Source organism: Plectropomus leopardus, chromosome 22, assembly GCF_008729295.1.
Source record: "Plectropomus leopardus isolate mb chromosome 22, YSFRI_Pleo_2.0, whole genome shotgun sequence".
NCBI lineage: Eukaryota > Metazoa > Chordata > Actinopteri > Perciformes > Serranidae > Plectropomus > Plectropomus leopardus.
This window is the reverse complement of record NC_056484.1, coordinates 3,562,862-3,685,281: the sequence shown is the minus strand read 5'-3', so window position 1 is coordinate 3,685,281 and position 122,420 is coordinate 3,562,862. Positions and strand designations below refer to the sequence as shown.

Below are 122,420 nucleotides of genomic sequence, written 5' to 3'. Positions count from 1 at the left end.
TTGGGTTTTACATTTTTAAACATCAAAATATATTTATATATTTTTAAAAAATATTTTATAACATTCAAAACTGGACTTTTAAACATGCATGTTCAGAAATCGGAGCTTAATCCGAGCGCTTGAAGGCAACACAAAGTAAAACATGCCGAATCAGCTGAAGGGGAGCTCGTGCACTGACAGCCTAATGAGGACACAACCTGTGGAGAGGTTTAATCAAGTGATAAACTGCACTGATCACATTATCATTATTATATAAAAGTCAAAGGAAACATTTACGACTATAACATAATAATACTAATAACAAAAGATCTGTGAGCAAAATAAATAACACAAATACCCAAAATTATATTTTTTCTAATATAACTTTCATTTTTATACACAGATATCTGCAGCAAAAATCCTGCATTATTGACACATGAACCTGTGGCAGTCACATTATTGTCCACTAGGTGGCAAAGCTGCAACAGTAAACGAGCTAATAAAACAATGTCACTTAAGAAGTTTCCTGTTGCTTTATATTTAGAAGCATTTGTTGCATATTTCATTGTCTTCATGGCACCCTCAGGAGACAGACAGTGCCATTATAGGTGGCTTTAGTGGGATGTCGTTAATGCCAAACTAAAACGTCAGAGGTCGAGTTACTGAAATATAGCGTTTGCCCTCTGAAGTGCATTAAATCCCCGGACAGGGGCACTTACATGTTAAGTCTTCAGTGTAGTACATCAAGTCTCCAAAGGCAGGAGTGGTTTTAAAGTGGAGCACCAGCTGCTGCGGTGCGAGACAAATGCAAAATCCCACAAAACATATCGAGTAACTCACCGGACCTGTTTCCCTGCTGGGACCGTGAGAGCCTGTGAAACGTGATAAAAGACTTCAGGATACATCCAACACTTCCAGAATGGTGTTTTATTTCACGTTGGAAAATGCAGGAGGGGGTCGACCTCAACCCCGAGAGAGGGTGAAGGAGGGGTCAGGACAAGGCAGACATGGTGACAAAGAGAGACTGGGGGGAGGAGGAGGAGGAGGAGTAGGAGTGGTGGGGGGCAAACACCAGGGCTGTCAGACTCTTATGGCAACTTCATATGAAACATAAAGTTATAGATTGCCCTCACATGAGAGAAAACCATCCTTTTTTATCTTTATTACTCTACCCGTACCGGTATTCAAACCTCACAGCAGCTCAGTCCATAAAGTGTCGAGTCATAAACAAGTCTCTCCTCCGAGTGTGCCCCTGTAAACACAGACGCTGTTACAGTCCTCATGAATTGTTCTTACAGTTTTCCAAACAGGATTGTGAATGTATGTTCGGTTGTGTGTTCGACCCCCGAATTGTGTCCGCTCAGACTGTAAGTACAGAGATGGACTGCAGAGAGGGCCGGACAAAAATAAAGCGCTGATAGTAAAAATAGAATTTCACTTCCTTTTCTCTCAGAGCTCCCCCTAACACCCTGTGTGCGTGTTACTCTTTGACTATAAATAAGGCCGGCTGAGTTCAACCTCCTGCGTTAGGTGTGTTCAGATAGAAGGCAAAGTTTTAGCCTGGAGTCGTTCACGCAACCTGGACGACTTCCAGACTGTTTTTTCACCTGAAACATTCAGCTGCAGAGGTAGAAAACACATAAAACTTCCAATTAATATCCCGGGCTATTATTTGCTTACAGACTTGTTTTTGGGACAGGCGTCTATATGGGACGGGCTTTTAAATTCTTAAACGCAAAACTTTCGCTCAGCAGAGTTGGGAAATAAAATCAAAATATGTATTTAAACCTCTGAAACCTAGATTTTTTTTTCCAAAAACATGGGTAGAAGGTAATGAGCAACAAAAGAAGAAATCACCCAGAGCTAAGCAAGAAATCTGAAAAGTACAAAAAATTACCTGATTTCCCAAAAACAAAACTAAAAAGAAAAGGCTTTTTAAATAAGGAGTAATATTTTAGTCTTAATTTTCGAATATTTCTTTTTACATAATTGTTATTCCTGATTTATTTCATTTTACTGACCTTTACTTTTATGATTTTCAACATTTTCTTGTTTTAATATTGTAGTTTTTAGTCTTACAAAATTGTATTTATTGTTTATTTTTGGGTTTTTTTGCTATGTGAAATACTTTAGGCTGCATGTGAGTATGAAAGGTGCTATAAATAAAGAGGAGTATTTTCCACCACTGACCAGTTGCTTCTTTTTCTATTGTTATTTCTGTCCAGTCTCCCTCCTCTTTCCTCTTTACATTTCATAAAAGCCCAGAATTAGTGTTGTCATAAATATCAATACAGAATATCTGAAATGGTTAAAATACTCCACAGCATTGATAAAGCTGTAGCAGATGCACTTTCTTTCTCTTTTATTTACTGTTTACTACAGTCATCGTGCTGTTTTCTGCTGCTCATAAAGAGAGGAAAGTGGATGTTATGTTCAAGCCTTATTATATTTATAATTTAATAAAAACAATCGTATGCCTTTGATGTCATTTTTCCCTGTAGTATTGAAAAATGGTATTGAATATCAGTATTTTTTAAGGTATTAGAAATTCCAGTTTTGTGACAACACTACCCAAAATAAGTCAGATTTTGTTGCTTAAGAAAAATTTAAAAATGCACCAAATGTCTTCACCTCAATTCGTGCTGCGCGGGCGAACTCACATCTAACTTCACATTCTGTCTGAACACACAGAAATACATCTGCATCTCAGAAGGCTGATCTCAACCTTTCAACTAAAAAAAAGCTCCTGACAGTAACTCAGATTGTAGTGTTTTGATGAAAATAGCATTTTCTTCTGTTACACATCTGTTTTAAAGTATGAAGCTGATCTTACAATCTTTGTTTCCACACCTGCTCAGCAGTATACACCATATGGACGTCGCCACGTGAACTGCAGACATTCTGGTCTCCTGACCTTAAAACACTGGAAGGTCGTATTTGTTGTAGTGGTTCTGGTACCTGAGTTTAACAGCAAAAGAGCAGAAAGAATTGTGGGTAATGTAGGGCGAAATGGACGGATGGGGGACAGAGAGGCCTCCACAGCAGAAACAGATGTGACACAGACCCATCGATAAACAGACATAAATACAGTCTCTGCTCAGCGCTCCGTTAAAGCAGCGGGGTTTTTAATTTAAGTCCTTCTCTGGGGTTCGTCTGTCGATCTCCTCTTCATCATCTTCCTCCTCATCATCTCCGAACGTCTGCTCCTCCATGGCGATGAGCGAGTGTGAGCGTGCCGCCACCTGAGCGGCGATGGCGGAGCTGAAGCTGAGGGCCTCGGAGCCGTGGATCTCCGTCAGTCTGTCCATCACGGAGACGGCGGGGACTTTAGGCTTCAGGAAGCAGTCCAGACCGTTCTGGCCCTCGCCCTCCTCCAGGACGCCGTCATATTGATGCAGCTCTGACGCTCCTCCTCCTCCTCTCGTGCACACCGAAGTTCCTCCATGATCACCATCTTTCTCCTCTGAGCCGCAGCTGAACTCCGTCACCGGCTCCGCGGAGGGGTCAGGCGTCACCCTGCCGTCTTTTCCTTCTGCTTCCTCTGCTGCGTTTCCTGCAGGGCGCTCTGATAAGTGGTTTCCTTCTTCATCGCCACTTTCTGCTGGACCCAGAGAGGCCGGAGCATCCGACGGCGTCGCGGCAGGATCTGAACTCTCAGCGCGAGCTGAAGGCGTCACCGCAGCTGCAAGGAAGGAGAAGAAACTGATCATTTAGAGTTGAAGTGATGCATCGATTACAAATCTGATACTGACAAGTCAGTCACACGGCACCTGATATGATGGATAAAATGCAGATATGATTAACAGTTTACCAGCTGCCTTATGAAGCTGTTAAACTTATAACTTAGAAAGGTTTTATTTGGGATTTCCAAAAAGAGAAAGAGCGCTATGCTCTGAAATCCAAAAAACAAGTATAAACCTGAAAACATGTATAATAAGTCCTCTTTGCAAAATCCCCTCCCGTCATATTCTAATATGCTCATCTCTGAATGAACACAGGAGAAAGAGGACACGGGTCGGTGCAGACCTTGGTCGTTGAAGAGCAGCTGCTTCCTCTTCATCCTCTCCCCCTCGGACGCACGGAAGCCTAACACAGCTTTGAGCTCTGACAGGACGCGGCGGGACTCCTCCCTCTCCCGGCGCTGCCGCTCGCGTTCCTCCGGTGACAAGATGTCGGACCAAGAGCCTCTGCCTTCACCGTCGGAGTCTGAGTCGGACACGTAGGCCTCCCACTCCTGATCACATGAAACAACAGGGGAATAAACGGGGAAACAGATCAGGGTGGAGAATCAGGGAAACGACATGTTCAATGTTTAAAGAACAAACTGGGGACACAAAACTTGACTGTAATAAGAGAATTTGATGTCAGGTTCATTTTACCAGCTCTTCAGGGACAGGGTCTCTGTCCAGGATGAGCGGGTAGGATGGAGGAGGAGCAGGAATCTCAGGTAGAGGAGGACCACACTGCTCCAGACCCTCAGCGTTGCCTGCAGACACAAACACAGGTGAGCTGGTGTTGGAGTTTGGTCGCTGTGCTGACTGCTCTGCTCTGATTGGTCTGTTTGTGAAGGAGCCACTTCCTCCACCACTGTCAAAAGTGTAAGATAAGTTTTATTTTGGCAGATAATCTATGTCTGTTCTTTGATTTATTTATATAAATAAGTTAATTTTATTAAGTTAAGTTAAAATAAAGAACTACTTAATGTGGTGCACCTTCCTTTTGAGGCCAAGGACTGTTAAATCACGGAGTGATAACAGAGATGCCTCATGTGTGTTTAATTTAGTTGAGTTATGGTCCTACTTTTTTTTTTTAAGGTTCTGGCCCCAAAACTGTGAAACAAACTCCCCATTAACATCAAAGTGGCCGAGTGGGTTCCTCAGTTTAAAAAGCTTTTAAAAACCCACTTACACTACAGACTGGTATTTGCATAACTTCGTTTATTATGTATGTAAGTGTGTATATGTAGGATTTTGAATGACTGTAAGTGCATGTACCTAAGTCTCAGAAACGGAGATGCGCCCGTGCTTTTCTTACTCACAGCACTTTGGTAATTCAAGCTTTAACGTTAAGGCTGGAAGAAGACACTTACAATAGTATTGAGTCATGGTAACGGAAGGAGGAAGTGTGACCTAAATATAGGACCTCCGTGTAAATATGGAAACCACTATAATGCTAAAGGGGGTGTCACTGCTCTATCTTGGATGTCAGCTGTGGCTTTTTATTTAATGAACAGTTGTGTTTGTGTTTGACCCCGCTCACCTGGGCAGGCGTTGACTCGTCTCAGCATGCGCTCCACCTGGCAGATGGTGTCCTCCCAGCAGCCCGTGCTGGCCTGCATGTGAGGCTGCAGCTGGTGCAGCCGGTCACTGAGGTCCTGGTAGCCCTCGTACGTCAGCTCTGCCGGCTCTTTGGCCACCATCAGTTTCTCCAGGTCGTCCTCCAGGATGATCATCCTGATGAGGTCAGAAACAGAAGCGGAGGAGGACGAATGTTGACAATACAGACTGAAAGTGGAAGATCTTTCTAGCATGTCATTCCCCATCTTTCTTATCTCCTTTCCTGTCATATCTTTACTATCAGATTCTAGCAAAAAGGTTATTAAATGCCCAAATATATAAATAAATAAAATTAACTTTGATACCAAACATGAGACAGGTTAAAGTTGTAAAGAATAGTAACCGGGAGGGTCAACAGATCATCAGCCTGGGCAATTATCGGCGCTCATATTTGGCATTTTGCAGACTATCTGTATCGGCATTTTATTTTAATGATTTTCGATACAATTAATTAATTAAAAGGTGCATTATAGGGGATATTTCATTATTTTACTGACATTGTATTGACAAAAACATGAATCGAGAAAAAAAAGAGGGGCCGTGTTAATCCATTATTAAAATAATTGTTAGGCCCTAATTTTTATATTTGCCAAAAAAACATCTCAACTCAAGGTCCAACTTTTTCTATATTTCAGTATTTTCATATTGCACATATTGCCTGTTTCTGGTGTAAATAACATGGGAAATATGTATTGATATAGATTTTTATAACAATTTAACACTACTTTACCCACTGTGGAAATGTATTATACCTTCATATGACCCTCTCATCTCCTCTTATGGGAAGTGTAGAATGAGGACGGGCGGGTTTGTGTGTGTGTGTGTGTGCGTGCGTGTGTGTGTATGTGTCTCACTCGCTGAGCAGGGCTTTGAGGTGCAGCTGCAGGCTTCGGATGGAGGTGTGCAAGGTGTTGAGCTCTCTGCATTTCTCCCTGGCTCTGCCGGTCTTGTCCGAGCCCGTAATCCTCAGCTGAGTCTCAAAGTGTCGGTGGAAGTCGTAGCTGCGCTGCACCTCGCACAGGCAGCTGGACAGAGCGTGATGGAGGGGCTCGGTCACTGCGGCGATGGAGCGGTGCAGCAGGGGAGGAGGAGGAGGAGGAGGAGGAGGAGAAGATGTCTCCGCTTTGGGTGCGCCCTCTTCTGGCTCCTCTATTCTTCGGGGCGACAGGAGGAGAGCCAGTCGACGGAAACATTCAGAGCTTTGGCCCACCCACAGCTGGAACAGCATCTGCAGGAGGACAAAACAATATTTATGCATAAATCCTTTATCATGAAACCAGGACATTTCTTTAACCCTCTTAAGCCCGCATCGACATCAGTCAAGCTCATAAGCTATTTGACCCTTTAAAAACTGAGTGAATTGGTTTGATTTCTTTTGAATACATTGGGGAAAAAGTAATGACCAACTTGGCAAGAAATGTCCTGCAAATAGCAAGTAATTTTACCTAAAGATTAGTTTAAAAATGAGGGGAGGATTATCAGAAAATAACCAAAAAAAGGGGAAAATGTCTAGAAAATTATATATGTAATTATAAGTTTAGATTTAAAATATCATACAAAAATAATACAATAAATATATAAAATTGATACATGCACACACACACACACATATTGCATATTTTCAGGTAATTTCCATAACTTTTAAACAAATTTTTGGGCCATGTCTTGTTAAGTTTCTTGTTGCCTTCCATTTATGTTTTTGAAATAAATCAAAACAATTAGCTCAGGTTTCAAAGGGTAACCTTCAAAAGCCAAAACGAAAACTACTAATCAAAGTACTGATGCTCCGAAATGACAAAACTGTAAGAGTCACTGTAAGATACTGATCTTACAGAAAAAACAGCAGAGAAGTGGATAAAGTGGATTAAGATTAAGCTTCTTCACTTTCTTGTCGAGAGTTAGATGAAAAGATCATCACCGCTCTCATGTCTGTACAGAAAGTCGAAGCTGTTTAGCTTAGTTAAGCCTTGAAAGAGAGGGAAACAGCTCCTCTGGCTCCGTCCGTCACGCTTTACCTTCAGGGCGGGAAGGCTGTAGTCGTCCGTCAGCTCCTGAGCCTGCTCGTCACCCAGGTGCTCGATCCCCAGGCCGAGACCTAGCTCCTTCAGAGGCACCGCAGACACGTAGTTGGTCACGTTATCGATCTCAGAGTTCAAAGGGAACGTTGGAAGGGTTAAGGACACATCACACTTCTGTCAAAACAATCTATGCACATTTTTTTGTCCAAAAAAACCTCCAAAAAAATAGTATTTCAAGCCTCTAAAATACTACATACCATCAACAACTAAATGTCAAAAGATGTCTATGGATTTCCAGAGTCGCCATAAAAGAACCGACGTTCTCCTGTTACGGAGTCTTAGCCGTTAACCTCAAAAGAAAGAAACTCAATGACATTTTCCCTCCACACTCCAGACGCGAGAGTATCTTTAAGAGCATACATGCATTTGAGAGTTTGTGCTTATCTGCTTTACACTAACACCAAATCCAAGCAGACTACTCGAGGTTTACAGAGACGTCAGTATCTGTATCTGCTCATCCAACAAATGTTCTCTCTCTGACTCTGTGTTCCAAAAGAAGACTGGAGGTGGAATTGATTTTTATACCAAAAGTCACGCTAAATTGGGCAAATGTTGTATTTTCTAACCTGATATTCTCTCAAATAAAAAAATAAATAAAAAGAGAGAGAGAAAGACTGAAAAAAGGCTGCAGTATGAGGACGTGGAAATATATTTCATGGTTAATTATATGCTATTATTAAATCAACTTTCAACTGATTTAATACTGGTATATAATCAATCATGAAATACATTTCCACATCCTTATACTGTAGCTGACTTTTCATCTCGTTGTCTCTCTGTCTCTCTTTTTATGTTTAACTAAACAAAGCTTTTGAACTGTTGAACCCTACCACTAAGTAATGCCTTTGAAGTCGATCTTAAATAAAACACATGAATAAATTCTAAAAAAAATAATAAATGAAGCAATAAACAAATAACTAAATATGCCTAGGAAAGAAAAACAAATATCCCTATGAAACAGAACCTAAAAAGAAATGAGGAAAAAAAAATATATATATATATATATATAAATATAAATGTAATTCGTTCAATAAATAAATAGTATCTTATATTTAAAAAATGTGTTTTTTAAAGGTCTACTTTTATTTATTTTGGAGGACTTTTATTTCATAATTGCACATTTTTTTATTTCAGGGGATTTCCTAATGCCAAATTTATTTAAAAGCCATTTTTACTTCCATCTGTTGAAATACCCCTAAAATACTTGGTGGGTTTAAGTGGATGCCAGGTCAATATTCTATCAATAATCTATGGCTGATACACGCAGCATGTTACTGCTTGAACAGACTAAAATACGAGATAATCTTTTTTCCACCAATAATCCGACTTTTTTTAAAACAAAGAAATTAACACCAACAGCTAAAAAATAAAACAGCTTCTAAACTTCATTTTGAAATGTAATATATTTTACAGGGTTTAAAATAAATCCAGCTGCAACACTGAGCTTTTTGTCTCACTTCTCACGCACATAACGATGAAACAGCTGGTTCGTGAAATCAGAGCCTCATGAATGGGTATTTTTATCTAGTGATCATCCCCAAAGATATGTATCGATACGAAGAAACATAATGACCGCGACAAAGACATGTCAAACATGATTTTTCTCACCTGAATAATAACAAACAACTTCTGATAAAACAAATATGTTTCCGTCACATTATTTGTGTTTTCCAAATTCACAAATTCGGATACATTTCCATCTGTGTTGTTACAAAAGAGGCCAAACAGCAAGAAGACACTTATTTGAGTTATAAGTCTTTCTCTCCAGGTAAAGGATATGCCTTGAGCATGTGACAGGTGGCTCTGCGTGACGCTCTGAAGGCGGTGCGGAGCGCGCGGTACAGGGCCTTCCTCAGTCCGATCAGCTGCTGGCCTCGTGGCACCGCCCCCGGCCCCGCCCTGCTAAAGGAGCTGGCCGCACTCACCCTGTCGAGCAAACTTGACAAGTGAAATGTGATACAACTGTGGAGACGTCCCAAAGAGGCAGGGGGGCACACACAACACTGAACACCACATCACTGAAGACGACACACGAGACGGAAACAACACACTCAAACAATGACCGCTGAACAGGAGTGTTAGAAACACACGGCAACTGTGTCGCACGAAACAATGTGACATGCTACTAAAGGAATAGTTCAAAATTTGGGGAAATCAATTGGTTTCTCACCTGGAGTTAAATGACAAGATCAATAGCACTCTCATGTGGCTGGTTAGCTTAGTTTAGCACTGAGACTGGAAGCATCAACCTTTACCTCTAAAGCTCATTAAGAAAGTTTTTTTATCTTGTTTGCTTATTTTGTACAAAATTGAAAATGTGAAAAGGCAGTGCGGGTAGGACTTTCAACAGAGCAAGGACAGCTGTTTCCCTATTTCCTGCCTCTGTGCTAAGCCAGGGGTGTCCAAAATTTTGAATGGGGGCCAGATCAGATAATGTGAAAACACCTGGAAGCCAGCTGCTTTTTGTATCATATGGGTTATTCAGAAATATACCACATATAAATGAGACAAACGCTGAGGTTTAAATCTTTCATTGAAAATATATTTAACTGTCCACACTGGTAAAAGCAGCAGCCTTTGCTATCAACACTTTTTTGCTTTATGTCTGCTACCCAGCAGGAAATTTGTTCCATCTGCATCGTTGCTATGTGCTGCATGTCTACGAAGAGTATGATAGATCTGGCAACGTGAGGGAACAGAAAAAAGTTAATTGAATGAACGGCTAAGTTTCACTTTCAATGCACCTGATGTTCTGCTGCTCCATCTGTGCCCAGATTACACTCTGCGCTCCAAGAGTGGTGTAATGCATAACCGAACAGTTTATGGGAAACCCTGCTTTATATTCCTGTACAAACATGCAAGTGGTATCGATCTTCTCATCAAACTCTCAGCGAGAAAGCCAAACTATTCCTTTGACTTACTTAGTGATTGAAGTGTAATGCTGTAGTGTTTTTATAGACAATGCTAAAGCTACACACACACACACACAGACAGAGACAAACAGTGTTCTAAAACAAGTGCTAACATTAATAATAAACCACCTACAGACACACTACCCAAGGAAGTAAGTAACTAGAACACCTACAACAATAGACTGATCAGGCTTGAATCAGGCAGTGACAGTTTGAGCCCTGACAGGAAATGCACATGTCCATTCTGTGATTGGGTGATACGAAGGTAAGAGGACACAAAACACTTACAGGGTGAACCCTCTGGAGATGACCTCTGTCTCCTGCACCAGGCGCAGGGCTTTGCGAGACAGCCCAGTCAGAGTCTTGCTGTTGTGGACCAGAGTCTGCAGCTGCGTGGCCCGTGTGTGGACGGCTCTCTCCATGTGGCCCTGTCTCCACAGCGTGACGCCCCTCAGCCCCACCCAGCCCAGCAGCGCCAGGCCCCACGGGGCGGCGGCCAGCGACCAAAGACCACCGGATATCGAGCAGAGACCCAGCAGCACTGAAGCCAGTCCAACCAGCCCGGCCATGTCCCTGAGTGAGGACAAGAGGGAAATTTGATCATTGGAATTATTCACTGTTCTTTAGCAGTTTAGATGATAAATTGCTTTTGTTATCTTTGTAGCATCCTGAGAATACCAAAGCTGTAATTTGATATTTTGTGTAGGGATATAACGATTTATCTTCCAGTATCGGCTGATATTTGACTTGCTGACTGCTACTGGCCAAGTGGCAAATAAGATGACATTCAACGATAGCAGTGAACAATGTTTCTCTGTTATCAAATCAGTTTTGAGCAGGCTTAAAAGCAGAACTCGAGACTAATATTGATTACAAACAACAAAGTTTCAGTTCGTGCTGGAGTTGTATTCCACTGTGGTGTCTGTGTGTCTCTTTCCTAACAGCGTACCATAGAGAGGGCCTGGCTATGAGGCTCGGTCTGGGCAGGGTGCTCGCTCGGCCGGACGATCCAGAGGCGGATGAGCCGAGGGTGAGAAGACTCGGGTCCAACAGCTCAATCAGCTCCACATCCTCCTGCAGCAGCACGTCCTGGTCCAGAATGCACTTCACCGAGTACTGGCCGAACACAGAGTCCTGCAAGAGAGCGAGAGAGAGACAAGTGGAAAAAAAAGACATGTCTTAAAATATAAAACAGAGAGAAGCTTCTGCTTTCAGTGCCAGCATTCCTTTCTGTTTCCCATTTTACCTACCAGCTGCTGGCCCAGCTTACGAGATGCAGCCGCCTGGTGAATCGGACTCCATCTCCACAAGGCTTCAGCCAGCCTCCACAAGCGTCCTCCCTGTAAATCACACACAGGGGAAAGGTTATAACTCAGTCGATTAAGTAACGGCTCCGTTCCACTTTAATGCCCTGCCACAGCCTCGATGGATCAGTGTAATATCTCCAGGGTTAAAAAACTAAATGATTCACCTGCAACTCTTTCAGTCATGTCGGTGTGCTTTCTTTTAGCTTGGGTTTATTTCCCAGGTCCCAAATGTGTGTGCGCTATGAACACACACACTCACGGTCAAAAGGAGTATCCCAGGAGACACACTCTTTGAGGCAACAACAATAAGTGCAATGTGTGTTTGTAAAAAACTCCCCGGTCTTACATAGCTCTTCTGTGGTGCAAAAACCACATAACCGCGTCAGTTTGTCGAACGTCCATTCTGGTGTTATAACTGAATGTTTACATTTTCAGCGTCAATAAAACTCCTTTCATCCTTTCAAAATAAATGGTAGACAGACGGATTCTTTTAGTTCCAGAAAAGGAAACAAAGTTGCAGGCCTTTTACTGGAGACACTACAGAGAAAGACACACTTCTGTTTTATTTCTTGCTTTTTAAGAGTCTCTGCATTCCCTCTCTGAACTGTCTGACATATCCAGTCACCACCACAGTGACACAGTGGCTCTCATTTTAAAGTGCGTTGACATTTCGATGCAGAACGAACCTCAGGCTGATCGAAATGTCAGAAGTTTTTCTTGCGAGTGCTAAAAAGCCTTAAATGGAATCCTAAACCGTGTAAAGCCTAATCGTGAATGGGATCTATTATTCACTAATCAGCTTAGAGTGTTTCATGGCGTATGTGAAATGCTTGTTTAAACTCATTTGAAAGATGCTTTGTTCTGTTAATGTTTAAAGTAAAAACTAGAATTACTGCCTTGTGGCTGTATGCCTCCATGAACCACTTAAGCTGCAATTACAGTTTACATACATGACTGTGAAAGCATGGACGCTTGACACAAATCGTCCCTCCCGGCAGCACAGAGGATCTCTACAATCAGCACAATTAAAGATTAGTGTCACCATTTCAGTATCTGACCGAATGTCTCCCCTTCTGTTCCTGAGTAAAGGCTCTAAATAATAGCCAGAAAAGTGTTTTTAAAGGACATTATGAAGTCACAGTGAAGTTGACCTTTGACATTTTGCATATAAAATGTCATCACTTCATTGCTATATCCATTTGGACATTTACGTCAGCGTATGAATTCTTGAGTGTAGGCCAAAAACATTTTAATCAGCTCATCTTGAGTCTAAGTGGATATTTGTGCCATATTTGAAAAACTTTTCAAAAGGTATTTTCTGAATATCAAGCTCACAAGAATGAGATAGATGGAGGGTCGTAGTGACCTTGAAATTTGACCACCAAATTCAAATCAGTTCATCGCTGAATCAAAGATGTTTGTGCCAATTTGAAAGAATTTCCTTTAGGTGGTTTTGAGAAATCACATTTACAGGACGGAAACAGAGGAGATGACAGTGGCATTTGACCACCAAAATATAATCAGTTCATTCTTGAGTTCACTTATACATTTGTGCCAAATTTGAATAACTTTCCTCATGGACGATCAAAATCCAATAATTTCCTTGTTGAGTCCAAGAACATTTGTGCCAAATTTAAACAAGTTCCCTTCAGCTGATCTTCAGATACAAAAGAATGAGACGGATGAAGTCACAATAACCTTGACCTCTGACCACCAAAATCTTATCAGTTTACGAATGAATCCAAATGGATGTTTGTGCCAAATTTGAAGAAATTTTCTCAGGGCATTCTTGAGATCTTGCCTTCACGAGAATAGGCTGTATGGACAACACAAAAACCGTCCTCCAGCCTCAGATATTGCCAGTGTGATCATGTAGAAACCAGCATCACACAGTCCTGTGAAGTGTGTGTGCTCCAGGGGCTATTGATTCAGACTGGGCAGCCCTCGAGCTGACCCCGTTTCAGGGGGGGTAAAGCACAAGTGTTATTAGTCTAAATGCCGCAGTCGTATCGATTACTGATTTGAGACTGAGTTTTAGGATTGGACATTTACACAACACCCCTCATCTGCCTCAAAGTAGGACACAACTCTGCTCCGTCTTGTCTGTAGTATCAGAGCGACTAATCCCCGCTGACACTACCACAGATGATGTAAACCTCGTACAGATTAACTCACAGATGCCTTCACTCTCTCTACTGTACAATATCATGCCAGTCGGTTCCTGCTCATCAGTATTCTCCTGGTGTCACACAGAGAAACACTCCAGTTTCCAGACACTGGAGGGATACTACTACGTGACACACAGATTTATGATGGCAAGTCCAGAGCATATAGTGCTTTGAGTAAATAGTCCGACATTTTGGGAAATACGCTTTTGGGCTTTCTCGCTGAGCGTTAAACAAGAAGACTGATACCACTCTCACATCTGTCATCATTCAGTATAAAGCTAGAGTAAGTCAGAATAAGGTTTGCTTTAAATTTAACGCATTAATCACCATGAAATGCTATGAAGTATTTGCAATATGTTGTTTTAACTGTGACTGAGGAAAAAAGTAATTGCCATTGTTTAAAATAAGCAAAGTTTTGTGTTTTTTTTCCAAATAACTACTGTTAATTTTACCAATTAATCGACTGAGGAAAGTGCTTATAATGTGCAACCCTATTGTATACCAAACAAAAACAAGGAGAGAGAGAGAGAGAACTGAAGTCGCTGTTCTGTTTTGGGCTAATCCTACCGCTTTATGTTACCTAAATACACCTCCAAATATCAGCAATTCAGGTCAAGGACATGCACACATGTTGCACAGACCACATATGCTGTATGTGAGCTGTGTTCAGTTGTATCTACTGGTAAAGTAAAGAAAGAGAAACTATGGTCTGCCTACGTGAACGAGGTGTTTTGCCTCGGCTCTGACTTTATCTGCGCTCCAGGAAACTGGTCACACAGGGACGCTCAGAACCTTTCCTGTCTCATCTGAATCCCCCATCCTCCTTAACTCCTTAGAACAACAGCAAACCAGAGAGGAAGCATGACAAGCACGGAAAGTTCCTGAATGAAACAAATACAAAACTGTTTCCCGTCGCAAGAGGCGGGCGGGGTGCGAGGGGAGGCCGTGCGTCATATGATGCAGAGCTTCCCTGGATTCATAACTCGTCTGCGTGAATCACAAGTCGACTCAAAATGCAGTCACTGCCAGCTCGATTAATGCAAGTGCTATTCAAAGTTCGCAAGTTCCTTTGATTGCAGAGCTGAGGCGCTCACAGGTCAATTAAAAACATGTAAATATCAACAAAACACACATACAGCTTTAAGAGGATGCTCACAGAGGCAGAGAGAGAGAGCCAGAGCGTGGCCGCAGTAATCACATTTAGGCTATCTTCTCTAAAATCAGAGCGCAGCGGGAGAGAGACAAGAGAGAGAAAGGTTTTCTTCTTTCTAAAAAAAAAAGATGTGTGTGAATACAGAATAAAGACCATGTAACACAAAATACCTTCATCTGTGTGTAGAAAGCCCGTGTCTCCATGTCTTGTCTGATCGAAGCAAGCATATAAATCAGTGTAACAGTCTGTGGGTGAGTGTGTGTGTGCCAATATGTGCTGCTGTTTGGAGTCAATAGTCAGATTAATTACTTTCTGTGACAAACACAGACACACACTGCCCCGGGGCAGGGATGAAGATTGTTTGAATAGTGATGGAGTTAGTTTGGGATGCCCCCTCTCAGTCAGAGAGTTCACTGGTTTTGACCTGATGTGTTCTTGATAATCTAATGCTCAAACCAACAGTTATTTTAAAAATCACTGATTTAACCGCACACCACTTTCTTGATTAAAACTGTCCAAAACCATCTCAAACCAAAGAATATTCAGTTAACAATGATCTAAAATAGGGGTCAACCAATATTAGTTTTCCTGGAATGATACTGATACCGATTGTTAGTATTTACGCCGATATAGATAATGCCAGATGTCAGCCTGATAATTGGCCATCTGATAATCTGTCGAACACTAGTTTATGTTTCATTATATGTATGTTTCATGTGTTTAATCAAGTTTTTATAGTCGGAGTTTCACCTGACAGAGAGACAGATTTCCCCTCAGGCACAACAAAGTTAAAGTTGAGATACGTGAGACAAGATTAGACTGATGGGACAGGCATCTGTGATGTTTAATATCAAGGACGGGAGGAACTCACTGAAGTTCTCTGTGGATCTTCGTCTGGAGAGGTGAAGTCTCCCTCTTGTCCGCCATCTTCGTCCTCCTGTGATGCCGTCGGACATGCCTCAAAGTCTGTGTGCCCTAGATCATGCAGGTACTGGAAAAGAGGGGAGTTCTGCAAAGAGAAAAAAGAAACAGTCAGACATGAGAAGGAGGGGAGGGGGAGGAGATTGAGAGACATAAAATAGAGCCAGATGGAAGGACAGGAGGAGAAAATGTGGTGATGAGGTCATCAGTGTGGTGCAGGTTGAGCTGATTCTGCCCTAGTTTCCCCCCAGTGTGAATCAAAAGGTGTCCTGACTCTGATAAGCGAGGGAACTGATTCGTCAAGCCACTGCTCAGGATTAATCAGCTGAAGTTGAGGCACCTCCCTCAACCACAGCTTCTTATCTCTCCTCCACGCAGCTCCTGCTCTGAGAGGAGAGCTGTAAATCAGGGGTACTCAATTTTCTTTGCTTAGGGGCCACTATTGCAAAATGACAGGAGGCCAGGGGCCAGTTGCAGCAGCCCCATACATGTTTGTAGTATTTTAGGAGATTCCTTGGATTTTAGCAGGTTTCCATGATTGTTGGACCTTTCTAGGATTTTAGCCTGTTTCTTGGATTTTAGAATATTTCTAATGTATTGGGACATTTCTAGGATTTTCACACAGTTCTATAATTGTAGATTTATTATAAAGTTTTAGGATATTTTTAGAACTCTCAGATGTTTCTGGGATTTTAACACATATTTAGGATTTTAGGACATTTCCAGGATTGTAGGATGTTTTTAGGATTTTAGGATATTTCTTGGATTTTACGATGTTACTCACAATGTATGACGTTTCTAGTATTTTAGGGCATTTCTAGAATTTTAGGACATTTCTAGGATTTAAGGACATTAGGGATCTTATATATCCTCTGTCCGACAGGTGCAGGGAGTCCTTCTCTGGAATTTTTTTTTTTTTTAAATAAACAAGCTCTTTTTTGATGCTGTTTTTTAAGCACTCTGGCACATTTATTTTAATTGTGAATTAAATGGTTGAGGGGCCACCGGCACCTTATTGGGGGCCACATTTGGCCCACAGGCTGTATCACTACATTAAAGCCTAAGTGCCTTCACATGTAAATCTGTAGCCTAAATCACTCACATAAATGTCTTCAGAGCCTCTGAACACCATGGAAACTGCACTAGTCACCATGTAATAATCCTATCTACTACTATGAAATAAACACAGGCAATGCTGTTTCTTACCCCGAACAACGAAAGCTCAGAATCAAATCATCCGTGAAATAAGCAGAAAGGAGGGAAAACATCCCGTGCTGGAATATGTCAAAAAGATGTCTGACCCAGTTCCCCCCAGCTGCTGGGAAAACATGACTCCTTGCATCTCTGCTGGTGCTTCTGGACAGCTGCGCAGGAGCATCCCAGTTTCATGTAATTAGCCCATCATAACACACTGCACGCGTTACACAGCAAACAATTAAATAATACTCACATGCATTGTCACACGAAGTCGCAGCTCATGTTGTCACCATCCAGACGTTGCTACGTGAGTGTGTGTGGTTTTTTTTTTTTTTTTTTCCCAGAACCGACGCATTGGATCTGGTCATCCCCACCCCACCTCTAACTACCAGCCTGATGAAACACCGACAACAATGCGCACACTCGGACAGCTCAGCTCCCTCTCATGACCACCAAAGCTCCTTGGCAGAAACAGCTAGCTGCCAGCCAAATATGTGGATTTGTTTTGGGTCGTCAATGCATGGCAACAGGCTAAACGGCTGCAGTTAGCTTACCAAGCTAGCTGTTAGCTGCCGTTAACGAATCTATATTTACCTCGGAGCTAGGGAGGTATGACAAAGCATACTTAAGTTTCCATACATTTTTTTTAAAATAAACGGTTGTTAATACGAACCTCAAATACCACATCTTCATCAAACTCTCAGTCATTGCTCTCCGCCATCGATACACAGCCCGTTTTGCATTCTGAAGTTGTAGGCGACGGTGGTCAGGAACAGCCGTTGAGAAGTTGGTAGTTAGCCGGTTGCTAAACTTCGCGTAAAACTACAACTCCCATAATGCTCGTTTCCTCTAACCGCCGCTTGCTCGCGGGCAACGAACAAGCGCTCGTGCCACTTTAGAGCGCCTCAAGTGGGCGCGAGCGGCAGTGGAACAACCGTTTGGAACGGCAGGCAAGAGAATCGTGTGCAAAGTTAGCGGAAATAAGATAATAAATATCGGAAAATTACATTCAAAATACATAAAAAATACATAATTTAACAGCGTGAATCAGATTTAGAGCAAAAAGAAGTATTTTTTACATTTATATAATGTTGTAATGTACAGCTGAACACTTTTTTTGTTTTTTAATTTCCTTTATTCAATCATCACAAGGTGTTACAAAGGATGGAAAAAAGGGTTCATGTACACAAAAATTAAAAAGAGGTCTCCAAGACATAGTAAATACTAATATACCTGGTGGGTTTTGTATTTGTGAGTCCTTGTAGTGATTCAAAGAACAGTATTACTTTATGCTTGAAGTGGTGATCATTGGTTATAAGGATGAAAAACTTCCCATATAAAGTGAAAACACTCAAAATATGGGCAAAATTTTTCCCATTGTATATAAAAAATGAACTTGCTTTTAAAAACACGTTCAACATCAGTCCAGAAGAATGCATTCATAAAGTAAATCTGTAATTGTTTCTATGCCAATTTTACAAAATACATAGGATTCAGAGAGATTATTTCTATATTAAAAGAAATGTTGAATATAAAGTGTATTGATTGATTGTTATGTTTATATGAACATGTCAATAAAACAAGAATAAAATAATGTTTTAAAAGTGACTATCCCAATGCATCTAAAACATGAAGAAAAAAATACCATACATACAGTAATAACATAACAGTAACATACATAAATACAGTAATTAGAAAAAAGTCAACATATACATAATATTTCATATTTTTATATATTTAAATATTATTTGTTGTATGTCTAGATTGATTTCCAATTAATGTTTTTAAAGTGAATATTCGAATGTGACTAAAACATATATATTATTTAGACTTAGACTTAGACTTAGACTTAGACACGTTTATTTATCCCACTTGTGGGAAATTAACTTGTCACAGCAGCCGTGTGTACAGAAAAAATATATAAAAATAACAATATATACAAAATATAAAATATACAAGAGTGCAAAAATAGGCATGTATCAAAGAAGAAGAAAAAATGTACAGGTTTTAAATACAAAAGTCAAAGATATACCAGAAAAAAAATCAAAGATATACAGATTAAACAAGATGCAGGTAAGAATGTGGGAGAATGAGGGAGCACTGTTGTTGTATTGAAATTATTTATTATTATTGAAATATTTGTAAAATAATTAAATATGTATTACACAGTTGAACACTTTTTTAAGCCTTCTTCTTTGCTTTATGTCATATTAGAGCAGTTGTACCAGCGCCTCTTTACAATAGATTTATTTTGAAATGTTAAGACGGAAGTGTCCTGCTTTGTTGTTTCCCGCTTCACGTTGTTGGGAAAAGCACCGTGGCTGAAAACTTCGGGAAAAATGGAAAAAGTAACAGCCGTAAAAACTTTATCCGTGCTTCCGCTGGAGAGATAAGAAACCACAGCGATGGACCTGCATGTTTTCTCCGTGAAGCTGTTTCCTAAGTGACAATGGTGTCGAAGAAGGAAAAAACGCAGATTTTCTCGCATTTCCATTGAAAGTAAAATTTACTCATGGAGAAAGGAGCCAGTCGGGAGTCATGAGCACAGGTTTGTTTCGTGGGGGAGCTAACTTAACTTAGCGAAAATCCTGCTGTGCAAGCGCATATTTTTTGGCTAGCTAAAACTAACTTAATATTTGTTGAGTTTTGGTCGCAGAAAGTGGGGGGAAAAAAACATGCACTTTTACTGTTATAACGGACGATAGCATCCACTCTATTTTCACGCTGCCACAGTTAATTACAGTTTTTCTTAATAACAGCTTTCATAAAGATACGAAAGAAGACAGACTCGACCTCAGTTTGAGTGCTTTCTAAAAGCGCCATCATAACACATAATCTCAAATGTCCTTTTCTGTTTGATATTACAGCTACTGTTGCAGCTGGAGGGGGTTAAATCCTTTGTCTTAAAACATCTGTCCTGCTGTTGATGCAACAAGTCGGTCTCGATAATAAGCTGCAGCGTTAACAGCTCTTGTAAAACTTTTAAAACTTGACTTTATGAAGAGAAATGCCCTCAATGACCCGGGTTAAAATTATTATTATTGTTTATCTTTCCGCAACATGAGCGGTTTTAGTTCAGATACCTGGCGCTGCCCTACAGCGAAAACATAAGGCCAAACTCGCTTAAAAATCTGGCAGTTTAATGTTACCTCTATTATAGCAGTGTTATATGTCTGAGGTGATAGTTTATTAAGTTTGTTGGCGTCGTTATCATGAACTGGCAAATTCGGCTTATAAAGAGACTCAAAATAATATTAAGATAAAGTTATAGATTGATTATTCTCGCTCATCACCGCCATTCATGGTGAATTTTGGTAGAAATTTGGGTGAACCATATCTTAATGCTGAATTTTTTAAACGTGAAATAAAAGCCGAATTGAAAAGTAGCTCTCGATTATTTATAAAAATGGTCAATTACTCTTTTATAACGTAGGTGTATTTGTTTTTAAGCCTGATGACTTTATACCTAAACATTTTTACACAGAGTTTGGCGCGGGGCTGTATCTGCATAGCCAGAGCAGCATGTATTGGGGGGGCAGAGCGGTTTTTGGTCGTTGGCCTTTTCGGAAACATCCGCTCGATGACTCCACTTCTCGTGGTGTCGGCCGCCAAGAGTTTCAGCCAGTAGAGCGGAAAATCTCGCCTACAATCTCAATTCACAGCTTTTTATTAGTGGAGAGACTCTGCTTTTTTATTAAAACTTTATTTAACAAGGTTAATCGTTGAGATTCTGATTGTCCCATCACATTCAAATGTTAGTAAACAGTTGTATTTAATTACAGTATGAATTTAATAGTTACGTGTGGGAGAATACATATATTATAATACAAAAATGTAACTCAGTTTTGACAACAAAGCATGACACCTTGAAGACAAATTTAAAGGTCCCATATTACGCTCATTTTCGGGTTCATACTTGTATTCTGGGTTTCTTCTAGAACATGTTTACATACTTTGATGTTCAAAAAAAACACATTGTTTTTCTCAAACTGGCTGCCTGAATATACCTGTATTCACCCAGCCTCTGAAATGCTCCGTTTTAGTGTCTGTCTTTATAAGGCCCGCTCCTGAAAAAGCCCAGTCTGCTCTGATTGGTCAGTGTTTCCGGGTCTTCCAAATCTGTGCATTGACATAACAGCTGAAGAAATGACTGTAATAGCACTGTAAAGGCACTGTTTATCTTTATAAATATATGCATGTTTTCACTGGAATTTTATTGTTAGACAACAGCTTGGGTCCATGTTTACTTACTGTCAGCTGACGTCATTCACGCAACTGTATACCATTCCAGCAAGAAAAAAAGGTACTCATTTAAAATGTTTATAAGTGCATTCAAATGAAACTAGTGAGCCTGCAGTTACAACATGAGAAGCCGTGTATATGACATGCTTGACGTTCAAATGGTTAAGTCCTGAGAGCACTTCTGCTAGACAACAGCAACATGGACGCCACTGTTGGCGTTTAGAGGCCATCAAGGCTACTGGTTTAGCAAGCTAGCGAGCAAAGGCATAGTATGATAGTATCAACATTTTCCTCGGACATATCATGAAACAGTAAAAAAGAACTCTAATCAACTAAAAGCACAATATAGTAACTTTCCAATCCACTGATACAGTCTATTTACAATATCTGTGACATCACAAATTCACAGAGGTGCCAACGGCTTGTTTAAAGGCACAGTTTCTGAATTCAGTTCAGCGTTTTCATTCTTTCGCAGTTTTTTTTAGCCCCTTTATTGCATTTTATTAAAAAAAGAAATGAAAATCTGACTTTTTTTTACAATATGACAACTTTAAAGTATGACTTTTAGAAATGCAAAAACACAAACTGTCAGATCAAACCGTGGCCTATAGAAGGACACAACAGAAAAATACCCATTATAATTAAAATATTGGTTGCAGCTTGTGTGCTCTATACAATTTAATTAAGACAAGATATGCCAAGCATGCCAAGCTCTCTCAAGAACAGGCAGGAGGAGATAAATTCAATTGTGGTTGCAAATAGAAAAATCCAGTTTTACTTTGTTTTTCCTGCCACAAGTGGCATGTAAACCCTTCAGTGCTCGTTTATCAGATTTTTATATAATAAAACATAAAAATGGATGGCTGAGCAGATGTAATAAGATTTTTATTATTTTGGTATATCCTTATGTTTAATACCTTAACCCCCAAAAAAGTGCTAAAAATTGAGAAAAAAATGTATAAAAACATTTTCTATAACATATTTTTAATTTTTTGTCCTTGTCCTTGTCACCATGATTTCAAAAGAAATGTAACCAATTTGCTCCAGTTTCAAAAAGCTTGTGAAAAGGATCCCAACATAAGAAAATAGTTGTCAGTCCATGTGTCAAAGGGTTAAGAAAAAAAAATTACTCCAAAAAGCTCAACAAAATTAACAGACAAAAAAAAAGTTGAAAAAAAAGTTAAAGACAGTTAAAAAAAAAAAAAAGAAAAGAAAAAGGCAACAATAAAATGACCTAAAAAATGCTTAAAAACATCAGAATTCTGTGAAATAATTTTACATATATAGTTATGATAAATCTAAATATAGTTTAAAAAAAGAAAAGAATCTGCTAATTCCTTGCAATTTTTTCGGGCATTTCTTGCCAAGTTGCTTATTGCCTTTTTAAACCATGTTTTCGATAGAAATAAAACAATTTGCTCCGGACCTCAATGTTGCAAATCGTAAGCGCTTTTCCTAAACGTTTATTTGTAAAATTAACAATCGATTAATCGTTATTTGAAAAAAAACAACATAAAAACTCTGCTTATTTTAAACAATAACATGCGTTTTTTCCTCAATCCATGCACACAGCAACATATTGCATGTACTCTGACAGCACTGCATAGCTTAGATCGATTAATTACATTTCACATGTTCGATTAAATTCATATTGACGGATTAATCGATTAATTGTTGTCATGTCTAGTTAAAATACTTGTGAAAGGCATCTGAATGCAGCACAAGAAAAGCGTTTCGGGGTTTGAAAGGGTTAATTTATTTCACACATTACTCAAAGCCTCAGCTCTGACCCTGAGATTGACCTTTTGACCCCAAACTTAAGCCTGGCTCGCAGCTGTCGATGCTGCAGCATGTGACGTGTTTTTGTTGCGTGATTCATTTCAAAAGGAAGTGTGAGTAAATGTTTTTTAACATTTCTTTGAATCTCCTCCCTTTCCTCTGCAGGTGTGAAGAAGCCTCCATTAGCTCCCAAACCTAAACTCCCTGCCACCACCAAACCCTCTCCCCCGCCCATCGCCCCCAAACCCGGCCTTCTCTCCCAGTCTTCAGCCGTCTCCCAACCTTCTCCTGCCACTCTCAAACGAGAAAAACCGGCTGTCGCTCCCAAACCATGCATCCCCAAATCCACAGCCTCGTCTCCTCCTGTCTCGCCGCCGCCACCCAAACCCAGCGACCTCCTCGGCGACAGCCTCTCCTTTCTCAACTCCAGGAATGGGATTTTATCAGAGACAACAACAAACGGGACTCGGATTACATCATTCCCACCTGCTCCTGCGGGCTCGGGGACTGCTCCCAGTGCCAGCGGCTTGAAAACGGAACTGAGATTGATTTGCACAAAGTGCCGCTGCAGAACGGGATTTCTACAGAAGAGATGAGGCCGCAGGAGAAAAACCAGGAGGAGGGAGTCGCTGTGGAGAAGGGTGACGGGATTATCAAGAAGCCGAGGGATAAACCTCAAAGACAGAGACACCTGAACAAAGAGGTGCAGAGGACTGAGGAGCAGAAACATCTGGAAAGTGAGCCGGACGTTTCCAAAGAGACTCAAAACACACATCTAATAAACTCTAAGTCGGCCTGTGATGTTGCAGGCAGCATCATTTTCTCCCCAAGCGTCGCTCCTCGTGAGCCGTCTGCAGAGGTCGAATGCAACGAGCCAGTCAGCAAAGCGTCTCCCACCAGGTTGCACCCGGATCTGCAGGTCCCTGCTGCACCCAGTAAGCCTCTCCCGGTGCCTCAGCCACGCAAATTTAAAAAGCCAGCTCTGGTGAGGCAGGATGGCGTGGAGGGCGGCGTGCAGGATCAAGTGCAGAGGAGCAAAAACAGGATTTGAGATGCAGAGGATGAGGTTAAGCTGAGTCTAGCTGGTCTGTGTCTCAGTTCAGAGGAGTTCAAACAGGACACGTGTGAGCTTTTAGCCCAGACAGACTTGGGAGAGGACGAGACGGACGTGCCCGTCCCGCCTCCTCGCCAGACCTCGCTCTCCCCTCGCCTGCACAGAACAACTCGCACATGTCTCTAAACAAAAACACCTCCCACTCCTTAGTCCACCTCTCACACGCTGACTCAGTGAGCCACAAAAAAGACGGTGAGGAGCACCAGGTGGAGGAGGAGGAGGACGGGTACGGCGACTTTGAGCGCTACCCGATCACTCACAGCCTCCCCAAGCAGATCAAACTCGGCTGTCATCCTCCCTTGGTGAACGCGAGGAAAGCGTTCTCCGCCGAGGATCAGCCGTCACCAAGGGCCCGCCAAGAAAACCTCAGAGACACAGCCTCCCAGCGCCCCCTCCGCCCTCCATCTGCCCCCCTGCGCCTCCACACGCAAACACACCAATGAGGGAGCTGCCCGCGCCTCCTCAGGAGAAAGCAGCGTGGCGTTTCACCCGACCCTGCGTGACCTTCTTCAGCCGGCAGATTCCCACCAGGAGCAGCGTGCCGCCAAAGGGTCGAGCCTCGCCGCTGGGGGGGAAGCAGAGGGCGCAGTCTTTCTCCGCAGCCGACCTGGCGACCCGAGCCGACCCTCAAAAGAGGAGTCTGTCTTTCCGGAAGCTTCTGGAGCTCCGGCTGTCTGTCAAGATGCTGCCGAAGCTGCTGGCGAAGGGAGGGCAGTCTCTGGACTGTACCAGCGTGGAGTCAAAGCGGGGGGAGAGGAGCCTGGAGCGGCCCAACAGCTGCATCGTGGAGTCCGATATGTGCGGAGAAAACGGGGAGGGATCTGTGGAGTATGAGAACGTCCCTCTGTATGAGGAGATCCCCGAGTACATGAACCTGCCGTTTCACAGTGCGAGGCTGGGCTGGTCACATGACACCGACGGAGCAGATTCAGACATCTATGAGGTGCAGGATCCATATCACAGGTGCCACGAACACGAGTACGAGAGGTACGGTACTTTACTTATTTAGATGTTTGCAAACTGTTTTTTAAGGGTGCAATTCATGAGTATTTTTAGTCTTGATTCATCAATTTTTTGTATTTCTTTGGGGCACTTTGCACATTTAAAACTTCCGTGGATCAGTTTTGTGCTGCATTTATATGCCTTTTAGAAGCTGTTTAAAAAATTTTGCAACCCCAGAAAATTATTTTTTTAGAACAAAACACAGGGGAAGAGGCAGGGAGCAACTTGGCAAGAAATGTCCCACACATTGCAAGAAAGTAATAGATGACAAGAAAAAAAAAAGATTTTAAAAAAGGGGAAATTAAAAGAAAAAATAATAAAAATGTCCAGAATATTATAATCAGAATTATTATCATTTTAAATGGAAAAAAAATTCTACAGAAAAAAATGAACACTTATTTTTTAAATTTTTAAGTATTCTTTTAATTGCTTTAATTCTTTAAGCACCTATCTCGTCTTTTGTCGCCTCTCTGAGGTTTAACAGTTGTGTTTAACATATCCATAGATGATTTATTCAAATAATCTCACAGTATGATAAAAAATATAGAAAACATCGTTAACTGCTTTTATCAATGAAATTTCTCCAGCTGAGTTCAAGCAAACAGACACTTTCACGCTGTGAACAATAGCTGCTTGTGTGTGTGAGAAAAGTTGATGTGGGCCGAGCTCCAGAGCCGCTGTAGCGCGCTCGCAGCGACTCTGTAATTCCAGGTGACCCGCAGCTTCGGCGTGGGAACCGCTGCGTGCGACAGGTTGCACAGTGACATTAGCGGTTCGCCTTTACAAGAGTGTGGAAGTCGGCCTTTGAGCCAGTGGCGTTGGGTTTGAATAGAACATTGATGTGCAGCAGGTCGGCCTGTTTTCCTGTGGGTTATTTTCAGTGGCCAGGGCAGGAAATGTCTGAGAATCGCAGAAACGCCACACAGCTCTCTAGAACAGGGAAAATAAACCTCCAGCAACCACCAGCCTCCTCCTCCTCGGCCTGCACGCCCTCGCACTGCGTTTAGCCTCTTCCTAACCTCATCACTCCACTTTTTCTCCTCTCTGTCTCTGGAGTTTTGTTCTCATCCTGGTGAATGAACAAGTTAATCATCTTTTAACCTCTTCAACTCAGGCTCTCCCTATCATAGACACATTTCTGTTTTTTAGGGAGGGCAGGTCAACAATATAATCCTTATAGAGACTGTATTCTTCATCTTCTTGTTAACTTTTTCTAGTCATAAATATGTGATAAAAATTGTGTTTTTGTTAGGCTCATAAGCTGTTGCAGCAAGTTTTGTGTAATATTTGTTACACAAATTTGGTGCCAGTTTAAAGCATTTTTGACCACTGCATAATTGATTACAAAAAGTCAGAAATTCCTCCAAAATTCCACATTAAGACACCAGGACCTTGAGGAACACCATAGAAAAATGAATGCTGTGATTTGGTTTTGGATACTTTGAAAAAAAAAAAACCCTTACTGTATTGAAAGCCATACATCCCCAGAATGCCTGAGGTCACAATAAGTCAGTGACACTCAACTTATGGCCCGCAGGCCAAATCTGGGCCCCAATAGGGTGCCAGGTGGCCCCTCACTACCATTTTTTTAATTCATAATAAAACTAAAGTGATGCACACAAGGAATTGTTTTTACACTGTAAGTATGTAAGATGCCAAAGTGCATAAAACAGCATCAAAATAGAGCTTGTTTATGAAAAAAAAAACCATAATCGGGGGAGGTTTCCCCGCACCCCCCGAAGAGGTGCTAGCTAAGCCCCTAATGTGTGAAAATCCTAGAAATTTCCTGAAATTCTAGAAACATCTTAAAATCGTAGACACCTTTCAAAGTCCCAGAAACTTCCCAAATTCTTAAAATTCCGAAAATTCTAGAAAAATCCTAAATTGGATATTTGTCACATTTTAGGACATTTCTAGGAATTTAGAGTTTGTAATTTTTATTTTATTTTATTTTTATTTTTCTAATTTTTGGCACTTTCTCCAAAACTCTGCAACTCACACCAGAGACTAGACTGATAAATAACACTACAGGCGAGAGGAAACATATATTTTTGATTTTGGGGTGAACTGTCCCTTTAAGAGACTATAAATGGAGAATTGTTGGCATTTTGCTCTGAAAACAACTCAGACGAGTAATTAATTGTAAGAATTAGTGTGGTACACGTGTCAATTGAACAGTTAAGGGACACCAACACTGATCGTCCTTGTCACACTCATGCAGTTAAAATCCCTCTGAGCCACTCTGCTGCAGATATTAAGCTGTCAGGATGAGGAGCTTTTCCCATGATAAATGCCGAGCTTCCTGTTTCCTCTGACAGCTCGCGGCACTACGAGTGATGAAGCCGAGGCCACATTAGGCGAAGCTGAGGCACACTGGTGTGAAATCGGCCCTTAAAACAATTAAGATGTTCCCTGCTTCTTAATTCTGTCTGGTATGCAGGGCGGTTAGCCGGGAGTTTCTGCTGGAGAGGAGAGAGAGATCTGTAGTGTTTCCCAGGCATCTGAGCCTGTTAAGTTTATGTAAGTAGCCTCAGGCTGTAAACAAGTGGCGCTCTGTGCCTGATCCAGTGTGTTGGAATGCTCCGCTATAGAGAAAGCATACGGGAGAAAGACGTCTGGAGGGAGGGGAAGAGCGTGTGTTAAGATTTAGGTGAAAGAAACTGTCGGGAGGCACGTAAGGAAAACAAGGAAGTGGAGAGAGTGGGCGATTGCTGATGAGAGCAAAAGGAAATGTGAGAATTTTTGGAGTCCCACAGTCTTTTCTATCTAATATTTATTCTGAGCCATCACCCTTTTACTCCAAACACTTTCTGAACAGAGAGAGCGGAGTGGGAAAGAGAAACAGCAGCAGGACAGGAATCAAAACACATTAATTCCTCCTCGTTTCTTTGAAAGGAGACGGCTTAATTGTACAGAAAAGATCAAAACGTTAGTGACACACAAACGCATGTTGTTGCTTGTGCTCACCTGGCAGACAACAGCGTTTGTGGGAAGAAGCCGAGGCAGGATGTTGTCTCGCTGCCAGCAGCTGAGTTCAGCAAGACGCACGGTTTAATCTAAAATAATATTGAATATAAAACTGCGACTAATAATAATTAGGGCTAGACAGTATGGCTGAAATTAGCTTTACAGTAATAAAATATCAATACACATTATCATCTGTTTTCTGCTGCATATTTGTCTTCATTTACTTGATCGGTAACAACATTTTGTAAAATGATTTTTATCATGATGACCCCAATACTAAAATCAATGTGTATGAAAACACTGAATTAATAATATAATAGCAGCAACCAACTACTTTTATTATTAATAAAGCTTATTTTCTATTATTTTTAATGGGTCATTTAGTGGACTCTATTCAGTTTTGTCTTATTTTTTATTTTATTTTATTTTATTTTATTTTATTTTATTTTATTTTATTTTATTTTATTTTATTTTATTTTATTTTATTTTATTTTATTTTATATATTTTATGATATTTTTATATCTCCCATTTAAGCATTTTAAGGACTCTGGAAAGCACTATATTATATTATTATAATTATTATTATTATTAATATTATTATTATTTAGTGAATGGCTTGATCGTGTATGAAACACATGAGGGCTTTTGATGTTAAACAGGAAGTGATGGCATTAATGGCATGTTGACATTTTGGGGTGATTTTAAAGAAATATGCTATTTTTAGGCTATTTATTTGGAAAGAGCAACGGTCAATGGGAAAACACCAACACTAACGTCATCAGTCAGTCCGAACAATTGAGTGACTTAATCACTCACACACTTAGTCACTCATTTTTATTTTTTTAATTATTTAACCTCTTCACATTAAAAATCTATTTTTCAAGAGTGTCTTGGCCAGGCAGCAACAAAAAGTTACAGACAAACAACACCAAACAAAAATACAAAATCAAAATTGTAAATAAAAAATATACAACTCCAAAACAACAATATAAAAACACAAAAAGAACACAAAATAAAGTTACCACAGGGAAGGACTAAAAAGTATTTTCACATATGCTATAAGTAACCCATAAAAAAGAGGCAATTAAAAGACCAGCTAAAATACATTGGCGTGTAGGAAATGACATGCATCTTTACACGGCTCGGCTCGCATGCTTCGGTCCAGCCCAAAACTACAGCAAATATCAAGATTTTAATTTCTCACTTTAGGGATTTTTTGTCCCTTAAATCTCTTAATTATTACTATATGAAAGTCCTTTTAATTTTTTTTAATTAAGATTTTAAAATTCTACTCAACCAGTACAGGCATATTCTTGAAATCCCCAAAATAAAAGTGTTTAAATTATTCTTACCATAGTAGATGTTGTCATAGTGTAATGATAATTTCACGTTGTGCAATAACTCTGAATGAGTTTCCTTCTTGTAATGTGTTCATTTCATCATCAGGTTCTTCTCTTGCACAAAACTTTAATCTTTATTTATCCAGGGTTTTTTTTTAAACTCGCCCTGCTCAGCGTTCACACATTTAATTGTTCCCCCCAAAAAAAAGCTAAATTGTGCTCCGTGTGTCATTTTTCATCTCTGTCTGTTGTGTTGAATGTGCGTCTGTCTGCAGCGGCTGGCTCGGGCAGGATGTCCACTCCGAGGAGGAAGAGATCCACAGTTCAGATGAAGAGGACAACAGCTCCACCTCCAGTAAAGAGCACATGGACGAGGTGGACCGACAGGTAATCCTGTCCCCCTAAACCAGTGGGTCCCAACTGGTCCAGCAACTGGGTCCAGATTTCTCCTCAGTCATTATTTTATTGTCCCCACGTGAGAGAAATGACCAAATATTCAGTTTTATTTCACAAACTGTAAATAACACATGGGCTTAAAAAAGAATAACATAAAAAGTAAAATAAAACATACTGCAAAAATAAAGTGCAATTAGTCAAAACCAGGAGCTTTTCTAGGATTTGAGGACATTTGGGGCTTAGTGTGTAGGAAAAAAAATGCCTTAAAAAAAAAGATTTTGGCAACAACAAAAAAAAATCAAAGAATTTTTTAAAAAATTCTTGGCGATCTTTTTCTCTTAAAATTTTTCCATTTTTTTATCATTTGAATTTTTTGTTGTTATTTTAAGAGGGGAAAAAACACTAAAAACGACACCATTTATCACAGCCAGAAACTGCAAAAATATATATTATTGTTGGATTTTCAAAATTCTAAGGGTCCTTTAACACATTATTTGGGAAGACTTCATTCATTTTCCCCAAGTCACTCATAGAGGCTCAAGGAAAAATATGTGTAGCTTTTTTTTTTTTTTTCATAAAAAACAACAGTGGCATCTTGTAAACAGACTGGCATTCAAAGGGTTAAAATTCTGAAAATTTTAACCCTATAAGGAATGAAGTTGATCAAAAGATTCAAGTCAGTGAAATTGGAAATTAAAATTAATATATAATGCTTTTATGCCATTTTTTTTGGCATGGACACTTTTGTCCTCGAGTGACACCAGAGGAATGACACCACAAGGGTTAAACGTTTGGAAAATTCGACAGTTTTGTCACTTCCATCCAAGTAAGAGGAACACCGGAGCAACTTTTATGGAAAAATGACTGAGCTGTTTTCAGACGTGATGCCAACATGTGAAACTGGCAGAAAGTTTTCAGATTACAATAGACGGCTCATATCAGCGCCGGTGACTAAACCTTCACTGCAGACTCTGGAGATTGTGTGCACGCTTGCTGCCAAGTGTGTTCATTACAGCTCTCTGTAAGTGTGTGTGTGTGTGTGTGTGTGTGTGTGTGTGTGTGTGTGTGTGTGTGTGTGTGTGTGTGTGTGTGTGTGTAGGGGGGGGGGATGGTGAGCAAACACAGAAGAGCTACAGGTTCAGGAATAGCTCCCTCAATGAGCTTTTTTCTTTGTGCTGCGTGAGCCTCTCTATGATTCTGTCAGCGCCTGTGTCTGAGTCCCTGCAAACCCCCAGGGCAGTGGTTCCCAACTGGTGGGTCGGGCTCCAATAGTGGGTCACGGGTCCACTCTGAATGGACCGCAGATGACTGTCAAGTTTGTGAAAAACACAGTATTTTTGAAATACAGTGAGTTTGCAGCACAGAGCTTTCACAGAGTGAGAGAGGTTTGTTTTAGAGCAGTGTAACTATTTCATTGCCCGGTTTTTGGTAGTATGTGGCTTTTTTTTTTTCAGAAGTGGTGGCATTTTTTTTTACCATCCTCAAAGCTACACATATTTTTCTTTGAGGCTCCTTTAAATACATGAAGCGTTCATCTCACATGATATCTTAAAGGACTGTCAAAAATGTAAAAATTCCAGTGATAATTTCTTGGCATGTTTTCTTTACAAGATAAAACATAATCAAAAATGTATTGGAGAAAAAGAAATTGCCAAAAAAAAATTAAAAATTACAACAAAATAAAAGAAAAGATAATCACTGCCAAAAAAAAAAAAAATCCGACTGTGATAAATGGTGTAATTTTGGTGATTTTTATTGTGGCAGGCCTGGGAAAAGCATGTTTTCTTTAAAAAAAAAAAAAAAATTAAAAATCACCAAAATGTTTAAAAATCGCCAATTTCTTTTTTGGTTGGAGGGCATGTTTTCTTTTAATTAATTAATTAATTAATTAATTAATTAATTTTGCCTTTTTTTTTTCCTATTGAGGTCAGGGCCAAGCACCCAATGACATCAAATCCTTGAGGTGTCCGTGGTTTTAACTAGTTGCTTTTTTATTTTTGCAATATGCTTTATTTAATTCTGTTTTAAGCCCAGGTTATTTACAGTTTGTGAATGAATTTAAATTCGTGGTCATTAAACTTAATGTCTAAGAAGAAATGTGGACCCAGCGGCTGAGTCATTCGGTAACCACCGCTCCCGGGTATCACAAATACAGCCTCCGATAGGACCAGTAGGACATTTCAGTCAAGCAGGGGGGGGGGGGGGGGGGACAAGGCTGCTGTCCAAATTAAGTCACTGAAAGACCGCCCCATTACCATTCAACAACACACACCATGAGAAAGACAGAGAGGACAGAGGGAGAGGAGGAAGGTCGGCGCTCTACTTTCTGAGTGAGCTGTTGTTGTTGAACTCCCTCCTGATGGTTTGACAGAGCGAAGCGGGATCATGGTGATCTGCAGCGAGCCTGTGAGTGCACGCTGACGCGTTTTGGTCGCTGTGAATATTTTCTGTAGCTGAACTGTTTGTGTTTCTCGTCTTTCAGCAGGAGGACGAGATGAAGAGGAAGAAGGTGGTGCACATCGCCCAGGAGATTATGAGCTCCGAGAAAGTGTGAGTGGTTTCGTAATGAACAGAAAACATAAATGTACATGTGTAACTAAGTACATTTACTCAGGTACTGTACTTAAAGTAGGAATTTGAGGAACTTTTACTTTACCTGAGTATTTTATTTTCTACTTTTAGTTTCTACTTAAATACTTTTAACCGACAGCTTTAGTTACTTCACTAATTAAGATTGTTGCATTAAAAAAACACAAGAAAAGTTTATAAAATATGATGTTTTGTTGTGAATTAAATTACCAAACAGTTTGTACAAGTACAGCTGCAGCAGTCAATTCACAGGAAATAAATTGCCACTTTTTATAGGCATTAAGGATTTTTTTTTAAAATAATTTTGAGTTTGGGGGATATTTTACAGTTTTGTTTATAACTTTAAGAGGGGGTTATTCTTTTTTACTTTTTTGGGGGGGGTGGTTGGTTTTTATTTTTGTGTTTTTTCTGTTTCTTTCATAATAATTTAGATTTTTTTTAAAAATGTTTTTATATTTCTTCCTTTTTTAATGATTTTGAGTTTTTTGATTTTTTTTATTTTATTTTATTTTTTGCTGTGTTTTTCCCCCTTTTTTGGGGGGCTTTTTTTTAAATTGATCTGCATTGTGTACTTTTACTTTTCATACATGAAGTACGTTTTCCTGATTATACTAACTGTTGCTTAAGTTAACATTTTTACTGCAGGACTTTAACTTGTACTAGTGTATTTTCACAGGGTGGTATTTGTACTTGTACCTAAGTAAAGGATCTGAGTACTTCTTCCACCATTGAAATCACTCCTAAAGTAGAATCTAACTTTCTGCTCTTGTTTCAGGTTTGTTGACGTCCTGAAGCTTCTTCACATAGTAAGTGCCTCTGTGTTGTATTAAAAGAACAGTTTTTGGAGCCTAACATAATAATCACACTGTATGTGTTGCTCCTCGCGCCGACGCTGTGATGTTTTGAATAGCGTTCAAAGCTTTTTTTGAGGATGGACGTGAATTAATGAGGTTTTCTTTGCTCGAGTGCCCGTGCAGAGTTGAATAATGCAGTTATTTCACAGCTGAGGCTTTTAAAGTTGCTGTGTCGGAGGGTTTTGGTTTTCCCGGGGGCGGCAGTGGGCAGGTAAACGCACCGCCGCAAAGTAAAGAGGCGGCGCTTTGATCGGACTCATTATGGGGAGACACTGTCAGAGAAGTGTGTGTGTGTGTGTGTGTGGGTGTGTGTGTGTGGGTATGTCTGTGAGGAAAGAGAGCATGAGTGAGTCCTCAGTTGAGGTTTGGCTCTGATGAGATGAAGCTGCAGTTTTTCTGGTGAGTTAAACGTTTTTTAAATTATTTCGTGTTAAATAAGCGGGGTGAAGGCACGTATGCAGGTTTTTTGGAGGGTCGCACATTGGCATATTCTTTCAAGAAAAAAAGTCAGCTTCTCCATTCAGTTTATTCTGATGACAATTCGGGTCCCTTTTGTTTTTTGTTTTAGTCATTTCAGTGAAATCGTTTTCTTGCTTGCAGCTTTAAACCGTTTGAAATCTGAGCATATCATCTTTTTTTCTAAAACTCTGGAGGGCAACAAGCAACTTAACAAGAAATGGCCCAAAAACTAACCAAAAATTAGTAAAGATTTACAAAAAAAATACTGTAAAATAAGAACAAGCTAACTAATTTTCTTTTTTTTCTGACACATCATTTTAAATATCTTATTATAAGAATTATAAATATAGTTTTCTGGATTTTTGTAGCTTTTTTCTGGATGTGTGCTCCCACCTGGCTGGTATCTTTTCACAAAGTCCCAACCTCACTGTGAGATGTCCTCTCACAAGCATTTTAACTTTTAAAACACGTGAGCAAAGTGATCTGATTAAAAAAAAATATATATATATATTATAATTATAATTATAATATAATTATAATTATAATTATAATTATAATTATGTTTTATAATTTTTTATTTTATATATTTATTAAAAAGTCATTTTTTTTTGCCCTTTTTCCCAGGTCATTTCCTTTTTTTTTTTTTTTGTTTTTTTTTTTTTTTTTTTTTTTACTATTTTTTCTTTCTTTTCCAGGTAATTTTCTTGTAACTTTTTACTAATTTCTTGCTAATTTTGGGGTAATTTCTTGTTAAGTTGCCCCATAACCTTTTTCATGGAATAAGGTAAAATTTATTAATATTAATAATTTAAATTGTTTAATTTCCATGTTTTTGAAAGACATCAAGCCGATTTTCTCAATTTTTTAAGTCTGATAGTTGTTGCAGTGACAGCGGAGAAGCTCTGCCTGTCTCTATATTCATGATATTTGCTCAGAGACGGAGTCTGCAGTGGGTCAGTCCTGAGGGGAATCCCAGGTGAGACGGGTCGAGGATCCACCTGTCTGCCCCTCTCAGACGTGGCTTTGGTGAAACCCCCCCAGGATTAGTGGAGAACGCCGTCCTGTGGCTGACGGGGGAGGGCGCGGCGCGGCGCGGCGCTCTGTCCAAGAAAGGAGGTCAGATCGCATTCTTGTCCGTGTGCAGACGGCCCGGCCGCGCAGCAGCTGCTTCCTCAGGCCACAGAGACGACCTCCAGACACACACATACCTTAGATAATCCTCTGTGTGTGTGTGTGTGTGTGTGTGTGTGTGTGTGTGTGTGTGTGTGTGTGTGTGTGTGTGTGTGTGTGTGTGTGTGTGTGCAGGTGGGCGCGTGGGTTGGTGGCTGTGTTTGCTCATACTTGTGGCAAGTCGTCCAGCTGAAGTGTTTACATTTTTTTGTCTCTTTTTTGCAGTTTCTTCATTTGTCGCCGACGCTCATTGCGTGAATATTAAGATGTTTTTCAGTTCACCTGAAAGTCGTCTTTTTTTCCCTGTTTGTGTCATAAAGCACGTATACAAGAAAAAATAATAATTATAACCTTATTGTAAAATGTAATTTGCTGAACTTGTGTAGCCAGTCCCTCAAATCTTTTTCTAAAAATTTCTAATTTTGCTCGTTCTTTGTTGAGTTTTTTGGATTCTATGGGGTTAGTTTTGCATCTGTTTCTGCTTGAAGAAAAAATAGATACAGGTTAAATAGACACAGTTTTGTTTTTACTCGTTATTTAAAATGCAGACGTGAGCTTGATTTTTTAAAAAAAAAAAAAAAAAAGGGGTAAAGGAAGTGAGTAACTTAACAAGACATGGCCCAAAAAATTGCAAGAAATTAGTAAAAAAGGAACAAAAAGTTTTTTAAAAAATAAAATAAAATAAAAAAGAAGAAGAAAAAAGAAAATTACCTAAAAAAAAGTGCTGAAAATTAAAGAAGAAAAATATATGTATATATATATATTAGGCCTATAGTATTTGTAAATATAGTTTTGGAGATTTTCCCTATTCTTTTTTTATTTTCCCTTTTAAGTGGCTAATTTTCAGGTAATTTCCTTGTCACCTTTTGCTAATTTCTTGCAAAATGTGGGACATCCCTTTTTTGCTTTTTACTGTCTGTCCTTTTGTTAATTTGTATTATTGCTACCACGGCAAATATTGTTAATGATTCAGATACTTTTTTTGTCCATCTCCACACAGTTGCTTCCCTTCAGTAATTATTTACATCTTTCTCGTGCACATCTTCAGTTAATCTCTCTGTGATCACAAAAGTTCAGCCTGACGATCTGCAAAAATCGAGGAGTGTTTGACACGTTATTGTTTGAGTGTGACTGTCGTCTCTCATCACGTTTTTACTGCTAAATGGACTCTGACTGTCACCTGAAAGTTAATGTTACAGTCCAGTCAAGCAGCAGAGTTAGTGTGTGTGTGTGTGTGTGTGTGTGTGTCTGTGTCTGTGTGTGTGTGAGAGCACATATTAACCAGGACACTGGGATCCTGCGCGGCCTCTCTGCTTCCTTCCAGGTGGATGTGTGTGTTGGCACGCTGGACAAAGTCAAGAGTGCTGACTCGGCTGTGTGTGTGTGTGCGTGTGTGTGTGTGTGTGTGTGTGTGTGTGTGAGGGTGGAGGAGGGGGCAGTTTATGAGGTGATATCCAGGTGTTCCTGTTCAGCTGCAGTATGTAGTATGTTGTTACGACTGTCACCACACCCTGCTCTGCTGTGTGCGCATGTATGTGTGTGTGTGTATGTGTGTGCGTGTGAAATAAGCGTAGTGCTCACCCTCTGTGTCTCGTCAGGACTTTCGGGATGCTGTTGCCAAGGCAACCCGTCAGAATGGGAAGCCGGTGGTGGATGAGCGGATCCTCAGTCAGATCCTGTATTACCTGCCGCAGCTCTACCAGCTCAACAGAGACCTGCTGAGGGAGCTGGAGGAGAGAGTGGCACACTGGTAAACACACACACACACACACACACACACACAAATTAGACGCTTAGTGTTTGAAATGACTTTAATTGCCCGATGAGCCACTGCTGCAGCTCCGGCTGTTGATCTTTCAGATTCACAATGTCCATAATGTCTATAATTCTGCTCGACAATCACTGACGTGAAGTCTCCCTCGCCTTCCTGTGGAGGTGCACTTCACAGTTTGCGAAACCCTTAGTTAAACCACCGGTGAGGTCATTTAAACAAAGAAGTTATCGTCCAAACTGTCTGTCACATGTTAGATTTCACAAAGCTGTTTCCTGTTGACCTTCCATAATCGCTGTCATAGTGCAATCAACAATTTTAGGCAGTTTGGGCGTTTTTGCGTACTTTCCGTTTAACTGGACGTTTGTTTACAACTTCTCAGATCATTTCCGTCACACTGCAGCTGCACTCGATTTTAGAAATGTTAATGCTTCTCTGTTAGTATGTGACTAAAATGATGTCCAAAACCACAAAATATGCTATTTTCCCATTAAAGGAAGTTATCTTACCTCATAAGTAATAAATAAGTAATATTTTACATTTAAAAAATAAAGAGTAAATGAGCATTTTTTTCTTACATTGATCGTCAACTGAAGTTCTTTTCCTTTTTATGTGCTCTTGTTAAAATGAATGAACACTTCTTGTCTGTGCGATTTCAGGAGCGATCACCAGAGACTGTCGGACATCTTTGTCCAGAAGGGTCCTTACCTGAAGATGTACTCCACCTACATCCGTCAGTTTGACAACAACGTGGCTCTGCTGGACGAGCAGTGCAGGAAAAACACCGCGTTCGCTGCTGTCGTCAGAGAGTTTGAGGTAAAGCTGCAAATACAGTCTGTTTGTTTTTATTGAGCATTATGTATTTTCTTACAGTGAAAGTTAGAATATCATAATTGATATTATTGTATAAATTGGTAATTAGGGCTCTAAAAAACAATTATTGTCATTTCTGAATGGTCCATCTTGTTTTAAAATAATTTATTAGTTGAAATTAAGTCTTAATTAAATAAACACAGAGATAAATAAATGACTAAATATGGAAATAAGTGACTATGGTAATAAATACAGGAATTAAGAAATGATTATATAAATAAATAAATCTAGTTGTAGAGTCTTATCTATTTCCTATATTTATTTTTACATCTTTTTATATATTTATATATTTATTGTTTTGTATATTTAATCTGCATTTATTTATGCATGTCGTTTCTTTAGCATTTGTTTGTGCATTTAATTTTTTTCTATATTTATTTATATCTAAATTTATTTTTGATAAATCTTAAATAAATTTTTTTTAAATTTATTTCTACATTTATTTACTTATTCACCATTGTATTTATTTATTTCTAAATTTAAGTATTTCCATTTTTTTATTCTTGTTTTATTTATTCATGTATTTTTGAATTTGTTAATTTATTTCCAATTTTTTATTTATGTTTCTATTTATTCATTTCTGTATTTATTTATCTTTGCTCCATTTTTCTAAAAGCTCTAACATGCAAATTTTTTATAAATTTTTTTCATGTATCATCATTAAGATAATGAAGAGAAATGAAATGATCGTCTTACAGGCTTCAGTTTTCTTTAAAACAAATCGCTGGGTACATTAAATCACAACAGCACTATTTTTTATCCTCGTTTTCATGTTATAATATGTGAAAATTTAAAAGAGATTTAAAGAAACTGTCGTTCAGCTGCTGCAGCTTTAACCTAAAGTCGTCTCCGTCAGCAGCAGCCGTCCAAACTGTCTCCACGTGTGTCAAACAGCTGATTGGAAGCTTCAGCGTCTGCTTTTGTTTTTGTGTCAGATGAGTCCAAGATGTGCCAGCCTGGCTCTGAAACACTACCTGCTGAAACCCGTGCAGAGGATCCCTCAGTACCAGCTGCTGCTCACAGGTACAAACCCCCCGACACACTCGCTCCTGCAGACGTCTGCACGCTGAAGGTCAAAGGGTTTGTTCAGGCGCTTCTTTATTAACAGCATGTGAATCAAACTGGGGACCGGAGTCCTTGTTTTGGTGCCATACTGGCACCCAGTGGACAAGAACAGTAACATGAACCTGAGGATTCTGCACAACCGATTTTCCTTTTGTTGCTGTTTTTTTTCTCAAAGTAAATTCAGACTTCTTTTCCAGATTATCTGAAGAACCTCCCGGAGGAGTCAGAGGACTATAAAGACACACAAGGTTAGATTAAGGACAGTACTCCTCGTTATTGTCTTGAGTGACGATCATTTGTGCTGTCTGAGAGAGAATGTGTCCGAAACGCTAATGATTTCTATTTGCTGTCTGTGCAGCCGCCCTCAGCATCGTGAAAGAAGTGGCCAACCATGCAAATGACATCATGAAACAAGGGGTAAGACCGTATGTCATGCAAAGCTTTAAGTTTTGTCCATTTTTTGTCCACACTACAAAAAAATGACTTAAAATCTAAAATGTAAAAAAAAATGGATAAATAAGAAAAAATAGAAATAATTAAATGAAATCTAAATAAATAATTACAGAAAAAATAAATGTATAAATAAAACAAAAATAAATACAGAAATATTTAATCACAGGAACAAATAAATACAAAATAAAAAAATGCATAAATAAAATAAAGCTAAAGAAATGAATAGATGTCAAGAAAGAAGGAAATGTTAAAGAAGTACAAGAATAAAGACATAAATTATTAAATCCAGTAATAAATAAATACAAAAATAAATGCACAAATAACATAAAGAGGAAAAAATGAAGGAAAGAAGGGAATAAATTATACAGGTATAAATACAAATATAGAATAAAAGTGCATAAATAAATATAGAAGTGTAGATAGTGTATATGTATATATATATACACACACTATCTGCCCGTTTACATATGTATATATATGAATGTATACTGTATGCATGTATTTATTATGTATGTGTATGTATTTCTGTTTATTTAAACATTTCCTTATAAACTTTTTAAATTTATTATTGTGCATTTATTTATGCATGCAATTGTTAAATTATGAATGTATTTATTCATACACACATATTTACTTATTTCTGCATTTTTATATTTTTATTTGGTCATTTATTTCTTTTTCATTCATTCATGGATATTTAGGTAATTTTTCCCACATACTTTAGCTTAATGTATCTCTTCACCTCTTTGTTGTGTTTCAGGATAACTTTCAGAAGCTGATGCAGATTCAGTACAGTCTCAACGGTCACCACGAGATCGTTCAGCCGGGCAGGGTGAGTCATTCCCGTGTTTTGTAGAGGTAAAGGTTAATTTTGGGAGAAAATTTACACGGTAGTATAATCTCTCAGAGGACTGCCAAATACCAGTTACTGATATTTCAAACAGCATTCATTTGCTTCTGTTTTGTGTATTGATTATTTTAAACTTTTTAAATCTGTCATTTAAGGTTATTATTCAGCCACTGGACTCCACATACTGATGTTTTTTGGTTTTTAAGCGGCCCATTTTAGAGCAAACGTGTCTGTATTTGCAGGTGTTTCTGAAGGAGGGAACTCTAATGAAGCTGTCCAGGAAAGTCATGCAGCCACGGATGTTTTTTCTGGTGAGAAATAAATTAAAAATCCAGTTTACGTTATGCTTTCACATCTGTCTTTCCACTCTAAATGGATAATATTTACATGTATGTTTACATTTTTTGTCACTTGTAAATTTATCTTAATGTTTTTTCGTTTTGCGTCTGTGTCTCTTCAGTTTAATGATGCACTCATGTACACCACTCCAGTCCAGTCCGGCCAGTATAAACTCAACAGTGTCCTCTCTCTGGCCGGGATGAAGGTTAGCGACACGCTGAAAATACACTCATTTTTTATTTTAATCCTTTTTTTTCATTTCTTGTATGTTCTCAATGTGATTTTTTGACTTTTTTACTGTCTTTTCTTGTCTGTGTCTCCTGGTTAAGACTTTTTTTCTCATGTTAGAGGATGATTTTGTTTCTTTGATATTCGATGATGTATTTATTTTTGATATTTAATAACATTTTGCCATTTTATCTGTTTTGTTCTGTTTGTTACGAATGTACAAGTGTTCTTACACACTAAAACATGGTCTCTATTGAATTATTTAGCACAAATTGCAGCACAAATGTGAACATTGCTCATGCATTTGAAATGGTGCACAGTCTCTGCTGGTGATCTGTTATTTATGTGTTTCTGTGTGTGTTTTTCCAGGTGAGCAAACCCAGCCAGGAGGCTTATCAGAACGAGCTCAACATCGAAAGCGTGGAGCGCTCCTTCATCCTGTCTGCCAGGTCAGCTCTCAGTGATTATCAGCACGTAATGAGCAGTAAACATTTACGCATTCAATCTGTCGTTTTGGCTGCAGCTGAAGGTCCTGATGTGTTCTGTGTTTGCAGCTCAGCGACAGAGCGAGACGAGTGGCTGGAGGCCATCGCCAAGGCGATAGACGATTACACGAAGAAGAAAATAACCTTCATATCAAGTCGAAGTCAGGAGGAGGTAAAACAATGAGTCTGGGTCTTCAAAAATTGATGGAGTTCTTCTGTGCAGCTCGGCTGAGACGTGTATATTGTCGGCGTGATTTAAAATTTAGAGAAAGTGAAATAACCCAAAGTCCAATTCGAAATCTGGTTGGAGACAATAAATTATACAAGGAACTCAGTTTTAATATAAATCCAATAACAATACACACATTAGATATGAGGTTTAAAGTATTGGAAATGTATATGATTCAAAATTAGGCAAATATTTTAAAATGGGTAGCTTAATAAAGAAATTTTAAGTATTTAAGCAATGGGCAATAAAAGAATAACAGCTTGCTGTGGGGAGCTGGAGAGTTTTTTAAAATCTGAGTGGAAAACATGAATTGCATGAATTTTATAGATACCTTCAGCTATGGGACTTTTAATTAACAATTACCATAAGAATAACCTTTGGTGATATATCAAGGATTTAACTCTAATGACAAACATTCAACTAAATATATCAAGGTGAAATGGGAAAAAGAAATCAATGAAGACATTTTAGACGAAGATTAGCATAATATGTGCAAGATAAACCATTCATCCACTAATTCATGAACCTGCAGGAAATTCTGATTTATTTATTTTTTGTTACACCAAATCTGAAAAGTACGCAGCCGCACAGTCATCAGAAATGTTGTCTTTTGGTGCAGACCATTGTTATGATTCTTGGAAAACAGCACCAACGAAGGATTAACAACCGTGGGAGAAATCTCTTTATTGTAAAAGTTGACTCAGACTGAAACTACAAGAAGCACAAGTTGAAAGAAAACTGACTCAGTACGAGACTCAAAAAGACGAAACGGGACTATAAAAATAACCCACAGATGCATATAGATAGCTGTATTTTATAATTTCACTCTGTTTAACCCTCGATCTCTCTGGACTCAGGCGGAGTGTGTTGTCGACAGCGGGGCCCCGTTGGGTTCAAAGGCTCCCATCTGGATCCCAGACCTGAGGGCCACCATGTGCATGATCTGCACCTGCGAGTTCACCCTCACCTGGAGGAGGCATCACTGTCGCGCCTGTGGCAGGGTCAGTGCCGCTCCGATTACTCACACAACAGAGTTTAATGAACTTTATTCTCACGGCAGATACGTGTGTGTGTGTGTGTGTGAGACAGGTGGTGTGTCAGGCGTGCTCTGCCAATAAGTACTACCTGGAGTACTTGAAGAACCAGCCGGCTCGAGTGTGCGATCACTGCTTCGCGAAGCTGCAGGAGAACAGTAAGTAAACACAAATTTCACTTTCTGTCACTTTAAAAAAAACATCAGTGATTTTATCCCCTAACAAGTGCTGTGTGTGAATCGGTCTGCACAGATTAATCGGATATTCATCGCAATCCCAAATTTGGTGATTTTCTGTGATACTGACTTCTAAAATGGGTGTCAGCTCACAGAAAAGTGCTGCACATTTGAAATTTATTTGAACATGGAGCATAAAATGGAAACAAAAATCAAGCAAACAAAAAAACAACAAACAGCATCAAAGGACGAGAAAAGTTTAACGAAAATAGTCCACGCCCAATCGGAGTGGGAAGAAGTTGAGATTTATTATGTTATTATCCTGATTCCCAATATTGATGTTAATAATAATAATCACAATAATAATGTTATAATAATAATAAACTTTATTTATATAACACTTTTTAAAACAAAGTTACAAAGTGAAGTCGAGACTGCAAACAGACAAAATGAAAATCATCCATTTATCAGTCGTCATCTTCACTTATTTTTTTTAAGAATTTCAGATTTAGGAGAGAACAAATTATATGCAGAGAGTCAGGGGTTAACAGATTATCGGCCTGGCAGATTATTGGGGCTGATGTTTGGCGTTTTGCCGATTATCAGTATCTGCATTTTATTTTGATTTACTTTTTTTGTGCTTATTTTTTATGATCGCTGCTAAAAAAAAAAAAAAATTAAAAGCGCAAAGAAAGTGTCGGCATAGGAGGATCTTTTACTTTGCAAAAATCTTGGGGTGGTATTTTTTTCACAAGATTTTCACTTGACTTCTTATAAAACCAAGTTTAAGAAAAATGACATAAATCTATCTTGTACCATGTAAAAACAAAGTTAGAGAGAGATAGAATAAAATGAAAAATAAATAAAAAGTCGACCACAACACCAAAAGTATGTTGTTCAGAAACAATCAAAAAGAAATTAAAAGGGATAAAAAAAAAAGGAAAATTTATAATAATAAATAACAAAGTACAAACAAACATCAATTATTCAGCATTTTCAAAGGCTCAGTGTGTATTTTCTGGGGTTAGGGGTCTCACAATCAAAACATTAATAAAAGACGGACTTTGATGATGTCGTGAAGTAGCGTGGAATCATGGGAGTTGTATTCATTGTTAAACAACTGTTGCTGCAGAAGAAAATCTTTCAGAAATCATGTTAATGGAAATAAAGTCCTGTTTAGTTGTTTCATTTTAAAGCCACGAGTACGATTATCTGAGCTAACAAATACTTTACAATAACAGAAATACGGAATATCGTCAGATTTATTCCTTAATGGTGGATTATTACTTGTGTTGGAGCCGTATAATTTTGGTCAATTTATCGAGTTTTTGTTTTTAGGTGATCGCTGTGCCTCAACATCAGTTTCTCCCATCAAATCTGGAGCTTTTTCCTTCACAAGAAAACAGAAGAAGATTCCTGCTGCACTAAAAGAGGCAAGAAAAATAATTAAAAAACACTCATGGGCTGCATCTGATGAGTACATTTTGGGGTAAGAAGCAGGTGAGTGAAGTGAGTTATTCTTTATTTGCTGTTTGTCCAGGTGTCCGCCAACACTGAGAACTCCTCCATGAGCGGCTACTTAAACCGATCAAAAGGCAACAAGAAGCAGTGGAAGAGGCTGTGGTTCGTCATCAAGAACAAAGTGCTGTACACCTACGCTGCCAGCGAGGTATCACACTGCGTGATTCTGCTGTTTCACTAAACTCCGTGTGGCTTTTTTTGGACTTTTTTTTGGTTGAGTAATGATTTTGTCCTCCAGGATGTTGCGGCGTTGGAGAGTCAGCCGCTGCTGGGTTTCTTCCTGCGGGAGGAGAAAAACGGGCCGGCTCAGAAGCTGCAGTTCAAGCTGTATCACAAAAACACGCTGTTTTACATCTTCAAAGCTGACGACATCCCCACCGCACAGAGGTACCTCGACTAAAATGACAAACGGCGCCTTATTTTAATCACAGTTTCCTTCCAGGCTGATTCGGTGACGTTTGTGGTTATTTTCACTGCTTGAGCAGCTAAGTTGTTGCCGGTTTGCAGGACAACCAAACAAATTCATGCTTTTTTTTATATATAAAGACGTCAGTTAATAATAGTTACATCTGTGACTTGATTTCATCCTGAACATAACGTGAGACGTTTAAACGCAGCAGCAGGACAAAGTAAGGTTTGTACGACGGAGGATTAGAGCCTGTTAAAGTAAAACATGTTAGATTTTGAGAATAAAGGCATAATATAACGATTTTATTCTTGCAATAGAATGAGAAAAAAGTTGTAATATTTCGAGAATGAAGTCTAAGTTTTACGAGAAAAAAAGTCGTAATTTTATGAGAATGAATTGTAATATTGGTCGTAAAATTATGAGAAATAGTTGTAATATTTCGGGAATGAAGTCTAAGTTTTACAAGACAAAAATTGGAATTTTCTGATAATTAACTTGCAATATTATGAGAGTAAATTAATCATTTTATGGAAAACTCATTATATCACAAAAATAAACCCCTAATTTTTACGAGAAAAAAAGTCCTAATTTTATTTTAAAAAGTTGTAATATTAGTTGTAATATTATGAGAAAAAGTCTTAGCTTTAAGAGAAAAAAATTGGACATTTTGTGAGAATAAACTCATAATATTACGAGAATAAATTTGTAATTTTACAAGAAAAAAGTTGGAATTTTATGAGAATATACTTGAAATATTACGACAATAAATTCGTAATTTTACAAGGAAAATTTCATAATTTTATGAGTATAATGTCATAATATTAGAAAATAAAGTTGCAGGATTTTGTATTACGGGAAAAAAAAACATATTGCCAGCAAACTATAAAACAGGCGTGTGCGTGGCACGGCATTGGTCTCGTCGCAGAGGCTGCCTTTGCTCTCACACAGGGTTTTATTATGGTTTGATTTCATGATATAAAATTTAATATTACAGCTTTTAATTTTATGGAAGAACATTAATTTTCATAATTTCAGGGCGATTGTCCACAACGTGGTTTCTGATTTCCTGTTTTGTGTCTTTTTGTCCTCAGATGGATCGAAGCCTTCCAGGAGGCGATGATTCTCGAACAGTGATTCGGTTTTGCAGCCGTGAAGTGACATCACAGCCCCGGAGCCAGTTGATCGACAACTCACGACCCCCGACTGATCCCAGGTCAGGGGTCACCAGCTCAGGAAGGACTCCGGACGGACTGTTAAACAGAAACCCCTCTGCAGAACGCCACATTACTGTACGTGAGGGAAACCAGCCTCTCCTTCACAAATTGTGTTTCTCTAACATCAGCTGACGCTCAGCGGAGGTCAGAGTTCAACGTTTGCCGCAGCTGTGGGTCAAAGTTCAAGTCCAGAAGTATGTGTGTGGAAGTGATACGGAACAGGAATATTTAAAGCCCTCAAAAATCCTAAAAGTCGTGGATGATTTCAACTCCAGACGGATGAAGGAATCGCTGTTTGTGTGAAACAAAACACACAAAACTGTCCGCTTTCATTCAAACACTTTGACATCGTAGTTACAAATCTGTTTTTTTAAGGCAAAATCTAAACATAGAAATTTATAACACACACACTTTTTAAAATATTCAAAGTGAATCGTGGATGCAAAGTATCGCCGATGTCTGTTCAGGAGTTTAACGATGCAACAAGGTGGGATTTTACTGTGAAAATCCAGCTTCTACAGAGAAACAGGAAGTTGATGTTTTGCTCTTTGTAGGTCGATCTCTCTGGTTAAGAGATTTTACATTTTTAAATTAGAAAACAGTTAAATGATGAGTTAAAGAAACATCATCCTGGAGAAAACTGGAAATTCATGAATAATGTAGATATTTTTCATAAAATTAAAATGTATTTTTTGCCACATTAGAAACATTTAATGGGTAAAAATGTGTATATGGACGTTTCAGAGCAACATTGACCTTTTTTTTATATCAAAGCCGAGAGCTAATATTTATAAAATAGGAAGCTTTATTGTTTGAGAAGCACAGGCTGCCGCTTATTTTGGGAGTCAGGGTTTGTTCGGAGATATCAGTTATTCTTTTAAATTTAAAAGAGGACTTCTTACAGAAAAATGGGATTTTTTTATGGGCAAATACTGTGGAAAGTGAACTATATTTCTAAGGAAATGCTCAAAAGAAAGAAAACATTTTGGATTTTGATGCTTGTTTTTGTAGACGTGCCTTTATATCTCCTGTTTTGAGATGAATTGCAATAATATAGGTGCTCTGTTTAAAAACTTTTCACTAAATAAGATTTAAGCATCCAGTTTGCATGACTACTCAGTAGCCCCTTTTACACGGCGCCTTCAAGGCGGGAATTTCACGCTGTTATGCCGCCTCTGCATAAAAGGTACAATCATGGAATGGGGGGACAGAGTTGTCTTGACTTTAAGCCACTAAAGGAGGTAGTAACGGCGCCGAAACAATGTCGAAATGATATAAACAGGACAGCCGGCAGGACGTTGGGGACATCGCATGGGATGTCCTTCGCTGGGGATTAAAAAGGTGTCCAATAGCAGTTAGCAGCTAACTCAAGAAGATGAACATTGTCTGTAAATGTTCGGAAAATGGTTACAAAAAATGAGATTTGAGAGCCATTTAACAAAAAGACAGAAAATAATGGTTATTGCATTATTTTTTCGGGTTGTACGTTCATATGTACATCCGTATGTCTGTTCTGAAAGCGATAACTCTTGAACACCCCACAGGAAATTTCTTTAAGTTTAGCACAAACATCCAATTGGTATTAAGGATGAACTGATTAGATTTTGGTGGTCAAAGGTCAAGGTCACCGCGGCCTTGTCTTTATTATTCCTGGGCAATGCAATATCTCAAAAACATCCTGAGATTTTTTTTTAACTTGGCACAAGCCTTCACTTGAACTCAAGGATGAACTAATATGTTTTTTGTGGTCATAGGTCAAAGGTCAAGGTAATCTGTCTCATTCTTGTAAGTGTATTAGCTCATGGGAATTTATTCCAATTTGGCAAAAATGTTCAAGTAGACTGAAGGATGATGGTGGTCAAAGGTCAAGGTCACTGTGACTGTCCTTCTCATTCTCGTGAACATGATATCTGAGGATGTCCTTGAAGGAATTTCATCAAATTTGACACGTTCGCTTGGACTCAGCGATGAGATAATTAGAATTCAGTATTTAAAGGTCAAGGTCACTGATACCTTGCATTCATCTCATTCTTGTGAAAGCTATAACTCAAGAACACCTTTAGGGAATTTCTTCAAATTTGACACAAACATTCACTTGGACTCAAGGATGAACTCATTAGATTTTGGTGGTCATAGGTGAAGATCACTGTGGGCTTGTCTAGTCTCATTTTTTTGTGAAATATCTCAAGAACACCTTTAGGGAATTTCTTCAAATTTGACACAAACATTCACTTGGACCCAGTGATGAGATGACTAGAATTTGGTGCTTAAAGGTAAAGGTCACTGTGACCTTACATCCGTCTCGTTCTTGTGAATGCAATATCAGAAGATGTCCTTGAGGTAGTTTCCTAAAATTTGGCACAAATATCCACTTGGACTGAAGTGAATTGATTAGTATCTGGCGATCAAAGGTCAAAGTCACGGTGACTTCAAACGGTGACCACATAAGACATCAATGTCTGTTTTTATAGACATTGATTTAAACTTTAAGTGCAACCTGACTGGTGTGCTGAGGAATGTAACTGCGGTATTTTTAGTTATAGTTTATAAATCACTGCCTTTGTGTGTGTTATATGTCACATTAGGGGTGGACACTGTTGTGTCAAACTTCATGCCTGTCACGCCTCTTTTGCTTCCGCGATGCCAGCATGCTGTCTTAAATCACACACAGAATCAGGATGATGCCACCTGCGTTTTACTCTAAATAAAAAAGCACAGGCGACATAAAGTCGGGACTTTGTAGCGGCCCTATCGCGTGATCTCTGTGTGAAAGGGGCTACTGTGGAGCCAGGGTACTCGAGGTTTGTAGTTTTAAGCGTTTTTCAAGTCTGTTTTTTCTTGGTTAGATTGCCATAAGTTGCACTACCCCATTAAAACAAACTCCACAGTGGGACAAACCCGAATCCTGCTTTTCTTTCGTGAAGGAATAACATGTTAAATTCTGTCATTGTAGCTCACTGGTTGCTCAAACAGTTTCACGTGTGCCTCGTTCCGATGTGTGTTAGCGAGGAGCCGCCAGGCATACGTTTGTTCATGATTGTACATTAACAGCGACATTTTGTAAACATCTATCAGAGTTCTCCTATAAACAATGATTCTAAACTGTCAGGCAACAGTTTTTAATAAAATATGTATAAATATACATGTTGTCCTCCTGTATTCATTTCATGATTTGTCACTTCGAAGGAGGAAAAGCAGCGAGCCGCGCGCAAAACCACTGTCACCGCGTAATTGCAGAGCGCAGACAGATGCATGTTGGAGGCAATAGTTCAGCTTTTTATTATTTGCATCAATCGTCTGGGTCTCGCTTTGAAGAGGCGATTAAAGCGCTGGTCTGAGAGATAAGACATTTTTTATGAGTGACTCACGATGCCAGAGCTCTGAATTTAATTTTATGCTCTATTTCCCCTCGAATCTGTCTTAGCTGTGACCTCGAGATCCACCCTCTCGGGCAGCGGAGGAATCTCGTCTGTGTAACTGTCCTTTAATTAAAACGAGTTCAAGTCTGTGTCAGCAGACATCGGCTCGAGCATCATGCTAAATACTCCAGGGTCCTTGCTGAATTTAGATTTATTTTTCATTTATTGGTGAACAGGTTTTGTGTGTTAAAGATTTGAAAATGTAAAATAATTACACTGTAAAAAAAAAAAAAAAGAAAAAAAAAGAAAAATCCGGCAGCTGGGGTTGCCAGAATAAATCTGTAAAAAAATACAGTGAAGACTTAGAGAAAAACCAGTAAACTGTACAATTTAAAACTGTTGTAATTCAACTGTAAAACTGATGAAATTACAAGAAGACAAAAATAAAATTTCTGCAATTCCATCAATTTATGTGTAAAAATCCTCAAATTAAATTAACAATTTAAAATTTACATATTACAAAATTTAATTATTTTCTAATGCTTTTAATGTAGCTGTTATGGGCAGGTAAAATAACCATTTTTTGTCAGTGTCCTAATATTTATGACAATTTTTTTGTTATTAACTTGTGTTGTTGGATGTTTTAAAATCCATTGTAAAATCCATTTGTAGGTTACATATTTATCTAAATCATAACTATATATATATGTGTGTGTGTGTGTGTGTGTGTGTGTGTTGTTCAAGTGCTACTGTTAGTTATTTGCATATTTTTTCTTTTTTATTGCTCTTTTTAACCTTTTTTGTTTGTTTGTTTTAATTTTATTCTATTCTCTTTTATTATATGTTAAGTGCCTTCTTTTGTATATATATTTACATTATTTTCTATTCTATTACTATATGCTATTCTATTATATTATATTAAATATACCATACACATTTTGTTTTTCTTATCTGTATGTGGAACTAATTCACAGTTCACAGCCTGGGGTTGGTGGCGGACCTGTTTTTAATGCGCAACAGTCCGTCTCAGTAAATCTTCCGTCTCAAGATGGCGGAGTATGCGAATCTCCTCCGAAGGGCTTGGGGACAAATATCAGGTCACGGAGGAGTCCGAGGTTTTCTCACTCAGTTCTTCAGGTCGGTTTCTTCTCCTCGTTTGTTTTGCTTGTTAGAGTCGCAGCTGATGACGGAGAGAGCTCCGGAAAGACGTTTGACCCGAGTCTTTGTGCTCGGAGCGCAGTTAGCATGTTGACAGCTAAATTTAAAGCAGCAGGCTAACGGGGTTTGGTTCTAATGCGAACGTTAATGTAAATATGTGTGTTAATGTCATCTTACACCAAACTGCATTCATAAAACTCTTCATTTAAGTTTGTGTTCAGCAACACAAGTTTTCTCGATTTAAATCGACTAAAGGTCAAGACGGAGTAAACTATTGATAAATTCGGCTAATTACAGAGGAGGACTAGGGCTATGTTATAAAATATTTTAACCCCATAAAACCTGAGCAAATTCGCTTGATATTTTTTTGGGAAAGTATGGGAAGGAGGCAATAAGCAATTTAAGACGTGGCTCAAAAAATAGCAAGAAATTAGAAAAAAAGTTAATAGGATGACTTTGTTATAATTAAATTAAAACATTGCACTCGTGATATTATTACTTCTTTCGAAACTGCAACATTATTCGTGTAATATTATGACCTTTTTTGTTTTTTAGGTATTATGAGTCTATTATAATGTTATGACTTATTTAATGAAATCATGAAGTCATTGTAGGTCATCACACTGTGTTTATTTGAGCAACATGTCAGCTTGTATATTGGGTTCACAGCGCTTGTTTAAAGTGGATTTTTTTGTCTTGGTGCCGTCCGCCTGACTATCATTTCATTGGCAGGGTGAATGATATTAAGACAGGAGCCCTGGTTGGCGTGGACAAATATGGAAACAAATACTACGAGGACACGAAGCACTACTTCTTCGGTAAGTCCATTTTTCTATATGTGCCTGATCTTAAGCCCCGAGCAGAACATTTGCAGTAAAACATTATTGTTTTCTGGAGGATTTTGCACAGGATGTTCAGATTTGGGTGCTCTTTTATACCAAAACTGCTGCAGAGAAATGACAGTTGTGTAGTTTGGAAAAAAAAACTCTTGTCTGTGTTGAAACTGTGTTCAGGACGTCACCGCTGGGTGATCTACACCACAGAGATGAACGGGGAAGAACACCATGTGGGAGGTGGACGGCAGCATGGTTCCTGCTGAATGGTATGACCTGCAGTTTCTTATAGGATTGATACAGCATTGAAAATTTGCGCTTTATGTTTTTGGGTAAAATTGGCACATCTGCTATTCACCTTTAAAATGAGTTCTTTTGGTTGTAGTAAGTTCAGCACGTAATACCAACTTCCTCTTTAGATATGCATTAACTGAACTGAGGAACATAATCTTTAAATTCGTCCTTCAGTTGGTATTTTCTGTAAGTAGTGACGTAACGTACCTTTGATGTGCGTGTCAGGTTATGTTTTTTTTCATTTTCTCCCTGTGTTTTTCTCCCCCTCTGTGTTTGCCAGATAGAAGTTATCATGTTTGAGTAGAGTTTGAATCTGAATAACGCCGCGCAGGTGGGGCCAAATAATGAATGTTTTGACAGAGTGATTTAACATGTATGGTCATGAATCACAAAGTGACTGAACAGATGCCCCACCAATACTTCAACAATGAGCTGCATTTTTGAGGTGGTGAAACTGACATGAGTAGCTTAGGGCGTTCAATCTTTTAGTTTAGCTGTTGTGAAAGTAGAGCATGGCACTTTTTTATTTTTTCAAACAAATTGTCCCAAGGGCCAACCGAATTGTCATTGAAATGATTGTTACATGTTGGCAGACCACCTAGAATAACATAATATTTGTTTTTTACATTTTAAACCGTCTGTCGTCATGTGACCTTAAAAGTCATGGAAGAGTTTTAAAACTTCGCCCATGAAATTGTGTGGGGGAACTCTGCATACAAACCATTATTGTTTGTCTTTCCACTGTCCCAACAGTGTCTAACTCTCCGGCTCTATACACGCTGAAATGACGGTTTATTTAAATGAAGTCTGGTGGCAAAGGCCCTTTCAGGGCTGTTTCTGGTGTGACAAAAGGATTTTGAGCTTAAACAAAATGGTCTATCTCTGTCGTGATCATTTCCATAAAGTTTTCAGACAGTACTATAACAATCTGAGCCGTCAGTGACAAAAACAAACACTTTTAGTGGATGCACATTGACGCTGTGAACCCTGAGCGGTTACACTGCAGCCTTTTTCACCGCCGCTCAATACTTGATCAATTACAAAAACTTTTGTTCGCATCAGTCACTTAGACACAAAACCTTGGTGAAAATGTTCCAGGTTGAAAACATACAGAAGTCACCTTTTTAAGCCAGCAACATCCTTCTGTTCGCTCTTCAGGCACCGCTGGCTGCACTGTATGACAGACGACCCCCCCACCACACATCCTCCAGACCCAAAGAAGTTCCTCGCCGAGGTCCACCAGTTGAACGTGAGCGGCAGCTCGCAGCAGTACGTGCCGTACTCCACCACCCGCAAGAAGATCCACGAGTGGGTTCCACCCAAAGCCGGAGCTCAGTGAACTCCGACTGCACGTTTGTAAATTATGGTTTCTCGCCAACAAGTCCCGAATAAAATCTCTATACAGACATGGTTCTCACTTAAGACTTTTTTTTTTTAAAAACAAAATTAGTCATCTGCACAGATTGAGAAGAACCAATTTGTGGTGGATAAATAAGAATAGACTTTATTTATATAGCACCTTAAACGCATTTAAAACACATGAAGAATGAAAGAAAATGACATAAAATGTCAACAAAATAAAAGATAAAATACAAGAAGGCATAAACAAGATAATAAATGAGTATTCAAATCAATAAAATAGCTCATAAAATCTGATAAAATCCAAAAAGATTATTATTATAATCCTGAATAAAAGCATAAAACCCTCACATTTCACATTTGTTCCTGACGACTAAAACAATGAACTAATTATCCTAAAAATCAAAAAAATTCCTACAAGTCAATCAAGCTCTGACTGTCCACTCACTGAAAATGCGTTTTTGTCAGCACTATATTTCAGTACGCTGCTGGTTTAAAGACAGACGTTTGTCGAAATGAGCAGCAGAGACAGTGAGCTTACAGCAGTGTGTCTGTGTTACACGGTATTAACTGGAGGATTATGCTGAGCCGAGGCAAAGTTGCAGCGTGCAGCATTTCACACTGAGGTGTGCAGAGACTCTCCAGAGCTGACGGGTCACGCTGTGTTAAAGTGACGGGACGTTCGACACACACTCATGATGACTCTGTCAGAGTCCCTGTGAAACTCCTGCCAGGAGCAGAAGGAGAGGTCTGTATGTTTATTATTATTTTACACTTTTTGGATTTTGCAGTTGATATTTGAGCCTTTTCCCTTTGTTGATGTATGTTAGATTCAGTACACTGAGCTTAACTTGCAATCTGATACAACAGTCCTGCAGTAAATCCACCTTTTTTATGAATGTTTTAATGTTTGAAGAGAGTAAGGTTCTGATTTAACTTTGTGATTATGTAGAAGGATGTAGTTTTTGATGTCGTTAAATTACGTTGCAAAGGTATGTATAATATTTTGTTCCACCTCACTTCTCAAAATGACCAAAACTTAAATCATAAATGCTAAGATTTTATTACTGACTGTTTTTTTTATGGAAGCCTATTTCTGTCAGTGTTAAGTTATTATGATAATAATTTAAAAAAACAACCTTTCTCAAACCAATGACTTAGTATTTCAAAAAGAAAAAGCAAAGATGTAACTAATTATGCTGATAAAGTCTGGGGAACCTGTTGTTGTTGCAATCATGGTTAATTATTGTTATTAGTAACACCTGTGCTTTTTTCTACTAACCTTAAAAAATTATTCTCATAAATGCCCAAAGTGTTAGGTGAGGGGCAGCCTAACTGATAAGGTCTTGAATCATACATTTAAAGGAAATATATTGAAATTATTTTCATTTTTATGTATTTGGCTTTTTTCTTTTTTAAAATTGCATGAAAAAAACCACCACCAACACTAAAATTATTTTTTCAAGTTGTATTTATGTAATTTATTTTGGGAGGTGGCCTAATTAAATTTGTAGATGTATTAAAATAAAATTGTTTTTCTTGTTTTGTATGCAAAATAACTTCTAAATCCTCCTTCTTTAAAAAGGGTGAAACACATTAGGTAAGTATTTTTAACTTTTTTCAACATTTTTTTTCTTTGGCCAAATTTTGGCAAAGGCAAAGATGTTCCTAAATTCAGGTCCAGCTGTTGTGTATGTTCAGTGCGGCGCTAATTAGTAAATATTAGAACTAGCATTGCTCATTAGCATTTTTAGCATGTAGTTGTCTGCATCATCCAGTGTGAGTGTATTAGAATGCTAACGTTAGCATCAAGCTAGCGGCTAAACACAGAGCCGCTGGCCGTCTTTTTAAGTGTTATTCAAAATCAAAACTTTGATTTTAAGTATTTGTCGCTGTAGTTATTGTTTGTTACTATTTTTGGCCAAATATCTGCAAAGCAAACGACATTCTTCCTCTCATTCAGTGCGGTGCTAATTAGCAAGCATTAGCATGCTAACTTTGCATCATCCACCGTGAGTGTATTAGCATGCTAACGTTATCATCTAGCTAGCAGCTAAATACGGAGCCGTTAGCCGTCTTTAAGTGTGTATTTTTAAATATTTGTTACCGCTGTTAAATACGTTTCTAGAGTGTTTTTGTGTAAAATAATGTAAATTGTGTATTTTTTGTCTCGCTGTAATGTTATTTTATTTGTTTTGCTGTAACAGTAATAGCAAACAATATTTCCCCTTGAAATGCAGCAGGGTAAAGTTAAGTAAAAGTATAAAATGGCATTGAAGAAAATACACAGTTAAAGTACATGTACCTTAAATTTGTAAGTGGTAGTTAGTTATATTCCACCACTACTTAATACCTTTATTTTGAAGTGAGCATATTGTGATTATGATACTTTTATATTTAGTAAGTAAATTTACTAAAGTACTGTACTAAACTATGAATTTACTTTAATATTTTCTTTTAATTTCAGAGGGAAATATTGTACTTTTTACTTCACTACTTTTATCTAAAAGCATTAGTTACTTTACAAATTAGATTTTTGCATGGAAATTGTGGAGTGTATAAATATGTTTTGTTATGAATTTAACTACCAACTAATTAATTAAAACTATTGTGAGTTTTGGTGGGTGTTATTTTCAATTTTGTTTATAAGTTTGAGGTTTTTTCCTCATTTTGAGTTTTAAATGTTTTATTTATTTTTTTGATACATTTTTTTTTTAAATAATTTGTTTTCTAAGTTATTTTAAAGAAGTTAGGTTCTCTTAGGTGTTTTTATTTAATTTGATTTTTTCCCACAGTGTGGTATTTAATTTAAGGATCTGAATACTGAATACTTCCTCTGCTACTGACAATAAGTACACTGTGGTACTAAATGGCTACTTTCACTGATGTGATTGCTTCTTACTTTTGTATTTCGGCTGTTGAGACTATTATTTTCTCTTTGGTTTTTAGGGATCTGGAGCTGCTAAATGAGGAGATTCACAGTTTCGTCACTTTTACTACGAGGAGATGGTTTGGAGGAGGAAGAAGAAGAAAGTCTGCTCACTGTAAGCTTCAGCACACACCGTGTCTGTAATAATGTTTAATATCCAAGAGGGGGCATTGTTCATTTTCATTCATGTCCTGTGAGTCAGCCCTGTCACTGTACCACCACAAGTCAGAGAGCATGAAAAAGGCTCATGGCATCCTCTCGAGTCAGCATTTCAGCGCACAACAATCCTCTCCCGTCTCAATTTAGAAACCAGAGGAGACTTTGCTCGGAGAATTGAGGCGGCATCTGATCCAAATCCTTGAAATTAATTAAGAAAAATGAGCCATCAGTGCTTTAACTGATGACTGTAAGCCTGAGTGGCATTTAAATTTGTGCTCAATGAGCAGTTCGTTTGTTGCTGATAGCTATTGTCTGATTCGTCCTCTGCAAAATGGAGCAGATAATCTCTCTCAGACGTTACAAGTGCTGATGCAGCAGGATGATGGAGCTGCTCGTGATGCCAGCTGGGCACCAGAAAGATGCTAATGAGGGACGTCTTGATGTCCACTCCATGTCTGGCCCTCCTTCCTCTTCCTTTGTCCCTCTTGCCAACTCCTGTCATATCTCTCGTCTGTATTCGTAGTACATCACATCCTCCTCCTCCTCGATCCTCCACCTCCTCTTTTTAACCCTTTGAAATCTAGAAACATCACTTTTCTGCCAAAAGGGCACCAAGTAACTTTACAAGGGATGTCTCACAAATTACAAGAAATTAAAAAAAAGGGGAAAAATTGTCTTGAAGAGAGAGGGAGAGAGAAAGAAAGAAAAAAAATATTGGAAGATAATAATACTAAAAAAAATAGGTGAGATGTCCAAAAAACTATATTGATAATTATTGTCAAAATAATAATAATTCTAAACTTTTTTAGTGTATATATTTATTCATAATTTGATATTGATTTATATATTTATATCTCTTTATATGTTCCATGTTTGTTGTTTCACATTTATTTATAATAAGTTTTTTTTTTTCTGAATTGCAGGTAATTTTTTTGTAACTTGTAACTGCTTCCTGAGTTTTTCCTGAACAATTTTGCTCAATTTTTAAATGGTTAAGAGCGCCGATTTTTTCTTTTTTACTCTCTCTCCCTGTCCTCTCACTCGTGCATTAATCATGCCAGACTTCCTCCCCTTGCGTCGATTTGAGTGTAAGGTTCATGTACTTCTAGGTTTCCCTGTTTTTATGTCTATGTCTTAGTTTTTTAGGCCTCCCTCTGAGCATTTTAGCTGTAAAAATACCGGTGTCCCAGTTCTGTCCACTTCCCATGTGTGTCTCTGCACACAAGAGGAAGAAGCTCAGAGCTAAACGGAGGAAAAGTCCAGCTCATGTCTCTCAAACTGTTGTGCTGTTATTTTGTTGACTGTAATTGGAGGTGGAGGTGACCAGCGAGGTCTTTTTCCTTCTTCTGGCTGTAGATGGAGCACTATGTTTTTTTATGAGGTGATAATCCTTTTTCATGGGAGGCATTTTGGCATCTCCCAGCAGGAAAAAGCGCAGGTGTTTTTTATTATGTTAATTATGGCTGGATTACATGTTGGTGCTACAGTTGAGGTTAATTAATGTCATTAGTAACACCTGTTTTTCTTTTTCTGCAAACAAGTCCTATTGCGAAAAAGGTCACCATGTCTTAAAGTGGGCAGTAATTAATATGAATGGAACGTAAACCATCTGTTAACAAACTAACATTAAAAAACTTCAAAAGATAACACTGAAAATCAACTGTCATGCAAAGACCAGAAGATTAAAAACTTATTTAAGATGAAACTTTAGGGCTTAAAATAAGTGTCAAAGTACACTGGAGATCCGGAAATGTTGTTTATACTGCGTCTAGCTAAACATAAGCCCAAATAATATAAAATTACTAATTAAAATAAGACAAGGCAAGTGACATTTACAAGGCTTAAACAGTCTCGCATAATCAGCACTAGATAATCCAGCGCATACAAAAAATATTAAATGTAAGATATAAAAGCTTTTTCAGTGTATCAGGCTCTGGCCACCAATGGAAGAATGTAACTAAGTACATTTACTTACTTTGAGTACTGAGCTTAAAGGTCCAGTGTGTAGGATGTAGGAGCATCTGTTGGCAGAAATGGAATATAATTAGTGTGGATGCTTCTGCACTATGACACGAAATCCTTCACACTGGACCTTTAAGCACAAACTCAAGGTACTTGAGGGACTTTACATGAGTATATCCATTTTATGCAACTTGATACTTCTCAGAGGCAAATGTCGTACTTTTTGCCCTACATTTGTCTAACAATGTCAGTTACTTTTCAGATTGCAATTTTTTTCCCCCCTCCTGTCAGTGAAAACCACGTTTCTCCAGATGTGTTGATTTTGATTGTGATAATATGATGTGCTGTGAAAATTCTCCTACTTCTTTAGCTAATATAATATAAATATTTGTGGCCTCCACTCATCCAAGTTGAGTATCCTTGCTGTTGATTAAACCATCCAGCAGTTTATAAGCACAACTTCAAATATCATCAGAAGTAAAATGCAACATAAACGCAGCAGTAATATTTATCCAAAAACTTCTTTTATTAGGAAAACACTGACAGCAGGAATCATTTAAACTTTACTTTTTTGCTAATTCATACTTTTTTTTAAGCATGTAAGACTTCTACTTGTAGTGGAGTATTCAGGAGTACTTTTGCTTAAGTAAAGTATTACTAGTAGTACTGTTGCTGGCGGCACAGAAACATTTGTCAGCAGGATAAATGTTTTGTTAGTTTTGGACTCTTCAGCTGAATTGTAGATGAAAAACATTATTATGCTTTAGGTTGGCTAGATGACAAGAAACAACTCTGCTCCCACTCACACTTGTGAAGAATGTTTTTGAGCATGAGTGGGAGTGGGTGCAGAGTCCAGCCTTGGTCTCTCTCTCTCTCACACACACACACACACACGGAGGCTGTTATCTGGCTCTGCAGATTATAAGTGCTGTCTCCGTCCTGTAGAGTGCGTTCACCCCTCGGGGAGCGAGTCCGGCAGGGGATTCCTGCACTAACTCAACATTCCCACACTCATTCATTCCCTTAAATCTCTCCTCTCCCTCTCTCTCCCTCCCTCACCGTCCGTCCCCATCTCTCCATCTTCCTGTCTGCTGCCTCCTGATTGGCAGTCGAGGTTGCTGTTACCGTGCCTAAGTGTGCCTGGGCCAGTGGAGGGTGGCTGATAGGGATCAAAAAAAAAATTTCCGGCTCGGGCTGCTTCATGCCTTTTAAGGTGGTCTTTTCCCAAGTGTATGAGAACAGCACAGAACAGGACGCACCCCCAGGACGAGGCAGCGTAGCAGAGGGAGATTTTGAGGTGCACAGCTAAGAAGACGCTGGTTTAGCTGCTGACACAGGAAGCAAAAATTTCACAATAAGAGAGTTGCACACATGATCAGATAGAGACATGTAAATATACTCCTCCTCCCTTCAGAGGGAAGTCCTAAAAGTACAAAGAGGCAGACAGAGCGCTCTGATGTGCGGGGGTCTGCTGAAGCTGCTGTGACATGCACTTTGACCCCAGGCTGTGAGGAAGAGAAGGCATGAGGAAGAACTACAGCGCTATCCCGCTCATCTATGTCACAGAGGTAGCGTTTGCACTTGTTTCGGCTTTAAATCTATCGCCTTATTGTTGAGTTTTGTGTCTGTTTGATGTGATAGAGAAACAAATCTGGTCTCTTGCTGTTTATAAAGGTTAAATGGAGTCAGGTGCAGCGTCGCAGTGAGTCACATACAATCAGCAGAGTTTTATTGCCCTTTTGAGCTCTGCATTTATGTGGATCACATGTTGGATCGAAAACTTTGTGTGCTTATTTATCGCTGAAATGTTCTTTGTTGCATACCGAGATTGTACATTTTGATAGCTTTGCAGACATTTTCCTGATTAGATATCAGGTTTTAAAGGCAGGACTGTGAAGACTGAGGTTGCTGTTACACTGTAAAATCTAGCAAGTTTATGTTAAAAAATCTAAAATGCAGGTAAATATACCTATTATTTTACATAATATCTAAGTTTACTTAAAATGTTGTTATAGTCACTTACATTTCTTTGTTGCAACTTGAAAAATGACAAGTTTAATTAAATCAGTCTTTTTATGTTTCAGCAACTACAGTAAACAAAATTTACTGTGCTATGTATCCAGGGTTCCCACGCATCCTGAAATAGTCTTAAAAGTTATTGAAATTATCTAAAAATGAGGCCTTAATAGGTATTAAAAAGCCTTAAGTCAATCTTTTAATAGTCAGTAAAATAATCAGACGTTGGAAGTAGGATTTCATGAATCATTTGTTCTGACATTGCATTGTAAAATCTCAAAATAATTGGTAGTATCTATTTTCTTATGAAATAATAAAAAAAAACTTTGGAAATTTGTCATGATGTAAATCCAAAAAGATATGTTTATGATAATATAATATGGTCATTGTCTTCCATCTGGTTGGTTCTAAAAAAGGTTGTTTTTTCCACATTTGATTTAAAGAAATTTGGGCTTAAACTTCAGTCCGAGAGGCATTAAATAAGTCTTAAAAAGCCTTTAATATTACTTGTCTTAAGCTGCAGGAACCCTAATATCTGGACTCGGCTTGTTTCAGACTAGTTGCTCATATTTGCATTTTCTTTAAAATGTTAAAACAGACCTTGCAGATCTCCTAACTTCATCATTGGCAAAAACCTCTTTCAGGTCAGACTAACTCGGTTTACTGAAGTTGCTAACACTTAGAAAGAACAAGGTAATTTTGCTTGTCATTTTTAAGTTGCAACAATTTCACAACATTAAGCTAAATTTTGAGTGAACTTAAGACTTAATAGTTGTATTTACTTTCCTAGATTACTGTCAGATTGTCAGATTTGACAGTGTACGTATATGGTTTTGTTCATCACAGCTGTGTTGATAATTGAGTTAGTTTTAGGGAAGCGACCAGAGATGATCATGGAAGTTGTTTTTTGTCAGTTAAAAGTGGAGTCAGGCATGTTTCACCACGTTTTCTGCCTGTGTGAAGCATGTGATCGGCCTCTGCTGCTCGTGTAACATCTAAGGAATGTGTACGGCAGCCATAGATCACACCACCGCTCAAACTGCAGAGCTTGTTTTCATCTTCTCCTTCTTTCTCGTCCCTGAAGTTTCTCCGTTCTGGCTCTGAGTGCTCGAACAGGAGGTCATGTTTGTGTTCCTCCTGTCTTAATCTGTCCATCACAGTCTCAGCCGCTCTATCAAAAATGTCCGGTTGATGCACTCTCTGGCTAAAAGGAAAGGCATCACTGAGCCAACCTCTGGATATGCGCTGTGCTTTGGGCTGCTCGTATTGTGCTGACGCTTTGTGTTTTTGTGTGTGCATGCATTATGCGCCTCAGTCTGCTAGTATATGTGCAACAAAATGCTATAAAAATAATGTTATGTAACACATTCAGCATAATGGGGTTCTTCCTGTCAAGCCAACAGCCTTTGCCGGTCCACAGACAAGGAAATAGTAGAAGGAAGAAGCAGCATTATTATTATTTTTTTTTTATCGCTCCTCAGTTTGTTTCCACCTTCTTCAAGGTCTAAACTCTGCAGACGAGTCGTGCAACAAGTCACAGCGTTTTCACAGCTTCTGCACCCTTGATATGTTGTCAAAACTTCTGTGTACAGAATAACTCTGCAAAGCCTCAGAAATTACCCCCGACTGTTAACCGTGGTCACTTCGAGCTGTTTACCATGGTAACCATCACAGTGTCTCAGCGCTCGAGGGCCGCGGTCGAAGCTCTGCTTTTATCCGCTCATGTTCTCCCTCATTAAGCTGCGTGTGTTTACACCATAACAGAGGTGATGTCTCAGAGGACATCACAGTGTAACGTTTCAACAACACGATTCTCTGGCTGATAGAGCTCATTGAGTAGGTGTTTGTGTTCCCGTGCTTTTGTCCTTACGTGCCCTCGGGGAAAGAAATGATGCAATGTGAGGACACTTTGTGGGTTTAGGGGTTAATTAAGGGTAGGTCTAACAGGTGTAGTGGATATAATGGAACCTGAAGAGACACGATGTAAATGTGTCAGCGGTCAGATATTTATACTGTTGTAGTTACAGCTGTTTCTTTAACGTCTCTGGTTGTAAACAGTTTTGGCAACGTTGCAAACCAGTGAGCAGGGTTGTTTTTGGCAACAACTATTTCTGCTTCATTTAATTTGTTGGATTAGGTAAAAACAGACATTCCCATCTGGCTTTTTTTAATCCATCAACTAATTCTCAATTTTATGTATTTTTTTTTTTTAAATCTACCAGTTGCCGAATAAATGTTGGGATTGTATGTTTCTGCAAACTGAATTAAATCCAGCATGGGAAGAATTTTATAATTACCGGCTTTTTCTACAACACAAACAACTGCTGTGTCTCTGTTTGTGCTGTGTGCAGTGTTCTTTGTCCAAGGATTGACGTGATTATTATTTATTTTGTGATATAAGTCTGTTAAAGTAACATGCTGCTTCACCTGTTTACTGAACATTTCACCATGCTGTCCTGAAAACACATTCCACCCACTCTGGTTATGATGCCATTAAAGTGAAGTAAACACATTAATTGCACCAGTACTTGTTTAATTTAAAAAAAGTCATCTTAGACCACTAAAAGATTAATCGCTTACAGTCCTAGACTTCGTCGTTTAATGGGAATATTAAAATCAACAGGGGAAAGGTCAACACTAACAACGCGTCTCTGCAAAACGAAATAAACATTGCATCTATTTAGTAAATATATTACATATTTAATGGTTGGCCCTGATTCATTATTTGCCACTGTGGTTAAGTGAATTCCCATAATTGGTCTTTTTTTTTCCTGTCACAGTCATTAACTTTCCATTTGTGCTTCCAGACGTTTCACAGACTGTTGTCAGGGTGCAGAAGCAGGATAACGTTATAATGTCAAAGGTTTCTTGTTATAACTAAATGTTCTTCAGCATTTCACATCATGACGTGTTAACATAACGTTGTTAAAAAGTGACAATCGTGTTTGAATGAGGGCAGGGTGATGTTTTTGTCATGATGCCACTATGTTTTTAGAAATTTTGATTGGACTGGAATCAAAATATTGACTGGAAGACTGAATGTCCATAATCAGCTGATTAAAAGCAGAAAAAGTGGGAGGAGGGAGACAGAGAGAGAATCATAAATCAATGAATTATAAAGAAAGTCTTCCTAATAAAGCTTCTGCTGATTTTCATGACTCAGATCTTGTACTTAAGTAAAATTAGTAATACTACAGAGTAGAAATACTCTGTTACAAGCAAAAGTTACGCATTCAAAATAAAAAAGAAAAGAGCATTTTCTTTGTAAAAGAATTAAACATTTTATTGATTGATAAATGCTACAATAACAAATAACTTGTATTTTTGGTAAAGACTGCCTCTGTCACTGACGACACGAACACGACCTCATCAGCAGCAGGCGTCGCTGATCAGAGCCGGGTTACATGCACGTACAGTATATAATAACCCTGATGATGATGACCTTTACTTAGGAGGAAGTTATTATTCTCAAGAAGCATCTGCAACACACACACGCGCACACACACACACACACACACTAAGCTGTCATCTTATATCCGGCATCCATTTCTCATCATGTTCGTTACACATGTACCGCTCAATTTATCGCTATGGCAACAGGATATGATGTTAGAAGTCACGTGCTGCACTGGGGACCACATACGCATAGATTCATGTTTGCACCTCTATTCTTGTCGTTTGAACTGCTGATCATATGTTTTATGTGCAATATCTGCAAAGTTACAACTGTCAGGTTGTACTTTGTAAGAGTAAATATACTTAGTTACTTTTTTACTACTGCTATCCGCAAAGATAGAAGTATGACAGCAGATTCACACACTGTTTCCACCTGTTGCTGTGAGGGCTGGAGCATGAATGATGTCAAAACAGCGGCATGATATTTATGGCTGTGTGTGTGTGTGTGTGTGTGTGTGTGTGTGTGTGTGCGTGCGTGCGTGCGTGCGTGCGTGCGTGCGTGCGTGCGTGCGTGCGTGCGTGCGTGTGTGCTCGCATGTGTGTGTGTGTGTGTGTGCGTGCGTGCGTGTGTGTGTTGCCATAAAAGTCTGGATGAGAAGCCCAGAAAAAGAAATATTTGTATTTTCTTGCGGTGTCTGTGAATTACAATACACCAGATGTGATAGGATTTATTCATAATTTAACTTGTCTTTTTAAATCATAGTTACGTAGAGCTGTGTGTGTGTGTGTGTGTGTGTGTGTGTGTGTGTGTGCGCGCGTGCATGCTCAGCCTCATTAACATATAACCTTGTCTGTGTCTGGCCTCCAGCTACCTGCTCTAAAGAGGAAAAACAGGCTCTGTTCTGTAAACAGAGGTTCAGTCTTTTTCTCTACAGTCATCTGTTTTCTCAGTGAAGTCAGCAGAAAAAGAAATGTCATATTCTTTTTCTGTTCTTTATTTCAGACTGTCTTGACTTTATGTTCACTCCAGTTGCCGGTTCATTGACTCCGCTTCAACAGCAGTGCAATATATCGTTCCTTTATAAAGGTGGTAATGTTCACTTTGGTTCAAACTGTTTCAGACAGGTGTTGATTCAACTCTGTTGTCATTTTGGAGGCTACGTTGTTTGTGGTTCTGTTGATTTTCGTTGTGTTATACTAAGAGGTGCCATTTATATTTTGCATCTTAATTACGTTTCAACTAGCAGAAGTAAACAGACGAACCAGCAAATAAAAAGCAACATGTGTTTGGCATTTTCAAATGACTTAAAGCAACAGCTCATTAGTTTTGGAGATGAACTTTATCAGTTTCTTGCTGAGAGTTAGATTAAAGTGTTGATACAAGGACAGCAAATAAGCGTATTTTGCAAAAATGTTGAACTATTTCTTTTAATGATAAATCCTTTGAGACGTGAACAAACTGTCTAAATTTCTTTCAAGAAGGCAATGAGCAACAAAAGATGAAATGGCCCAAAAGTTACCAGGAAATTAGTAAAAAAAAAAAAAAAAAAAAATCTTAAATTTTTAAAAAAAAAAAAACTAAAATAACAGAAAAATAAGATAAAAAAAAATAAAAATAAAAAAATTAAACCATGACAACTTATGAATAAGCAGCATGATATCTTGTAAATTAGCCCCCCTTTTGGTCATGTTTAGGAAAAGAATCGTGATATGGTAAAGTGATAATGTAACAAAACTTACAAACTTAACATTGTTGACTTTTGGTTTCACATGGGACACAAACCCCTGTCTCCTGGGATGAAGTCCTGTGTTTGTTTGACTTGTCCACGACATTGAACATCCTCCCTAAAAAGACTTTTTGGCTCTTTATGTGACTTGACTCTCTCCTTTGCTCTTGTCATGTAACGGAAAACAATCTGTGGCGCGTAGGTAACATGATCACAGCCTTCTAGCTCATGGTCATGTGGGTTGTTAATGAACTGTAGTCCGTTATTTTTCGTAGGTTAGAGAAGAGAACAGCCTAAAAATGACACGGTAGCTTTGCCCATATGTTTTCAGCCATTATGTTAAGCTAAGCTAATGGCTGTGGTTATCTCATATAACTGTCACCAAAAAAGGGATTCAGTTTATCTCCCAAAGTGTTAAATAAATGTTTTCTTTTTAATAACTGCCTCATTGTTTCAGCACTAGTAGAGAGTTTCAGCAGCCGTCAGCCATCTAACAGTAGATGAATGTTTTGCCTGCAGAGTTATTTGATATGTTGACAGATTAACGGTGGTGATGCTGTCACATGTCAGTCTGTTGGACCTTTTATCTCTCTGACCTCCTGCTTTAATGTCACACCTCTGCGTCTTTCAGCTCCTGCGCCTCCCTCTCTCCCCCTACGCCTACGTAGCACAGCTGCTGTCATTTACTCTGGAAAAATAAATTAATTCTCCAAAGAGGTCTCAAACCACTCGGAGGAAGACAAAGGGAAATGAAATGTCACAAGCTGGCGGTGCGAGGTGGGCAGTGACGTGGGCGTGTAGCAGGGATGACACATGAAAGCATGGCTGGTGCTCCGCTCCTCCTCACCCCCCAGACACTTTGAAAGTGTGACCCCTTAGATATTTATTTCAAACGGCCTCTGGTGCCTGTGTTCGCTCAGAGAGGCCGCACCGCCCTTTATGAAAGCGTTCACACATTCTGGTAGTCGATTCGGCTCACATTACAGTTTGGCTGCAGCGTTTCAATCACTGGATACATCAAAGTTGTGGACACAATCGGAGTTAAAGTATGTAACAGGCACCAGTCCATGTTTAACAGGTATATCCAGTCGTAGAGGAAGTGCATACTTAAGAAAAAGTTACAACATTGTAGAAATACAAAGTAAAAGTCCTTTTGAAAAGTAAAAAAAGAATTAGCAGCAACATTTAAAGCACCCCATTTCAGAATAATACTGTTTTGTATCATATAACTGGGTTATGATTATTGATGCATTATTTACATAATAATGCAACTGGTAAAGGTGGAGCTGATTTTAGTTACTTACATTTACAGCTATACAATTTATCAGGATATTTTTGAAAATGCAAAAAGGCCAAGTGCAACATCCAAATTGCAGGAGCTACAATTTTTGGATTTAGGTGAACATACTATTATGAATGAAGCATTGTGGTGCTACAGAGAAAATTACATTCCAGATATAATAGAACATGCTTGTTTGGTACAAACCCCAATAAAAATCACATTATCATTTTTATATTTTTTTGTGAAAATAAAATAATAAAATTACCATTTGCACTACAATGGCGACTTGTATTGCAATGGCAATATCTGTCAAAATAATAGCAATACAGCCAAAATTGCAAAATATCAAATATTTAATATTAGATGTATTTTTTTGTTTTTTCTTTTTTTTTCAATTTTTTCTAAAATAGATGGTGATTCATTTTCTCTTAATCTGCTTATTGATTAACTGACTAACTGTTGCAGCTCTCTACATTTGAATGATTGAAGTTTATTTTGTAGGATTCTTGTGAGTAAGATGCTTCTTTACTGTGCAGTATTTGGCTTTCATTGAATCCCAATTTGCTTCACAAATGAAACATTAGCTTGCAGACTAGTCTGGGTCCCAGGCTACAAAATGTCTATGGAGCAGCAAATATTTTTTTTTATTTTGCAAATATATTGAATTGAAGCAACGTTATGCAACTTTAGGTTGATTGTTGAGCCTCATTCTCAAGTCGTCAAAACAACCAGGAAATGAGACCCAACAGTCAACTAAAAGCTGCATTATGTTGCTTAAATTGTGAATGCACATAATTATCTTGACATAACCAGTGTTCGGATTTGCAGCCTTACTTCAGGGACTTAGCAAACAAAAAAAAATTTGAGCTCAGTCGAGCTCTGACAACCCTGTAAAAATTGAATCATGTGAAGATTATGAATTTAACCTTTAGAGTCACATGTGGGATAGTTGTATTGTAGCTATGTTAAAAAAAATGCTGGCATAATTAACTAAGTGTGCGGGTGCCGTTTAAGAGGATTGTTTTTGCCTTTCTGTGCCAAATGCACCTGCATATATTAGAATGTGCTTACTCTAAATTGCAGTACTGCTGTTTTTAGATGCATGTATAAACAAGGTCACCGTGCTTAAACTTAATCACCAGAATAAATGTAGGGACTCAGCATTCTGCAAACCACGGAAATGCTACTTTTGCATGTTATTATGTAGCAGATATTTAGAACTTCATGTTTCAACAATGCTGTGGTTTACACATGGTTAGGCACAAAAACCATTTGGTTATGGTAAGAAAAAGATCATGTTTTGGCTTAAAACATCCTGTTTGGGAGCACCATCCCTCTGGAAAAGTAGTGATGTTTCTGTAAAAAACAACCACTTTTATGAGCCACTTCATGCCTAAAAAACTGCTGGTAAAACAGCGACAGGTAACAACAGAGCACCCATGTTTGGTGCCAAAAAACTGCTGGGAGCACGGCAATGACTTGCTAAATTACCTTTTTGAATTCTTTAAAAAGTATTTATTTATTTCTGTTGGTCTCTTACAGGGATCAACATCTTTGCAGCTTATTTATTCACATCACAATTACTTTACACATGTTGATATGTATAAAACATCTTAAAGTAATGTATTTGTGGTTTGCAGAAATGCACAATGCCAGCATTTTCTCTGGCGACCGGGCTGCTGAAATCACAAGGTTATACAGTCAGTAGGGAGGATGTGAGATGTGGCATCATCACGAGTGTGAGGTGTCTGGAAGCAAACGCAGTTCAAGGCTGCTCATGCATCAAGAACAAAGTGACGAGGAAACAGCCAGAAGCTGCTTGTGGGTGAAAGCAGCCTGCTGATGAAACTGACGGTAAACGAAGACTGGCAAGAAAATAATTTTTACTCTACAGGACAGGCCACAAACTGTGTGAAAATAATGAGTGTCGGCATGAATTCACGGTAGTGTGTAAAATCAATAACCCCTGAAATGCAGGTTGTATGAGCCCAAAGAGATCCAAAGATTTTAGAAACAGCAATGTCAGCAATCCACAATCTCGCCATTTTTTAAAAAAGTTTAGTTGTATTTTTCTTATTTTATTTAATAAGTTTCTGGTTCATTAATGTTTTCTCTACATTATATCTCATCTTGAAGGTCTAAGTAAGTTTTTTAAGCTGTCTTCGTGCTGCAAGGAGTAAAGTTTAGTTGGAAAAACTGAATTATTGGGCAGTGTGCTGAGCCTCAAGCATTCTGAATACCGACAGATATACTGTAGCACCCAGTGATAAATGTTGGTATCCAAATTGTTGCTTAGATTCTCGGCATTGTTTACCTATTTTTGAGATGAGATGAGACTCATTCATATACAAATTAATATACAAAAGATGAGAGAAAAAAAAAAAATTTTAGAGCCAAGATTAATATAAAAATAAGAGAAAAATCTTTTAGAAAGAAACGTGTATCACACTTCACAGCCTTATTTTCATTTTTTATTTTCAGAGTAGAGAGACACAGTTTTTTGCTGTTAATTACAAATGTTATATTTATGCGATTGAAACTATTTTAAACCAGCATTACACCAACACCCCTCATTTTGCTGTTGTTTTTTTCTTTTTTAAGCTGAAATATATATTTAGAAAAGTACATAGAGTAATGTAATGCTAAAAAAAAAAAGCCATAATAAAACTATAAACATTCAGGGACGTATGAATGGATGATTTTTAAACTGGGGTCCTTTCACCTTTGACCACCAGACCTCGTCTCAGACCATCTGTTTCATTCCCAGAATGCTTTACTGTGCACATCTACTGTAATAAAACAGCATCAGGGTTTGTGAAATAGTGACCGTGTGATTAACTTCGACAGTGCTGCATCTGTCTGCTGCAGAGCCTCATTTCAACTCCAGTCAGCTTAAATTTACCGCCAGAGTCCTATAATAACCGCCAACCTTTTTTCAGTCCCAGCATGCCCATTCAGACGCCCCATTGATTTAGTTCCCCTGCGAGGCCGGGACAAAAGGTACGGCTGGAAAGCAGGGAACCTTAGCCCTCCCTGAAGAAATGCTATTATAATGGCTGAAAAGAGCCTGAGGAGGAGGAGGAGGAGGAGGAGGCAAGCTTCCTCTGTTCATTTGTTTGAAAGAGAGAGAGTTGCTTTTAAGGTAGAGATAGTAAAAAGAGGAGAGGGAGTGGAAAAGTGAATTAAAGGAGCTCACTGGAGCCGGTCACTCTAAATACTTAACCTGGTTATAACAAAAGTGCTTTAATTCACTAAATGGCCATTAAGTCTATCATTAAACTGAGAGTTACACCCATGGATGTATAAAGAGAACTGGATACAGAATGAACGTGGCGTCAGCCGCGTTCATTCCTGGGAAAGTTGCTCAGTGGCGCTCAGATTAGCATCAGTGGGCCCACAGAGCAAGCGCACTAGAGAGCAGCAAGGGCTGGACCTGAATATTCGGCTTTTTGAATATTTGTTAATTGGGTAGATACCTGGTTTTCAATTTAGGGATTCTGATTTGTTTTTAGTTTTTTGCAGACGATCAATGGTTTTTGAGGAAAAAAAAGAATCAAATCTTGCTCTGCTTCTGTTTCACAGGACTTCCTCAGCTTATTATGAGTACTTTGTACCTTTGTAGTAATTCCTCTATTATAATGAAATGGTCACAGTCTGTAGGCGGGTTTCCATTATAGATTTGCACGAACTAAAGTGATATTTTTCAAAATGTCGATATAACACAATTACGAGATGACTACGTGTCTGTTGAGTGATGTTGTGCGACTTCTCCTGTGGCGATAACATTTGAGGCGATGGATGTTTAAAACACTAGCAGGTTTATTTCTATTGCAGACACCACACTAGCCGTCTTTATTTCTAACCAAAGGCAGTGTGTTATGCGAGTGAAAATAGAAAGGCAAACCTCTCATATATGGGAGCAGCCACATATGAGGGATTTCTGGGAGTTGATTGTCAGTTTCACAGAGAAATTGTAGATTCAAATCTTCGGATGATCCGCTCAACTTTTGAAGAGTTATGTGATGCAATAACAGCTCTTGTAGCTCCTGTTGCATCATGCCTGAGGGAGCCAGTTTCTACCGACAAGCACATTTAGCATCTTGTGACATATAAAAGCCAAAAAAGTCTTTCCATTGTAGTTTTGCAAAATATGCCTTTTTCTAAATGCTTGAAATACCACCAAAAGTTTTTTTTCGAAATTGACGAAAATGCATGTGTTTTGGAGGTACTGAGCAAACGACTGGGTAAATGAGACTTTGATTATAATACAAGAGCTGCATGAGAGTTTGTAAACTGATGTTCTGATGTAGTTTTGCTGTTGTAAAACACTTTTTACTTCACTTCATCAAGAATGTTTGCCCAATTTGGATTCTTCATTCACCGGAGGCATGTCATACAAAATGGTCATGTGGGGGTGAAACAGCCTAATCCTCTAACATAGTTAGTGATGGAATTATAATTAGTTGGTGCAGCTTAGTCCTCATTTCATACAGGCTTGGTATCATGGCTGACCCTGCCGCTGGAGTGTGTCACACTGAGTCCTCTCGGCTGATGACTTCTGCCTGGTGATATATGTGGATGCTCGGGCTGATTAGTCACTGTCCCCATTACGAAGCGGAGCAACAGCGTCAGCAGTCCCCCTCTACCCTCTCTGTTTGTTTGTGTGCAAGTAAGGATCATTACTCGTCCACTACTGAGCCTAATGGGGCTTATCGGCATCAATAGCACAAGGTGAAAAGAACATCTATGTAGTTGAAACTAACCTTGCTCACAAATCCGTCATTTTTGGCAGGGAGAGATTCAGAGTGATTACGTAATTTTCGGCGAGACACAGCTCTGTGTGAGTGAAGCAACCTGCAGTGTCATAAAGGTACAGGCAATAAGTGAGAGAAAGGAAGGGAAGATTGAAGGAGAGATAAAAGCCACGGGGGGAGGCAAGGAGACACATCATGAAAGGAAATGTAATTGCTGGCACTAAAGCATTGACATAATAAAAAAGTGAGCAGGAGTTTGAGAGCTTTAATAAAAAGGGAGAGTTATTTGAGGACAGGTTTCACACAAGGATGAAGTGCGATGAAAGAAGTGGTGTTTTTCTTGGACGGCGTTATGTAATCCAAAAACACGCCATAACCTTATTGCTCCTATCACTAAACCTGGATAAGTTTTGGAGAGATAAATATACCATAAACGTTTTTAAAAAGTAATGGAATTTTGTTTCACAAACTTGTATAGTAACACAAGATGTGTTCAAGAACAATAATTTTTGTTTTCACAGTTTTTTGCTGTGATAAATTGTGCCATTTTGAGGGATTTTGAGAGAAAACATGTTTGGAAGGCATGTGTTTAGAAATTTCTTTTTTAAAAATGAAGGAGTACCAAAAAGAAAGAAATCTGACCAAATTTTAAAGAAAAAAAGCAAAAAAAAAAGGAACTACAAACAAAATTTAAAGTAAAAAAAAGTCAATTTCTTTAATTGCAGAATACGTTAAAAGAAAAAAAAATCCACCAACAAGATTTTTTTTTTTTGCCAAAACCTTTAAAAGGTTTTTAAAAAATCATTTTATAAGAAATGAAGAAGAAGATGAGGAAAAAAACTTTTAAGAAAAAAAGCTTTATTTTTTTTTTTTAATAAAAATCGGTAAATATGAAATACGGCCATTTAAAGTTGTATGCTCCTCGCCTAAAGCCAAAATAAAAAACAAAAGTCATTGGCCAGTGCTTAATAAAATATTTGACATGCCTCCCCCTTTTTGCACTGCCTTATATAATATATATTTATTAAGGCTGTTATATAGCAATGAAAATGAACAGCTAAGAAGTATTGATGGTCGTTTGTTTACCTCAACTATGGAAATGTATTGGTAAAACATTTGTATGAATGATGAATTACTGAGCCCAAACAATGTGTGTTTGTGTGTGTGTGTGTGTGTGTGTGTGGCGCTGTGGGATGACAGATGAGTTTAACCAACTGATGCACACAGTGGTGGGTCGCAGCTTTTTTGCCTCATTTGGATACAGACATATTCCCCACTGACAAAAGCAGAATTATAAACACATTAGAGCGTCTCTGCGACAGTGATATCAGACAGACATTAGATGAAATATCCAAGATCTTAATGTAATTCTCTCCTCATTTCCTGCGGCGCTCCGAAGGTTATATGTTATCATTTACTTGCCGTACACATACAGTGCTTGTCATTATAATGGATAAAAATGAATGCAGGATTAATTAAACATGGCCTCCTCCAGGTGTAATCTCATCTCCATAACATCACTTGATCTGACAGTCTGTATTACATCCATAAGACCCGAGTGTCAGTCTCCAACTGTCTGTGCAGCAGTGATATCTTATGAACAAAAGAAATGAGGAAGCAAAGAGACATATCTTTTCACAGAGACGTCTGAACACAGTCTGCTCTGTAGAGTTTCCCTTCCTGTCTGACTCAGAGACACTGAGCAATAACCGGCTCGGACGAGGACCGCTGTTTGTCAATTAGCTTTCAGTTTCTTGTCTCACTCTTGCTTTCCATCTGCCGGTTTAGTTTCTCACACATATTAGATGAAGTAGGTTTGCTGTCTCTGTGGGAACTGATATTAGCATTGACGTCAATATTACTGCCATTTATCATCCATGTGTGCAAATTAGGTGGACAAAATATGAACAATATCAACACAATGCAGTCCAAAGTAACAACAAAACAAGTATAGCTTTAAACTGTAGCATAGAACTGAGCAACACACACAACTAAAATAGAAGTCTGAACAAAAAGTCCACGTCTTAAGTAACCCAAGGTTATTGCGTTGCATTGTATTTCATCATACAGATGTTTCTTTTTTATTGCAGCTGCAGTGAAGTAAGGTATACTAGTAATGAAGTAATGACATTAGTTTTGTCACATGGTTTTAAAGACGCACCCTTTTCTGTTTGTAAGAAAAATAAACTGTAAACGCAAGATTGTCAGTATTTCACCTTAAATCAGTTATTAATATTTTTTAGCTCTGTTTTGTTCTCCACACTGTGGCTCTTAAGCTGCTGACTGCTCCACTTTGTTTACCAGATACTCACTCAGTGTGTTTACATGGTGTTCGGAAAAGTCGAATTATTGTGTTAGTCCAATTAAACCTGGATTTTAAAAATACATGTAAACATGTTAGTCCGACTGAAACCGTACCAATTTGAATTTCTCAAAGTCAGACTAACATGTGGATGATGTAATTGGAAGTCGATATCCTACATCATCGTGCTGCAAAATGAGTCAGGCGTTTAAAAAAACTGTAAACACTGAGGAGGGACTTGAGTTTTTAATTTTGGTGTACGTGAGGGACATACAACATGAAAAGCTAGTATTTTATATTTATTTTAAATAAAAAAGCAACACCCTAGTCACCCATATTTGAATATTTGCTTCTCTTTACCTTCCCCAAAAGCTGTTGGAGGCAGCGACAGAGCAAAATTTTGCTGTTTGATGGAGTGAAATTATTGTTTTTCTCAATGTAGTCTGGCATTTTTGATATAACGGCTTCAAATCCCTGTCAGTAAGGGCTTTCCAAGCAAGGTAAAGTGGTGAAAATATTCAACATATGGAATATACTTAAACTAATATTGTTATTTTAGGTTGCTTAAAACTAACCAATGGAGGCAGCGTTTGCTCTGCGCTGTTTTATTAAATGTTCGTGATGCAGTGGTTTTCTGCGCTGAAGTTACTGTTAATAAACAGTTATGATTGTGATTCAGTCTGTATCATAGACTGTATCAATAATAAAGGTTTTTTTGCAACTGGAAAAAAACAGCTGGAAGAGAGCATATCACCACCTTCTGTGGTGAAGTCTGACATACTCAATAAATTGATCCTCCCCTGATGTTTGTAAGGACAATCGTTCAGTTAAATGGCCTAATCAAGCTATAACAGTAACTTGACTAAACTGTGCATGTAAACGCATTGAGAGACTACATTTACATGCACAGCATATTCTAGTTTTTGCCCTTATTCTGAAAAAAGATAATATTTTTAGTAAGCTGTTTATATGACAAAATAAAATAAACATTCCCCTAATGTTCTTGATTATGCAGCTGTGCACACTCTGATTAACATGCCGTAACGTGTCATTTATCACTTCAGAGACTGTAAAGTGGAACAGCTGGAGCTGCTCTTGCCATTTTGTTTGTAATGCATCATGACAGAATTTTTTCGAAGTGTTCCCCTGATGGCAGACTTGTTCTGCTTTGCAAACACAGCCTCTGTCTGTCATTCCTTCAGCCACCTTTTGAAAAGGTCAGCATGGCAATATTTTCTCATATGAGTGAAAAAAGTAACGCCTGCACACTTAACTCTATGCAGCACAGATTTGTTGAAAATGTTTTGGTCATATTTGGATCTTTGTCTGCTCAAAATGTCTGACAAGATGAAACTACACCTATGCTGAGACACGCAGGCAGCACCACAGAGGAAGAGAGACTCTGCAGTAAAAAAGCTCTGAGAAAACATTATCTTCTCTCTTCTGCTTAGAGGTGATGAATTTACAGCTCACAGCAACTTAGTACAATACTGTCCTCGACTTTTGTTTTATATCTAGTACCTTCTTATCTTGTTAGCTAGTTTGCTATATTATGCATCTTTCCCACTAAAATTAGTGTGTGCAAAACGATGGGTTAAACAGAAGACTGGATTCCCACTGCCTCTGTGTGTGCGCGTGTTTGTGTGGCTGTTTTGTTGGTGTGTCTGTGCGATGCCATGGACAGGCAGGAGAACAGGGGAACAGTAGACAGCAGAGGTAGGAACAGAGGTCTGTGGATGCTTTTAAGTGGTTAATTCTCTTTGTATATCTCACACTTATTCAGTCTCTCTTTCAAAATTGGTGCAGACTAACTAAATTTTTGAGCGCTGCTTAGGTGGAGATGGAAAGTAATTAGTGCCAGAGCGTCATTGCATCTCTTGCATCTGAAATTACTGCGTTCACCTGGGTGTTGTGTTCCCATCGATGCCAGTCAGAGCCGGAGGCGATAAAAACTCATGTCTACTGCAGAGTCATTTGACTCGTGTGTGAATGTTGATGGTACGCATTCCCATTGTATTAAAAAGACAGATGTTAGTGGGTGATAGTGGATTTTTTGTGCAGTGGGAATCAGGCTTTACATGAAGCTGCTGTAAGAAGACGGAATTGTTGAATATTGAACAGCCATACCTGATTTGGCTGAAATAATTATGAGTCAGGTGTAGCCCTTTTGGTAATAATAGAGGAAAACTAGTGTGCATGTAAACATAGTCACTGTCTCTTTGTTGTTTTGTGCTGGGCAGGCAGAGCACAGTTGGTTTATTGGAGCTTTTTCACTGAAAACAGCTTCCTGCTGCTGCAGCTGCTGAAAAGAAGACTGGTGAGAAAAGCTAGAATGAATCAAGACAGTGAAGTAGCGGACCAAAAAACAAAAACAACGAGGAGCCCCAACTGAATTATCTGATCCCCCATATACATTCCAGCTCTGACCCCTGAACCCAAACATTCCAGAATCCCTACAGAATAACCTGATGCTCCTCAAACATTCCGGAACTCCCAACAGAACGTTCCGGAACTCCCGACAGAACGTTCCAGTTTCCCTCCTGAATATTCCCAGTTCCCACGGGAACGTTCCAATCCACTCACCTAAACATTCTAGAATCCCTCCTATGATGTTCCAAACTCCCTCAAACATCCCACAGAACGTCCTGATCCCATCCTCTCCCAAACGATCCGGAGCCCCACCTAAAAGCTCCCGACCAGTATCAGTTTTCTGGAAATCTCTGGTGTTACGGAGGTCAGACTGATGTCACAGCTGAGATGGAGACAGGAAGCGCTGCAGGAAGTCTGTAAAGAACACAAATGTTGCTGGTGGGAAAAGGGAACAATACTATCTTGTGATTAACGGAGTGAATCTTATATATACACGCAAATGTTTCCGACACACATGGATGCTACATCATCTCCTAATGTTGAGTTATATGCAGCGTCTCTCCTTCTGTCAGATAATTGGAATTTGAACTCTGTTGCACTTAATAAAAGTCAAATGTGATGACATTTAGATGAAGCGTCCCAACGGCATTCATGCCAGAGAGTGTGTATGTGTGCATGTGCTTCGATTTTCTTGGAATGAATCAAAGCCAGCAGAGAGAGTAGTCTTAAAATGCTCTTTTGTTGCTGTTTTAACCCTTTTCTTGTGCTGCTTTCAAACACCCTTCCCACGTATTTTAACCTTTGAAAGCTGAGCAAAAAAGTTCTGTTCTCTTCAAAAAAGATGAGAAAAGTCAATGAGCAAATTACAAGACACTGGGAAAAGGTGACAAGAAAACAACCTGAAATTAATGTTTAATTCTTTTCAAAAACATGGGAAAAGGCAATGAGCAAATTGCAGGACATTGGTAAAAGGTGATAAAAAAAATAACCTTAATAATAATTAATGTAGCCCCCCAAAAGGGCTAATGTCCAGAAACTATGTTAATAAATAGCAGAATTATACATTGTATAAAAAATATGTTAAAGAGTATTTTTATTTAATTTTATTTTATTTTGTTTTTAGCATTTTTTCAGGTCATTCCCTTTATTGTTGCTGAATTTTTATTTAGTGTTTTTAATTTTAAAAAAAAACAACAAAACAGAGCATTCCCTGACATATGACCTCTTAAAAATAAATTTACATATTTAAATTAATGAATAAATACACAAATAAAATTAATGAATGAAAAAATGAATTAATATTAAAAAAATAAACAAACAAAAGACAAAAATGAAAAGCAAACTCCATACTTAAGTATATAGTTCAATAAGTTAAATAAATATAAAACTGTTTTTTGTTTTTTACTTTACTTTTTTTGTGTGAATTTTCAGGTAATTTTCTTGTAACTTTTTACTAATTTGTTGCAAATTCTTTGGTCATTTTTGTGAAATTGCTCATTGGCTTTCCTTCCCTCATGTTTCTGAAAGAAATCAAACTGATTTGCTCAGTTTTCAAAGGGTTAAAGCTTTACAAGTGCTGTGCAGTGCTGCAGAACCCATTAGAGATCTGCTCTTAATGGCATTTACATAAGGCTAAAGCTGTTTTCTGTCAGCTCGCTGTGAATGTGAATCAAATCAATGCTAACGTACAAGGAGAGCACCTGATTAAATGTCACATTTAACTCCTTGTCCTCTACCTCCTGTTCACACGCATAAGCATGGATATAATTAATCAGTCCTCAGGTGAAATGGACTGGAAGTGTGTTAGGTTTAGGTTAGGATTGATCCGAGCCGAAAGATTTGTCGTGGCTCAATCCCAGAGCGATGCAATGATCTTTGTAAATAAGCACATGCAGAAATGAGAGGATTGAATCAGCCTGGATCACATTCAGCTTTCAATATCAGAGCTCCTGCCCTGCAGACAGCCTCGGTGCCAGGTGCTGTTCTCAGGCTGAATCACCCGGCCGCAGTGTCCAACCTGTCAGCGTGCACACTTGTCACAAATGATTAAAAGATGGCTGACTCATTCGCCGTTGTCGTAAAGCGGGCTGCAGGTCGATGTGAGCACGAGAGGGAAGAAAGTGATAAAGAATGACAGGAGGGCAAGACAGGGATAAAACACCTGTCAGTGTGTGGGCATTTTCGGAGATGGCAGGTGCAGAGTATATTGTGATGTGAGTGCGGACAGTAAACTATCAGGAGGCCTATATCACATGACCGGGTCACTAACCGTACTAATTGGTTTCTTTATCAGCGGAGCCGGAGTAGAGCTGCGGTGCCTTTAAATCATTCATGACTCATTCCCCAGACTATTGTCAGGGTAATTCGTCTATCCTTTCACTTGAGAAATGGCCAGTGTCGTGTTTATCTGTTTTTAATTCTACGTAACAAATTACATTTGAAGTGCCTGAATTTTTCCTTTTTTATCCATTTTATTCTGCTATTTCACTACATTTTAAAAGACGAGAAATTTTTTTTTTTTTTATTCTTTTTACATTTATTTGACAATTAGTTATATAGTAACTATATAGACGGATTCAAAGGGACACCATGCCAAAGCAGGATTTATTCTTAACATCAATGTGGGCTCTGCGTAGATGTGTAGCATATTTTGCAGCCTATACCATAGCCTGACGTGCACCCAAAATATGTTACAGCAATGCAGAGCTCCTGTTCATTTCTGTAAACTGAAAACCATCCCTCAGTGGAAACAACACTTTTATTTCACAGATATGAAACAATAAATTGACAATAAAGCCCCCACACCAGTGATTGCTCGCCCCATATGCCCCCCCAAACATTGTCTAATTCAAAATAAAAATAGAGTGATTCACACTGGGAGTAATTTCTGCAATTAAAGTATACATAAGGTGCCAGAGAGCATAAAACAGCATCAAAATAAAGCATGTTTATTTAAAAGAGTGCCATCAGAGGATCCCTTGCACCCCTCGACAGAGGTCCTAGCTAAACCCCTAATGTCCTAAAATCCTTGAAATGTCCTAAAGTCAAGGCGTCTTCTGGCTCACCTGTTAGAGTATGCGTCCCATACGCTGAGGCCTTTGCAGCAGCCAGGGTTCAGTTACAGCCCGTGGCCCTTTGCTGCGTGTCAAACCTCCTCTCTCTCCCACATTTCCTGTCATTCCCCAGCTGTCCTATCAATGAAGGGAAAATACCCCAGAAATAATCTTTTGAAAAAAAAAAATGTTTTAAAAGAAAAGTCCCAGAAATGTCCTAAAAGCATGCAAATGCCCTTAAATCCTAGAAAAATCCCCAAATTTTGGAAATGTTATATATATATATGTATATATATATATATATATTATATATATATATATATATATATATTTATGTATGTATAATTTTTTAAATTATTTTATTGTTACCATTTTCTTGAGGATTTTTTCCTGTTACTTTTTCAACATTTATTTATATATTTATTCATTCATTCATCATTCATATCCCTCTTTCATTTGTTCATTCAGTCATTTGCAGGGGGACTAATAGATTTTATCAAAAAATAGGGAAAATGTCCAAAAGAAATATATTCATAATTCTTATATATCTAAAATTATGCTACAAAAAACACATCTGTATTTTATTTTATTTTTTAGCACTTTTATTTATTTATTTATTTATTTATTAGTTTTACTTATTTATTTATGACTTATTTTTAGGTAATTTTTCTTGTAACGTTTTACTAATTTCTTGCTATTTTTTTGTTGGTCATTACTCACTGACTTTATCTTTGGAAGAAATCAAGCCAATTTGCACTGGTTTCAAAGAGTTAAAGCACATTTTTACTCAAAATACTTACGTACTTTTATTTATAAATGAGTAGTTGTATAATCACACTTCTCACACCACTGAGGGTTTATTTCAATGTATACTTGTACTTCCATAGTAGAAAAACTTGGTATATATTTGTATATATAACAAGTTTAGTTTGGAGCTCTGTGTTCTCTGGTTATGAATTAATTCATGTGGGTGTATTTGATATCCCCCGCAGCCCCTCCCTGTGTGTAAAGCGGTGGGCGGGGTTTAGTCACACATTGTGCTTCCCTGGCTCTCTGGGTTCAGAGGGATTACCGCGGCGGGCTGGCTGAGGGGCGAGTCGCACCGTGGCCGCCGTCGGTCGGTTTTTCCAGCAGCTGTGGCAGCGTGCGGGAGCCGCGATGGCATGTGTTGCACCGACGGCGTTAACGGACAACGGTCAACTTTACACCTGAGGAAGACAAAACCGGAGATCCAGTCTGAGTCCCGAGATTATGTCCGGAGCTTGTCGTGCTGCTGTGGAGAAAAGTTTACCAGGAGTCGGCATACAGTCACACCAGCGGCGGTAATATGGTAAATACACGTTTACTACTATCACCACACGGCTAACGTTTGCTATATTAGCTCGACCAGAAATTTAGTTTGTGTTAAAAACAAACGACTTCTCCATACATTACCTTGTTTCATTTCTAGCCACGACGTTAAAAAGGTAAATCTGGTGTAAATGAGGTGGAAAATGCCCAGTTTAACAAACACACAAAGAGTAAACAAGTTATTAAAATGCAAGTACGTCTTTAAAATAGCTAACCGTCGAGTTTTTGTCGTTAGAAGAGTCGGAAATCCTATTTTTTACCAACATTTTTGCCTCCTTTAACCGCAGACACGCCGCTTTGTGCTGCAAGTCCCAACATGTTAAGCAGAACAACATGTCATTTAAAAAATCTTAAAGTCTTCTTTTCAAGTCAAAGAAATTGCACATCTGTTTCTGCGCAACCAGTTTACAGATTCCTCGTAAATATTTCGGAGCATTTCTGCATTTCGGCACACACCCGACACTCCATTCACCGCAGTTTCACTTGCATTTTCCATAAGTTATATCGGTTTATAACCATATTATTTCCATAATCATGTGCTGTCAAATGCGCTGCAGTAAGGGACTGTTCCTTATTTATCAGAGGAGGCGGGGCTGCTGGGGTATGACTTTGATTTTTCCTTTTTGTGTCTTTTTTTAACCCTTCCACAAGCAAGTACTTCATCTTAAGCCTCCCCAAGTGCCTCAGGGAAAAATGCATGAGCCTCCCTCCACCATAAATTAGATTTGTTTACTTTAAACAAACCTGCAGTCAGTTTGCAAGAAGAAGAAATCATGGAGTTTATCGAAGCCTTGGTTTTCTGCTCTTGTTGCGCATGCTGGTTAGTTGGTGGGAGCTGTTTATCTTTGTCTAAATTTTATTTGAGACGTATAATAATGTGATTTTGATGAAATACCACAGTTTTAAAGTCAGATTTAGTTATGTTTTTTATTTTGACAAAGAGATTTGTGGCACATAATGTGTCCAAGGATTGCTGGAAAGGTGAAATTTCAAAGAAAATTTATGTATTTAGAGTTTCTGGCTATGAGAAATGGTATAATATTGACGAACTATTAATTTATTTTTAAAAGCAAGCATACAAACCATAGCATTTGTAACATCACGACTGGTCCATTAAGGCAAAAAAGGGAGGCAGTGCACGTCAGTAAAAAATATTTAAAACCTGCATGTTTTCTGTGGTAAAACAAAAACAAAATACAGCCATTTAAAGTTTTATTCCCCTCCACTTAACCAAAATAAAAACACAAGTCTTTCCCCAGCGCTTAAAAATTATTTAACATGCTTCCCCGTTTTTACACCCCTCCCACCTCATAAATAACAAACAGTCCCTAAGTGGTATGAAGTGAGTCAGCCCATTCTGTAAGCTCTCATATCATATTATACTGCTGTATGTTTGTATCTGTAATCACATATGAGGCAGCGTTAAATTGACAGATTTTATAATGGAGTTTGGTACCGATGATCTGAGCGTGTTACATCAAATGCTGACCAGACAGTGAACTTGTCACAATGTTTTTGACCCACTAACTTACTATCTTTTTACGTCGATAATCATGTGCTATCAAAATGCACTGTGGCAAGCAGTATGAAGTGTTTCAGCGCGTTATGTAAGCTCTCATGTCATGTTATACTACTGTATGTTTGCATGTGTACTCACTTGTGAGGCAGTGTTAAATTGACAGATTTTATTATGGAGTTTGGTGTACATAATCCAAGTGTCGTACAGATAGTCTGCCGACCAGACAGTGATTGTGTCATAATGTATTTGGCACTTGTAAGGTGACTATTATGATTTCAACTTTTTTTTATTATTATCCAGACATCACGCAGTGTGTTTGCAAAGTAGGCACCTGCAGGCTAATCCAAGTGGTAGAGCAGGTTTAGCCAGTCTGTCTGTGACTTTTTGATTTCAGGTGAAGTTTAAAATATTTTCTCTGTTATTAAGTCCAATTACATGTCGCTGATATGGAAATAAAGAGACGTTAGGGGAGGTTTCTGTTTACCGAAGGTGTGCTCAAGTTTCTGTTGTACCACCGAGCTCCGTGTTTAAAGGAAAATACAGTATGTTCCTGTTATGTGTTGCATGTGAGCCATACATGCTATTTTGGCAAGCTTGGGTCACTGCTGTAAGTTATTCCCTCCCAAAAGGTTGAATTACATGACGTATTATGACAGAAATCCAGATCTTTTTTCCACTCTTCTGTGACCCAGTTGCAGGGGGCTCACATGTACTGAAGAGATCTGCTTCTTTTTGTAGCCAGTTACAGAACATACTCTTAGGCTGGTGGTTATGTGACAGCTTTCAAAAGAGGTCTAAATGAAGATGAGGTGCATTTGCTTTGTGTGTTGCCGTGCAATTTATAAGTCTCAAAGATCGCATAAAATTGCTCTAAAAATCGCCATTTTAGTCTTCAGATTGACTTAAATTGAATATAATTGTTAGAGGAGCCACTCAGATTGCCACAGCCTTCAGAGAGATGGGATTTTCTGCCAGCTGACTCCCACATTCAGTCAACCATGTCTCTGTGGTGCACAGTCCTGCTGTCTGTGAGGCATCGGTACACAGAGGTACACAAGATAACACATGGAGGCATTTTTCAGCACATGATACCTTTACGAGCTGTTCAGGGACTGGAGGCAGATCATCCCGTCCTCACTTGTTAACCTTTATTTGACAACACTCGGGGGATACTTAGGAAAGTGTCGACTGAGCATCTTTGCAGCGACCGGGGAGCTGCCCAGTGCAAACATAGTTTACTGCTGAGCAGCTATGTCGGTGCAGGATGAAGAGTCTTGCCCAAGGGCACCTGAGTCGTAGCTGTTGTGGAAGGATATAGCATTAGTCATTTTCCTAAAGCACATTTTTCCAGACAGTAAGTCTTGTGTCTGTGAGGGAGGAGGAGGGAGGAGGAGGGAGGAGAGAGAGAAAGATTTGTTGACGGAAGTTGGCACCCACTGTCACACCTCCCTCATTCATCTAACTGGTGGACTTGCATTATATTCTGGCGACCAGTAGGCGGATTTTCATTACATATTTGCGCAAAACTAAAGCGATATTTCTGAAATGTTGATAAAACACAATAGGAGGTTTGACTGCATTTCCACTGAGTGTCGTTATGTGACTTTTCTCGTGATGTTCTCCTCTCGTGATAACATTTCAAGAAGCACCACGCTGGCCGTCATTATTTCCAGTCGAAGGCGACTGAGGCGTGTTATGTGAGTGATAATGTAAAAGACAAGCCCCTTATTCTCCCACGTATGAGGGATTTCTGGGAGGTTATAGTCCACTGTTCACAGAGGAATTGTGGATTCAAAACTTTTGCACGATCAGTTCAACTTTTGAAGAATTATGTAATGCAATAACACCTCTTGGAGGTAGCAATTTGATGACTTCTTTGCATTACAGTGGCACTATTGTCAGGGCTGAGGATGGAGACGAGGATAGAGACACTAAGCTCTGACTTGGACTATTGCATGCAATGTTTTTTGGAGGCCTAAGAATTAATAACTTACTTGGAACTCTGCTTTGTCATGTGGGCTGACATTAACCAGTGAAGGATGCAAATCTTCTCAATGTCGGCCACAAACTTGGGCACTTAAAAGGGCCCTAACTCTACCATCGGGCAGCCTACAGTTAATCTGGTAGATAAATCAGAATTTTAACTTTTAGGTGAGCAATGAATACCATTAACGCCACCTCACACCTGCGCCCCAGTGTTGGCAGGTGGGAGCGGGCATTTTCATCACAAAGTCGGGCTCAGTGGTTGATGAATGGACGATGGCATGGTTTATTAGCCCAATCCTACTGGTCAGTAGTCTTTCCATAATCTTGCTGATCAACAAACAAACAAGCAGAACCAAAAACATAATGTCGATTTAGGAGGTAATACTAAATAACTACTACTTACAGTATAAAAAAGCCATACTAATAAGAAGAGAAACAATTAAACAATATCAAAACCAATCACAGTTGCAGAAAACGAGACTTTTGAAAGTGTATTGAACTCAGCTGGTGTATTATTTGTATTCTTATCACTGAAAAAGTGAGTCATTAATGCATCTGATACCACCGTGAATACTTTATTAACACCGAAGGGCTGACGAATCAGAGTGTATTCAGGCCTGCGTTGTTTACTCCGGTTGAATTGTTCATTTTCCTCCTTGGTACAATTCAGTGAGTGAACAGACTTTAAAGAACCTAATTAAACAGAAAACATTAATGCTGCAAACAACCCACAATGCAACACACTTTTTAGGAGCTAGTACTCTTGTGTTTTAAAAGAAGGAAAATCCCTGAATATGCGCCCACTTTTCAAGCATCATTTCCATAATTTTCTATTACAGAGAATGATGAGAAGGCAAAGGTTAATGTTAAACCTTAATTTTCCCTTTACAAGACCTTTTGTTGTGGTTAAAGGCCTTGATATTATACAGCAGGCAGAAAAAGTGTTGTGTCTTAACCTTGTCTCTGTCCCATCATACATAATGCAGACTATACTGTAATGCTTGGCATTTCCTCGGCATCTCTTCACTTCAGTGAGTTGAGGTCTGCTGAAAGTCTACGTGTGTGTGTGTGTGTGTTTGTGTATGTGTGTGTCAACTGTTAAACAGATCCAGGAGATCTGCAGAGCTCACCTCTTCTGTGATGACAGCAGAATCCAACTGATGGTGCAGACATTGATTTGTTTCTGCAGGTAGAGAGAGTGGACTTGATTTGTTAAAATGTCAATACGGACTGTGCTTAAAGGTCTCGTGTGTGTTTACATAAGCCTAAACAGTGTGTGTGGGTGTGGTGTTGTATAATTAATGCTTCAAGTAGCCTTTGCCCTCCCTATCATTACATCACTTTTAGAGAGAGAGGTTTCGTCCTCTGCAGGCTGGACTTTTGCGTGCATGTGTTTTTGATTTAAAGGAAGGACGGTGGAGGGGGGGGTGTTTCCTTCTCTGACAGTATTCCCTCTGGCCTACAGCATGTTTTTCTAAGATTATTGTTGTCCTTTTTTTAGATTTTTGTCAATAAGAGGAGGTGTTTTTGCCTGAGGTCCAATTCCACTTTCTTGGCGAAGAGTTAGAGGGTATTTATTTGCAATCAGTCAAGTCAAGCTTGTTTTGGCTGAGAAATGCACCATGAAAAGACTTCTGTAAGGCGTCCAGAGGAGGCGGTCCTCACCAGGGCTCAGTGCTAGATCAATACACACCTGGAAAAAGCAAATAATCTGACTGTGCATGATCTATTTTCCTACTTTATTCACTTTAGGATGATCTGCTACATAATCCTCTTTTTTAACACAATACTCTACTTTCAGGTATAGTTATGTCTTGAAGTTATTCTCTCCAGTACAGTTATTTTTTTCTGAATTCAGTAACTATAACTGTCATGTCAATGTACGGCTGCAGTTAATGATTATATCTGATTATGATAATTGATCTATCAAATCCTTAATCGTTTGCCTATAAAATGTCAGAAAACTGTAAAACAGTTTCCATCAAAGGTCCTTTAGTTCAGGTTGACATCTTCAAAAGTCTTTTGAGACACAGAAAAGCGGGATATACCAAGCGTATAATTGGCCTTTTTGCTTGGCAAATTTAGAAAAAATAATTTTCTTGAAAAATTTGTTAAATAAAACTAACTGCTCGCAGCTCTCAGAAAATTCAGTCACTTATCTATAAAAAAAGCCAAATACTCCTGTTTTTTTATCTTGTCTCTGTTTCATATAATTTAAACTTAGGATGGACATTTTAACCAACAAAATAAAACTCATCCAAACTGTCTTGGTTACTCTTTTTAGTAATGTAGCTGCTAAGTCCACTGTCCCAATATTCTCAAGCTCCGGTTTGGTCTAAATAAATCCTTAATTCACCAAGTTACATGTAAAAAAACATAGAAATTGTGATTGTCTATTTTCTTTTTAGTGTTTTCAGCAGTTATTTTAAAATTAGTTGGAAAAATAACAGACACATGATTCACTTGTGAAAACAACAGTTGGTTGCAGCTCCAGAACTGCTGGCTGACACAACAAACACAAAACAAAGGAAGGAACAGGCTCCGCTCGTCGCCTTTATATTTAGTCTCTTGAAATCCTCCAGGGTGCCACCAGCCAGGAGCAGAAGTCCGTTGAATTCGCATATTAGTCGAGCACTCACAAAATGTTTTCGTACATTTTTCTCTTGATTAAATCATTGGCACTCGCTGAGGCCTGAGGTGTCTCTGCGTGTGTGCTTGTGATTTAATAAAAAGAAAAAGTAAGAAGAACATTTGTGGTCACCTAATATGTGAACAGAGCAGTTTTTCTTCTTCCTTTTTGTGGATTTTATCCCTCAGCGGCTGTGACCGGTCTCTGCCCTCGGGGTTAACAGCACTTCTCTGTAGAAATGATGAATGGCTGCACACTGACTTCAAACTATTTTTTTTTTTTTCCTGTTGAAAATTTGACCGGGAAAAAAATGTGTACATAAATATGTAGTTTGGCATAGAGTTTATTGATTGCCAGAACATTACTTTGATTATTGATGAAGCAACATTACAAAACATTTCAGCTTGTAGTTCTTGTGAGAATTAGCTGCTTTTTTTATATCTTAAGTGATTGTGAACTGAGTATTTTGGTTTTTTTTGATTGTTTGTTGGATGGAACAAGCATTTTAGGATCCAGAAAGTTAGGATAAGCATTTTCTACACCATTTTAAACATCATATTACACCACATAAAAAATTAAATAAATATCCTGTAGACGGACAGATGAAAAACAGTATATATAACACGTTCTCAGCTCTGGGTGTTAGTGGTTCTTGCCCTGAACAGCACAGCATTTAATTATACTCAGCAGGTCAGAGCTTGTTTTTTTGCTGTTTTTCTGCAGGACACAAAACTAGTTTGTGCAGTGTGTCTAGTTTTATGGGCAGTAAATACACACACACACACACACACACACACACACACACACACACACACACATACGCAGTCCCTCATCAGCACCACAAATCACAGTGATGAGCTAAGCCGTGGCCTTTGTTTGCCCATTGAGAGGGAACCAAATGGGAGGAGTGAATGTTACTGAATGGGGAAGCTGACTGATGGTCCTCGCCTTCGACTCGCTTCATTGGTTTATTACGGCGAGGTGAGAGCCCGGCTCTGCTCAATGGCGTCCGTTGTCAGGGCAACCGGTGGAATCTGTGCTGTATCCCGGAGCAAATGATGCTTAAAACTTCTTAAAATGAGGGAAGTGAGAGTGAGAGGAGGCCGGAGTACAGTGTGTGAAATGTAAATGATTGAGACGTTTCACATGTAGGTACGCAGGTTTATCTCTTTCTCTCTGTGCTTTTGGATTAAGGGATTGAGTGGGCTAAGCTGACAGTGAATCGACACACACCAGCAGTGATGCCGGGTGTGTGAGTAACACCGTGTGGATTAAGCAACACACAAATACTCTGCCCATCAAAGAGATCCTGTGTTGGAGTGACACACACGCTCGCACACAGCTGTTTTTCCCCCTAGTCATATATAACACTGATTCACTGCCAATTATTACACGCTGCGAGCAGATGTATTAAGCTAGCTGTGTAAATATGGTACAACCCCACTAGCATTTTATTTTGAAGCTGCTGAAACTCAACACAGCAGCTTCTGCATAATCATTGCAACCTGCTGTCATCAGAAATACGAAAAAGGCAGATGCAGGGACACATGCATTAATGACTTCACACATTCATATGGGAGTATGTGGCTCAGCAGCTCGTGTGCAACATTTGGTTAGCCTTTAGCACACTGGTGTTATACTAGTGGTTTATCAGTTAGACACTTCTCCTGTTTGATAAATCATTGAGCAATTTATGAAGCCAGAAAGCCAAATATCAGCCAAATCCAGTTTATAAACTTTCAAATATGCTGTATTTTATCATCCTTTTTTAAAATATTAGACTGTTGGTCAGACTAAACAACCAATTTAAAGACATCACATTGTGCTCTGAAATAATTGTAATAGGCAGTCTTTTTTCTTGTGTTTTACACAGTTTTCTGTCATTTTATATTTGATAAAAAAATGTTAAAATAGTTTGTTCCGAGCCCAGTAATACACACAAAATCACAGTCGAAATCAGGGCTGCTTTTTGGTTTAATAAATTAATGGATTAATTATCCCATCTTAAAAATAGCAGAAAAGAGCGAGAAATGTCCATCACATAGTACATTTACATGATGTTAGGAAGTCAAATGTTCAATTCACCGCCATAGAAGATGAAGAAAAGCAACGATGTTGTACATTTGACTGGCAGGTTATTGGAAATATTTGTTATATTAGGTTAAAAAATGGCCTAAATTACTTATTTTAAATGATCAAAATAGTTGCAGATTAATATTCTGCCAATTAATAATGTAAATGTGTCAGCTCACATGTAAATAATGTCTGTGTCATAAACAAATAATACAAAGTTGTTGTCCCACATACACACCTACACACCTGCCAGTTATGTAATCCACAGAGTGTTTGCATGTATTTGCGTGTTCACATACAGGGTCACTCAGACTGCGTGGACGCATTTCAAAGTTACTATCACGAGAGCTCTGGCTTGTACTCTCGCCAACATTTCAGTGTACTTGGCTCGAGTAAGTACGTAAGTGTGTCAGTGTGTGTGTGCATATGTGTGTGTGTGTGTTATAAGTGCAGGGCAGTGCTGTGTTATGAATCAGGAGTCTAAAAATGGAGCGTTTCTCTAAAGAGGTGTTGAATGTAGCTGAACTCTTTCCTCTGTTACATTTGGTACCTAAATACGGAGTGAAAGAGTGTGTGTTTCTGCATGAGCGTCTTATAGCACACACTCTACATTTAAAGAGATGCTCTCTTTGCTTTTCAGCATTAGATACACAGTGCCACTGCATTTAAGTGCCACGTTGAGGTTAGATGATTGAGCTTTTGATGGTTATATACTTCTGCATATTTCCTTCAACTTGGAATAGGAGAATAGAATAACTTCTAGTCGATAAAGTCCTAATACATTTTAATGTAACTGAATCAGATGCACAAAGTGTTTAGTGACTTTAGTCACCTTTTCCGGTTTCGCCCGCCCCATGTAAGGGCTTGAACTGGTTTGACTTTTTGCAGACGGGTATTTGTCATAGCGTCATGTTGTGACAAATTAGTAATAAGCAAAATGACAATGTGGTTAACAGAAGAACATGTTTGTTTCAATGGTGCCACAAGTGTCTGACAGGCTATGAGCAATTTATTGCAGAGCCGAGGCTGGCGAGATGAAGGAGATAAAGGTGGGAGGAGCAGAGCGGTGCATGTTGTGTTTGTTGACTAAAAAGTTAATGTGGTTTTTTATGTGGCGAGACAAGACATGGTCGAGTTTGTTTGTCAAGTCTGCATCAATATGACATTTTGGATTTGAAGCAGATGAAAGAGGTGAGCTGAACAGTGTAACCAGTGGACTGGAGTCGCTACGTAACACATAATGGCTTGTTTTATTTCTGTCACCTGCTTTGAAAGCGCTGCAGTGGATGAGGAATGGCTGATTCATGAAGGTGAAATGAGGAGTTATCTCTGTGAAACTTTGTGGTTTGACTGCAGTAACTTAAATAAGGTGGCAGCTTGCTGGAAGGAGATCACCAGGCAGCTGAAAGTTTGTGAGAATATTAACACTTGCTGTTGGCTATCTTGTAAGTTATCCTCAATAAATATGACAATATGCAAAAGCACAAATGAACAGCACGTACTCCCCTGGCGGGTTTTGGATTTGTGCAAAGCTATATTTTTTAAATTTCTATGAAACACATTTGCGAGATGACTGTTTCCACTGACTGATGCTGTGCGACTTTAGTTGCAGCCACCGCACTAGCCGTCATCATTTCCAGTCCAAGGCTACGTAGGCGTGTTATGGAGAGAAAATGGAAAGGTGAGCAAATTATACGTGGGAGTGTCCACATAAGAGCGATTTCTGGGAGCTGATAGTCCACGATTTCACAGAGGAATTGTGGATTCAAACTTACGGATGATCTGCTCAACTTTTGCAGAGTTACATGATGCAATAACAGCTCTTGTAGCTCCTGCTGCATCATGAGGGAGCCAGTTCCTACAGACAAGCACACAGCCATCGCATCATGTGACCTACAAAAACCAGAAAGAAAAAGTGTTTCCATCGCAGTTTTGCAATATATGGGTTTTTCAAACCCTGAAATACCTCCTCATGTGAGTGTAACTTTTTTGTTTTGTTTTGTTTTTTGCATTAAATGGGAGTTTTTTTTAAATTAACATGTTTCCATTAGGCATATTTTATATTTGTTATTTTAGTTTGCACAATTTGAGGGCAGAAAAGAGCAGAATTGTTTGTTGACCTCAGTTTTTTAAAAAGTTAAGAGAGTAAAGTACCAGAAAAAGGTATTGCTGGGTACCAGTACCGAACTGGAGCTACCGGTCAAATGTGAACCGTACTTGACCTCATATAAGCTGCTCGTGTTTGTATGAGGTCAGTATGTTGTGCTGTTAGATGCTGGAGGTTTGCTGTTGATTAATATTTCTGGATAATCCCACGCGGTACGGGTCATAACATTATTCATTTGACCATATGGTCAGTGGCTGGAAAAACTAGGCTGCTTTTGTGATTTAAAAAATGTCCCTTTAAAGGCCACAGTATAAACTCTTGACCTTAACTTGTTTGAATACTTTAAAACTCTAATCCGATTCTGCCGCCGGTCCACCTGTGGAGTTCAAACACTGACCTCGACCCTCTTTCTCTCTCCTCTCTCCTGTCGCTCTGTGTCTCCATCACTTCCTCGTCCACGCCCTTTTAAACCTCTCACTGTTTTTCCTCAAATTCACAACCTCACACATCTGCGTCCTCCCTCCATCGCTTTCTTTCCTTCCTCACCGAGAATTTAGAATGAGAGCAAGGGCTGCTGGGTAATCTTTGCTCTGGAAAGCATCAGATTAAAATCTCAGATTACAAGAGGGAGAGGAGCGAGAAGAGGAGGGATTACAACTTTTTTTTTTTTGCATGTGGGTGTGTAAAGCAGGTCATACACAAACATACACGTGGTTCAGCTTGTCAGGAGATGTTCTCCCCTCCTTTAGCGTGTGCAGCTACGTGCTGTGCTCAGTTTTAACGCTTCACGGATGTGTGTCGTTTCCGTTTGTTTGTTATCAAGTCATTAGCAGATGCTGAGCTCCATAGATAGTAAATGGATTGGCAACAGTTCATTGATTTTTAACTCGACATCCATTCAGACCGCTGTCTTTCTCGCTGCAGTGTGATTTATTGATTCTCTGTATTACATAGTTTTTCTCTGGTGTAGTTAAAAGAGCAAATCACCTCAGGCTGCTCATCACTGAAGAGTGCTGCTCTTTTCTTTCTGACAGTGTACTCCAAAAAAGCTCCACAAAAAGTTTATTTATTCTTCTACTGCAGAGAGAAAGCACTTAAAGGAGAAGTTCACCCCAAAATTAAAAATACATACTTTTCCTCTTATTGCTTTATATCAATCTAGATTTTTTTTGAGTTTTTGAAATATTAGCTATAAAGATGTCTGCCTTCTAGTGTCATCTAGTTCCATTATCCCGAGAGAGACTGTCCCTCACATCAACCCCATTTTAAATAATAATCGTCTCTCCAAATATAGCAGCTTATCATTAAATATCATCGCATCATTCACTCAGGGACATTAGTTTTATTAGTACAAACATAAGAAGAGATTACTGAAAAGATTGGCACACGCTGTGTTCAACATCGTGCGCCGCTCAGTCTGATTTCCAAAGCAAATCATGCGAACTGTTCTGCTCGGATAATAGTTTCAACTTGATGCATAAAAATGGTGTTATGAAAGGCTTTTGTGGACTCTTATCCTTCTCGCTCTGCAGCAGAGGACTGCTGGAGAGTGGAGACGAGCAGCAGCGTCCTCTTTGCATCACGAGGCTCTGGAGTTTGTGCAAAATGCTGTTTGGTTTTTAGAAAGACGAAAAACGATACAAAAAGCTTGTTTCTTTGAGTGACTATAGTTTTGCAGATCTTCATTCTGAGCATTTAACCCTCGAAGAACATGCTGTTTAGCTCATGTAACACAACAACTGGCTAAATTCATTACAGAAAATCGTCTTACTCAAATTGCTCTGCTGCGTAAGTCTACACCAGCTTTATTTCCTCGGGGAACGTCTTAGTCGATCACAGTTTAAGTTTGCACTGAGAGAAGAGGGGAATACATGAGAGGATGAGAGAAGGATATCTGTCAGTCTCTCATCCCTCCATTTCCTTCCCTTTGTCAAGTCTTTTAAACCTTGATAGACGTCACTTTTTTTGGGCTGCATTCAGATGCCTTTTACAAGTAGTTAAACTTTTGAACCCTGAGCAAATCCATTTCTTTCAAATATATTTTAAAAAAAAAGGTGACAAACAACTTGACAAGAGATGTCCCGCAAGAAATTATTACATTCAGAAAATTAAAAAAAAAATCCAGAACTATGTTTAAAACTATCATAACTATGTATTTCAAATTATTTTTATAGATTTTTTATAATATGTAAGCCTTTTTATTCCAGGTTATGTCCTATTTGGGTGAGTTTTTATTTATTTATTTATACAAATTATCATATAATTTTTCTGTTTTCTTGCCAATTCTGAGACATTTCCTCTTAAGTTGCTCATTGCTTCCTTCCTTCTTTTTAAGAAATCAAGCCAATTTTTCCAGGTTTTAAAGACTTAATGAGGCTTATGCTGAGAAACTAAAGAGCTACTTCTGCTATAAATTAGGTTTCTTTTCTTATCTCATAGCACACATGTTGCACACAGAAGGGTTTTGCAAAGAACTGCAAATCTTATGTGATGCTTCAGCTTTTGATGCTCACTCTCCAACATTTCTGTTACCTTTTTGAAATGTAGCAAAACTCTTGTGATAGTTTACCAATGAGGCACGAAGGAGAAGATTGATTAAATGTCCGTCAAATTAAATTGTTTATAAAACTAGACAGCCTAAATGTCGATGTCAGCTGCTTTCAAATTAAAAGTTCTCTGAGTAACAGAATCATTTCTTCATTGATTATTCTGACAGTTATCTATGCAGAAGTCATTGAAAATATTTCTGGCCACTACTTATTACCACTGCTCCCACTACTGTTATTTTTTCGGGGACTTATTTTGCTTTTTATTTTCTGTCATATACAAGATGTTACAGTGTCATATATTTATATTAAACATGACCAAAGTTTCAAATAATGAGGTAAAATCATGCAAAAGTAATCTCTCTGCATACTTTTCCTACTTGCATGCTATTTTTTAGTTTTTCATTTTTTTAATCATTCAAATGTTGTTGCGTGGTTAACACACATTTTTCTGTGGAGTGACAAACACATTTATTTTTGCTTCACGTGGACGTGAAAGAATGCAAATCTGGTGGAAAACTTAAGTAGAGGTATGAACCTGAAAATGAGCACAATAGTTCCTCTTGAAAATGCTGGTGCCTGCACTCAGAAATCAGCTGCACTGGTGCTAATACTGAATGCTTTTATAAACAGCGGTCCATCGGTGATTAATGCAGCTGTCAGGTGTATAGATTCTCAGCACAGAAGCAGTGTTGACAATTTGACACATGAGTGCTGTTGAATGAAATGAAGTGGCTGTAGAAGCAGGATCAAACCTGAAAGCGAAAGCCGTAATGACTTGAAGTGCTGCGCTGATTGGAGTTACAGTGTCACCAAATAACAAGGCCATTGAACGCCGTGTCAGAGCAATTTGTAAATAATTATAGTCAATCAAAAGTGATGAGGGATCCATTAAACGAGGAAGCTGGTTGCAGACTGCAACGTGGTCTGACATTACCTGTGCATGGCATACTTAGCCTCTGAATGATGTGGACACATCGTGTTCAGACAGACACGAGTTTGGTGTGTGTGTGTGTCTGTGTGTGTCTGTGTGTGTCTGTGTGTGTCTGTGTGTCTGTGTGTCTGTGTGTGTCTGTGTGTGTGTGTAGAGAAACAGCTTGTTAAGACTTGAAATCGGTTTTCAGTCAGAGCAGTGACCCAGCACTCAGACATGTGCTATTTACTTCCCTTCAGCCTCACCTTGGGTTTGGCCTCAGTGCAGGTGTGTGTGTGTGTCTGTGTGTCTGTCTGTGTGTCTGTCTGTGTGTGTGTGTGTCTGACGGTGTGTGGATCTCTGTGTTTTGCTCTGACTCTCACCTGCTTGTATGTTCATGTATAGAGCATTTATGGAAATCAGTAATTGCTCCGTGTGAAACCAATGTTTATGATGGTTACGCCTTTCTTTCAGCAATATAATCCTCAAAAATAAACAACTCTTTTAGGATTATTTTAGCCTAAATACAGTCGCCAGAAATAAAAAAAGTTATGTTAAATTAAATACACTATGGTCGCATGACGACGCTCTGTAGCCTCGTTTAGCCACCTGTTAGCAACTGCCTTTTTTAAGACACATGAAAGCTTCAAATTCAGGAGTGAGGTATTACTGACATATTTCCGCTTGTGTTTATTAGAGATCTTATTTCAATCATTAGATTTTTAATTTACATTTCACTTTATTGTCAGAAATAATTCTGATATCTGTCTTGCCTCCCAGGATGTCAGCTGTTTCACATAAATACACATAAATACAAAACATTTAACCAAATAACAAAATTCATACAAAAAATGCTACAAATCACAAAAGACATCACGAAAAGTGGATGCAGTGCAACATGTTACTCATTACCTGTTACATTCAGTTTTCAACTCAGATACACTGAAGCTACTCTGAAGCCAGACTCTGATTTAATGGTTTGACAGACTCAAGAACAAAAAATTCCTCAGCCTGTTCAGTCGAGCCCGCGGGACTCAAGAATCTCCCGTGTGATGGCAAAAGCTGATGTTCTTCAAATAATGTGTGAGAGGGATCAGAAGTAATACGACAAGCCAGAGAAAACATTCTTCCGAATTTAAGAACTCCTTTATACATACAACGATAAAAAATATGATAATTAATTTAACACTAAATAAGTAAAATAGCAAGAATAATGAAAGGATTGATAAAATTCCACTATGCACATTTAAGTTTACACAAATCTGCTTATAAATAAACACATATATGTATACATTCACATTAAATGTACACATTTATTGTGAGAAGGCAATGGGCAAGAACGGATTCAATAGGAGAAACTGATTTTGCAAGTCTGACTTCATCAGGCAGGTCTTTACAGGCGCCTTACAGCTGGCCGGGCATTATGGGTGAAATTAGTGTCAAGATTACAGCTGAAACCAGCAGGCGGTTTTAGGACTCAACCTGCCAACCCTCCCTATTCCCCTAGACCTTGACCTATATCTGATGAATTATTGAGAATTATTACATTTTGATATTTCTGTTTCAGCCGGCGCAGCATTTCTATCACTGGTTTATTGACCACAAAACTCACAAACCGACCACGTGTTAAAATCATCTCACTTGATGCTACAATTGTTTCACCTTTATTGGATAATACAGATATATAAATGAAAGAGAGAGGCGACGAGATGCAGCAAAAAGTTGCAGATCAGACTTTAATTCGGCTCGCAGGGGCATACCGATTTCACACCGTGGTGTGAAAATTGAAGGTTATCATATTGTGTACATTTACTCATTTACTGTATAGAAAAAAAGCATCTGGATTAGCAACAATGAACAACAAAAGAAGATTTTTTTTAAAAAGAGCGGGAAAAAAAAACTCAAAGAAATGTATTAATACAAATGAAAATTGAAAAAAAAGGAAAAAAGTGATTAAAAATTGTAATAATACTAAACATGATTTAAATATGTAATTATATAATTACTTAAATATGATATAAATTTAAAAAATACTTTAATGTCAAGTCTTAACAATCTGTGTGCCCTCTGTCATTAAACCCCAAGTCGGATAAGTAAAGATTTACGTTAAAAAAAATCTTTATGGAAAAGCGGGTTTCTTTGTCCGCCCGTCTGAGGTTTCTTGAGTGTGTTGTAATACTGTGCCCTCGTTGTAGTGCTGAACATTGCCTAAACTGTACGTGTTGCATCTCTGGAGCCCATCTCCCATTTTTCCGTCTGTTCTGAGCCTGTTTTGCTCTCCATTTATTCTCTCGGGTAATTGTCTGTTGAATCTGTGGAGCCCCGTGGGGAGGTGGTGTGCCAGTCTGCCAGCTCCTCTTCCCCACAGGAGGCTCCTCTTCCCTGGCTGCAGAGTCACGGCTGATCCCCCTCCAGTCTGATTCGCATGAACCAAATGTCTCATTTGACCTCAGACTGTCCTCTTTTTTTTATCATAGGTGAGCCGAAACTCTGTCTCTGTACGTGATTTGAATAATGGTTTGAGAAAATGGGAACGGTTGAATGAACACACCCAGAGGATATCCTGTCACCAAAGACAGTTCTGTTTTTTAATTTTAGTATTCTCTTTCTTGGCACAAACAATTTAACTATTGGACAGCAGTTAATCAAATATTCATTATGTGTGTGTCTTCTGATTGCAGACTTAATTATACTCTTTAATTATTAAATATCACTTTTATTTAAGTAAACAGGGAGATAAAGAAAATATGAGCCCTTATGTCACAGCAGTGGTGATGCAGAAGTTAAGAAAACAATTAAGATAATGTGAAAATTATACGACAGAGTGTTTCGGAGCCCACAGAGAGCGCGTGGTAATCTTAATGACGAATAGCTCCGGTAGAGACCAACTATGTGTCTGTTTCATTTATTATTCATGCAGCACAACCAAAATGCCCTGTTTCTTTTTAGCACTCCAGAGTTGATTTGCGCCTCACAGGTTGAATTGATTTTAATTCAATTTCAGGTGCAGTGGTTTGTGTGAGCTGCGTCCTATTCTGTGGCAGCATGATGCATTAGGTTTGGTGCGCGAGCTTTTCTCCTGCAGGAAGTACAGTCATGAATTTCCATGGATTCTCATCTGTGTTATTCTCAGGTCTGTTTGAACGGAGTGGCCTTGGCAAACCGAACGGGATGGATTAAACCTTTCAAAACTTCAGTTTCTAAATTGCCTCCGAGCACAACTCCATATTTGTGCAAAAGGCTGTTGTATCAGGGCTCGAAATACCATGTGCAAATGAAAAATAGCGCATGTGATATTGGAGTTGTGCATGTAATGTATTAGCTCTACATGCACCGGTGCCCATAACTCGAGGAAAATAACATCAATTCAGAAAATATATTATACAGAGCTGCTAAATCTCATGCACTGACCAGATTGATGCACTTTTCACACACTCTCACACCACACATCCGCTTTCTCACAGATTGAAAACCACATTTTTCCACCTTTTTTATCTGACATTTTTTGTCAAAAACTGAGTTATTCATTTTATTGTCCTGCTCTCGTCCACTAAAATTATATCCAGTTGGCCATCTACCATACCTCTGATTCCACGACAACGTGTTAACAACTCGTCAACAATATGTGAAGTGTTTTTTTTTTACTTGCATTGTTGGACTTTTTATCTAGAAAATGAAAAGGTTCACATCACATTTGCTGCTTTGAATAAAACTTTGAAAAACACTATGAAGCTCCGTAACTCAAAATCACGCAGAACACTGATAAAACTTGATAATTTTAAGGTAGTGATTTACAACGTGCTTGAAAAACGGACACTGACAGACGAGAGAGCAGCACAGCACGAAAACAGCACCGTGTAAAACTCTGTTAAGTGAATCACTACTTGGATTTTGATACACGTCTGTTTGTGTTGTTATGCTACCGGTACTTATGCTGAATTCACTTAGAATCAGGTAGACGGCGAATAAAACAAATAATCTGACGGATGGCAAACAAAACATGCATGGAGATATGTTAGGTATTGTGCAAAAATAATAATAAAAAAAAAAGATTTAATAAGATTTGATAAAAAAAAAAAATGATGCTGTTTTGTGTAAAAATAATGAAAAAATATTTAAAAAATCAATTAACAAGATTTCAAAATTGCTAAAGAAAGGCAACCCGGGTTCCTTAAACGTTGGGCGTGATCCGCGTACACAGTGACATCACCTCCTGAGTCCATTGTTTAAAAGGTGATGGCTATATTTTATTTTTAAACCCCAAGTGCAGCCTCCCAGAGCCATCAGTATCTATATGTGTGAACTATAGCATGTTTTATTCACTGTTTTGTCCTAATGTACTATAGTGCATCGGGGTTGTTGCCATGGTTACTTGCAGCTGTGTCATAGATACGAGCTAGATGCCAGCTTTCTATATCATCAATATATTATTTTGGCGATGCGGGCCATCAGCATCATCCGTGTTTGAGGCAGCTACGTGCCATGTCACCGTGGTCAGACAGCTTCCTGTTATTGGCTTAAGAGGCCGAGTTTTAAACATCTCCTCCTCTAAATCTCTTGATCTCCCAATCCCATTATTTCCCCCCCAGCACTCAAACACACACACCAGTTTAATTCAGCCAGTGCTAATCTGGTGTGCTGGTGCAGACGGCGTGGCTCCACGCTGGTTTAGAGCCGACTAATAGATGATTAATGTGCGTTAATCTCTGTGTTTTTAAACACTCGTTTGTCACAGAAAAGACCAACACAGAATACGCTAAATACGTCATTTCATTAGCTTTCATGTGTTCTGCTTTATATCCATCCTTTCTCTGATACACACAAAGAACATTCAGTGTGTCTGTTTACTGAATGGATTTGGTTTAGTGTGTATATATACTGTGCACATTGATCACTGTCACTTTAACTGTGGCAGTGTTAGTTAAAGGCTAATTTTCAACTGTTGCTCTTGGCTTGATGTTAAATCAGCTATTAAAAAACAATTTTCTTCAGTTTCTGTTGGGTTTGGAGGGTATTACTAGACTCAGACTTTAGACTCGGATCAACTTTATTGTCATTCAGATTATGAGATATGTGACGTATCTGTACGAAATACAGATATCTCACCAGAAAATGACTTGGACGTTAGTCACCTGTAAGAATATTACTTAAATAAAAGCCTTTAAGAATCGGATATTTACTGCACTTAAGAATCAAAGGTGATTTCAGGATATTTAATGTACTTAAGTATTACAAGTAAAAAGTAAATTCTGTTAACAAAAAGCAAAAAGTCAGAATTTTGAGAATCATTTTTATTTATTTGTAATGTACACCATCTTAAAAATGGAGCGCTTGAATAAAAACAAGATCTTTTTTACAACGTTAAGGATTCCCTCCTCCTTCCCTATTTTGTAACAATTAACTAAAATACTAAAGGAAAAGGCAGTAAAAGTGAAGTTTGACAAGAAAAAAAAACTCAAGCAAAGTACAGATACTCCCAAAAGGTCCTGTACTGTAATGAAGTATTATTACTTTGTTACGTTAAACCACTGGCAGTGCAGTAAAGTAAAGAGCGGCAAAATTAATCTTTGTTCTGAGTTCCTCAGAAATGGAAAAAAAGTGCCATGCCACCGTAGACTTGATTATATTTCATATTAGTGCTGCAACTAATGATTATTTTTTGTCATTATTGCTAAATCTGCTGATCTGCTACCATCATGTGCAACCAAGAAAAGCAACAAATCCTCACAATTGAAAAGCTGGAATCACAAATATCTGACTTTTTTTTGCCTAAAATGTTTGCAGCTATATTCCATAAAGCCACATTACCATATGATCTATCCCTGTAGGCTACCATAAGTTATCTACGCACATATATGTGAGAGTATGACGTCCTGTCAGCTCAGGTGAGATGGTGCTAGCTTCATGTGACAGTGATAAATAACATCCATGCACAGTCATCATCTTATTTAGCACTCAGGGAATTTTAAATGTCCTTTAAACATCCTCGACTTGATGGATTAGTGTTGTTTTGGGTCGATGTGTTCATTTGTTGCTGGCGGACGGCTGCTGATTGGTTTTTGATAAAATAGTTGAGTGTCACTTTTTGGCAAAAAGACCCTGATGAGCTAAAGGGGAGGATTGCGTTGATTATGAGGAACGGCGTTACTGTCTACCTCTGGCTCATGTTAGTGGAAAATAAATTGATGGATCGGTGGCAGAGTTTAAGGGCTTCTGACTCTCGGCTGGGAGCAACAAAAGAAAGGTTTCCCTTGGCAATTTCATGTGTGTTTGTCCGAGGCCGTCGTCTCCCAATGGCAAGGTCCCCACTCCCAGCTCCATCAATGAGCCGGCGTAGTGGGAGTTGGAGTAGCACTTGCTGGCCAATTCTCTCTTTTCACATGCAGAACGGTACACACCGCGAGCATCCTCTTCAGTCTCTAATCTTAGATTTTGGATATGGAAAAACAATGCAAATCACACGCCAACGCACACTTCTATCTGTCCCATCTTTTTCCCTTAAGGGTTTTTGGTTGAAGTTCTGCCTTCGAGTGATCATTATTTCCATTATCAGTATAATCTAGAGACTATTTTTAGCCGCACCGGCAGCGAGGCTGTGAGAATGATGAGCTCAGTCAGTCCATCACTTTTCCAGACGGTAATGTCTCAACATCTACATAATGGATTAGCATAAAATGTTGTACAGACATTCATGGTTCCCAAACTAGGAAGTGACTTTAGTGGTCCTCTGACTTTTCTTTAGCACAGCAGGTCAACATTTTTGGGTTTGAGATCAACCATTTGATGGATTGCCATGAAATTTGGCACACAAACTCAAGTTCCCTTCAGGATGAGTTATAATTACTTTGGTGACGTTTTATCTTGCATCACTATCAGGGCGACTTTGTAATTTATAATTTGATTTATGACCAAATACCTGCAACACTAATCACTTTCCTGCCTCAGCTGCACTTTGTGGTCAGTGCTTATTCCAGGAAATCTTCACCCACAGAATCACATTTATATATCAGCGACTCAGCTCATGTCATGTTGATTTCATGAGGTAAACTGCTTTTCTTGCATGCCTAAATGGCAAATGAAGAACCTAAAAATAGAAAAAGTCATAGAGGTCTCAGTTTAAAAAACATAAAAGCTTATCAAAATATCTGTTTACCAGGGCTGTACCCAAATGAGAAATACAGTAGTCAAATCATATTTGGCTGTTCGGTTTGAAAAATAATGGATTCCTTTTTTTGTTTTCTATCCAGAGTTTAAAGTTTGAATTGGCTTTGCGAGACATGTCACACGACGTTCACAGCGTACAGTAAACAAGCTAACGACGGGTCATAAATGTGCTACAAGGTGCTTTTTGCTGACACTAGATAAAAAACAAAAGCAAGATTGTGTCGTAAGTTGCTGTGAGCTGCAGAAGAAAGAAGATAATTTTATCTCAGACTTACAGTGCGGTCGCTGTCCCATCCTCCCCCCACACCGGAAACACAGGTAGTGTCAAAAAAACTTGTTGCACATTTGTTGCACATCTGTTGTCAGCGCCGTTTGCTTGTTTACTTTGCTTCATATGAAAAAACAAAACAAATCAAATGTGCATTTTTAACAGCTGAGTACAGCCCTAATAATTACCTTACAACCGTCTGAAACACAAAAAGGCAACAAATTCAGACATTAGAGAGGCAGGGACTAACAAGTTGTGCATGATTAAATGATTACCAAAGCTGTTTTCCATTAATTTTCTGTGGATGAACAGATGTATGAATCCACTAAGCCTTTCAGAAATATGCAATAGTTTATCTGTTTGTGTGGTTGTTTGTGGAAGGCTAATTGTTCCTCAACAGAATTAAAAAGCAGTAGAGCATGTGAGATTTTTGCATATATATTTTAAGATAGATGTTTTTTTATGCAACAAAGCTTCCAGAGCAGATTTAAACCCAGAAGCTGCAGATTTTATTTAAATTAACCAGCTTAGCCACCAGGACATTACATCTGATTTTTCAGCTTTTTCACTTTAAGGCTGTCTGCGGCGACAAATCAAATTTCGAACATATTTGCAGGAAGTTTTATGGGCAGCAGTTCCCTCCAAGGAAATCGATCGCAGCAAATGTTTCATTTTAAAGACATTCTGCCCTCGCACCCGACCATTTTTCATTTTTTGGAGGCAAGTTGAATCGCCTAGTTTCAGAGGTATCCAAATGTTTCCTTCATATTTCCCTGTGGACGAACGCCTGGGTGTTTGGTGTTAGTGTGTTTTGGCTGTGCGTCCACCCATCTGTATAATAATCTAAATGGCCTCAGCGCAGATCAGGGTCATAGGACGAGCTGTGACCTAATATCTGCTCTGTAAAGCAAACACGTGTGCCCTAAGAGACATACGGTGCCTCTGTGTGTTCACATGTTGATCATTTCCAGCTCCCACACCCTCAGACCCACTTTCCAATGGATGTCCAATACGTGTGCGGACTGCTGAGTGCGAGGCTCCGCCAGCCAGCTGCGTGTTCATACACTCGAATCTCCTGCATCTGGCTGATTTATGAGCGCGCTGTTTGTATGTGAGAGGCAGGACAGGAAGAAAGGGCAAAAATGTTTGTTTTGTGCAAATGAAAGCGTGATCTGCTCACAGATGTTAAAGTTTGAAGTCTGTGCTGCAGTAAAAAGATGATGCACTGTATGTTTGCGTGACACACTCACAGTGTGATTGAGCGTTAATCATCCGGCTGCAACTGATTGACTTCACCAACTTTAATTATTAAATCATCCGTTGATTATTTTTCTGATTAACCTTTTACCACCCGCGGTTCCAGCTGCAGGACACGAGCACCAGCTCTATGAAAAGTCACATGACCAATTGTTTTGTGAGTTTTAGTGATGTAAAGGAGTAGAGGAGGTTCTTAATGAAGTTATTGACTGATTTAGCATTTCAGTCCTTTAACATGGACTCATGATGAACAGTTTAATTTTTTTCACATTTTATCACTTTGTGAAAGATATATATCTTTTATTTAACCACATAAAAGTCTAATTTAGACCTAAAATCAAGAACAGCCTGATAAATAGGGCGGCAGAAACATCGCTAAAACAATAAACACAAGCAAAAAAAATAACTGTCACACATTACAAAGAGCAAGCACAAACAAATCTTACATTTGTGAGGCAACAAACAGCAAATGTTTCTGTATTTTTGACTTAGCGCTGATTTCATGAGTGTTTTATTTACAGCTCAGGTTTGTTCTGGCTGCGTTTCTGGCCCGTCTGGTCGGACCGATGGACGTGTTACGTGTGATGTTCTGAGGGTGTCGGCCATCTGCACTCAGGAGTAGCAAGAAGCGCATCATGATTCAGAACAAAGGATTTACATGAATGGCTTTTTATGTGGAGGGAAAAAAAGAGGCTAAGTTAGTAACTGGACTGTAAGTCAGTGCTGACTCTGCAGGATGCGTCACAGAGCCACAGGACACAATTAAAGTGTCATGAATTCTGTTCGTCTGTAAGAAAAAGGATAAAAGAAAAAAGCAAAAAAAAAGGTCTTCGGGGTATGTCAGCAGTTTGCTCGTGCGTGTGTGTGTGTTTTAGAGCTTGGTCCGTCTGTGTGCGCTTTGCTGCCGTGGCAACAAGAGTTACCACATACTAATATTTTAGGTTAGCCTTACATAATGGTCTGCTTTTGTCAATACAGAGAGTGGATTTTCAGTACAAGAGGCACCGGAGGCTGTTCGGAGCCTCGGGCTCCTCACTGCTCCACTAACTGACCGCCGCGCAGTCTTCAGACAGATTTACTGTCTCATCAGCTGCCTTTTTCCCTCCAGTCCAAACACACGAACCCTCCCAGTACTGTCTCCATCCTGTTGTTTTTCTTTTTTAGCTCCTGTCTTTCTTGCAATGAAGAGATTTCTCTACAAGGCCACAGAAACACCCCTTGTGTCTTTTATTAATGGCACAAGATTACTCAGCAGGTTTTTGGTACATTAGTTTAGCCCGAAAGCCTGCACACACTGCAGCGTCTGACGTCAGTATATGTTGGCTTTTTTGTGCCTCCTTGATTTTTTACTATCGATGAGCTTTCATTTTCTCTCTGAAGATGTAAATGAGCCATTATACAATTCTGTAAATACTTGTCTCAACTTGTTCATTTTCTATTCTGTTGTTCTATTTTAGATTTAGTCTTCAGACAAAAATGCTCATTAGTTATAGTCATGTTTTAGTCATTTTCATCCCTCATAGTTTTAGTTTATTAAAATTCATCACATTTTCATTAACTTTTAGCCATAAGTTTTAGTGAAAATGTTATTGCTCTTTAAACCACCGGTAATTCAGTTAGGCTCATAGAGATATTGGAAATTGTCAAGGTGACAGGATGTCTTAAGTTTGACCACTTTTTTCAACAACTACATATAATTTCTGCACATTTACAAACTTCTATTTCTTGAGCAGAGTTTTGACAGGTTTAACGGAGAATTTACAAGCTCACACTAGCTGATCATTATTTGATATCTCCAAGATTTCAAACTTTGAGACCATAAACAATGAATTTTGAGATAAACACTAACTACTAACAAGGGCATAGCCATAGCATCATGTGATCTATAAAAGCGAAAACACCACCTCATGGGAGCGTAAAACTTTTTCAGTTCACAACTTGTGCTAACTGCTGACGCTGCTCCAGTGTCCTGCAGGCGAGGGAAGACATCCTGGTGCCGCTAAATCTCGTCTTAAAAACGAAACAAATCATGCAATATGTAAAAGTTTTCATCATCAAATATGTATTTTTAGTTCATCAACTTTTCCATGGAAAAAAGGTCTGTGATGAACCAAACAAGACATTTGAAAGGAAAATGCACGTCACTATTTTTTGATGATCGTTAGTTGCAGTCCGAACATCACGCCTCTTCTTTCTGTTGTAGGCGGAGCGAAGCGCTTGTGATGTCCTCAGCATCCCGGTGCCCATCCGTCGCGGCGGCTCAGAGTCCAACCTGGACGTGGTGGACAGCGTCGGGGATGACGGAGTGGGCCTGGATTTCACCAAGGGAGCGCTGGGTATCGACAGCCTGCAGCAGAAGATCCTCAAGGTCAGAGGAAGCGTTTAACCGCCTCCTGCGTGGTCTGTTTGAGTTTGACTTGCAGAGTGGTGGGAGACACGTGGGCTGAACACACATCACAAAGACTGAATGAAATACCTCCTGAGCTCAGTTTGGTGGTTTGTAGAGAATCAAAAAAATAATTTAATATTGAGCTAATTAGATTTCAGTTATGAGACTACAGACACCAATCAGAACAACTGTTAAATTATTGGAAAATAACAAGATTTCATCCCACCGTCTGATTCTTTTTCATTAAAATCCTCTCAGTTTTCATCAGTAAAAAAGTTTTCCAGAGTGGATTTCTTTTCCCCATATCACCACTACTCATCAGCGCAATTTAGCTTAATCACTGTCAGTTGATTAAGTGGCTTGTCGTCATTTATAAAGTATTTCAGGGCTGTAATTAAAACCGAATGAAGAGATTCTTAACAAAATAAGGTAATCAAAAACTGCTCCTAGTGAGTAATACATAAAAAGCAATAAATATTTGTTTAGGTACAAGAAGTGGTTGAAGTGCTCAGAAAACCAAAAAATATTAATTGTAAAAAAAAAATAACTGAAGTGTTTAACTCAACTCCAACCTGTTTGCTGCATGTCATCCCCTCGCTGTCACTCTTTCACACTTAACCTGTCCGACCTAATAAAGGCACAAGCCAAAATTTAAAAAGATCAGTGCATCCCTAATTGTTTGTTTTGACCCCAAAACCTCAAATTTATGCATTACAAACACCATTAACATTATTATTGGTGAATGGCAAATAGCCTCGCTAATCCTCTGAACATTCAAAGAGCTTTTACATTACTTGTCACATTCACACACACGTGGCTTAAGTGCCAGCTGCTGCTCCGCTTAAACATTCACACACAGATGGTTCAGCCACCGGGAGCAATTCGGGGTTCAGTAACTGGTCCGAAGATACTTCATGGGGACTGGAGGAGCCAATATGCAGATTGTAGCAGATTACCGTCTGAGCCACAGCTGCCCCTCTTGGAAATGAGTTTTCTGGTATACAAGCAAAAAATTAGGTGTAAATTTACTGTCACTCACCAAAAGTCACTGTATGATTCACCGAAGTCAAACAAGTTTGTGTTGAGGTCATTTCCTTTCTCATAAAACATTTGAAAAGCAGATTTTGTTTTAACATTTTGAATCTAGCGTTTTTAAAATCTGTCTTTCCTCCTTTCTTTTCGCCTTTAGGTGACGGAGCAGATTAAGGTGGAGCAGACGGCTCGGGACCAGAACGTCGCCGAGTACCTGAAGCTGGTGAACAACGCCGACAAGCAGCAGGTTGGACGGATACGGCAGGTGTTTGAAAAGAAGAACCAGAAGTCGGCGCACACAATCGCCCGGCTGCAGAGGAAGCTGGAGCAGTATCACCGCCGCGTGAAGGACAGCGAGACCAACGGGAAGCACAGCCACAAGGACGGCAGCAGCAAGGAGTCCGGGACTCACAGCAAAGAGGGCAGCCTGAAGGACGTCAGCGCCACCGGACGCCACCCGGCGCTGGATAAAGTGAAGACGATCGGGCCCGGGGTGTCGCTCTCACCGCCTTTCTTCTTCAACAAGTCACGGGAGTTCGCCAACCTCATTAGGAACAAGTTCGGCAGCGCAGACAACATCGCCCACCTCAAGAGCTCCATGGAGGCGGGGTCGGGGCTGCAGGTGGATGCCGGGGCGAGAGGGCTGAGCGGGAGCGCCACCACAGTAGCCAAGGCGACAAAGTACCAGAGTGACGACGAGTGCTCCACGGGGACGTCTGCGTCCGCCGATTCAAACGGGAACCCGGCCGGAGGCTCCGGGGCGGGGTCTGGAGGTCCCGGGAGGTCAGACTCCAACGGGCGGCTCGGAGAGGTGCTGGAGATGGTCCGGGAGATCAGGGAGGCTCAGTCGCAGCTGGCCGAGGACATGGAGACTCTGAGCGCACAGTTCAAACGAGATTACAGCTACTTCACTCAGATGATGCAGGAAGAGAGATACAGGTAGGTGCATGAAACGCTGCTTTTATCCTCCATCCACAGTCCGTCAGCACGCCATAAACGTCACTGTCATCAGTAAGGGTCGACGCGTTATCGGCCTGCTCGATTATTGGGGCTGATATTTGATATTTTTCTGATTATCTGCGTTTTATTTTATGATCGCCGTTAAAATTAATTTAAAAAGTGCAGTGGAGGAACTTTTACTTTGTAAAACCTCAGGGAGCTTTTTTTATTTATTCATTTCTTTTATTTAAATTTTCACTTGACTTTATATCAACAGTTGCTGGGAAGTTTCAGTTTTGATTATAAACATTTGCCAAAGGCATTTAAACAAAGCTTTGTGTTGGAGTTTGTTATACTCCAAATGCTAAATATTGACAGAAAGATTTTCTCTTTTTTTTTGTAAATGCATATCAGTTCCAAATATCTGTTAGCGGCCTCATTAACTACTAATAATCAGTATCAGTATCGGTCCTGAAAAACCATTATTGGTCAACCCCTATTAATCAGTATAGTGTAATAAATTATTTTAAATTTCATCCTTTGAAACCAGGAGCGACGTCACTTATCCTCGGCTGCTTTCAGGTGTCTTTCACAAAGATTTAAACCTTTAAACCTGAGCAAATGTTTGATTTAATACTGGATAAAATACTGGATACTTACTCACACATCTGAAAGTCCTTCAAATCAAGCAAAAGAAGAAAGGAAAAATCTCTCTTTGGTTGAGCAACTCATGATTCATGGACACACCAAAACCTTCTCCTGTAGAAGTATGAAGGTTCACAACTATAGTGCTTCATTTTAAGGTCTCAAAAGCCAAAAAAAGGCTATTTCAACACATCAAAACAAAAAATGTTGAGCTGCAGGTGCGTCAATAATCCTCCCCCTGCGGTTACACATTTTGTGTTTGCACGTGTTGAACTCCAAAGAGCTTTGGACAGTTATTATACGCTTTTGTAAACTAAAAATAGATGTCAGAGCTCAACACACACACAAACCTGCAGACTGTTGCTAAGTGAACCAAGGGCAAATGTTTTCAGCGGCTTAGTTGCAGTCGTAGATAAAACTCTGTACTGTTACTCGCCCACACATACATTCAATTATGCATCTCTCCCCCTCTCTCTCTCTCTCTCTCTCTCTCCCCCTCCTTGGCATTTTTAATCTTTGTGTGTGTGTGTGTGTGCGTGTATGCGTGCGGTGTGTCAGGTATGAGCGTTTAGAGGACCAGTTAAATGACCTGACGGAGCTCCACCAGCATGAGACCAGTAATCTGAAGCAGGAACTGGCCAGTATAGAGGAGAAGGTGGCCTACCAGGCCTACGAGAGGGCGAGGGACATTCAGGTAATGTGTGTGTGTGTGTGTGTGTGTGTGTGTGTGTGTGTGTGTGTACATGTAAAACAGGTTATGTAACACACCACTGTTCGTTTTCCCCATAGACCGTGTTGGCGGTGACTTGCAGTTGGAGTTTACGACTTAGATGGGGCATAAAACTGACGTACCTGTCTGTATTAAAAACTTTGATTCCTCGATAAAAGGTCAAAGTTGCAAGTCTGTGTACGTGACTGAGTAATAATCTCAATTTACATTTTGTTAAGAGCCATCCAAGTTAATGTTAACCTCACAGGGCTCAACAGTAACAGAGCTGATTACACTCATTATCACATGCAGCAGATTATGCCTTGACAACAAAGCTCATTTAACATCTTCAGTTGCCAGTCAAAGTTCTTAAGAGGAAAACAAAAAGTTATTTCAAGAAAAAAGCACAAGCAAAAGAGAGAAAAGGATGATAAAAAAATTGGTGAAAACGAGAAAATGCAGAGAAAATTTAAAAAAGGGCCTCAGCATTGTTGTGTTCAGTCAGACACAGAATTACCTGTATTTTTATGTTTAGTAACATTAAGGATATTAAAAGAAAAAATAAATTATCTTCTAATCAGTTGTACAGTTCCCATAATTTTTATTTTACTTTTTATTTATTTGTTTTTATTTGCGCTTTGATGAATGTGCCTTAGACCTTACATTTTCAAGAATAATAACCAGTGTGGGATTATTGCAGATCGAGGAAATTTAAAAAAACCAACTCAAATATCTAAATATCTAAAAATAAATGACTTTAATAAATGAAAATAAGAAAGATGAGTATCAGTCTGTACAGGTGAACCTGCTGTGTGAATGAATCTTGTTTATTCATGAAGTTGTTTTTTTTCTATGAAATACTTTTACTCTCTTGTCATCTATTATCACATACATCATATGTACATGTAATTTTATTCGTCATGGTTTAGGCTGCTGTAAACATTATTTTTTCATAAGAAAACAAAAAGCATGATTGAAAAAAAACAAAGAAAGACAGGTAAGACACACCTGAGCCAACAAGTTGCCTGCAGCTTCTGTCATTAATTTCTAATGTGAAACACGACTCCTGTTCATTTCTAATGCAGCTGATGTCGATTCATATCCAATCCTGCAGTTTCACCGCCCTTTTCCTGATGACTCACTGCTCTCCAGTATTTCCCTGATCTCAACCACATTGTGCACTCGTGTGTGTGTGTGTGTACTTGTGTGTACTTGTGTGTACTTGCGTGTGTGCGCGTGCAGGAGGTCCTGGAGTCGTGCCAGACTCGTGTGTCTAAGCTGGAGCTGCAGCAGCAGCAGCAGCAGACGGTTCAGCTGGAAAACACCGACGCCAAGGTGCTGCTGGGGAAATGCATCAACATCATGCTCGCTATTGTCACCGTCATACTGGTGTGCGTCTCAACGGCGGCCAAGTTCACCGCCCCGCTGCTGCGTAGCCGCCTCCACCTGGCGCTCACCTGCGTGGGCGTGTCTGTGTTGGCGCTGCTGTGGAAGAACTGGGAACATTTACAGTGCGCTTTGGAACGATTGCTCCTCCCGCACTGATGCACGGAGCGCAGACGAGACCGGGAAACGTACCCTGGAGTTTCCGTGAGGTGTCGGGGAGGAGTTTACATGTAGCCTTACAGCAGCCCTAACTCCCCAGAGATTTCGGGCTCTGCGGTGATTCACGGCTCTGTGCTTTGCATGTCTAAATCGGGTCCACACAAAGCCTTTCCCAGAATGCTCCTCCACTGTAATTCCACCACTCAGATGTAAGCTAATATAACTGTGACAGAATCTAAAGGTGCAAACACGTAACATTTGCACAACGCTGACAAAAATGTGCATCACTACAGTCCAAAGTATCAGACCACTAAAAGGTGAATCAGCTGGAGCTGATGGGCCGTATTATTCGGATTGGTCACCTGTTCTCAGAACATTCTGGATCCACAACAGAAAGTCTAAATATAGAGGACATCATCGCTGCATGGAAATACAGCGATTATTTCCTGTCCTTAAAGGGAAGTGTATCTGTGACAGCACCACCTCACTTTGGACGAACACTCACTGGCAGTTTGTGTCCAGTCTTGAAGCTGCAAACACAGGACGCCTCCTCGCACACCAGCCAGCTGTGACGACACAAAGACACACACACCTGAAGGTTGATTTGTACCGCGTGTACCGAACCACTCTGTATTTATGTGACGTTTTCGTTTCTTGTCGGTGTCTCGTTCAAAACGACATTTTTTAAGCCGTTGTTTTAAACTGTGCGTTTGTCTGAGTGTGCGTTCATGTTGTGTACGCCAGCCTGTGTGTTGTTTGTCTTGTTTCACATTTTGCGAAATGTTGGCTGTCTTGCTGAGTTTGGTTAGAAGATTGACGCCACGCTTGTCAAAATATGAAACTGTAGAGATTAGCACAAAGACCGGAAACAAGGCGAAACGGCTACAGTGGCTCTTTTGGAAGATTACAAAATCCACCCGCCAACACCTGTAAAACCCACTAATTAAGAATTTATATGTTATTTTATCTATAAAAGATCAAACGTTAGCGTGTAAATGGCCCCATAGTGTAACCCATAGGATGTATAAAATCTTGGATTTTAATAATAAGTCATGAAATTTTGTTGCGTATTGAAATCGTTACAGTAATCTTCTGTGGATAAACTGTAACATTACGGCATTTTTAAAAATTTCCTGAGCTTCTGATGTAAAATATAGCCCTTATATGAGTCGATGGGTACCATTTTGCTGGCTGAAATAACTATTATGGGCAAAAATAAATATTAAAAATAAAAATAAAATATTAATTATTCAGCTTTAAAGGTTCTCGCAGGTAGATTTTGTTCCTCGGGGTATCTGTTTCCCCTCGTTTCCAGTCTTTGTGCTAACAGCTCGTAATTCGTGTGTCGATCTTCTCATCTTCTTTGCAAGAAAGCTTGAAAGCATATTTCCCAAAATGTCAAACTCCTCCTTTTTAAAGTAAAGTTTTTAAACTGCCTCCTGTCTTGTTGATTTGATGCTTTGGGGTTTTTCATCATGTGAAATCAGTTTGATGTTTTTCAAGTTGCTTCTCAGAGCTATTTGAGTTAAAAAAAAAACAAAACAGTTGAGTTGACGTGTTTAGCATCCAGCATGTAAACTGTGAGGAAGGCCGAGACGATTAGAGGAAAAACTCTATATGTGAGCATGTTTGATTTTATTAAATTGCCATTTTTACGAGGCAAACAGAACAAATTAACTTTTGAGTGAAGCCTTTGATGTGCTGCGTTCATGTCCTGTGGGAATAACAACAGCAGCGTTCCTGACGGTTCAAAGTCCTGACTCGAGGGAATCCTCACCTGTTCAAACTGGTTTTAAGTCACGGAGAAAACCGTGAGTGATTACTTCTAATAATTCCTTTCTGCTTTTTTTTAAACACTTGACTCTCTCACACAGCTGGAAAGGGAGATTAACCCTTTAACACCTCTCCTGGGAGGATGAGGAGTTGCGTTTAGACCCCTTTTCATAAGCATTTAAACCTTTGACAAGTGAGAAAATTGGTTTTATTTCTTACAGAAACATGGGAGAAAAGATTATTAGCAAGTTGGCAGGAAATGTCCTGCAAATAACACAAAAAAGTGAAAGGTGATGAAAGGATTCTTTTTTGCTTATTTTTAAGGTAATTTCTTGCAAATTTGTAATAATTTCTCGCTAATGTTTTTTGCTTATTTTCAGATAATTTTCTTACAACTCTTTATTAATTTCTTGCCATTTTTTTGCTTATTTTCAGACAATTTTCTTATAACTCTTTATTAATTTCTTGCTCATGGTTTTTGCTTATTTTCAGACAGTTTTCTTATAACTTTTTATTAATTTCTTGCTAATGTGTTTTTTTCTTGTTTTCAGATTATTTCTTGTAACTCTTTAATCATTTCTTGCTAATTTTTGTGGCATTTCTTGTTAAGTTGGTTGTCACCTTCTTCTGATGTTTTTGAAAGAAATCAAGCTATTTTGTTCAGGCTGTAAAGGGTTAATCTAACACAGAAAGTCCTGCCCTGCCATTATATTTTCAGACGTATGCATCATTATATCGTTATGCATCTGTTTTTGTACTAAATTACTGAAATGGCAGTAATCTAAAATAAAATCCCAAACAGCATTAAACATTTATAAACTTATAAACACATATAAACAATACAGTGACTGTTTTTCCCGCGTGACCTGAATGCAGCATTACAGCTGAGACAGAGGAAACTGAACAATGTAGCTCCATGTATCACTGTGATGATGATGATGATGATGATGATGATGATGATGATGATGATGATGATGAGGGGTGAAATGGGACTGATGCCTTTTCAATGCAGCTTATTTTCTTCTTCTTTGTATTCTTTTTGTGTCCTTTCAAAAGCCAAATACGGAGATTTCTAAGGCTCATAAGCCTTTTTAAAAACACTGAAATCATTTTTTTCCTACGTTCAAACTTTGGCATTTCGGGTTTTTTTTCAAAGTGGCTCCAAAAACTATCTGTCTGCTCTTCAGGAGAGACGTGCTCCTCCTCTCCAAAGCTGTAATGTATATTTTCTCATTTCTGTCTCTTTGTGCATTCGTTTCTGGTTATGGGTTTCCATAACATTTTTTTCTCAAATGAGAAAATAAATCTTTGTTTTTCTAATATTGTTCCAGATGCGTTTCCTAACGGAGCCTTTTTATTGCCTCCACGCTGCGGATAACCGAGGCCAGAGGCATTATGTTTGTGGGTTGTCTGTCCATCCATCCTATTCTTGTGAATATGAAATCTTAATGATGCCTTTAGGGATTTTTTTCAGATTGAGCACAAACATCCATTGGGACTCAGCAATGCTGTGATAAGATTTTGGTGTTCAAAGATCAAGGTCACTAACCTCATCTGTCTCACTCTTGTGATTGTAATTTCTAAAAAAAAACACCTTGAGGGTACTTTTTCAAATTTGGCACAAACATCCCCTTGGACTCTATAATGAACTGGTAACAATTTGGTGGTTATAGCTCAAAGGTCACTGTAATCTTGTTTGTCTCATTCACGTGAACTCAATATATCCTGTAAGCCTTAAGGGAATTTCTTCAAATTTGGCACAAACTCTTGTGAATGTAATATTTCAAGAAGGCTTTAGGGAGTTGTTTTTTTTTTTTCAAATTCGCCAAGAACTTCCACTTGGGCTGAACACTGGACTGATTAGAGCTTAACTGTCAAGGTCACCATGACCTCATCTGTCTTACTTTCGTAAATGCAATATATCAAGAACGTCATGAGAGAATTTCTTAAAATGTGACACAAACGTCCACCAGGACACATTATTGAACTGATTATATCTTGGTGGTCAAAGGTCATTGTGATCTCATCTGTCTTCTTGTGAACGTGATATCTCAAAAATGCTTCATAGGAATTTCTTCAAATTTGACACAAACGTCCGCTTGGACGCAACAATAAACTGATAAGAATTTGTTGGTCATAGGTCAAGGTCACTGTAACCTATTCTGTCTCATTCTCATTAACACAATGCCCTAAGGAGGAACTTTCCTCAGATTTGGCACAAACATCTGCGTGAACTCAAAGATTAAAGGATTACATTTTGGTGATCAAAGTTGAAGGTCACTGTGACCTTTTGTCTGTCTACATGTCTACATGTCTTGAGTGAATTTCTTGAAATTTGGCACAAACATCTGCTTGGACGAACTGATCATAATTTGGTTGTCAAAGGTCAAAAGTCAATCTCAGTTTGACATCGTAATGTTCTGCAAAAACACTTTTCTGGCTATTATTCGACCTCATATCTCAGAAAAAGAAGATGTTTGGTCATCGATGAGACTAACCTTGAAACTGCTGATTGTAGAGATCCTCTGTGCTGCCGGGGGGGAAGATGTGTGTGAAGCATCCTCATTTTCACACACATGAATGTAAACTGCGAGTTCAACTTGACTGATTTTAGGAGGCATACAACCACCAGGCGGTAATTCTAGTTTTATTTCTAACGTTTCATCCATTATACATGATCCATCAGCCAGGCTGTGATGTGATGTAAGGACGTGGATCAAACCACTCTGCGAGCATCATAAGGAATTCATACATAAAATGGGTGTAAATGACTTTGACAGACACCAGCTGCAGTGAGAAAACCCACTGAAGTATGTTCTTTCTAGTGTTAGAGCAGTAATTTTTTTGCATTTCACTTGAGTTATTCAGAAACATTTTCTGTCACCAAACCTCCATTAAAATCACACATACATTTTTCTCAGTACTTTTGAACACTTTTGTTAACAATAGATAACAATTTGCTGTACTTATATTTGATACATTTAGAAAAAATGTGCAATTTCAATTATTCCTTCACATTGTAGCCTTTATAAATAAATACTTTCATGCATTTTAAATAATTTAGAATTTATATACTATTACCTGTACTTATATTTGTTGATTAATCCTAAATAATTAGTTTGGCTGCTAAAATTCAAAGGGAAAGTTCACCCCCAAATCAAATATTCATAATTCTTGGAATTATATATTTAAAATTATGTTAGAGAAATAATATATATACAATTTAGCAGATTTACCAAATCAAAACTGATATTTTTCCTCTTACCTGTGGTGCTATTTATCAGTCTAGATAGATAATGCATTCAGCATTTAATATTCTCATCTAACTTTAAGCAAGAAAACAATGACACATTTAAGCATTATTATTTCTGACTTATGGACATCACAGAGCAGGCATGATTGAGATGAGGATCAGACGGATTGAGTTGTTGACCGTCATGGAAAAACAAATCAGTGTGCAGTGATGGATGATGACAAGCACAGCGTGTGTGGTTGTCAGACGTGGTTAGTGTGGAAATGTCATGTGGTCCTCAGACTAAAACTAGTTCAAGGGTGTGGAATTATTTTTTCCTAAATGGTCCTCATGACAGTGTTTTGGCCTGCGGTGGAAAATCTTGTATCTGATGAATTTAGTGGCATATAAAATGTAGTTATTGACAAGCTGATGTGTTTTTATAAACTTTATGGGTAAGTATAGTCATTTACGGGCGTGATTTATGGATCTGTAAAAACCCAGGATTTTTATTGCCTAATTCTAAAAGCTGTATACAGTGGTGGGATATAACTAAGTACATTTACTTAAGTACAGATTTGAAGTACTTGTACTTAACTTGAGTTATTTTAATCTCATGCCACTTTCTACTTTCTCTCCACTACAAGTATTTGATGACTTCAGTTACCGGTGACTTTACGGATTAAGATTTTAATTTGCAAGTGCAGCTAAAAAAATAACTTGACTGACTGATTGACAGAAATCAATTGGATACTAATTACTACAAGTCATTCTTAATGCAAGAATATTTAATGTTTCCAGTTTCTCAAAAATAAGGATTAGCTGCTTTTCCTCTTGATTATTTTGATTAATTTTATAGATTTTCTACATTGAGACCTACTTTTAATACTTTTAGTAAATTTTCCTGATTGTATCTACTTACTAGTACCATTTTAATGCAGTACTTTTAAATGTAATTGGGTATTTTTACAGGTTTTGTTTTGGTACTTTTACTTAAGTAAAGGACCCGAATACTGACTACTGCAATTCGCTTGTTTACTATTATATTTTGCCACAACAATTTCATTTAATTTAAATTAATCTAATTTACAATCTATTCAAATTCTAACAATAATTCTCTTTTTAACATGACACTATAACCAACAAGTCATGATAATAATCATAAATGGAGCAGACATATACACAAAACAGGTACAGTATTGAGGTACTTATACTGAACTTTATTTCATTTTCTGCTACTTTCTGCTTCTACTACACTACATTTCAGAGGTAAATACTGTATGCTTTTATTTTCAGATAAATGTAAAATATAATCAACAAATAAAATATGATATATTAATAAATTAAGCTACACAGCAGTAAATAAAAAGTAATTCAAATTACCCCCACTTTTACCAGCTGCAAAATTATATTGATGAACACAAAATTGCATTCATAATTATACCCCAAAAATATAATACTAGACTGTGCTGCATGATGAGTAGTTTAATTTTTATGTCTTTTGATGCTGATACTTAAGTGCTTTTACTCAAGTAAGAGTTGGAATGCAGTGCTTTTACTTGTTACCGAGTATTTCTACTTTGTGGTTTTTCCACTGCAAATTGAAGCGATGACACACGACTGACGGGAAATGAACTCGACGCAGATTTATCTTGAGATAAATGTCAGTGGTTTTGATTGATCTCCATTAAGACTTTGATTTGATGAGAACACTTTCCATCCCAGAAGCATTTACACTGATGGATATATAAGAGTTTTATGCTGTATTGTGGATCATGAATCTTTTATCCAGTTTCTCCGGCCTCAGATTCATTATTCAGACGGTGTTTTGCTGCTTTTCTGTCCTCCTGCTCTTCGCTCTGTTCCTGCCAGAGTTCATTTCACTCAGAGAGGCACGGTTAAAACACAGGTGAGGCCCCAACACCTGCACTGAGTTAAGAACTGTTAATAAAGCATAAACTCTGTACATTATACCTATGTGTGTGAATGAGTGTGCATACACAGAATAAAACATACACAGAGAGCGCCACCTAGCTGCCAGATATGAGCAGTGTCTCCAAATTACACAGTTAATGTTTAAGGTCTCATAAACGTTAAATAAGATTAGCTTTAGATATAAATTTGTAATGTAAAGACATTTGTTCTACCAAAATAGATGAGGAAAACAATCCTGATTCTAATACAAACTACCTATATAAGAAATAACTACATTAATAAAATCATGATAGGATATAATTTGTGTGCCCTATATTCATGCATTATGTTCACAAGATGCACATTCAGTCTTATTAATGTGCATTAAAACATATATATTTTAAACATATGTTTACTTTAAACAGTGATGCATTTGATATAGGGACAAAAATGTATGAATAAAGAAACATAACACAATTTGATGCATCAACATGTAGTTTTTAAATTTAAGAATCTAAGCTCAAAATACTGACATTTCATGAAAATCACATTCCACAGTGTTTTTATTTTAATTTAATTTAATTTAATAATTAAAATTTTATTTTATTTTATTTTTATTTTATTTTTATTTCATTTTTATTTTTTTTATTTTTATTTTTATTTTGTTTTATTTTTATTTTTTTTTATTTTTATTTTTATTTTATTTTTATTTTCATTTTTATTTTATTTTTATTTTGTATCATCCAAAACACAGGATGGCGACAGAGAGCTTCCGTTTGTTTTGGCGCAAACCGGAAGTCGTCACAACTGTTCAGCTTGTTGAATGTAGCTGCGGGGAACTGCTGCTGTCTGCATCCAACGCCGAATTGATCATAATATCGATTAAACGCGTTGAAATCGATGAACTTTGGCTGATGTAACAATTAAAACTAAACGAATTAGTTTCGTATCCAGCGGCGTCAAAGTGGAAAACCGCGAAAAGTCACACCGAAATGTTTGCTAACCGGCTAGCTAACGTTAGCAAGTGCAGCTAAACGGTCAGACCGAAACGCTATTTTCATCAACTCGCGTCGATTTGCTGACTAGTTACTCGATTAACTTTCACTTTAAATGGATGAGCACAAGGAGAACATCCACGCCGAGGACGTCAACGTGAAGATGTCAAACACAAGAGAAGACGAGCAGGTTGGTGTGAGCAGCTAGCTAACGTTAGCCTCGTGTGAATGTTGATTTTTCTGACATACAAACAATTTAACGCTGAGTTTCTCATGTTTAAACATCTAACAGCTCGTAAGTCGATACGAAACGTACTTGGTTAATAGTTTTATTTATTCCACTTATATTTAAAAGCTAGTGCACCAAAGCAAAGCGATTTGTACAATAACGTGGCAACATTAAAGTGAACCAGCTGCCGTTTTCGTAATTTTAAGCGTCCAAAGGTCATGTCTTTGTTTCAACTGTGGTGGAAAAAGTACACAAATCTTTAACTAAAGTAAAACTAGCAACACCACAGAAGAGACACACAGTCTTACTAAGCATTAGCCACAGTCTAACTTATGCTAAGGTACTAAAAGTACCTAAATATGTGGGCATTAAATCATACTCAGGGTACCAAATGTAAAAAAGTACTTCTTATGCAAAACGGCTTACTCTCAGAATCATATGTTTCATATTTTTGTTTGTATATCAGTGGATTAGACTTATTGATGCATTCATGTGCACATCACTGTAATGCTGAAGCTGCTAAAGATGCAGCTAATTTTATTTTTTCTATATAATGCTGGGTAGCTTAATCTAAGTTAATGTATTCTATTTTGCTATTGATATATTGAATATTAATCTGTTAACCAGTATTTCAATTGAACAAATTAGTTGCATAATTTGACAAATAAAACATTAAGTAAAAGAAGTAATAATAAATGAAATAGAAATGCATAATATTGGATTTTTTTCTGATATTCAGATATAAAAACAACTAATTTGGCTTTACATATACTGTTATTGATATATCTATTATTATTCCTATTTAATGTAGATCTCATCTATAGTGGAATTAACATCCTGTTATGCATACTTATCATTATGGACTACCAGCAGGTGGAGACATAAAATATAATGATGATCAGTGTATGTATGTAATATTAATTCATTGTGCAAAACAAGAAAAACACTTGAACTAAACTAGTAATTAAATCAATCAAATGAGTTAGGGTTACACAATTTGCAAAAAAGACCACATCCAAATAGGGATGCACAGTCAACAAAACTTTCCATTTTCTATTTTCCTCATTGTTAAATGTGCTCTGATTGACTAATGACTGGTTCTGTTGAGAGTAAAGTAGTTGGTCAACAAAACAAAAAGTGCAAATTGTCCAAAAAAAAACACCAAACAAACAAAAAACAACAACCTGTCCCCTCCATGTCATTAGACGTAGAAGAAAGAGTTCAGGATAAAAAATTAATAATACAAAAAAAAATAAATTGGATAAAGGAAAAAAAAGTAAAGTTTGCCATTGACATTGATAAGATAAGAATTCACTTTTATTAATCTCCAGAAAGGAAATTTGTTTTTTGCAGCACATCAATATAGATTAATATAGAAGTAAAAAAAGTTGACTGTGTTATGATCTGTATGTGATGTTTCTGCGTCACATAATGACCGGTTTATTTCCTCTTCAGGTGAAGCCTTGCAGCAGGATATGTCCCGCAGGGGAATCTGCTCCTCAGGTGTCCCCGTCTCGGTCCAACAGCGACTTCAGTCATCCCGTGTACAAAGAGATCGCTCTCGCTAACGGACACATCAACCGCATGTCCAAGGAGGAGCTTCGGATCAAGTTAGCAGAGCTGCAGCTCGACACGAGGTAACCATGACAACAACACAGATAAGAAAAGATAAGATAAGCTTTTATTCATCCTCAGAGGGCGAGTTCAGTCATTGCAACAGCACTATTAACACAGTCTTGGATATGTCAAAGATTAACAACAACATTGATTTTGATGCTTTTTTTTGTGTAGAGTCGGATTTATAATTAAGAACCCGTTAAAGCCATTCATTTATTTGTATGGCACATTTCATACAACAGGGCAATTCAAAGTAAATATAAAAACATAATAAAAGATACAGAGTTTAGATATAAAAGGTTAAATAAATTACTAAATGATTAAAAAAATATGTATTTTTTTTATTTTTTAAAAATTCTATTCTAACAGATTTAGCAGTTATGTGATGTGATTTGTAGCAGAAACGTCTGTAAGGTTAAAAGTATGTAAACAGCAAACTACAACTTCAAAATTTTCTGAGTATGCAAGAGAGAAACTTTGTGGGAATTAACAGCAATAATGGCAATTTTATAAAAAATATAGGTTTTATTTGTTCTTTACCGTCTGAACTTAAATTAAATGAGTTGACGCATTTAACACTGTATAGAACTTCCATTGAACACTAACAAAAATCCCTCTGAATTAGCAGAACATGTAAAGGAATACTTCACCTGAAAAAGTATAATTTGTTCTTAATTTACTCATTGTGCGTTACCTTAAATTCACAAAGAAAACTTTCCTGAAAACTGTCTTTCCTGCACGCCACAGTAAACAAACGATCTCAGCGTGCCTGGATATGCACACGTGCGTGTGCTCAGGAGTGTTAAGTGTAGCAGTTTGTGTTTTAAAGAGTAATAATAATAAAAATAATGTTATCGTTCATCGGTGTGGATGCTCACATCTTTATGGTTATAGTTAAAGTCAGAAGTTATGTTTAAAGGTTGTAGTTTAAATAAAGTTACAGCTTGGCGTGGACGGCCTGCCTCCAGCACTGAACCTCATAATATAAAAAGTGTTTGTAATGTTTTTTTCTCTTTGTGTGTGTAGAGGTGTAAAGGATGTGATGAAGAAGAGGCTGAAGAGCCACTATAAGAAGCAGAAGCTGATGCAGTCTGCAGCCGAGGGAGGACCCACCGACACCTACTACGACTACATCTGCGTGGTGGACTTTGAAGCCACGTGCGAAGAGGATAATCCTGCAGACTTCCATCACGAAATCATCGAGTTCCCCATGGTTCTTATCAACACGCACACCTTAGAAATTGTAAGTTGAGTTTGTGGTGTTCAGTTTTTAATCTGCAGAGTGAGTTTTGTGTTCACGATTTAAAAAAACAAAAAATTCCCTGTTTATTCTGCAGGTGGACTCATTTCAGGAATATGTGAAACCAGAGTTGAACCCACAGCTTTCAGACTTCTGTGTGAAGTTAACAGGAATAACACAGGTTGGTTGAGCTCCGGTTATATTAAAATGCCGTTGTTTGATGGTGTCGTCATGAATTAAATGCTGTTTTGTTGGGCAGAAAATGGTGGATGAAGCGGACACGTTTCCAGCAGTCCTTCAGCGGGCCGTCACTTGGCTTCAGGAGAGGGAGCTCGGGACAAAGTACAAATACGCCATCCTAACTGACGGGTACGTTTGAATTCAACAGTGCTGACCTGACTTTGTGTCTCCTCTCATCAGATAAGCTAAATCTGACTTTTGTTTCCACGTCTCCTCCAGAGCCTGGGATATGAGCAAGTTCCTCAACATCCAGTGCCGGATCAGCCGGATCAGATATCCTCATTTTGCAAAGAAGTGGATAAACATCAGGAAATCTTACGGAAACTTCTACAAGGTTTGTGTTCTTAATAATGTTTACAAAAAGAGACTGAACTTAAACCTCTTGTGCAGACTTTCCTTTATTTTACAATGACCCCTCAAAAATGCTTATAAACATATTTACTCAAGAAAAAAACACAAATGCAATACTTTAAAGAATTCAAGTTTGGAGATTGCACTGTAAAAACACGCAATACATCATACAATGAAATGGTTAGTATAAGCACAAATACACACACAGCAAGTTCCAGTAACAGTGATGCTTAGGATTTTTTAGTTTTTCATGCAAAAACACTTCATAGTTCCAGTACGGTTGGCTGCTTTTCCTTTTAATGATTTAACTGTTAATTTATTTTCATGTTTTATTTGGACATTTTTTGACATACTATACTATGACATTTTTCCACAATATTCTAAAACTTTTCGAAATACTATAGTATAATTGGTTTATACTGTTTTGGACAAAATGCTATACTGTGACGTTTTTTTTTTTTTAAAAAAAAACATGTTTCGACATGCAATATTGTGACATTTTTCAAGATAGCTTTGTATGACTTAACATTTTGTGGACATATTCTATGACTTTTTGGCATACTATAGTATGACAATACTGTGACATTTATTGACATACTATTCTATGATATTTTCCACACACTGCTATGACTGTAAGTGGTTAAAATGCACACAAATCATGACCAGCTTCTATACTCTCTGTCCATGGTGGCAGCAAATATGAAAATGCAGAAGTTACAGCCATTAGTTCAAAAACAGCCTGGGAGAGCTAGCGAAACTCTAAATGATGGATAGCGGTTAGATGGAGGGATTCTAGTCATATTGTTTTGACATACAGTTGGTTAAAGTATCCCTTTAAACCCCACAAGAAACACCAACCAGCTGTTTTTCTCCCTCAGGTCCCCCGCACACAGACGAAGCTGAGCACCATGTTGGAGAAGATGGGTCTGAAGTACGAGGGTCGTCCTCATTCGGGGCTGGATGATTCGCGCAACATCGCCAGGATAGCTCTGCGCATGCTGCAGGACGGGTGTCAGCTCCGCGTCAATGAGCGCATGCACGCCGGCCAGCTGCTCTCTGTTCCCAGCTCGGCTCCCGTCGAAGGAGCCCCAGCACCACATGGCCCCCGCAGCAGGGACTGAACCAGGAACTGTGCGGACAGAAGGTCCATCTTGATTCTTTTTCCCCCCTATAAGTTACAGAAAAGTAAAAAAA

At 38.6% G+C, this 122,420-nt stretch overlaps 4 protein-coding genes and 1 pseudogene across 6 annotated transcripts in view; 4 read left to right on the top strand and 1 right to left on the bottom strand.

Annotated features, from left to right (window-relative positions):
* Nucleotides 1-2,030: 2,030 nt before the first annotated feature.
* Nucleotides 2,031-17,362, bottom strand: vezt (vezatin, adherens junctions transmembrane protein). Of its 2 annotated transcripts, none has more exons than XM_042511327.1 (12): nt 17,305-17,362; nt 15,805-15,942; nt 11,556-11,645; nt 11,255-11,439; nt 10,594-10,878; nt 9,173-9,331; nt 7,331-7,478; nt 6,170-6,543; nt 5,239-5,432; nt 4,359-4,465; nt 4,006-4,213; nt 2,031-3,661 (listed from the first exon to the last, which is right to left on the bottom strand). In XM_042511327.1, the coding sequence occupies exons 1-12, from the start codon at nt 17,308-17,310 to the stop codon at nt 3,105-3,107; spliced, it is 2,451 nt and encodes an 816-aa protein (XP_042367261.1). In that variant the 5' UTR covers nt 17,311-17,362; the 3' UTR covers nt 2,031-3,104. The 2 variants fall into 2 exon arrangements, with proteins under 2 accessions (XP_042367261.1, XP_042367262.1); XM_042511328.1 differs by having other exon boundaries at nt 9,173-9,319.
* Nucleotides 17,363-19,379: 2,017 nt separating this feature from the next.
* LOC121961449 lies at nt 19,380-47,343 on the top strand (annotated as a pseudogene).
* Nucleotides 47,344-50,005: 2,662 nt separating this feature from the next.
* ndufa12 (NADH:ubiquinone oxidoreductase subunit A12) lies at nt 50,006-52,661 on the top strand. The gene is given in 5 exon segments (XM_042511665.1): nt 50,006-50,107; nt 50,861-50,946; nt 51,142-51,179; nt 51,181-51,230; nt 52,414-52,661. Coding segments are annotated over 5 exon segments (444 nt in total). The 5' UTR covers nt 50,006-50,018; the 3' UTR covers nt 52,595-52,661.
* Nucleotides 52,662-59,128: 6,467 nt separating this feature from the next.
* Nucleotides 59,129-111,190, top strand: tmcc3 (transmembrane and coiled-coil domain family 3). Of its 2 annotated transcripts, none has more exons than XM_042511571.1 (5): nt 59,129-59,232; nt 104,580-104,744; nt 105,955-106,736; nt 107,940-108,075; nt 109,333-111,190. In XM_042511571.1, exons 1-5 carry the CDS (start codon nt 59,188-59,190, stop codon nt 109,633-109,635), a joined length of 1,431 nt encoding a protein of 476 aa, XP_042367505.1. In that variant the 5' UTR covers nt 59,129-59,187; the 3' UTR covers nt 109,636-111,190. The 2 variants fall into 2 exon arrangements, with proteins under 2 accessions (XP_042367505.1, XP_042367506.1); XM_042511572.1 differs by lacking the exon at nt 59,129-59,232 and adding an exon at nt 79,649-79,894.
* Nucleotides 111,191-117,344: 6,154 nt separating this feature from the next.
* eri1 (exoribonuclease 1) overlaps nt 117,345-122,420 on the top strand; it is a 5,727-nt gene continuing 651 nt past the window's right edge. Inside the window, exons 1-7 of the mRNA XM_042511339.1 lie at nt 117,345-117,739; nt 119,234-119,415; nt 120,422-120,638; nt 120,733-120,816; nt 120,895-121,004; nt 121,095-121,209; nt 122,105-122,420. The exon at nt 122,105-122,420 is cut by the window's right edge and continues 651 nt beyond it. Coding sequence (XP_042367273.1) covers nt 117,665-117,739; nt 119,234-119,415; nt 120,422-120,638; nt 120,733-120,816; nt 120,895-121,004; nt 121,095-121,209; nt 122,105-122,347 — 1,026 coding nt within the window. The 5' untranslated portion in view covers nt 117,345-117,664 and the 3' untranslated portion in view covers nt 122,348-122,420. The remainder of the gene's footprint in view (nt 117,740-119,233; nt 119,416-120,421; nt 120,639-120,732; nt 120,817-120,894; nt 121,005-121,094; nt 121,210-122,104) is intronic.

Bases quoted from the DNA above. Each gene is read 5' to 3' on its own strand.
- vezt (XM_042511327.1), bottom strand. The intron at 10,879-11,254 runs GTACGCTGTTAG...GTCCTCACTCAG, and splicing joins ATAGCCAGGCCCTCTCTATG to GGACATGGCCGGGCTGGTTG. The intron at 4,466-5,238 runs GTGAGCGGGGTC...TTGTGTCTGCAG, and splicing joins ACGAGTCAACGCCTGCCCAG to GCAACGCTGAGGGTCTGGAG.
- tmcc3 (XM_042511571.1), top strand. From the start codon at position 59,188: ATGAGGAAGAACTACAGCGCTATCCCGCTCATCTATGTCACAGAG. The intron at 59,233-104,579 runs GTAGCGTTTGCA...TTTCTGTTGTAG, and splicing joins CGCTCATCTATGTCACAGAG to GCGGAGCGAAGCGCTTGTGA. The intron at 108,076-109,332 runs GTAATGTGTGTG...GTGCGCGTGCAG, and splicing joins AGAGGGCGAGGGACATTCAG to GAGGTCCTGGAGTCGTGCCA.